The sequence below is a fragment of the Jatropha curcas genome, chromosome 8 (genome assembly GCF_041381405.1).
Source record: "Jatropha curcas cultivar XTBG-Jc1 chromosome 8, XTBG_Jcur_1.0, whole genome shotgun sequence".
NCBI classification, from domain to species: Eukaryota; Viridiplantae; Streptophyta; class Magnoliopsida; order Malpighiales; family Euphorbiaceae; genus Jatropha; species Jatropha curcas.
The window spans coordinates 3,716,516-3,852,677 of NC_143158.1; the positions used below are offsets into that span (position 1 = coordinate 3,716,516).

At 33.9% G+C, this 136,162-nt stretch overlaps 23 protein-coding genes, 3 long non-coding RNA genes, 1 other non-coding gene and 2 pseudogenes across 37 annotated transcripts; 18 read left to right on the forward strand and 11 right to left on the reverse strand.

Annotated features, from left to right (window-relative positions):
• Positions 1-1,839: 1,839 nt before the first annotated feature.
• On the forward strand, positions 1,840-3,233 carry LOC105638090 (myb-related protein 308-like; the record flags this gene model as incomplete). The annotated part of the gene is given in 7 exon segments (NM_001306036.1): positions 1,840-2,006; positions 2,178-2,307; positions 2,422-2,738; positions 2,740-2,747; positions 2,750-2,795; positions 2,798-2,804; positions 2,806-3,233. Coding segments are annotated over 7 exon segments (906 nt in total). The 3' UTR covers positions 3,071-3,233.
• A 9,062-nt stretch (positions 3,234-12,295) lies between these two features.
• Positions 12,296-19,766, forward strand: LOC105638091 (uncharacterized). 3 transcript variants are annotated; one of them, XM_012221820.4, is made up of 15 exons: positions 12,296-12,581; positions 12,990-13,074; positions 13,172-13,241; positions 13,714-13,850; positions 14,002-14,072; positions 14,154-14,235; positions 14,320-14,450; positions 14,798-14,965; positions 15,084-15,350; positions 15,487-15,534; positions 15,657-15,697; positions 15,798-15,888; positions 16,243-16,429; positions 16,548-16,679; positions 17,039-19,766. In XM_012221820.4, exons 1-15 carry the CDS (start codon positions 12,413-12,415, stop codon positions 17,634-17,636), a joined length of 2,277 nt encoding a protein of 758 aa, XP_012077210.1. In that variant the 5' UTR covers positions 12,296-12,412; the 3' UTR covers positions 17,637-19,766. The 3 variants fall into 3 exon arrangements, with proteins under 3 accessions (XP_012077210.1, XP_020536521.1, XP_089580880.1); XM_020680862.3 differs by having other exon boundaries at positions 16,560-16,679; XM_089724754.1 differs by having other exon boundaries at positions 15,684-15,697.
• Positions 19,767-20,786: 1,020 nt separating this feature from the next.
• NDHU (Chaperone DnaJ-domain superfamily protein) lies at positions 20,787-22,167 on the reverse strand. The gene is made up of 5 exons (XM_012221821.4): positions 21,829-22,167; positions 21,692-21,753; positions 21,524-21,613; positions 21,302-21,442; positions 20,787-21,044 (listed from the first exon to the last, which is right to left on the reverse strand). The coding sequence occupies exons 1-5, from the start codon at positions 22,094-22,096 to the stop codon at positions 20,949-20,951; spliced, it is 657 nt and encodes a 218-aa protein (XP_012077211.1). The 5' UTR covers positions 22,097-22,167; the 3' UTR covers positions 20,787-20,948.
• Positions 22,168-22,252: 85 nt separating this feature from the next.
• TRNAD-GUC (transfer RNA aspartic acid (anticodon GUC)) lies at positions 22,253-22,324 on the forward strand. The gene has a single exon. It is a non-coding gene; the product is annotated as a tRNA-Asp (tRNA).
• A 63-nt stretch (positions 22,325-22,387) lies between these two features.
• Positions 22,388-26,182, forward strand: PEX10 (peroxin 10). Of its 2 annotated transcripts, none has more exons than XM_012221823.4 (11): positions 22,388-22,762; positions 22,852-22,883; positions 22,996-23,085; positions 23,360-23,454; positions 23,569-23,758; positions 24,051-24,120; positions 24,218-24,296; positions 24,417-24,547; positions 25,153-25,247; positions 25,363-25,454; positions 25,560-26,182. In XM_012221823.4, exons 1-11 carry the CDS (start codon positions 22,552-22,554, stop codon positions 25,660-25,662), a joined length of 1,188 nt encoding a protein of 395 aa, XP_012077213.1. In that variant the 5' UTR covers positions 22,388-22,551; the 3' UTR covers positions 25,663-26,182. The 2 variants fall into 2 exon arrangements, with proteins under 2 accessions (XP_012077213.1, XP_012077212.1); XM_012221822.4 differs by having other exon boundaries at positions 22,391-22,762; positions 23,569-23,779.
• Positions 26,183-26,910: 728 nt separating this feature from the next.
• Positions 26,911-30,552, forward strand: LOC105638094 (small ribosomal subunit protein uS3x). Its single transcript, XM_012221825.4, has 6 exons — positions 26,911-27,067; positions 27,357-27,504; positions 27,827-27,998; positions 29,705-29,759; positions 29,875-30,006; positions 30,115-30,552. Exons 1-6 carry the CDS (start codon positions 27,038-27,040, stop codon positions 30,289-30,291), a joined length of 714 nt encoding a protein of 237 aa, XP_012077215.1. The 5' UTR covers positions 26,911-27,037; the 3' UTR covers positions 30,292-30,552.
• A 5,401-nt stretch (positions 30,553-35,953) lies between these two features.
• On the forward strand, positions 35,954-38,655 carry ACL5 (S-adenosyl-L-methionine-dependent methyltransferases superfamily protein). The gene is made up of 9 exons (XM_089724794.1): positions 35,954-36,220; positions 36,347-36,413; positions 36,601-36,695; positions 37,188-37,379; positions 37,473-37,629; positions 37,774-37,849; positions 37,934-37,992; positions 38,112-38,248; positions 38,339-38,655. Exons 1-9 carry the CDS (start codon positions 36,066-36,068, stop codon positions 38,415-38,417), a joined length of 1,017 nt encoding a protein of 338 aa, XP_089580920.1. The 5' UTR covers positions 35,954-36,065; the 3' UTR covers positions 38,418-38,655.
• Positions 38,605-39,224, reverse strand: LOC105638096 (uncharacterized). Its single transcript, XM_012221827.4, has one exon. The coding sequence runs from the start codon at positions 39,117-39,119 to the stop codon at positions 38,745-38,747; it is 375 nt and encodes a 124-aa protein (XP_012077217.1). The 5' UTR covers positions 39,120-39,224; the 3' UTR covers positions 38,605-38,744.
• A 692-nt stretch (positions 39,225-39,916) lies between these two features.
• On the reverse strand, positions 39,917-44,955 carry MSL10 (mechanosensitive channel of small conductance-like 10). 3 transcript variants are annotated; one of them, XM_020680707.3, is made up of 7 exons: positions 44,109-44,955; positions 42,342-43,838; positions 42,138-42,258; positions 41,400-41,486; positions 41,193-41,312; positions 40,892-41,094; positions 39,917-40,569 (listed from the first exon to the last, which is right to left on the reverse strand). In XM_020680707.3, exons 2-7 carry the CDS (start codon positions 43,823-43,825, stop codon positions 40,302-40,304), a joined length of 2,283 nt encoding a protein of 760 aa, XP_020536366.1. In that variant the 5' UTR covers positions 43,826-43,838; positions 44,109-44,955; the 3' UTR covers positions 39,917-40,301. The 3 variants fall into 3 exon arrangements, with proteins under 3 accessions (XP_020536366.1, XP_012077218.1, XP_037497730.1); XM_012221828.4 differs by having other exon boundaries at positions 41,193-41,486; positions 44,109-44,946; XM_037641802.2 differs by lacking the exon at positions 44,109-44,955 and having other exon boundaries at positions 41,193-41,486; positions 42,342-43,859.
• Positions 44,956-45,792: 837 nt separating this feature from the next.
• Positions 45,793-47,164, forward strand: LOC149494013 (uncharacterized). The gene is made up of 2 exons (XM_089725281.1): positions 45,793-46,725; positions 46,998-47,164. Exons 1-2 carry the CDS (start codon positions 45,852-45,854, stop codon positions 47,057-47,059), a joined length of 936 nt encoding a protein of 311 aa, XP_089581407.1. The 5' UTR covers positions 45,793-45,851; the 3' UTR covers positions 47,060-47,164.
• A 974-nt stretch (positions 47,165-48,138) lies between these two features.
• Positions 48,139-50,008, forward strand: LOC149494014 (uncharacterized). The gene is made up of 3 exons (XR_016322256.1): positions 48,139-48,294; positions 48,428-48,501; positions 49,805-50,008. It is a non-coding gene; the product is annotated as an uncharacterized LOC149494014 (long non-coding RNA).
• A 3,139-nt stretch (positions 50,009-53,147) lies between these two features.
• Positions 53,148-55,133, reverse strand: LOC105638371 (serine/threonine-protein kinase STY17). Its single transcript, XM_012222163.3, has 5 exons — positions 54,918-55,133; positions 54,514-54,807; positions 53,683-54,196; positions 53,437-53,579; positions 53,148-53,345 (listed from the first exon to the last, which is right to left on the reverse strand). The coding sequence occupies exons 1-5, from the start codon at positions 55,131-55,133 to the stop codon at positions 53,148-53,150; spliced, it is 1,365 nt and encodes a 454-aa protein (XP_012077553.2).
• A 4,797-nt stretch (positions 55,134-59,930) lies between these two features.
• On the reverse strand, positions 59,931-61,864 carry LOC149494015 (protein BIG GRAIN 1-like A). The gene has a single exon (XM_089724603.1). It carries the CDS (start codon positions 61,423-61,425, stop codon positions 60,073-60,075), a length of 1,353 nt encoding a protein of 450 aa, XP_089580729.1. The 5' UTR covers positions 61,426-61,864; the 3' UTR covers positions 59,931-60,072.
• Positions 61,865-75,566: 13,702 nt separating this feature from the next.
• LOC149494016 (uncharacterized) lies at positions 75,567-76,685 on the reverse strand. The gene has a single exon (XM_089724938.1). The coding sequence runs from the start codon at positions 76,683-76,685 to the stop codon at positions 75,567-75,569; it is 1,119 nt and encodes a 372-aa protein (XP_089581064.1).
• Positions 76,686-77,563: 878 nt separating this feature from the next.
• LOC149494017 (Nitrilase/cyanide hydratase and apolipoprotein N-acyltransferase family protein) lies at positions 77,564-81,177 on the reverse strand. The gene is made up of 10 exons (XM_089725353.1): positions 80,851-81,177; positions 80,629-80,745; positions 80,310-80,534; positions 80,113-80,206; positions 79,950-80,024; positions 79,269-79,347; positions 78,624-78,639; positions 78,143-78,223; positions 77,961-78,043; positions 77,564-77,874 (listed from the first exon to the last, which is right to left on the reverse strand). Exons 1-10 carry the CDS (start codon positions 81,118-81,120, stop codon positions 77,793-77,795), a joined length of 1,122 nt encoding a protein of 373 aa, XP_089581479.1. The 5' UTR covers positions 81,121-81,177; the 3' UTR covers positions 77,564-77,792.
• A 308-nt stretch (positions 81,178-81,485) lies between these two features.
• On the forward strand, positions 81,486-83,367 carry LOC149494018 (RWP-RK domain protein). Its single transcript, XM_089725354.1, has 6 exons — positions 81,486-81,991; positions 82,092-82,209; positions 82,313-82,500; positions 82,581-82,657; positions 82,779-82,928; positions 83,053-83,367. Exons 1-6 carry the CDS (start codon positions 81,592-81,594, stop codon positions 83,191-83,193), a joined length of 1,074 nt encoding a protein of 357 aa, XP_089581480.1. The 5' UTR covers positions 81,486-81,591; the 3' UTR covers positions 83,194-83,367.
• A 501-nt stretch (positions 83,368-83,868) lies between these two features.
• On the forward strand, positions 83,869-85,142 carry LOC149494019 (uncharacterized; annotated as a pseudogene).
• A 213-nt stretch (positions 85,143-85,355) lies between these two features.
• Positions 85,356-87,667, forward strand: LOC149494020 (uncharacterized). Its single transcript, XM_089724631.1, has one exon. The coding sequence runs from the start codon at positions 85,507-85,509 to the stop codon at positions 87,169-87,171; it is 1,665 nt and encodes a 554-aa protein (XP_089580757.1). The 5' UTR covers positions 85,356-85,506; the 3' UTR covers positions 87,172-87,667.
• A 971-nt stretch (positions 87,668-88,638) lies between these two features.
• AL4 (alfin-like 4) lies at positions 88,639-93,007 on the forward strand. Its single transcript, XM_012221831.4, has 5 exons — positions 88,639-89,017; positions 89,129-89,161; positions 90,970-91,198; positions 92,004-92,136; positions 92,487-93,007. The coding sequence occupies exons 1-5, from the start codon at positions 88,921-88,923 to the stop codon at positions 92,754-92,756; spliced, it is 762 nt and encodes a 253-aa protein (XP_012077221.1). The 5' UTR covers positions 88,639-88,920; the 3' UTR covers positions 92,757-93,007.
• Positions 93,008-93,095: 88 nt separating this feature from the next.
• LOC110009942 (uncharacterized) lies at positions 93,096-93,908 on the reverse strand. The gene is made up of 2 exons (XR_002284857.3): positions 93,465-93,908; positions 93,096-93,384 (listed from the first exon to the last, which is right to left on the reverse strand). It is a non-coding gene; the product is annotated as an uncharacterized LOC110009942 (long non-coding RNA).
• Positions 93,909-95,129: 1,221 nt separating this feature from the next.
• Positions 95,130-97,045, reverse strand: LOC105638101 (uncharacterized). Its single transcript, XM_012221833.4, has one exon. It carries the CDS (start codon positions 96,375-96,377, stop codon positions 95,334-95,336), a length of 1,044 nt encoding a protein of 347 aa, XP_012077223.1. The 5' UTR covers positions 96,378-97,045; the 3' UTR covers positions 95,130-95,333.
• Positions 97,046-101,777: 4,732 nt separating this feature from the next.
• Positions 101,778-102,513, forward strand: LOC105638102 (18.8 kDa class II heat shock protein). Its single transcript, XM_012221834.4, has one exon. The coding sequence runs from the start codon at positions 101,921-101,923 to the stop codon at positions 102,398-102,400; it is 480 nt and encodes a 159-aa protein (XP_012077224.1). The 5' UTR covers positions 101,778-101,920; the 3' UTR covers positions 102,401-102,513.
• A 1,674-nt stretch (positions 102,514-104,187) lies between these two features.
• Positions 104,188-105,395, forward strand: LOC105638103 (17.9 kDa class II heat shock protein-like). Its single transcript, NM_001308809.2, has one exon. It carries the CDS (start codon positions 104,751-104,753, stop codon positions 105,222-105,224), a length of 474 nt encoding a protein of 157 aa, NP_001295738.1. The 5' UTR covers positions 104,188-104,750; the 3' UTR covers positions 105,225-105,395.
• Positions 105,396-105,524: 129 nt separating this feature from the next.
• LOC105638104 (S-adenosyl-L-methionine-dependent methyltransferases superfamily protein) lies at positions 105,525-109,824 on the reverse strand. 2 transcript variants are annotated; one of them, XM_020680870.3, is made up of 12 exons: positions 109,482-109,824; positions 109,336-109,394; positions 109,197-109,247; positions 108,927-109,074; positions 108,599-108,684; positions 108,383-108,481; positions 107,871-107,924; positions 107,326-107,470; positions 107,076-107,137; positions 106,405-106,564; positions 106,095-106,256; positions 105,525-105,918 (listed from the first exon to the last, which is right to left on the reverse strand). In XM_020680870.3, the coding sequence occupies exons 1-12, from the start codon at positions 109,729-109,731 to the stop codon at positions 105,653-105,655; spliced, it is 1,542 nt and encodes a 513-aa protein (XP_020536529.1). In that variant the 5' UTR covers positions 109,732-109,824; the 3' UTR covers positions 105,525-105,652. The 2 variants fall into 2 exon arrangements, with proteins under 2 accessions (XP_020536529.1, XP_012077226.1); XM_012221836.4 differs by having other exon boundaries at positions 108,927-109,065; positions 109,482-109,823.
• Positions 109,825-111,428: 1,604 nt separating this feature from the next.
• On the forward strand, positions 111,429-112,530 carry WRKY50 (WRKY DNA-binding protein 50). Of its 3 annotated transcripts, none has more exons than XM_020680908.3 (3): positions 111,429-111,853; positions 111,938-112,067; positions 112,205-112,530. In XM_020680908.3, exons 1-3 carry the CDS (start codon positions 111,619-111,621, stop codon positions 112,329-112,331), a joined length of 492 nt encoding a protein of 163 aa, XP_020536567.1. In that variant the 5' UTR covers positions 111,429-111,618; the 3' UTR covers positions 112,332-112,530. The 3 variants fall into 3 exon arrangements, with proteins under 3 accessions (XP_020536567.1, XP_020536566.1, XP_012077228.1); XM_020680907.3 differs by having other exon boundaries at positions 111,442-111,853; positions 111,932-112,067; XM_012221838.4 differs by having other exon boundaries at positions 111,451-111,853; positions 111,932-112,067; positions 112,208-112,530.
• Positions 112,531-113,337: 807 nt separating this feature from the next.
• Positions 113,338-117,662, reverse strand: LOC105638106 (light-independent protochlorophyllide reductase subunit). Of its 2 annotated transcripts, XM_012221839.4 has the most exons (3): positions 117,438-117,662; positions 114,702-117,122; positions 113,338-114,600 (listed from the first exon to the last, which is right to left on the reverse strand). In XM_012221839.4, the coding sequence occupies exons 2-3, from the start codon at positions 117,014-117,016 to the stop codon at positions 113,595-113,597; spliced, it is 3,321 nt and encodes a 1,106-aa protein (XP_012077229.1). In that variant the 5' UTR covers positions 117,017-117,122; positions 117,438-117,662; the 3' UTR covers positions 113,338-113,594. The 2 variants fall into 2 exon arrangements, with proteins under 2 accessions (XP_012077229.1, XP_020536406.1); XM_020680747.3 differs by having other exon boundaries at positions 114,702-117,662.
• Positions 117,663-120,912: 3,250 nt separating this feature from the next.
• LOC105638109 ((S)-coclaurine N-methyltransferase-like) lies at positions 120,913-123,163 on the forward strand (annotated as a pseudogene). The gene is made up of 7 exons (XR_016322249.1): positions 120,913-121,393; positions 121,504-121,612; positions 121,726-121,950; positions 122,066-122,165; positions 122,248-122,357; positions 122,458-122,541; positions 122,747-123,163. The product of XR_016322249.1 is annotated as a (S)-coclaurine N-methyltransferase-like (transcript).
• A 1,940-nt stretch (positions 123,164-125,103) lies between these two features.
• On the forward strand, positions 125,104-127,568 carry LOC105638108 (S-adenosyl-L-methionine-dependent methyltransferases superfamily protein). The gene is made up of 8 exons (XM_012221840.4): positions 125,104-125,362; positions 125,475-125,583; positions 125,886-126,110; positions 126,235-126,334; positions 126,417-126,527; positions 126,657-126,740; positions 126,964-127,022; positions 127,122-127,568. Exons 1-8 carry the CDS (start codon positions 125,176-125,178, stop codon positions 127,312-127,314), a joined length of 1,068 nt encoding a protein of 355 aa, XP_012077230.1. The 5' UTR covers positions 125,104-125,175; the 3' UTR covers positions 127,315-127,568.
• A 515-nt stretch (positions 127,569-128,083) lies between these two features.
• Positions 128,084-129,222, forward strand: LOC105638377 (uncharacterized). Its single transcript, XR_002284804.3, has 4 exons — positions 128,084-128,373; positions 128,457-128,601; positions 128,704-128,806; positions 128,901-129,222. It is a non-coding gene; the product is annotated as an uncharacterized LOC105638377 (long non-coding RNA).
• The last annotated feature ends 6,940 nt before the right edge of the window (positions 129,223-136,162 follow it).

Here is a 136,162-nt window from a genome sequence, read left to right on the forward strand (position 1 = left end):
GGTTTCAATTAAAATCCTCTCAATCAGAAAAACTTTCATAAATTTAGTGAATTAAAACATGATTAACCGTCGTGTAATTCGCACTGTTATTTCGGCCTATCAAACTTTCATAAATAAAAAAATTTACAGTAATTTTTTTTTTAAAAGTAAAAATCTATTGTCTGATTAAACTTAATTAAAAAATCCTAATAATGAGACCAGCAATTGTTTTTAATTAATTAAGCTAATTCTTACAGTTTGGCTCCTTGCTCTTTTAAAGGAAACAATAGAAGATTTGAACGACAGACAGGAAAAGAAAATAAAAATATCAAATAAGATGGGGTTAAACCATCAAAAACAGGTTAGGTAGTCACATTGAAGCAAAAGTGAAAGAAAAAATTCTTAAATTCTTAATAATATTAAAAGATTATATATATATATAAAATTCTAACTTTTTACCTAAAAAACTAGGATGCATCCTGAGTGGGCAAATGGGAAACTGAGTGTCATCAATTCTAATTTATAAATATATTATTTCCAGGTTGGTGTATATAAGCAAGCACATGGACCGCATGGACCGCTCTGCCAGTAGAGCAACCAAATTAATGATTAAAATAAACTATGCAGTAGAACCTGCAAGATTCTAGAAACCAGATACAGTACTGTACAATCACCTTATTATTGTTGCTAATCAAAATTCGAGTATATATTAGTTGAAATATATAAAAAAATGACTGTATTGATTGGGATGATAAACGACTTTTATCTCTGTAAAGGTGAAAATATAAATTTGATATTCAAGAAGTATATTTTATTGAAATGACTGAACCAGACAATAAATAACTGGCATATGCAAAGTGTATATAGATTTTTAAATAAAATCAAAAATTTATATGCGCTTTTAATGCAAAAATAATCGATTATTGAACTTATTTCAAACCGGTTACTGAATATATGCTACATGCATTAGAAACTGTCTCCTCTGACTTTGAAGACAATGGACGTAGACCTTGTATCTACTGTATAAATCTAAGTTTTATTGGAAAGCACCATCGATCACGTGAAGTTCATCTATGTTGTATTTATCGACCATGTTTGGGTAGAAATTTTGGGAGAAAAGTAAATATAAAAAATACTTTATGATATTAATATTAAACGCGTGAGAGGAAATTAAAAGAAAAAATATAAATAACTTTTATACCACTCAGGTGTAAAATAAAATTATAAGTTTAATGTCGACATTTTAAAAAATAAACATAATCAATAAGTGTATAATTATAATTTCAATTATTTTTCTGAAATTTGAGTGAAAATAAAATAGTATGTGAATTCGTTTCGTATTCTTCAATTTTTCATGCCCAGACAAAATAAAGAAAAGAAAAATTACTTATCTTACTTGTCCTTTTTCATTTATTTTCCACCAATCAGAATACACTGTTTTAAGGGAACACGCACGCTCAAACTTAAAATTTCTCTCGCTTACGATCGACGATGCATATTCACATTAATAAATAATAACAAAAAAGAAAATGAAAAACACATGTGAAAATTTCTGTCCACCTGTCTATATTAATGAATTCATATACTGCTGCTGAACAGTATAGTCTTAAAAATAATGTGTACATATGTTTCCATATCATAGGACGAGCAAAAGAAAATTCAAATATAATATAATTTCTTTTTCTTTTTAGATATTTTCCTATCATACTAAAGAAATTCACGTAATAATTTTATTTTCTTGGACTAAATGACAAGAGAGAAGCCAAAAACAATAATTAAGTTTATCATTTGGCGGAGACCATCAAGTGGGCTATGTATATATAAAGGGAAGAATGATGAGTTGCTTGTGGCTGTGTATGTCGGTAAAAAAACAGAGACAGAGAGAAAGAGAGAAATGGGGAGGAGTCCATGTTGCTCCAAGGAAGGACTGAACAGAGGAGCCTGGACAGCCTTGGAAGATAAAATTCTTACGTCTTACATTAAAGCCCATGGAGAAGGCAAATGGAGAAACCTCCCCAAAAGAGCTGGTAGATCGATACTTCACTTCTACTACCAAAATTGAGAAAGTTCTTTTCTTTTTCATTTTTACCCGAAATTCTTTTAGACAATGAAGTTATAACTTTTATAATGTTATTATACAAGACACTAGCTAGCTAGGTTACCGAATTCAGTAATAAGTTAACAAATATAATATACAGGTCTGAAGAGATGTGGCAAGAGTTGCAGACTTAGATGGCTAAATTATTTGAGACCAGACATCAAGAGAGGTAACATATCCCATGACGAAGAAGAGCTCATTGTTAGGCTCCATAAGCTTCTTGGTAACAGGTACTCTCTCTCTTCTTCTCTTGTATTTTTTGTTTTTCCATCCATTTCAGAATCACTGAGTCAAAACTTTTAAATTCTTATGTTCTAAATTTAAAATAATTCATCTTATTACAGATGGTCTCTAATTGCTGGAAGGCTACCTGGGCGAACAGACAATGAAATCAAGAACTATTGGAATACTACCCTGGGAAAGAAAGCAAATGCTCAATCTAATTCACCACAATTCAAACAAACTCCTTCTACCAAGAAAATGCTAGCCTATACTGAACCCAATAGTAGCACTAAACCGTCGAAATCACAAAAGCCAACGCAAGTTATTCACACGAAGGCTAATAGGTGCACCAAAGTCTTCATTCCATTACAATCTCCACCACCTCTGTTGCCTGAAATTCACAACACCACCCCTACAGCACTAAACCAACCACCGGAAAATCAAGATTTTGATTGTCCATCGCAATTAATCCAGTACTGTGGCAGCAATGAAGAGCATATTCAAAATTATGATTTAGATTTTATGAATATTGACCGCCATGATCAGTTTGAAGGAAGTGATAATAATGAAGATGTTGGGCTTGTGATGAATAATTATGGGCATGACTCTTTAAGTCATTATCAGTCTCTTCCTAGCTTGGAGGAGGAGCCGCGGCCGCCTACAATAAACGATGAGTGGGCCACCACTAGTGTTTGTCTTGGGGACGATGATAATATCAATTTGGACTTGGATTCTCTCGGCTTTTTGCTTGATTCTGAGGAATGGCCGTGAAGATTTTATATCAATAGTAATTAATGTTAACAATAGGAGAATAAAAAATGTTTGTCAATATAGTTGCATTAATTATTAGCGTTACGCAGTACTTTCCTTGTATAAATTTGGAAATACTGCACAATAAAATAAAAATATAAAATTATCTATTGGTTGTAGCTCAGTTGTTAACACAGGCTAGACATGTGAGAAGAGCTTTCAGGTTCATATGCACTAAACACAACTATAAAGAAGACCGAAGAATTTTAACTATGACTAAACTTTGAATTAGATTAGGCGGATATCTAGACCGGATGTATGGCCTACAAATCAATTCAATGAAATTACAATTTTTTATTGAAAGAATATATTTTTAACCGTACACCTGAAAAAAAAATAATGAAATCGAAACAATTTTTAAAAAATTTTTAATTTTATTTATAAATACATTGTGTCTAGGTAAGTATTATCTGCTATCCTATCGTGTGCGTTTTCGTTCTTGTAAAAGGAATCATACTGTTAAAAGATACTTATTTTAACCCACAGGGTATGACTGAAGTAATAATTGATAAGGCCAAAATATGGAGCAACTAAAAAGCTCCGTGATGGAGTGCGTGATACCATGAAAAAATAAAATATATTTTATCTATTTTATTTTGTTTACTTATTATTCTTTTTTAGAATGTTATAAAATATTTATAAAGTTTTTAAATTTATATATTTAAATAATTATTTTTTATATAATAATTTTTATAATTGTTCATTAAATGAATATCTTTTATTAATATTTTAATGAGCTAAGAATAAAAAAATAAAATAATTTTTATTAACTAAATTTTTAAAATATATATTTTATCAAATTATATAAATGAAATGAGATGAACAAATTATTTAATTTATTTTGTAAAAAATGGTAGGGTTGTGGACGGCCCATAGTTTTGTAGTAATAGGACGCAAAAAAGGAGTGAAAATTTCAAACTTCGTGATTCCAACGATGAAAGAAAATGTCAGTGTCCAAGTCCAAATCCAAAATGGACCTAGATTGAAACTAATAAATGAAAATCAATTTGATACTATTTATTGAATTGAATTTGAAAAAGTTTCGTTAAAATGTATTGAATTCCAAGATTAATTTAATCCTTACATCAAAATAATCACGTGGCTAGTGAGCGAAATCAGAAAAAATAGTTATGAAAATAAAAAAAAATTAAAATTTAGAGGGATAAAACTGAAAATTTCATTATTTTATAAGGTGAATTGCAGAAAAAATGTTAAAATTAGGGAGAACGGTGGCTACCCCTGGTCCGCTGTTGCATGTTGCCTGCATAAATAATAAGTGTTCATTTTATTTATGAATTATTTTATTTAATGAATTATTTGTGAAGTAAGATTTTACCAAATTAAGGAATTGCTCGTGTGTTTTTTTTATCGGCAAAAAAAAGAAAAATAATATAGTATATGTTTAAGGTAGTAGACATCGCATCAGAAACACTTCCAAAGGATTCGGACGGTCCTAATTCAGGATTTTATATTTGACTTCTAGCAGTGAGTATCACTTGGGTACAACCCCATCTTTATGGCGAGTGTCAGGTCCACAATTTTTAGTTTTTTTGTTGCTTTGCACAGTTGCACTGCATTGTAAATTTGAAATATATATATATAGGACAGATTAATAAAATCGCCACGTGATAGTCTTACATTTTATATGGACCCAAAGCTACAATACAAGTCGGATACACAACACGTGATGAATGGGACCGAAAATTACATAAATTCAATAATTGTACTTTTCTCAATAAAATTTTACGAATTATATTTATTAACATATTTTAATTTATGAAATTTTCTATACTTTAATTTATAAAATTAAATTAATTAAATACTTATTCAATAATTAAAAAGTTGAAAATTATTATATTTCGGCTTTTGAGATTCTTTTCATATAAATATATCCTTCTAGATTTATATATCCATGTGTTAATTTAGTTTTAGTCCAAGTTTGATTTCAAAAAAGAAAATGTTTTAGTACAAGTTTGATAATTAGTATTGACTTCGAAGGTAATTGACAGTTGGATATGTATCATGTTGCGTTAAGAATTTAAATTACCCGAAAAAATTTGAATCTAAAATACAAGTTAATCTCAAAATTAGTATTATCCTACTACTAGTTGATATTTCTATTTTTGGCCCGAGTATTTCCGTGTAAGTTTTAAAAGAAGACCAAGGGAGCTCCCTCAAAATAAAAAAAAAATAATAATAAGAGAGGGTTTTCGTCATTTATAGCTTTTTAATCGGCATAGATTGCTTATGGAAGTTCTAATTGGCTGCTAATTTTGTCAATTATGTTTTGTAGATTTTTCGTATTCATCGGTGGTTGATTTGTATTTATATTTTTTTTTTTTTGCAATTAGATTTTAAAAATTATTTTCGTATTCACCGGTGCGGTGGTTGAACTGATGAGCCAAATAGGCACTAAAATTCATGATATTTCTCTTTATTTAAATGTTTTTTCACAAATTGAATATTTGATTTACATGAATTACCTATTAAATTTTAAGGTGTCTTGCCACTTGAGTCATTCATCGTGGATAAATAAATAATTACTTATCTTGTAATAATATGAACTTTAATTTAAACACAACAATGAAATTATTTTTAGTGATGCTATGAGTTCGAATTCAAAATAATGCTAGTTTAAAAAAAAATCAAATATTTAAAATTTTTAAAAAGTTATTACTTAAAACGAATTTTTTCACAATTTCGAGATTTTTTATTGAAATGAAAAGTCAATACTAAAAAAAAAAAGAAAAAAAAAAAAAACCAAAAGTCATGGCCAAGAGGTATCCTAAAAAGAAATCTAAACATAGATCCTTTAGCCCCTACGATTTGCTGCCACGACTTTCTTCCTTTCTAACTACTACTAAGTAAGAGATTTCATGTGCTCTACGAAGACTCTCCAATACCTTATCTACAATCATAAATTAAATTCAGTTGGTGCAACTAAAAATATTATTGTTTTTTTGATTGAGAAATGAATAATAAATTGATAGAAATTTGTAACTGTTTTTAGAATATTAATTAATTATTTGACTTATTAGTTGAGTGGTCTCATATATAAAATATAGACTAATATTTTCTCATATACCTTAATTAATAATAAACAATATGCAGTTCGAAGTGTTGTTTACTGTAATGATATTAATATATATATATATATATATATATATATATATATATATATATATATATATATATATATATATATAACAAACATCTTTTCCCTAAAAAGTGCTAAGTAGAAGTGCTATGTAGTGTCATATAGGATTAAAAAAGTTGTAATGTCATGTAGGATTAGAAAAATTAAGTTATGCCGCATAAGATTCAATGTTTTAAAAATTTATAATTATGGCATATCAATTATTTTGTTTTAATTTTTATTGATTGAAATTAATTTGTAAAATAAATGCAAAGCATAAATACTAAGGCATAATAACCAATAATATAATAAGAAATAGTAGTCATTTAATTCAATACAATATTAAATAAACAATTAGCACAAAAATTGTCATTTCAAAATCATAAATCTTTATTTGACTATATAAAAATGTTTATTTGTAATATTAATATTAATATTATACATTATATATTTTTCAAAATTGGTTTATTATCATACTTAGAATTTATAAAATTTTTAACTATATTTATTAAATTAAATTTAAACATTGAAAATTCTAAAGTTATTTATCTACAAATTAATTTAATAAAAATTGAGATATAAAAATTTAAATTAAAAATTAAAAATCAATATTTATTAAATTATCTATGCATAGCACAAATATATAAGCATAGAATGAAATAGGATTGCGTCTATTAATTTTCTATTAGTTGTAATTAATTTACATAGATGATTATCACAATCAGTACCTAATAAATGATTATTTATTATCAATATATTTATCATCATTTGAAATTATTAATAATAAAAACTAACAATAAAAATTTGATTAAACAAAGATCTAAATGTTTTAATTTCAATTCAAGTCATTTAAAATTAATTTCAATGAATATTTTGCATAATAAATCGCTCAGTAAATGTGATGAATGATAATATATATATATATATATATATATATATATATATATATATTAAATATTATTTCTAAACAACTATAGCTAGAATATGTTTTTCACTATGAGAGTTCTATAATGCATTTTATTTTATTTTATTTTAAATTTTTAAATTGCAATTTACTAAGTAGTTTAAAAGTTGAGATATTTGTGATATAGTTTAAATTAGTAGAATTTATGTGAATTTTTAAAAAATATTAGTTGAATTTAATATGATTTGAATAATATATAAAAAATTTTAAATATAGCTTTGAAACTTATCACAATTAGAGTTTTATATTAAAAATGCATATAATATTTGTCTTAAATATACTTTAACAAGAAAGAAAAAAAAGGGAAAAAAAAAACATATTCTAGACAAATAGAGCAACAAATTCAAATAAAATTACACAATATATTATTATAATAAAAAAATCATTAATAATATTTATAATTAAGAAAATTTATAATTAATAAAAAATTATATATTAAAGCCATGCATAGCATGGGTATTAATGCTAGTTAAAAAAAAAGGAGGCGTTTTTACAGTAATGAAATTTTTTTCTTTGGTACTTTACATGTCAAAATATTTACGTTTCGGTTTGCGGCGAGTGTTTTTTTCCACAACGGTAATGACATTTTTAATTACTTAGATTGCAAATTACAAACATAACCCACGACCACAACTGAAAAGGATTGACGCACTCTATTAATTAGGATTTTAAAATTTAAAATCGGATTATTATATATTTTTTCACCAATAATATGTTTTTTTATGAATTGAAAGAGTGTTGTATTAGGTTCATTGTCTTAATCCGATTAAACACCAACTATCCATGTCAAAATTAAAGAATTCATAAATGGGAGAACAATTGTTATTTATGGTCTGACCTCGAAATTTGAAAAATAAGTTAATACAATATTTAAAAATGAAAATTAGCATGTAAGATAATCTTATTACTTTTTTTTTTCAAAATCTCTTTCAAAAAAGAAGAAAGAAAAGTACAAGATTTACTCGAGTTAGTGAGAATAAATATTCATTTTCCTTATTAATTAAATTAATTTCAGTATATATAAAAAAAATAAAAAATGCAACTTCAATATTGAAATGAAATAATAATTAATTTCAACCTAAGGAAAATTAAGTTTCTTTTTTATCATTATCAAAAAAAAAAAAAAGTTTCTTTTTTATTATTCAAAGTTCTTGTTTCCTTTTCTTTTTTTCTGACAACTTCTTAAAAAGTTCAATCCCACGTGTGAGCAGTGAGTTGAAAATTGAAATCTTTTCTAAAAATTAAGTGAAGAAAATAAAAAATATATGAAAAGTATATTAAGAAAAATATCATGATGGGAAATTGGAAACTTGCATTGAGGGTGATATGTGCGAAGAAAATAGTATATATTTATTATGTTCAGAAAAGCCAAAACAGTGTCGGCGCATGAGAAATTATTAGTAAAGCCAAAAAAAGAATTGTAACGTAATATTCCAAATGTAGGAACAATTAACGGTGAAAAGGAAATGGAAGGGAAGCACTGCCCAACATATATAAAGGGGTGATAAAATTCCCTCAATTATTATAAATAATTATCACTTATCCTCCTTAATTAGATTCTTCAACATATTATTTTTATTTTGGGTACATGTATTTTTTTTTTTTTGTGTTATAATAAGAAATGTCACTTGTAGAATTTTTTTTTCAATTTTTTATTATACATATTTATTTTACTTTTTTATTTATTAATATTTTTCACTATAATACTAAATAAATAAAGGTAAATTAGAAAAGAAGAATAAAGTTTTAAAATTATAAAAACAACACCTATTTTGAAAAAAGAAAAAAGAGAAAAAAACATTTTTTTTTTTGAGGGGAATACTAATTAATTTAAAATTTAATAATTAGAGAAACATAAATAAATAATCGGCCTTGCGAAAATTCAAATTGAATGAGCAATTGTTGTACAATTCTTTGAGGCGGCTTTGATTGGATGGTGAAAAAAAAAAAGTAAACATTGATACCGATCAAAGTTTAGCACGCTACCTATCTTGCTAACGAAGTAATTTCATTTAAGAGTAGATTATTATTTCATCCAGAGATTTAACTTTAATTATGATTTAGTCTCCGCTATTTTAATTAAATAATTATTTCAACCCATAATTTTAGATTTACTTAATTTTTTGGAGTAAAAAGTGTTACATTACCATTAAACGAGGGATTAAATGTGAAAAACTAAATAGTCAAGTATTACGACAAATTTAATATCAAAAATTGCAGTTTTTGCAAGAATTTTACAATTGCACCATTGCAGATGCCATCATAGTAATTTCTCTAAATAATAAGGGAGAAGTATAAATTTTAGTAAAATCTCAAGGACTTTTTAGCAGTTCATCCTCTATTTAAATTAAAATAAAAACAATTTTTAAATAACAATAATAAAAAAAGTCAAATTTTATTTTATGCGTCAATGAAGACTAATCCCCTTTTGTTATCAGTCTAATTATCATCCTTCAACACTCAACTTATGCATTCAGAAAGTATGTTATGATATTCACTCTATAAATCAAATTTTAATCATTGAAATGAGAAATATAATCACTTAATGCTGAGCCGACCATTACAATTATAAAGCAATTATCTATTTTTAATTTGTTAAAAAGAAAAATCATTGCAACAAACACTCAAATTTTTGTTTTTAATGATTTTTTAAGATTATTTTTTGTATATCGGTCATAATGACATTTGAATTTTTGATTAGCAGATAAAGTTTTTCTTCTAGCGTAGCAATCATGTTACAGAAAAGCAGGCGGCTCGTGGTCCCTAAATGTCCATGGGAGAATTGACTTTACACATGATTAATTGTACGTAATTAATACTCATTTAAGGCGTACAATGGACCTTGACTGTGTTTTCATTTTTCATTACAGCAAAACAGAAAATCAACGAGAAACAAACTAATTCAACGAGAAACAAACTAATATTACGAAATTATTCTGGATTTAATCATGACTTCAAAATAATGTCTTAGCTAAATCCAACTTTTCTTTCTCCTCCTCTTTTTTTTTTTTTTCTTTTTTTTTTTTAACATACATATATTTACATTCAATCAAAAGTAGCATTCAGATAACGACAATGTGTTAGTTGAGATGTTAGCGATCTCAATCTCTGCAAGGGTGAGAATATAAATTTGTCTCTGAAAAACGTATTTTCTTGTGAGAGCTAAAAATATTTACGCTCTATGACTCAAGGGTTATAAAAAAAAAAAAAATAGCAGCATTCAGATAAATTTTTTTTAATTAGAACCTGTCACGTAAAAATAAAATTATTAAATTATTGAATCAATACCTTTTGGTGTGTGTACTGTATTAAATTATTAATGCACTCAACTACTAAATTTAGCAAGCAATCTGTATTCATTTAATAATGAAAGCTCTTTCATGTAAAAGCCAAGAAGCCATTCATTTGAGCAATCTACATTCATTTAGTGGCATTTCTTTTTCTAGTTTTTGTTTTGAACTTTGCTTCCTTTCTCTAACCCAGAAATAATAATAATAATAATAATGAAAGGTTTATGACGTGTTACATTAGGAATATAGTTGATATAATATATCATTTAACGTAACTTTAATTTTTTTTTAATTATAAAATTACATTACATTATAATAAAATTATATTGTATATATGGTCGTTTGAGTTAATTAATAGTTTGTGATAATATTATTTATATATATTTTCATTATCATCAATTTGAGGATACAGTCGATTACTGTTGATTTAATCAATCGTGAATCTGTCAATATAATTATTGTTATTTTTAAAGTACAAAAAGGGGACCAAAGATCAAAAAGAAAAAAGCCAAAACAGATTAATTACTTTTTTTTTTCGCAAAATTCTTTGCTCAAAGCCTACGGCAAAGGGAACTGAATGGAAGTCCCATCGCACTCAACACCTCCATCATCATAGAATAGCAACGGAAGAAGCTCAACATATGGAGAAGGAAAACAAATGGGCATCACTTGCAAGTCAATCACAGTAAATAACGCATTGAGGTTTTCAACTCTCCATTATTATTATTATTATTATTATTATTATTATTATTATTTAAAAATGTTAATTATGTATATTTTAGATTTTTACCAATTTGCTATTATTGAGTACACATTTAATTATTGATGACTGGGCCTGCAAGAAACACAAAATAGCAAACAGTTGTAATGACATTTTACTATAACATTCTTTATGGGCCATGGGCCCGTAATCTTCTGGTATTGGACCCTTCTCCATATTAGGGGCCTTATATACGCGCGGAACAAGGAAGTTTTTCTGATTGATGTTTAACTAAGTAGTTTAGTTCTAGTGTATGGCTTCCCCATTGTATTAGAGATAGTTATAACATTAATATTTCACGTTTTTTTTTTTTTTTTTTTTTTTTTTTTTTTTTTTTTGAGACTTGTCCATTTGGATAAGTATTCTTCTCATAAATACATGATTAAATTTGTAAAAATTATTCATTGAATTTCGAACCCATCTTATTACTTCGATAATAAATTATTCAGTATTTAGACTTTAATATTAGTGTCATCGTTTTTTATGTTACTTAATTTTGTGAAAGAATTGAAATATTATCATGTCATGTGAAATTCTATTTTATATATTATCATTTATTTTTATTATTATACCAATTAAGTATGGTATGTTGTGTAGTCGATCTTTGTAAATTAATATATGCCAATTAAAATAATATTTGTAATTAAAAAAACAATAATTTTAATTAAAAGTTAAAATCAAAGAAAGGAGTGGAATGGTACGAAAATACTATAATTGTTTTTCAACTTCAAATAATAATAATAATACTTTTATCAAATGTATTTCACTTATCAAATTAATAAATCACAGTATTAATATTGAAAAATAATAGTTAAATTCTGTAGTATGAGTCATAAAATATATCTATACAACGATGAATATTATTCAATTAGGAAACTAATGATTACTATTTTATTAAGAATTTTAAGGGTAAAACTATAAAGCGATGTCGTTTAGCACCTAATCCAAACGCTCAAAGCGCGTGAGCGACTCTCTAGCGGACGGATGGACTCCACCGTTTGTTGGGGAATAGATTTCATATAATTTGCGTATCCGCACCCAGAAGGCACCCAAACTTACTTCCTCAATTCGTACTAATAACAAGTCATAACTTATTTCTCTCCTCGATTCACTAACAGAGTTTGATGATTTGACTTTCTCCCTCAACTCAGTCATGGCCATTCGGTTCAGATTCAGGAGCTCGCTGAATTTCGACTCGGTTGACATCGAAGGCCGACCTTCAATTTCAGTTGGTGATCTCAAAGCAAAAATCGTCCATGACAAGCACCTGCATATTAACCAGGATTTTGATCTTGTTTTCTCTGATGCCATAACTGGTCAAGGTCTGCCTCCTCCTTATGTTTCATGATTCGTTTTCACAAATATGAAATGCTAGTTGAATCAGGACCTCTATATTTCTTAATCTTGTTTTCTTTGAAATTGCTGGCTTCGAATTGGTTTTGGTGGCGTCAATTCAAAATATAGATTGTTTCCACGAACAATCATGAATTGGAATTGGATTTGATTCGTAGAGATAGATACAAATAAAGTTGTATGGAGCATATTTGAAATATTGCTATTTGATTTGTTTTTTCTTTCCTCCGATTTTCTTGCAAATATAATTGACTTCTATTATATTTTTAACCATGCATTTGTCGAATCTTGTTTATTACGTGTTGCAAAAGTATGATATATAGTATGTGTTAATTTTAAATTGTTGGCTGTAGTTATGAATTTTGGATTATTTGCAGAATATTACGATGAAAATTTTGAACTTCCAAGTGGTTCAAGTGTGATTATCAAGAGGGTGCCTGCAGGATCAGTGCGTTCAGATATGTAAGTTTATTATAATTTGAGGATAATTTGTCACCTGCAAAATGCTAGCTTAAAAGAAGACATGTGCCTTATCTTATATGATATTGCTACTTTACAGGGCACGTATTGAATCTTTTGAGAATCTTAGGATTAAAGAAGCAAATGTGGTTAAGACTTCTGTGCCGGTGGTATGTAGCCAATGTTATCTTTCATTGTGTTAATTGAGCAAATCCTTGAGATTGTGCTTGTTGTCCACTAAGTTAAACTCTCTATGTCCATGGAAATATGTAATGATTCCATGTTAGATTTATTTCAAGCATAAAAATATGAAATTAAATTGAATTTCATTTTTTAAGTTATGCCATTCCAAACATGAGAATTCTACATTTCTAGTTCCATTGTTCCGGAGGGGCTATTAGTATTTCCTAAATAACAATGTAGAGATGGGGCTTTAAGACTAAAAAATGTCGACTTACTTCAGCACATATGCATATATAAACAATTGCCTAATCATACAGCAACTACTTCATCAGGCTGACATTGCTGGTTCTTTGACATGCATCTTATTTTATATAATTTATATTTGTTATATAGTCGAACTTTTGTAAAGTTGATAATTGTTGTTGTAACCAAATCTGAATGGCTTTCATTTTGTTACAGAACGTGGAAATTGACAACTTTGATGATTTTGGGGTTGAATTGTGTCCAATTCCTGAGACAACTGCATCTGGTTCTGATCTTGATGTGGATAAGAAATTGTACTTCACAAAGGACGATACAGATAATGGAGTTCCAAGGTATTACACATTTGATGTCTGTTTTCTTCATTTTGTGCATAATTTGATTTATGGTTATCATGTGGCACATTTGGTGGACTGGTCATCGATTGCTTTCATTATTATATTTGGCTTTTTCTTTAGTTGTTTAGTTTTTGAGTCATTGATTCAGATGTTTCGAAACACCTACGGTAGAATGTCAGAAACTTGAAGCAAGTGAACTCAGTGAAGCGAATCCAGGAAGTATATATGCTTCATTCTATATTTCTATATGTGTTAAAATGGGTCCATCTTTATATTCACTATGATGTTGTTTCTTGTTAGGACCTTTAAATATTGGTGACAATGAGGATTCATCTCAGATAAAATCCAAGCCTATTGTTGATGTATTCACAAAACCAGAGAAGTAAGAATTGGCTGTTATTCCTATCTTTCTTTGCCATTACTCAATCTAAAAATCTAATTTGTTAATGCTTTATGACATTTGAAGGGTGGTTACTGCCAATCCTCAATCCATAGACAATGTTGATTTGCCAGCTGAGCTGAAATGCTCACTTTGTGACACATTTTTCAAGGAGGCCGTGATGATTCCTTGTTGCCAGCATAGTTTCTGTGAGAAATGTAAGTTCTTTTCCTTTGTGAATGGTGATAGTAAGCTAATGCTCGCCTTGTGAGATCCTAAATATGAATCATCATTTAAATCTTTTTCTCAATTCGTTTTTTTTCCTGTTTCTTCTCCCCCTGGGTTGAATTAAGTGCATGCAGATGTATAAAATTCATGCAATTTTCAAACTACCTGCTTTTTCATAATTTAAAGTTAATTGTTTGAGCCTGTTGGCAACATATAGGCACACTGTCCACACTTTCAAATGTCCATCGCATGACTCAAGTTTCGACACCTTTACGCTTAAGATTGCTGCCTGTTTGTTTCTGACGAAGTGTTCAATTTAATATGGAATTGGATGCAGGCATCGGTTTGGTGCTTATTGAGAAGGGAAGATGCCCCAAGTGTCTATCTACCAAATATGGAGCAGAAAATCTGCTGCCAAATGTTTCTCTTAGACAAGCAATCAAACATTTCCTTGAATCTCAACTTCCAATCAAAAGTTCAGATAATGCTTTTGGATATGCTCCAGGTAGGAAATTTCAGTTTCACATGCATTTACTTAAATCTTCCAACTTCCCATAAATCCTAGTCTTTTATGAGAAACTGTGGTAAAAATGGTGCATAATTGTTTGATCATCTAAAATCAGATGGAGAATCAGGAATTCAAGTGAAAGAAACATCATGTGCTGCAAGTATTCATCAAAATGAAGGAGAATCTACTCATTCTCCATGTACTACTGGAAGGGGTTCCAATCGAATTATTGCAAAACCTGTTGTTGGTAAATCATTTTTTTCACGCAAGTTAAAACAAATAGATGCAGAAAAGCCTGGCTCTAGACAACTTGTGGATTTGGCTAGAGGACCTGAGGACTTCGTTGCCGATTTCCAGGGAGAAAACCAGCCTATGCATGAAGGTGGTATTATATTAGACTTACTACTCCTAAACTGAATTCTTTAAGTTGTTTCATGCTGCGTGAATCTGATCTTTCTTCTACTATCTTCATTGCTTATTCCCTTCTAATATTTTTTTGCTTCTCTATGTCACTTCAGCTGTGTCCTCTATCAAGAAGGAAAGGGCATCATGGGTCAACAGTACAGGTAGATTTTACTTTTTCATGTGACCACTTGTTGGCAGCAGGCCTTTTTTTTTTTTTCTCCTTTCTGAAGAAAAATCACTTTTTTTATCTCTTGTCCTTGAATAATCCGAGTTAAATTATTAGGTCCTGAGAGGAGTTTTTTGGAGACAGGAAGGTACAGAAAGGTAATAAACTTTGGCTGCATTGTTGCATTCTTATGCTGAATGCTGTGCGTAGTAATTGGTGTAACCATCTTGGAATCTAATAATCTCTTGTTGACCTCAGGGGGACCGTACCTGTTACCTATGTGGATCTCCAGATCATTTTATAAGAAACTGTCCAGCTGCATCAACTACACGTCCTATGCTTCAGACTGGTAAAATAATCTCCATTTAAAGCTGTTCAGAATTTAACATCTAGTATGCTCATGCATCATTGTGATGAATTTAGATTTATATGAATTGTAGATGTGTTGTACGCATGATGTTGAATGCGCAACTTTATAGAGCAATTCTAGGCAAAATCAGCTTAGTTAGGAGAAACCCATCATGCTTCCTCAAAAAGATGTTGTCGCTAGTGAAATAGTTGCAAATGCTCAACAATTACTTTTACTCTTCCAAAATCAATATTTTGCTATAGATGAAGTTGGAATATATAAAATTTCTTAGGTTTGATTTATAAAATTAGTGAGTAGCTCATGCTTATTATGTAATTTTTTTGTGGATATCAGGAAATCCTGTATTTCCAGGAGCTATGCCTGGTTATTTATCACCTTACTGGAACGGGACTCCCTTCTCTCAAACCAGGCCCTTTATAAACCCATATGGCAATCCCTTCAGTGCGACCATGGTACAACCCTCAACTTTTCCTGCTCCGACTTTCATGGCTCCTATGTTTGGCAGCATGGCTCCCTATAGGTATGCCAAAGTTTCTAGTTATTTGATGATATTTCTTCTGATTGATATACATCCGTGAGTGTGCCAACTTCTACCCTATTGTTGTACATATAATGATTGACTCTAAGGCATCTTTCAGTGGTTTTACAAGGATGACAGGTGTGGCATCCCCAGTAGGGCCCAGTGCAGAATGGCGTCTAGGCCATTCAGATTGTGAGGAGCTTCAAGGTTATGAGAAGAGACAGAAGCTTTCAAACAAGGATTTGGGAAGGTAATAAATCAGGATTTGTGAAGCAACAAGCAAAATCAACAGATGATAGTTATTCTTACATTCTGCTTATGATCTGTTAATATTATGCCCCTCTAAATGCACTATACATTCCACTTCTGTTCATTTTTCTGGATTTCAGTGGGCTGTTAGGTCAGAAGCTGAGATAGCTCGATGATTATTGATATTGTTCATGATATTAAAGTCCTAGAAATTTCATTAAATATTTTACATTAGGATATGAGGCTTATGGAAATAAATCTCTCTTGTTCCTTTTTCATATTTGAGCGTGTTTAGATATTTTCCTGTTGAAACCTGTATTAAGTTTCCTCATTTCTAATGGATGCCTTTTGGCTTACCAGGGGACAATTTTCTGATGATGATGATGAAGATAACCGTTTTAACAAGAGGCATTCTTGTAACGAAGCAAAAAGGTCTCATGGCACCAAATCTCGCCATGATAGGGACGAAAGCATAGGACACTCTAAGGACAGGTTTGCTGAAAGGCCACGTTGGAAATGTCAGCACTCTAATCATTTTGAAGATGAACTAGAAAGATCGAGTTCAGAAGTAGAAGATATGCCAAGTATCTCCAGCAGGCACAGTGAAGAGCTGCAAAAGCGCCACCACTGGCACTCGAAGAAACATGACGGTTGTGATTCTAGTCATAGTCGCCGTCGAAGTAATAAATCAAGTGATGTTAAAAGGAAGAGAGTAGAGTCTGATGCCAAAAGAGATGAAAAGAAACATCATAGCCATTCGGAATCTGGTTTAGAACCAAGCTTATCAGGTGATCGCAAAACACAATTGAAGGAGAGAGATTCCAGTCACGGCTCAAGACATTCTAGGCACAATTCGAGGTCCAATGAGCCGAGTCATGAAAGGTGGCAGATGATAAGTGGATCAGATGAGGATAGTGAAGAAGACTATCATTACTATAAACAAAATAGACTTTACTAAAAGTGTCAACAGGACTGAAATTTGAGGTAAAAGTGTACAAGAAGTTGCGTATCTCAGCTTAGAGGATCCATCTGGTACCATTTCATTTCCTGTTTGGTAATTTGTATGAGTTAATTACTAGCATGATTTACCATCTCTTTTAATTGCGTAAGGTGATGGGGGGTTAGAATATTTATTTGGCTTGACATAGGCCTGTTCTGATCTAATCTGAATTCTTCTGTTGGTTTTGTTGACACAGATACTAGTTGAGTGGTCAGCTTTTGGACGTAGCTTCATGGGATAATTATTTTTGTGTAATATCTGCTTACTAACCCTGTTCATTTTTTTTAGCTTCAACCCGGGAGGCTTGCAAACAAATGTTTTGACTGGAGGAGCAATTGTTAATTTAATTTAGGGTTTGGATTTTTCAGACACTGTTGTGTTGGAGCTGGTGAAGGTATGTTTTTCCATTCTTTTACAACCTAACTATAATAGTAATGACCACAAGCCCTTGTGGAATTACTTTCGTATTTTTTGTTCTCTGTTGGAACCCTTCGTTCTATTTGGAGCGAGCAAACATTCACCCCCTTTAAGGTGAATGTACCCCTCCAAACTCTTCCATTTCCCTGAAAACAGTGAAAAGAGAGACACATATGGGTTTAAAAAAATGCTTTGGCTTTCACAAAGTTTTTGTTCTTTTAAATAGCGTTTCCTTTTCTTTTCTTTTTCCCTTAAATAAACACCTTTACACTGCATTTTACCAAGTCCTTATAGCTTGGATAAATCCAACAGTTGCTAAACATTTTTCACTAAATACTTTTATAATTGCTAAATTCGGTTTCTCTCTTGAAAAATATCTGCACGTATTTTTATAATAGCAAGTTCCCAAATCGGAAGAGGTGAAACTCAAAAAAAAAAAAAAAGTTATATTTTTTTTAACTTTACTCTTTCTCCTCCTATCCTTACAAGTGTATCATCATTATTTGTTTCAGGTAATAGGAATTTTTTTTTTTTTTTTTTTAAATGTGAGAGAAAGGTATGGTATTTGGAGATTTAAAATACGAAGATTATGAAAATATCTTTTTCGTTTCATACCCCTCCTTTTATTGTAACTGCTCTTTAAGCAGATTTCCATTGAATAGAACGTATCCACGGTTTAGAGAGAGAGAGAGAGGGGGGTGGGGAGGAAGAAATCTAATTATTTGGGATTTAAAGTATGAGTTAATTTTTTTAGTATTTGATGATATTAGGGTTTGGAGCTTTGAGCTTGAATTTAGTTTATTTTAGTTTTAGTTAAATAATAAGTTAATATGCACTTAATAATTTACTATTTTAAGAAATTTTAAATTTTATAATGGGCTTTGGTGGTATAGAGTACCCGCATCTTTAAACACATCTAACCCAAACCCGTGGTGGGTAATTTATTTGATATCATATTATCCTAAACTCATTTAATCAATATCCAAATCTACTTTAAATGGACTTCCATGAAAGTCGCCCACTTCCATGATTCTATCCCAGGTCAGAAGTTTGATTTGCCCCCTTTTTATTTTTTTTGGGTTTTTTTGGCTACATAACCCAGTTACTTGCTTAAAAAAAAAGATCAAAAAGCCTGCGTATTGGGTTGATTAGCTCTTGTGGAACTGCGAGAGGTGCATTTTGTACCTTTTTCTAATTTTATTTTCATTGATATTTTTTAATTGTTGAATTAAACTATTACTAGATATATTCTTATTTCTAGATTTTTTTTTTTAATTATTAGTTTGATCATCTAGTGGTTAATTACCTATTTTATAATATTGGAGATCCAATTTAAATTTTGACTTTTTTATTTTCTTAAATATATAAGTATTTTTGGTGTACTAGAAAACACATTAGGTTTAACCTAATGGTTTAAAGGGGGGTGGGGTTTCTTACTACCTTATTTAACGTACTTTGAGGGTCAATCACAAATGATGATTTTTTTTTCCCTTGATTTATGAAGCTAAAAAGGAGAGGAAAGAAAGTAGTGAGATGTTATCGATTTCTTTTTTATAGTTATTTTCTACTTGTATGTTTGGATATAATATAATGAATTTATAATAAATAAATTTATTTTCTTTGTTTTGAAAAGGTAAAATTTTAGAGAGAATAAAATGTTATTATTGGAAATGGAATTATGTCTTTCATTTATTTTTAAACAATGAATTCTGACCTTGGCGTACGTCTTTCATTATCCCCACATGGTGAAAGTTGCCTAGGGGAGGTCTGGTCTGTCTATATTTTTATGCCCTTGCCCTTTTAATAATTGATATTAATACTTTGTCACATGAAAAATAGTGAATTATACTTGCGGGATTTTTTCTTGGGTATATTTATGATTTTCTTCATTCCCAACAAGACTTTAGTATGAAACCTCAGGGAGGAAGAATGGTGATAGGAGTGGGCTTGGCTGTCTGAGCCAGTGGGTTTTAAATTTAAGGACTATTGACATTTCAACCTAGAATCTGGCTGAGATACTTTGAGCTCATGCTCTTGCTTATTTTTGAATCAATTAAAAACATATTTCATATAACATATACTACAAAGTATTTTTAAATACTTATAAATTAATTAGAGTTTAATATGATAAATATAGTACAATAAATTGTGTATATTGTATAAATAATTTCTTATCTTAAGACATATTCGGGACTGCCCATCTGAAGCTGTATGGATTTTTTCCCTTTGCCCGAGGATTTGACGTTTTGATCTGGAGCGTTGGTTGAACACTTTAATTTCAAATATCAGACCCATAGCCTGAGTCAAGATAGATGTTATTACTGTTTTGGAAATGCTAGTTTCCACTCAAACAAGAGAACATCACTGTTGTTTTTTTTTTTTTTTTTTTTTTTAATGAAAGACACTAGTTTTTTCAATTTTTTATTTTTACTATTTTAATTTATTAGTGTGTAGCATGAATAATAATTAGTAGTATTTTTAAACATGACGAAATGAGTTTAATAGAACGTCCTGAGTTTATTTAAAAATTGTAAAATAAATAAAAAAATTTGGCAAATTGGCTACTGTTGCTAAAAACAGCTAACAGACAAAATAACGCTTGGACCTAACAGTATAATGGAACGATAATTGAGGGATCAAATAATTAAAATTTGAAAACTAAAAGTCTGTAATAGTGTGTTTGAACAAATCTTATGGACTAAATAGTAATTACCTGTTTTTATAATAATAATAATAATAATAATTGATAGTGTTCATGATATCCGTTGAAGCATAAAAGCTTCAAAAGGAAATGATTATGAAGGAAAAGAAAGAATTTATCTATTGCAATATATGAACATTAATTAAAAGACCTTATCGATTGAGGAGTATGGATAATGCCAAGGACAGGACTATCCATCCCAACACGAAGTATCCAACAAATCTTGTAGGTCCCACGTCTTCTGGTTCCTGTCGAAAGAGTCCACTTGATCTCAAAACACTTTATCAATTTACAATCATAACTATTTGTAGTCATCATAGAAACAAGTCTACGTTTGTAAGAGGAAGGGAATTTATAGTTATTGTTTTCCAATTTAAACTCTTAATTTGACTTGATAACGAAACAATTGTTGAGAATTCTGATACACTACTATGGCGAGACAGTGCACAAATAACATGACTGATAGGAGAATGAATAAATATTTAGATAAAAGAGCAATGGAAACCTGTGGTGGAGGAGGCTCCGTTGGAGTTCTTGATTTGTCAGTTTCGAAAGGCCACGCATATCTATCTGGATTCTCACTCCTGCCTAAGCTCCAATCATACATTCTCCTTTCTTCTGGTGATGATAATATTGAGTACGTTTCCTACATAAATTACAGTTACTAATTGATAAAATCTCTTTTTGAAAAGGAAGAAAAATAATGAGAATGGAGCTGAGGTAGTACTTTTAGTTGTTCCATCTTCTCCCTGACTTCTTCTTCATCTAGTCCTTGATTCAGCAATTCTTCAACCTTGTTCTTGTATGCAACTGTAACCTGTTCAATAAAGAAGCATTTTTAATAATTAAGTAAACATGTTGAACTATAAAAACAATGTAATTTATTGTTTGAGACCTGCTCGTATGAACATCCTCTTTGAACCCCAAGTCTTCCGTAGTAATCTACGTCTGTAATCGCTGCATTCTAAACCAAAACCTCATCAAATGCAAATTCATGAGTAAACTACTAATTAATTGGTCAGAAACAATTACGTATTCCTCGAAGAGCCCTTTCCACATTAAGAGCAGAAATCAGAGACGGAGGTCCTTCTGGAGCTTCAATGGAAGTCTCTGTCTCTGATTCTTCTACCACCGTCGCTGCTGTTTCTGTTGATCCATCGCTGGAACTTCTAATAACAAATTTTCGTGGTCTTGCTGCAAAAGTGACAGAATTTGTGAATATGGTGGCGTTCTTTGTGGTTGGAATGGGAAAACTTTGCCGGGTAATGTACACTGTTGCTGTGGTGGAGGACGCAGCCATGGTTTGACGGCCCTTATTGTGTTAATACTATGGATGAGCGTTTGACGCTTTATTTGGGTGCCCGGGTTACATTGAGAAAGATAAGCTATTATGTGGAACCACATATTATTATTTGTTAAGTTTGAGTAAAATAAAGTGCAACAACATACTACCAAGGTCGTTGTAGTATAGTGGTAAGTATTCCCGCCTGTCACGCGGGTGACCCGGGTTCGATCCCCGGCAACGGCGAATCTTTTTTAATCTTATCTATTTGGGCCCTTCTTCCCAAAACGACGTCGCTAAATAAATTTTCTTATTTTCTCGTAGACGTCGGTTTACTGACTCGAAAGGATCAGGTTTTAGTGCCGTCGTCTAGTCTGCGAGACTCTGACTATGCACGCTCATCGGAGACTCAATTACCTTTGTCGTTAACTAATTAATGTGTTTTAGAAGGGAAAGACAAGCTGCTGAAGGATATGGCAATGGGAAGGAATGCACAATTGAGTTCCGAAATTGACCCAGGACCGAGTGGAGAATCGGGCACAACTACCTCCTCCTCCAGCAGTAATGAACCGCGGCGGTTCCCTCCGGCGGCTCAGCCGGAGATCATGAGAGCTGCCGAAAAGGACGACCAATATGCCTCTTTCGTTTACGATGCCTGCCGCGACGCTTTACGCCATTTATTCGGTCCTTCTTCTTTATCATTTACCTCCTCCAGTTCGACTAGTTTTTTTCTCATTTATTGGAAATTTATTCCTCTTCTTTCGCGTGTATAGGTACAAGAGTTGCTGTCGCTTATCAGAGTGAGGTTTGTTGTTAATATCCAGATTTTGATAATCTACAGTTGAAGAGACCCTTTTTCATGAGTCGGATGATGATATTAGCTTAGAATTTGGTACTGTTGTTATTCATTTTCGCAGACGAAACTGCTGGGACAAATGCTTTATTATGTATTAACAACAGGTTCTGGGCAGCAAACGCTTGGGGAAGAATACTGTGACATTAATCAGGTTTTTATACTTCTATTCGTTTTAGCTTATTATTGTTTGCAAGTCAAAAATGGAAATCATCATAAAAGATAAGCCTGTTTTTGTAGAAGTTTATATTTCTGAATTTTCTGTTTGACACTGATTATAGCATGACAAAAGAAAGCTCCTTCACCAGGATACCATCCGTGACCTATAAATATTAGCATCTTGTTCCGCAAAATTTAAGAGTAATTAATGGAAGGTTAGTGCTTTTCTATTAACATTTGTTTGCTTATATTAATGATTGTTCTACTAGGTTGCAGGGTCACATGGACTACCTCCAACACCTGCAAGGCGTGCTCTTTTCATTTTATATCATACTGCTGTTCCTTACATTGCAGAAAGAATTAGGTTAAATACTGCGTCCTGTTCTACTTTGTTTGAACTTTGGATATTTACTTCTAAAGCTTTTATTATATGTTGTTTATAGTTGTGAGGCTTTATCAGAGTTTTTCTTTTCTGCAGCTCAAGAGTTGCTTCACGTGGCATAACTCTTGCCGATTCATTGGCTGATGACCCCTACAGCAACTTTGCATCAGATAGCTCTCAGATTCATTCTTCTGTAATGATTGACCTTCCATCTTCCTCCACATCAGGGGCGTCGGTTTCTTTCCTATCAAGGCTGAAGCAGAAGTTCAATGGACTCTGGTTGCATGTAGTTCACCTGTGGCCCTCGGTATTTTTATGCAAGTCTCAGATATTATGTTCTTTTGTTTTTTCACCTGCAGTAATATATATGTAATTTTGCAATGAACTCTTTTATTTTTCTCTTTTCTCCGTTGTAATTTGTTTTCTTAATCTTTGCTTGAACAAACCCTCGATCAATATCTTTGTTTTGCTCTTGGTGCTTTTGCATTACAATTATGTGGCTTGAACACCGATTGTTCAATGAACCCCTTGTATAACTCATAAGCTTAATTAAGATTTCTTATCTTTGTTGCATTCAGATGCTCCCTATAGCCCGTGAAGTGTTGCAATTGATTCTTCGCACCAACCTCATGTTTTTCTATTTCGAAGGTGATTCCATGTGTCAGTGATTGTATATTGCATTGAAGATTTTAAATGAATAATTGAATAAAACAAAAGTCCCTCATGATGATCTTTCGTTCTGCAGGGCTATATTACCATATATCAAAACGTGCAGCTGGCATTCGTTATATTTTCATTGGAAAGCCATCAAATCAAAGGCCAAGGTTTTTTTTTTCCTCATTCTAAACATAAGATGGACTTGTTTCGTTTGTGGTCATTTGCAGCTGATTATGATTTTCTTTGAGATATCCTCGTTAGCATCTGCGAATTGGCTGTTGTTGCAGATACCAAATACTGGGAGTATTTCTTCTAATTCAGCTATGTATCATTGCTGCTGAAGGCCTGCGGCGTAGCAATATAACTTCTATTGCAAGTTCAGTTCAGCAAACTTCCTTGGAGCCCCATCAAACTGCAGGTTGGCAAACATATTTGACAAGAGACCTGATAGTATAGTTTATAATGACTCTGGCTGCTAGCTCAATGTTTTGCCCTTTTGTATCTTGTGCTAAATATTAAGGCATTTGTTATAGTTCCATTAGAGAAGATTTTCAGAGGAAGAATTGGGGAAGGCCATTAGATGTCTTCCCTGATATGCATAAAATTAAACCTATTATTTCGATAGCTGAAATTGCTCATATATTGGTTACCCTTTCTGCCATTGTCATGGTATATGGTTAAGCAGGAGAGACATGATAACTGAAGGGTACAACCACAAAAGACGCTAAAGGGACATTGTTCTTGTTTCTGTTACAACTTAGTTTTTGTAGTTAAGTGCCAATAATAGGTGAAATAACCTAAGATGTCATGGAGCTTTCATCAAAGATACATCTCTAATATTGAGAAAGTCCCCGCTAGGAGTACTTCCCCCTTAAGGGCCTGAGGCAGCACAAGCAAGATTAGGCCCATTCTAGTGGGCTAGTGACACCTGTGCTCTAGCCAAAAAAGATGCATCTTTAATTTCTTGATATGTAATCTTTTGCTAATCTAAATTAATAGAAGTCCTCTTTTCTTGTTTTATAGGACGAGGATTGCCCGTCTTAAATGAAGAAGGTAGTTTGATTCCTATGGAAGCTGGCAGAGGAGGTTGGGTCTCAGATTCTGCATCAACTTCTGAGGTAAATTTTCAATTTTCAACTGGTGCTGGATATTATTCTCCTGTTATGTCTGTCTGTTTTGTTAACTTAAAAAGTTTCTCAGTGCTAATTTTGCTACCATTTTGTGTTTGATCAGTCTAACATGATAAGTGGGGCGAGCAAATGCACACTCTGCTTGAGTAATCGGCAGTACCCAACTGCTACAGCTTGTGGTCATGTTTTCTGCTGGTTCTCTCCTAATCTCTCTCAATTTTTTTTTTTCAAAACTCTGCTTCTTGTTTGTAGGAGGTAACTGGTTTTTCCCATCTAATTCAGTATGGTCTCATTTTATAGGAATTGCATAATGGAATGGTGTAATGAAAAGCCTGAGTGCCCTCTCTGCCGTACTCCTATAACTCATTCAAGCTTAGTTTGTTTATATCATTCAGACTTTTAGCTTTGATAAAGATGGAGTTTGCCTCTGCAAACCGACATAGAGAACATAATTGAAAGTTTCTTCTGATTGATGATGCAAAAGATTTAGTGAAGTCTGAGAATAAAGGGTAAGAAGGCCAATTCTCTCTGATGGTGACTCTAGGAATAGTTACTATTTTGAGGGTGAGTTTTCATTTCCCTGCTGAATTAAGATGTACTTCTCTAGACTCTGGTGGAAGAATGGCTGCAGAAAACTACAGGTTGTTGTAATGCAATGAGATAATAAATTCAGTGTATTTTAAATCCACATACTCAGTATTTGCTTACGAGCAGAGGCAAACCATGCAAGTATTTGATAGCTCAGAACAGGTTGAACCAGCTTGATCAAAACCACACAAAGCAATGGTTTTAACTACTACTACTGTTATATCCTGTTGTGTATAAAGTAAAAACCATGTTACTTGCTGTTGAATGATGCTGAATTAGATATTGCAAATGACAAATCAATGGCAGGACAAGAAATTAAGGCTTGCATTGGCTAATTTTGCCCTTTTTCTTACTCTTTTGCCATTATATTTAGAATTGCCAAAAAAATGAATATTTACGACTTCATTTGTTTGTGTTTTGGTTACGACTTCATTTGTTTTTATAATTGTAAGTAGTTTGGGAAACATGAAAATTTAAGGCCTCGCAGGATAAATTTCAAGCGATTCATATTCTTTGTTTGCTTAATATTAAAAATTAGTTAAAATATCACCAATAAAGTATTGGTCGGTAGTAAGTAATTTTAATTATGTTTGCTTGATATTAAAGATATTATTAATAAAGTATTAGTTATAATGGTAAGCGATTTTAATTTTTTAATTTTATAATTTGAAGGGATTAAATTTTTTAGTTATAGCAAAAAATTAAAATTTTTAAAAGTCAATCTAATTAATAGTAAATAGCTTACTTATTGAATGGAATGAAAAGTTAAAAATATTATAGTAATTTTTGAAAATTAGAGGGATAAAAATATTAATTAAGATATAATTTAGATTTTTTTTTTTGAAAAGAGATATAATTTAGATATCAAGTATATTTTTTCCAAAAACAAAATACAAAGCGAGAATATTTGTATCCCAAAATAATAATAAAAAAAAATCTACTAATATTTACTTGTCAAAAAATCGAAAGAAGCCCCACAAAGTAAAAGCGAGTAAATAATTTACTTAATGCATCGATGATCCTGACCGTCCAAAATGAAAACAACATTATCAACCATCAGATCGGATCACTTATCTAGCCCTATTATATAGAAGCTCGCAACCATCTCCACAACTTCACAAACGTTAGGGTTTTTGCGTGCTAACAAGCTCGAAGCGCCGAACCAGTTCACTGCTTAATTTGTCCAAAGCATGGCTGCCCAAATCAGTAAGAAGCGTAAGGTAACTCGACTGTTTTCCATTTTTCCCTCTCAATCTTGTTTGATTATCGAGAAATGATAGGGAAAGGAAGGAAAATCTGTTCGAAACGGAAATAGAACTAAGCTTACCTTGAAACTTGATAAAGCTTTGTGTCAATTGTTATTTAATTTACTTTATGTTAGAAATAGAAAATCTCATTCGTTATTTAATTTACTTTTAGTAGGACAAGAAAAAGTTCTGTTGTTTGATTGATTGGAAATCAATCGATGAATTGAGATGCGTTTCCGTTTTTGTTTTTTTTTTGTTTCAGTTTGTTGCAGATGGGGTTTTCTACGCAGAGCTAAATGAGGTGCTGACTAGAGAGCTGGCCGAGGATGGCTACTCTGGTGTTGAAGTTAGAGTTACTCCTATGCGTACTGAGATTATCATTAGGGCTACTCGTACCCAGAATGTTCTTGGTAAGTTCTCCAAGCTGTGAGATGATTTTTCTCCTTTGTTTACCAGTTTAGGTATCCTTATCTGTAATTTGAAAACAATATAACTGAACAATATTTTTTGTTATCCCTTTTTTGAATTGTTTTTTTATAGCCATCATGTAATATTTTGAGTTATCATGTGTTTGAGATTTAACATAACTTATCAAGAATCAACACCAGATAGCATATTCAACAATTCTTTTTTTTTCTCATCTCTCTTTCTAATTTTACGCTTGTACTCATGGTCGATGTCTAGGAATAATCAATTGGGTATGTTAGTTTTTTTGACTTCCTTGTTTATCAGGTGAGAAAGGAAGAAGGATCAGGGAGCTTACATCTGTTGTTCAGAAACGATTCAAGTTCCCAGAGAACAGTGTGGAACTGTATGCTGAGAAAGTCAACAATAGGGGTCTTTGTGCTATTGCACAGGCTGAATCTCTTAGATACAAGCTCCTTGGAGGCCTTGCTGTTCGGAGGTATGTTGTAAATAGCAGTACATGTGATTTTGTTGTCTGTATGAGGTTTATGTTACTGTGGTAGTTTTTCCTTTTAATGAGATTATTTTACTGATGTTATAATTTCAAGATAGGTAAATTCAATTTAATGGTATTTTATTTGCTTTTGTTGCCACCTTAATCCACCTTAGTTTACCTTGTAAATCGTTACATGCCTGATGATTGAGTCTGCTTTTTGTGTTGGTAAATTCATTTCCTTGCTCTATTGTTTCAAGTTATTTTGTGGGCTTTCTTTACAAAGTTCTATTAAGTGTCATCTTTACAGCGAGTAGGTTTATTACAAATACCATCTCGTGTCTGAGGATGGCAACATCTGGTCATGCCATCTATTTTTCAGAATCCAAGGAAAAATGTCTGTATTCCTTGCACTCAACTTTGGATGGTACATATCTAATTTTATAGAAACAGCAAAACCTGCGCTGCCCTGGAGTTTAATCCCTTCAATGGCCCCTGCTTCAACTCTACCCAACTTTAAAATTAAATATATTTTTTTATCATGATTTTGACTTTATAATTGTAATATAATAAGGTTATGTTAAAAATGGACTATTTAATGCAAATTTAGTTATTCTTCAAAGTTGTAATGATAAAACATTCAAAATTTCATGTGTGTATATACATATCTAATGATACTATGTAGAAACATGATAAAATGGGCAATAACCAATAGGCTTCTAGTCCCTATAATTTTTTTTCCCTACCTTGCCCCCTCCATGGTTTCTAATGGATGGGTACTGGAATTGCATAACGCGCCATTGCTATTTTTACACGTTTGTCTAGCGATCTTAATATATTTGTACTGTGCTTATTGCGAGTTACAATAACTAAGTCATAATCTCGAACTAGTTGGGTTGGTTATATAAATCCCTTGAAAAGATTAAACAATTGAAAAAAATTTTAAAACTGGAAAAATTTTGAAATACTTTTTTGTGAAAAAATTTTGGACAAGTATCCAACAATTTAATTTCTGTTTGATTATTATATATCATAAATATTCTTTGTCAGAATTGGTATGGTACCTCAGCTAACGGTTTTAGTTTCTTTCTTTGTTCGGGTTTGTACCTTGATATTCCATTGTAGAAATATCTCTGTCTATTAGCAAAGCCAATTGTCATTAGAAATATCTTTTTGAAGACTGTATCCCAAAAGAGAGGGATTCACTTGTAAAGATGACTTTACCTACTATCTTTTGGGGTGCACATTATGCATTAGCTTATGATCTTAGTTTGAATAGATCTTTTTTGTTGGATAAGAAGGTCATACTCCTATTTGCATATAGCTGTTGTGGGCCTGCCCACTAAGCATTGTTTTCCTTCCTCTTCGCTTACCTGGCGGGATTTGATATCAATGCTTATAGAAAAGCCTTTTGGAGTTTGTCAGGCTTTTAGTGCCCCTATTTTATGCACTTGGAGTTTGGGAATGTTCTCCCAGATCTGACATCTTCCCACCCCACCCTCACATCATTTAATATTCTTTGGGTGTTTGTATGTGCACTTGCACTTTTTTGTTCTTGATCCTACAGTTGTTATTCACAGTATATTAGTCCTTTTTTTTTTTTGGTGCATTTTGCTCTTTTGTAAATTAAAAATGAAATTCTGTATATAAGCATGCTTTGACCTTTGAGCATTGTGATTTTAAGAAGTGGAATATTTACCTTCTTCACACAGGGCTTGCTATGGTGTCTTGAGATTTATTATGGAGAGTGGGGCAAAAGGATGTGAGGTATGCCTTACACCAGTTCACCTTTTATTGATTTTTCTTGTGTGTTTTTTTATTTCTTTTTCTGCAAGCGCATTTTCTGCTGTCGGAAGTTTAATTTTCTTGAATACGCCTGTAGGTTATTGTTAGTGGAAAGCTCAGAGCTCAGCGTGCCAAGTCTATGAAATTCAAGGATGGATATATGATCTCCTCTGGTCAACCTGTCAATGAATATATTGACTCTGCTGTCAGGCATGTTCTTTTAAGACAGGTTAGTTGCTTCCCATTTCTGCATTTGCTCCTGTCTGCAGTCTTTGATTTGCTAATTTTTCTGAAGACTCATATTTTGTTTTTTATTGTCTTGTTCCTCTGGTATTAGGGTGTGCTTGGTATTAAGGTCAAGATCATGCTTGACTGGGATCCTAAGGGCAAGGTAGGACCAATGACACCATTGCCCGATCTTGTCACCATTCATCCTCCCAAGGAAGAAGAAGAGTATGTCCCTCCAGTATTGACAACCAATATTGAGATTCCAGTTCCAGTTCCAGTTGCATAAGTCCTGAATATCGATAAATAAGTCTTCTAGTACCGAGTCAAGGCTCTTTGTTTTTATTATATACACATCTTAAGAGGAGAAAACACTAGATGGTTGTATGAATCAAGATGTAGTTTTTGCTTGCTTCCATTGACATCTCAAGTTTGTTTGTTGCTAGTGTTGAATGTTGTGTCTTTATGAATTAGCTAGCCTTGTTTTTTAGATAATTAGAATGCTAAATGCCTCTTCTTTGCTGTCTAATCTGATTTTACGACTTGAATCTCTTGAGGTTTTTTGTCCAGTTACAACTTTATGACCATGCTCTTTCAAAATTCCTAGTGTTACCGATGTATATTTCTAGGGAAGTTTCAAGTGTCTTTGATTTTCTGAACGATGCATGCCTGAATGATTCATTGAGTGGACAATATTCTCAACTATTGTTAGAAAGTAAGGTTGCTAATTTCCAGTATTTGGAATTTTACATGGTATAGATATAGGTATAGTAGGATTGTGTTTGTTTGGCTGACTATCATTCTTGAAGCTGCCGACAGTTTCTCGCTATTAAGCAAATTACTTGCGACGTTATCATTTCATTTCAATGGGAAACGGGTAGTTCTAATTTATAGTAAGCCCGATAGCGTGTTAGACCAAATAGACAACCATAGCAGTTCTGTTCTGAAAATGCAAACAGTTCAAATAACATAAATCAAATCCACTTCTAATTCGGTGGATGCTCTTTTAAAAACACTTTTAAGTTGTACTATCCTTTTTGAATCATCAGAGTTTAGATTATGTAGATACGAAAATTTAAAAATACGATAATTCAATAGAATTACTTCTCACTCAAAAATAAAAATTTCGCATACTGTCCCTTTATTAAAAAAAAAAAAAAAAAAAAAAAGAAAAGAAAAGAAAGGGAAAGAAAAAACTTCCACGGTTCTACCCATTAGTATATTTATATTTTTAATTATTTTGTTTATTATTGTGGATTTCAATTCACGTCTATGTTAGCCGAAAAGAAGGGCTAGAGGAGCATGCGTGCTAGTGGTCAGTGGCAACTGGTTACAATAAGATATTGTGAATATTTGATGGTTAGTGACTGTGTACTGTGCTGTGTAGTAGCAAAACGCAAATCAAAAATGTCAATTTAGGCATCCACCTATTCTTGTTGTGTTGTCGGTAGAACCATACCATCAATAATTTCTTCACAATAATCGATAAGATCGCTTTTGGGATTGACCTATATTAAACCTTTTCTCTTTGGTGGAGCACTATATAATTTTTTTAGAAACGATAAGATTTCTTTTGGGTTTTGACTAAATGAAAATCTGTATTGCAATTTTAAGGTATGAGTCATGATACAATTTGCAATTAATCATACAATGGAAAGCCAATTTTAGATTTGTCCCTTCCACTTTCACTTTCACTTTCACTTGCTTATATTACCATTAGGATTGCAAATCAAGCCACTTGGTTTCCTAGGAAAGCTTGAACCTTTTTTTTTTTTTTTTTTTGGGTTGATTTTTTTTATTTTAATTTGGATTGTTCAATGTCATATTCAAGTAATATCTGCACGTGTGGCATATCACTTGAGAGCTCCATGCTTTTTAGGACATTTTGAGTGCCCAAAAAATGAAATTTTTGGAGCACCAAGAAACCCACAGCCTCTAAAGCTTGAATTGAAATGGACTTGTGCTTTGTCCCCAACTTTCATTGTTAAATTTATTTATTTATTTATTTTTTGTGTGATTTGTTCTATGGGATATGAGTGGCTTTAGTGGGAGGCAACTATTATTTTGCTTTGTTCTTATGGAATCCATGATGGTTAATCATCTTAAAAATTTACCCTTTTTTTTTTTTTTTTTGTCAAAAGCTTAAACAATTTTCCATTCTTAAAATCATAGTTAATAAATAGTTTAAGTTCGCTATTTGATAATAAATATTGGACATTGAAGGGTGTCTAAATGGGAGGGAGCAAATCCCAGTGATAGAGGAGTAAGTTAGGATAAATTTATTTCTCCAAAAAAAAAAAAAATAATAATAATACTAATTTTCAGCCTAATGGTAAAGTTCGATGCAACAAAACCGGGTTTTACGATGTGTGCTTCCCTTCTGTCTTACAAGCATATAGCAATGGAGCTTAGCATTTTCTTTTTTAAATAGAAAATACAAACTTATATTTCGTAAATACAAATTCTGCACGTATTTGTGAAAATGTATATTTTATTAAATAAGAGAGAAATAAAATCTCTAATATGTAAAAAATAGTAGAATATATACAAGAAAGACCGATGAAAAATCCAATTAGCTGAAATTGGAAAAGATCATTAGATGCAGTGGTTGAGAGAGAATTTGAAGTAACAATCATAATTTTTCTCGAATAATAATTATTAAAACGGCAGAAATCATCATTAGATGTTGGAAACTTGTTAAACATAGGCATTAATGTGGAAACTGAAAATGAAAATAAGGACAAGAAGCATGGAAAAAGGATTCTTGACCCTCTTTGAGATGTCGTTCTCTTAAGATTATTAAACCCATTGACTTATAATGGGGATATATATATATATATATATATATATATATTAAAAGGAGGATTGAGCTTTTTGAAAATTATTTAAAAAAAAAAAAAATGACACAAAGGTGTTGAAAATGATGGTAAGCCGCCCTTACAATGAAAAATGACCATAACACCTTATGGATTGTGATTTAATATTGTCTGTACTCTTGTCTCCCATTACATGAAAAGGCTCATCACTTTCTTTTTTTTTTTTTTTTTTTTTTTTACCACTTTAATTCCATAATGACTTCTCTATCACCCCAACAATTTAAAATTTCGAGATTATAAAACACAAAAAATATAGAGACAACTGAGGTTTAAGATTAAAAGATGCTAGTTGTTGTATACGATTAACCGTTAAGCATCAGTCGTTGGTAATTAGTTGTTTACAAGGTAGTTTAAAGTAAATATATTCAATTTTCTCAAACAAGATATTCAATAAAAATAATTATTTAATTAGTTACTAAATATAAAATAATTTTAAGAAGTTCAATTAATTACTTTTTAAACGCAAAACATTTATGAGGAACAGTATTTCATGAAATATTTTTTCAATTTTCAAACGCTATAATAGATGCTGTGTTCACGGATAATATATTATTTCAAAAGTTGTTATCCAAGAGGATTTAATTTATTAAAGATTTCCAATGTCATGGTCGTTGAAAGTGCCAATTGGAGATCTTTGGACTACCCTTTGACATTTTAGGTCAAGTGACTTTCTATGACTGAACCGTAGGTCACGAGGCATTCCCAGTTTAACATGCATCAAAGTCAATATTTACGCCTAAAGTGACTTAAAAATGTTGAGACTAAGTCTTATGTTGTTTTGATTGACGAAATCTGAAATTCTTTTTATTATCAATTTATGTTAATGATAAAAAATTAGCAAATTACATTATTTGATGACGTAATTAAAAGTTGTAAAACTGTCTTACATGTGATTAGTTATTGCACTATTGCTTCTTTTAAATATAATTCATTAATTATAATATCAATCATTACATATACTCATACATATCGGAAAAATAAATTTACTATCGAAAGTGAATAGAGTTTATTCATATTTCAATAAATATATTCTTTTCAATGACAATATTAAAAATAAAAGAGATATTATTATATTCTTCCGCTTGAAAATGATCTTAACAAAAAATTTAAATATTCATACTAGCAACTAGTACTTTAATTGATTTGGACTTCAAACTAATAACTCCTCTTAATCTTCTAATCTGAATTGTTTTTACAAGAACTTGCAACATATATATAACTTACACGTATAAGTTTCTGCTATTATACATCAATAACATTAAAGGAAAATGCCGCACTATCAGCCTATCAGGTTCTATTGATTAAAGATCTATATCTGCAAATTAATATCAAAGGTCTCCAGTCAAATAAAATCAAATATTATACTTTTATTTATATTAAACTCTTATAAAAAAGGGATAAAATCCTCACAGAAAAGGGACAAAAAATTCAAATATGGAGACAAAACCATAATAACAAAAACCAAAACAGATCTATTATAAGATAAACAAAATTGAGTTTATTAAAAATGATTAACAGATTAAAAGAGAGAAAGAGTAGAAGTTGATTCGAAGGAAAGATTAGAAGGTTGAGGTTATAATAACCAACAACAGCAGCCTCAAATTAAAATCAAAATTAGCTAAAAAGGAAAGAGAGTTTTTCTGCTAATTAATTATTACTTATTTGAAAATCTATTAGAAATGGCATTAAGCTAATTAAATAGATTTTGGAATATAAACTGTCCAATAAATTTGTTTTTGGGAATCATTATTAGACATAAAAGAAAATGGCAATTAGAAGTCGAGAAAGCATGAAAAGGACAATATATGCACGCAAAGACATGGGGATACGATGGAGTGGCCTCTCCACTCCCACCCTCCTAGTGTTAGTGGACTCTCTCCACGCCCAGCACTACACACTTTTTTCCTGGGACCCACTTTATCCCACCACCATCTTCATCCCCCTCTTCTTCTTCCTTTCCTTTGTATGGTATGCTAGTGCAATATATAGTTGCTTAATAAGGCATTTCGCCATTTTACATTCCACTGGACCATTGGATATGGTTCATCCCACTCAACCAAAAAAATCCAGTTCTTTTTATTGTGATTTAAACATTTTTAGCCATAAAAGGGATCTTTTGTTTCCTAGAAAATCATGATTTGATGAGAGAAAAAAAATAATCTAAATACATGAATTCACTCTCATACTTTACATAAAAAAATCTCATGACATCTTTAATTTTTATACGAGAAACAAACTACATAATAAAGTATTTGGCTATTTTGCATTCCACTGGACTATTGGATATTATACAATCCACTCACACCCGCACAAAATCCTTTTTTTTTTTTAAACATTTTTATCCATAAAAGAGATATTTTGTCTCTAGGAAAATCTTCACTTGATGAAAAAAAAAAAAAATCTTGCCATTATTTTCTTGACTATATTCAAAGCATTTGAATATATATCTTTCTATTAACTTATTACACTTTCATGCATTCTTAGCTTTAGACAAACTTTACTTATAAATTTTTTTTTAAAAAAAATTTAAAGTTGCTAATATTGAGAGAGTTTTGAGAGATTTTTAAAAAAAGATCACTATATTATCAATAAGATATTGTTTGGAGTTATAAGTAACTTCAATTTTCATACGGATGAAAATACAAATTCGATCGTTAAAAGGTGCACAGTTTTAAGAGATTAAGTCTCCTGATTTAAAAAAGAAAAAACAAATTACATATCCTAACCTTAATTTAAAAAAATAATAGTGAGTTGTAAGTTTTAACCCCATGTATGGTATGGAGGTGCACTTAAAATTGTGTCGGGTTCTAATTAACAAAAGAAGAATAAAAAACTCTCCAAATAGACACGTCTGTCTCTGTCCCTACAGAAACCTTCACTATCCAACAGTAGATGGCCAAGTGTCATTCCACATTGTCCACGTGCCACTAATCACCTGAGTATAACAGTACAGATGGGTCCCACCATATCCCACGCGGACTGCCCTTTTTCCTACTATTTTTTTACGAGTTGCTCATCGCCAACTCAACTTACTTATTTTCTTTGATTCATCGCTTTTTGGAGCTCACTATCTATAAATATGGGATATCTTGTTCAGACATTTCCACCCCATTTTCCAATTTCGTATCCTTTCTTTCTTTCCTTCTTGATTGAGTAGTTGGACGACTTGGATTTAGCTATAACATCTATGGGTGAGGCTGTTGAAATCATCTTCACAAATGGTTTCTCTAAACTCTGCAATGATACTACTACTAATAATAATAATATTATTAGTCTTGATGATTCTTCTTGGTACGAAGAAACCATTGATGATGACCTCAAATGGTCTTTTGCCTTGAACAGGTACTCTTATTTTTCTTTATCTTTTATTAATTATTTTACTGATAACTCATTTTTTTCGTTAACTTTTTTTTTTATAAAACTAATCTTATTTCAATTCGTTATTTTACAATATTTTGATATAAATAGTGTGCTACATAAAGGAACTAGTGAGTTTCAAGACATTGCTCTCTTGGACACAAAACGCTTTGGCAAGGTCTGGAAATATATTCCTTATTTTATTTTATTTTTGTATTATATATATATATATATATATATATATATATATATATATATATATATATATATATATATATATTATCAAAACAATCAAATAAATATATCTAATAATTCTTTTTTTTTTTTTGAAAAAAAAATTTGGGTGGGATATTGGGAATTTATAGGTATTGGTGATTGATGGGAAGATGCAGAGTGCTGAAGCGGACGAGTTTATTTATCATGAATGCTTAATTCATCCTGCTTTTCTATGCCACCCCAAGTGAGTTTTTTTTTTTTTTTTTTAATAATTATTATTACTTGCAATCACCTCCAACACATTGCTTGGTGTTGCTTTATATTATAACTTATAATCACTTTCAATATTTTAATATTTCCATTATTTTGCCAAATTAAATATTGAAAATATTTAATTACAACTGGAATTTATGGCTGCTGTAATCACATTTTTCATGACTAATTAAAATAAATTCAAATGGGATTGTCATAAATCCTTACCATAATTAAACCTCTTTCATATCTGCTAGTAAATTTTACTTTTGCAAAAATTAATAAAATACAATTAGCGTATAAAATAAACCATAATTTTTAATTAGTTTTTTTATTAATAAATATATATTAAATTATCCATATGCTACAATAATAAAATCAAATAACACATATTAAAGATTCTTGAAATTAATAAATTTATTTAATTAAATATGAGTATCTAAAAATTTGAAAAGCTAATGTTAAAGAATTATATATTAAACAGGCCTAAAAAAGTTTTCATAATGGGAGGTGGGGAAGGATCAGCTGCAAGAGAAGCACTTAAGCACAAGTCAATAGAAAAGGTGGTGATGTGTGATATTGATCAAGAAGTGGTTGATTTCTGCCGTAGACATCTCACTGTAAATCAACAGGCATTTTGTCACAAAAAGCTTAATCTAGTAATTAATGACGCCAAGTAAGTTTCATTTCTTTTAATTTATTAGCTAGTCTTTTTTTGTTGTTTGATCTCTATTATGTATTTTAACATATTAATTACTTGCGTTTAAAGGGCTGAGTTAGAGAAGAGAAATGACAAATTTGATATAATAATTGGAGACTTGGCTGATCCAGTTGAAGGAGGGCCCTGCTATCAGCTCTACACTAAATCTTTCTATCAGAGAATACTAAAGCCTAAGCTCAGTGATAATGGCATTTTTGTCACTCAGGTAACATTTTATGCTATTTATTTATTTTCATGGTTCACACATATGTTTTCACGCTAGAATTGAGGTTGAGGTTAATGGTTCGATACTCATGGATGAAGCAAATACTCACGGAGTACTTTACCCCGTACTTTTATTATCATGCAGGCTGGGCCAGCAGGCATTTTCACCCACAAGGAGGTATTCTCCTCTATATACAACACAATTAAACAGGTCTTCAAATGTAAGTGTCAAATAATTAAAATAATGAGTATACTCTTAATTTATTAATTAACTACACTAATTAATCTCTTTTTTATGTGGGCAGATGTGGTTGCATACAGTGCTCACGTGCCATCTTTTGCTGATACATGGGGATGGGTAATGGTAGGCAAATGCAACTTAATTTTCCATATACAGTTAATTTTATCAGAACTTATAATAACTGTATTTATTTAATAATGTGTGCTAATTAATTAATATGGCAAAATATAAAATATATGTAGGCCTCAGACCAACCTTTCTGTATAGATGCTGAGGAGATAGACAGGAGGATTGAAGAAAGAATTCAGGGTGAATTGCTTTATTTAAATGGAGCTGCATTTCTTTCCTCCACCACCTTGAACAAGACTGTCTCTCAATCGTAAGTTCTCTCTTTTTGCTTTATTATATTATCAAATTATTATATATCACTTGGTAATTAAGAATTTTGATTTGTTTGTTTAATATTCAGGCTGTTAAATGAGACCCATGTCTACACTGAGGATGATGCAAGATTTATTCCAGGGCATGGACTGGCTTACAGAAATTGAGTCATCAAGGAGCTATTGGGGGGAATTGCTGTATAGAGAGAAATATATCTATATATTTAGTATTTCAAATGTATCCAAAGAAACCAATCAATTGTTAAAACCTGCTTTTGTTCTTAACTATACTGAATATGTTAGTTTCATTGGGCTGTTCATAGGACTTGATCTGTACTCAAAAACACATGAAAGCTTCGTTTAAATCTTTAATCATTTTATGAGGCATTCCTCCATTCATATATTACATTTTTTTTCTAAAAGCCAAGCAGCGTATTAACTGCTAATTGACATGATTCTTAAAGAAAATTTCAGTATTCTATAGAGATACATAGTTCAGCTTCTCTTAACAGGATCAAATTTGGCAACTCCAATAACTGCACCAAGAAGGACACCAAGAACAGCTCCAGCAGCTACTATGCTAAGCAAGAAGTTTTTGAGAGATGGAGTAAGACCAGGTCCTGCTGCTTCTGCTATATCTGGTATCACCGCAGAAGCTGTTAATGCAGCTGCTGTTAGTCCTTTCACTGCCTTCGTTTTTAAAGAAGCTTGCACTTCAACTCGCCAGTCTCCAGACGTCTTCTTTGTGGAGAAAACAGCCTCTGATCGCCTTACTGGCAGCGGCTGAAAGAAGAAGTGGGAGTTCAATTGTTCTTTTAGCCTTCTCTGGGTTGCTGGTGTTAGTGGCATAGTCATTGAAACTAAGATCATTTTGGGTATGCTTGTTTGTACTATGTTCTTCCTTACTAAGAGGATTTTGGATAAAGAAATGGAATAAATAGGGATAAAAAAGATTTTGGATTGTGTGTCAGTTTTATGGGAATCCTACGTGGCTAATCTGAATTGGATTCGTAAGATAAGGTAATCCATCTTACTTAGCTTGATTGGCATGGAAATGGATTTTTAGTGAAGCTTAATTAAGCAGTTATCAGGTGGGAGACATGCATTATTGTTCAAATAGATTAGATTAGGTTAGATGATTTTCAGATAAGAAAACAGTCCAGTATCCATTAGGACCACTTTAAAGCCATCTGAAGTAAAATGCTGTACAGAAATCCAACTAGGCCAAGGCAATTTTTAGGAAACAAGCCCAAGCAGGTTGGGATATAACATGTAACAGTTCCTGCTGGCATGACCCAAAGCAAAAATACATAAAAAACGCAAGGTAAGCATACCCAGCTATGGACTTCTTAGCTTTACACAGAAACACCAAAGCTTAACCTAAACAAAAGACCATATAACAACAGTTTCATGCAAAAGAATTAACAGTTAACAACATAGGAAACACAAAATTTTAGTAAAAGATTCATAGGTTTAAACATCCTAAGAGAAATATACTATTTAATGCAGCATCGATATATCTATTCTCCATATTTAAGCTTGCCTTTGAAGAGATGCTTAGAACAAGTTCTCTAGCATTCAGTACACCACCATCTGTCATCTGTATTGATACTGAAGCATTTCCATCAGTGCAGAAGTTTAGGGCCAAGTATAGTAAATCTAAAGGATAAAGAAAAATTATTATACATTACTATTAGAATAAGGTGAATCTAATTTTGACCATAGACATAAAGTTGGACTGCAACACAAACTGCCATTTCTGTTTATATAATGGGCTCAAAATTTACATCCTGTGGCCACATCTTCGATAGTGCAATATAATGACTTGTACTTCAGGCATTAGTTACTTGTAGCCAAGAACTAGCATTCCCTTCCAGGTGATGACATGGCCATTAATTATATCAGTTACAATTGCTGCTGGTAACCCAAAATCTAAGATGTTAAAAGGGCACTCTTAAGAATACAGAAAATGATAATGCTGAATCTCTTTTTTCTTAATCCCATGCCTAAGCATAAAGGGGGAAGAATGGGAACATACTTGCAGAGCAACAATCACCGGCCGGTCACAATGGTTGATTCTGACCCAATATGGCTCAGGTGAACTTGTTGAGGCAGAAGATAGTATCTAATATTTAGCTCTTCAAAAATCTTCTTTATCTCAAGAACTAGTTCAGTTCGTCGCTTGTTCTTCTCTCCAAATTCTTGGAAATTCATTGTGTGACTACAATAGAGTGCCATTTTTAACTTATTCACATTCTCAATTTCTTTTACCACAACACTATGGTTGGGATGCCAGTGTTGGGGATTCTTCTCCAAGAACCTGACAAAAGGAGAGCAAGCCATTGAAAAAGCATAAAAAAGAAGACAAAGATACATCTCTTTCTCAAAAAATGTTTATCATTAACAACATTTCACTCAATATTTCTCCTCTTTGCGTTTTACTTTAACTGCTAACTCACAAGTTCAATTCACACTGTGCATGTTTGTTATTTGATTTACCCAGAAGTATTTTTGAATAAAAGATAAAAATGGTGATTAGGTAAGCACTAAATACACATTACAACATCCACGACCGTGCCCTTCCTTAATTGCTTATTGCATGATGCAAAGTGACAGAAAGAATAAAGCTACAGTCATCTTACTTCTTAATTTTATCTTTCAGCAAGCCAATCTTCTCCGTTGGGGTTGAAAAATCTATTGAGAACTCCACAGAATCACCCATGTCAGGGCTTCGGTAATAGTTGCTGATCGGCTTTGTAGCCAAAACAGAATTTGGATAGTATATCTTTTCATTATCAAGCTTCAAGAAAACTGTAGTTAAGATGTTCATTTCCTCGACCAACAACTGCAGAGTTTCAATTTAGATAGAGTTCATGAAGATTTCTTAGCCTCAAAAAATAGTAAAAGCAGGAAGAAGAAAAGTCTTGCTCTTCAGAGTATTACCGGCACACCATCAACAACACAACGATCACCGACATCAAATGGATGCATCACAAAAACAAAAATAATAGCTTCAAACATGGTCTTGCATGTATTCCCGAATATAAAAGCTGCCACAACAAGCTGCGATGAGAGGACGACAATTACTTTTGTTGTTGCAATTCCCATCAAAAGAAGCCAAATAATAACAGTCACAACAACAAGGATAACTGTCACAAGTTTGTTCAGCTGTTTGACTGCTGTTTTTGTATCACTTAAAGCATGCGCAAGTGCTTTCCGGCCCTTGTAAACCTTCACCTGTTAAAATGGAAGAATCAATCATATGCAAGAAAGAACCTTCACTTTTATCAAATAGTTAGTTTTGTGCTAAAATGAAGCTCCATCATCATATCAAATTTTCAAAAAACTTAACCGTATATCGACCACAGCACATCATGATTAAGAAATGGTATTGAAGAAGAATTGCTAGATCCATAAAATAAGTCAAAATATATTTTCCTCTACAAAAAGGCAATACCAGTTATTTTCCCATTGAACTAGGGCCTGGGAAGGGGAATCTAGAGATGGTCCTTATCAGCTTGTTTTTTTCGCATGAAATTCACAGACCTTCAAGATGCAGCCTCTTGCTTGCAGGCCTAAGCCTGTAACCATTGCTCTAGACAATGGCACTGCATCTTTCCTTTCAAGATTTACAGAAAGCATGGGATTCAAGAGGAATAGGTCAAAGAGATAGTGAGGTTTTACAATTGATTACAAAATTTTCAAGCAAGTCATTTTAAGTTCACATGATCTATTTTCTTCCCCTGCATCTTAGTAATGAATCACAGCAACCTATTATGCTCCCCTAAGTAATATAACTGTTTGCCAAGTGCACACTAACAATCAGAAATTAATGCTAAGGCACATGAATTTATGGTTGCAATAGGGGGGGGGGGGGACGGACTTTACCACCCAGTCTGTCAGAGCTTTTCTCTCAATTTGTCTAGTTTCAGATACTTCAAACAGCGGAAAAACAAGATCCACTTCCTCCTTAATCATGAACCTTAACAGGTCCTCCTCATCGATGTACCTATTTATATAAAAGAAAAAAAACAAATAAAGAGCAAAACAACATAGGAACATCAAATCATCTGGAAATAGAGATTTTCTCACTTCCAACCAGGTTTGGCTACATTTCTGAAAATGTGATAGGCAGCAGCAGTTGCCTCCATCTCATTAGTAATCTCTGAATCAGTTTGTTCACCTGCTCCACCAATGCTTTCATCCAATGTATTAGATATTGTAGATAGCCCTGAATTGGTGATTGCATCAACCAAAACCTTCATAGTCCAAGCTGAAACCTTTTCTTGCTTTATCTTATGAAGCATTCCCATATCAATCACCTTTTTCTCCTTTGTTTCTTTGCCCTTTTTGGTACTCCTGAAGCTCAGTTGACCTGTGCTAGCTGATCTCCCAACCCTTTCAGCCTCCTCTATGAGCGGAGGCCCTGAAAGAGTTTGCAGAACATACTGATGAAAAACTGATTCTTGAATTCTGTCAAAGAACTTGGTAACATGGAAATTAGATGCTAAGATCTTTAGCAATAAAGTTTTCAGCAGCCACAAAAATGAACCAATAAGAAGTGAAATGAGGGTCCAGGTTACATAATTCAGAATCTTGGTAGCAGTCTTAGATCGCTCAACTCCACGGTTGAATAAAAATGCCCAAGCGAGAAGAACCAAACCTATCCACATAAACACTTGAACACTCTTCTTCAACCCATAAACAAAATAAAGTACCTTCTTCCTCAGCAAAAAATTCCTCTCAATCAAGAAAACAATAAAATGCATAAACCAATTAGTGATTGACATGCCAGAGAATGTTACCATTACAAGCACAGACCATTTCCAAAAATCTAAGCCCCAAATCATGGTCTTCTCGAGTTTCTCAACAGTCAAGCCTGCTACCAGGCACCCCACAATGCACACAAACGCTACCCACTGAATCACAAGCTTTACTCTTATCCTCTTATGCTTCTCTTGACTCAATTCAACCTTCTTGACAACCTCATCCAACTCATCCTCATCATCTGCAGGTCCTCCAGGAGATGCCATCAAAGGAGTTTTTGGAGTTATGGAGTTTGTCCTAATAGTAGAAGCAGACTTATTATTTGGCGAACCCCTACTAAGTGAGTTCCTATAGGGGGAATTCCTAGAAAATTGTTCTTGCAAAGTTAAACTATCTTCTTCAAACATAGCATCATCAATAGGATATGGCTGTTCTCCAAATCTTGACTTGGGTTTTGAGTACACGGACCTGGTTAGGGACCTTCTTCTAGTAAAGTTCTCATTGCTTGCAGGGACTTTGGGGGGCTTATTGGGGCTAGGGCTAAAACGTGAAATTTCTGGTGAAGGGTAGCTAATTGGCATTGATTTTATAAACCCAAAAGCATTTGATTCTTGCACGGGTGAGTTTGGCCTGCTCTGCCTAGAACCAAGAATTTCTTGGTCTTTTGGTGAGGTTAAGCCTTTTGGGGTTGCATTGGCATTTGGTTTTTCTTCATTTGAGATTGTTATTAGCACTTCTCCTCCGTTGGTGGACTTCTTCTCCAACATGCTAATGTTACCACCTTTTCGACCTTTTTCTGGATTATCCATCGAAACCCTTCACCTGCACAAATCGTTAGCCTTGCTTCCAAGAGTTCCACAAAAAAAAAAAAAAAAAAAAAAAAAAAAAAAAAAAAAAAAAGAAGCTATGAACCAAAAATCCAGATTCCCACTTAAATAAATAAAGAAAAAGAGGAAAAAATAGGAACTCAATGTGCATAAAAACTTATTAAAAATAATATTAATAAAAGTAATGACTTCTAAATCAGGTATATCGAACTTACAAATAGAAGAAGAAAGAAAATCAAAACTTTCGCAAAAAAAAAATACTAACTTTAGATGAGAATCGAATCGAGCACTTGATTGTTCACAACAATGGCGAAGTTTGGCGCAGAAAAAGCAGAGTTGTTGCAGCTAGTAAAAACAGCAAAACATGAGACCTGAAGATCTAAACATTCAAAGAGTACCAAAGAGAAAAACAAATATAGGGAAAGATCATGAAAAGCAAAGTGGAAGTAGTGATCACTGCCTCTTAAAGATAGGACCAACAGGTCAAATATGTTTCAAAAGAAGGAAGGAAATAAACTAAAAAACAACGGAACAAGCCAAAAACGACTGGAGTATAAAAGAAAGAAACAAAAGCAGGGGTTGGTACAGGTAACAACAAAGTCCAGAAAGAATAGATGATACAGACACTTCTATGAGATAATGACAAATAAAGAACATGTCCCGACACAACAAAAAAGGGCCAATTAGGGTCAGTCTTCGGGCGATGATCTTCTTCCTCTTCGTCTTATAGAGGGGAGCAGAGACAGAAAGGTTTTCTGGGTAACGAAAGGCCTAAAAAAAGTGAATAACTTTGGAAGCTGAGGTTGGGAAGAGGCGAAATGGATACAGAAATCAGAGAAAAAGAGCTAAGATGGACAACAAAGTCCACACTCCATATTGATTGCTACGAAAATTGAGAGATCAGTCGATTTTTTTGCACGTTCTTCAATGAACACTGCACACAAAGACCATTATTTTACTACTACAGTATGCTTTTACGTGTATCTAATCTACGTATTAAGATCGGGATCGGAATAGGAATTGGAATCGCCTAAGCAAGCTCTACTTGAGTAGCCGTTAGACGTCTTGGATCAGACAGTATGACCTTTCTAATTGACACGTGTCGATTTGTGGAATTCCTTAATTCGGCACGAGTCTATCAGATCAACAAGCGAAGTTTCGTTTCGTACTCTCTGTTATTTTATTTTATGTCGTAGTTTTCTGAGTTTTGATTTCCAGCTGATATATATATTTTTTTAAATCACAAAATCAATTTTCTATTACCTAGTCATTTTGTCACCAAATCACAAAACGACAGCCACAAAATGCTAAAAACGAAGAACGTGGGTGTTAGCATACATAATATTTAATACCATGTAATCCCATGTTAGCATAATCTTAGGCTTGACTCTAGGCTTGATACTTGGCTCGATTGTAGCCTTGATTCTAGCCTTAATTCTAGGCTTAATTCTAGCATTGATTTTAGTTTTCTCTTTCTAGTTTTTTCATGTATAAATATGTGATTTCATTGTACAAAAACGTAAATTCCTTCTTAAATAACATGGTATCAGAGCCAAAGAAGGGCTGATTTCTGCATTCTCTGCACTTTCTGCTCCTGCAATTTCTGCTTCTGCATTTTCTGCATTCTGCCTCTGCATTTTCTACATTCTCTGCACCTTCTGCTCCTGCACTTTCTGCATTCTCTGCACTTTCTGCTCCTGCAATTTCTGCTTCTGCATTTTCTGCATTCTGCCTCTGCATTTCCTGCACTTTCTGCTTCTGCATTTCCTGCACTCTCTGCTTCTGCATTTTCTGCACTTTCTGCATTTCTCAGTCAAATCTGAAACTCACGTCACCTATCAAGCTCCTTCTCTAATATATATATATATATATATATATATATATATATATATATATATATATATATATATTTTTGTTTGGCCTCCACTCCCAAATGGAGACATCTGAGATTGCAAAACCCATTGTAACCATTTTGAATGGCTCAAACTATAATTTGTGGGTCCAAGGAATGAAAAGTTTTTTGATTGGTCATAAGCTTTGGCGTATTGTTACTGGAGATATCATAAAGCCAACCAAACAGCAAGATAAAATTGAAGCCAAATTTGCTGATCGCCTTGAAGATTGGGATAGTAAAAATCATCAGATTATTACTTGGTTTCGTAATAGTTCTGTTCCATCTATTCACATTCAATTTGCTAGTTATGACACTGCAAAAGAAATATGGGATTTCCTAGCCAATCACTATCAAACTACTGGACTTGCTCATTATTTTCAATTGTGGACTACTCTTCATAATCTCAAACAAGAATATGGCCAATCTGTGAATGATTTTCTTGCTCAAGTTCAACCGATTTGGAATCAAATATCTCAAGCAAAAATCAGTGAAGATCATCTTCATCTTATTCAAGTTCTCATGGCTCTTCGACCTGAATATGAAGCTGTTAGAGCCTCTCTACTACACCGACATCCTCTTCCTACATTGGATATGGCTATACAAGAAATCATTTTTGAGGAAACTCGCCTTAATCTTGACAAAACTCAGAATTCTGAAATAGCTCTTGCTACTACTCGTCCATCCTTTCAAAAATCTGGCAGCCACATCTGTAAGAATTGCAATAACATGGGTCATGTCTTTGCTAATTGTCCTACTGTTGAATGCAGATATTGTCATGCTCTTGGTCATATTCTCGAAAATTGCCCAACTCGTCCTCCACGACAAAAGAGTGGGGTCTCTAAATCCAAGAATTTTTCGAACCCTGGTTATAAATCAGTCACTGCTGCTGCCACTGAATGTTCTCCTACTCTCACCATAGGTGATATTGAGGCACTACTCAAACAGGTTATATCTTCCAATTCTCCTGTTGCCATGTCTGTGACCCCGGGTAAATCTTGTTGGCTTTTTGATTCTGCATGTTGTAATCATATGACGACTGATATTAACCTTTTGTCTTCTACCACACCTGTCTCTTTCTTGCCACCAATTCATACTGCTAATGGTAGTCAAATGAATATTACTCACACTGGTCATGCATCTGCCTCCAATCTTAGTCTTCCTGAAACCTACTATATTCCTAACTTGGCCCTTAATCTTATCTCTGTTGGTCAGTTATGTGAAGCAGGTCTAAATGTCAATTTTTCTCCTTTTGGTTGTCAGGTTCAGGATCCACAAACGAGACAGATTCTAGGGAAGGGTCGCAGGGTGGGTCGGTTATTTGAGCTTGAATCTCTTCATCTTCCCCAAAAAGTTCTTTCCGCTGCTACAACCACCAACTCTTCTATTCACCAATGGCATCTTCGTCTTGGTCATGCTTCTGCTAGCAAAATTCAGCCTTTAATTTCTCGTGGATTGTTAGGATCTACAAAGTTTGAATCATTTAACTGTTTACATTGTCAACTTGCAAAACAACCTGCCCTATCTTTTAATGATAGTGCGTCTATTTCACACTGTTCTTTTGACTTAATTCATTCTGACATTTGGGGGCCTGCCCCCATTTCTTCAGTAAATGATTTTTGTTATTTTGTGTTGTTTGTTGATGATTATTCTCGTTTTACATGGATATTTTTTATGAAACATCGATCTGAATTACCACAAATTTACATTTCATTTGCTAATATGATTAAAACTCAATTTTCTTCTGTTATTAAAATTCTTCGAACAGATAATGCTATGGAATATCGGGATTCTAACTTACTTCAATTCCTTAGTCAACAAGGCACTGTCGTTCAACGCTCATGTCCTTATACTTCCCAACAAAATGGACGCGCTGTAACGCCCTATTTTTCCTGTGTTGAAATAGTAGTTTATCGGTCTGTGAATAGTACTATCGGTCCGGGAGTCGGTATTATTTTAGTCCGGAAAAATTATTATATATGATTAATATTTTATATCACATTCTTGGAGCATGCATGCATGGTTTTTACGGGTAGAAAGTAAGTAATGAATATTTTTGGAGAATTTTAGAGAATTAGTGAGTAGTGACTTAAGGTGTGAGATTAATTAAGGAAATTAGAGGCAATAGTTGTATGGATTAAATTTGAAATGGTGGTATATTAATTAAGAAAATTAGAGGAATTATTTTTATAGAGTAAAAATAAGAATTTTGTTGTGTTATAAAATATTTTGAAGGAATTTAAGTTGGAGAATATTTGTAGCCATTAGATTAAATTTACATTCAATCCTAGCCATCCAATTTTGGTGAAAAGACCAAACTACCCTTTTCTTCAAGTCCATTTCTTCCTTTGCTTTTCCATCCAACGTTTACTTCTTCTTCTTCCCATTTTCCCTTTAGCCTTCCTTTTCTTCTCTTTATGTTCTTCACTTCCTACTTCAATAATTCACCAAATTCACTACATTTACCTTGAATTAAGTAAGAAAATCTAGAGATTAAAGCTTAAGAAGTGGTTTTTGGTGATTAATTTCAAGGAATTTGGAGAAGTTCTACATAGGTGAAGTAAGTGAGTTCATGATGAAACTTCATTATTTTTGGGTTTAGAGTTTTCTTTTAGTATATACATACTTAATCATGCTCCAATTTCTTCTTTTCTTTGTTTTCTTTGTTTTGATCTTGAGCTTATTACATGTAGAGGGTGGAGAGCCTTCTAACAAAGATAAAGGCAAGACCAAAGTTTAAGGAGCTTTGATTTAAGTTGTTTTAAAGGTTTGTGTTCATAAACACACTAACCTTACTTCAATTTTTGGATTTGTGAAGTTTGTGCTACTTTGTGAAAATTTGGGATTTGGTATGAAATGATTTGATTGCTGGAATTTGGTTGTATAAATGTGTTCTTGAGTGTTTTCTAAGCCTATTTATATGTTGAATTTATGAAGAAATTATTTTTCTCTTCTTCTTCCAAAAGTGGCAGAATTTTACCAAGGGAAAATGTTAATGGGTGTGTTTAAGGACTATTTTTCTATTCGTTTTATTTTCCCTCTGTATTTGAGTCCTTCATGAAAGTTGTAGGTATACTTCTTAGCTTTCCAACCCATCCTCTTGTGTCCAATTTTGATATATATAGCTCAACTTATGACTAAAACACCTAAACTGACTCTGTTGTAACGTACCACATGCAGCAATAGATTGAGTGACTATTTTGACCACCATAATGGCAAGATTAGGTGTTGAGCTCTTCATGAGATTTGTTGCCCTGTGTCTTGAGATTTACCTGGTGTTGGATTGGTTTAATTTGAGTGTCTGGTTATGGAGAAATTCAATAAACATTGGACTTGGTTCTGCTGAATCCGGTCTAGACTATTAGTCTGTGTTCCTAGCTTATTTTGCCTATCTTACAGGTTGATCTGGGTTATGGTTCCTTCATAAAAATTATATAATTGTGTCTTATCTTTCTTATAAATCTAATTTCATTCAATTTGGAGATATATAACTCAAGTTATGTATCAAAAACTCGGCAAAGGTCAAGATTGCTTTTATGCTGGAAATTTCCTATGTTAAGTAATTTTGTTTAAGTATGAGAAGTTTCATGAATGAATTCAGTTGAAATTCAGTTTTTATTGTAATTTTATGAATACTACAGAAAATAAATTTTATGAGTAATGGAAAGTCAGAATAAAAATAAGAATAAAAAAAAATGATTTTGGGCTCTAATATACTTGGTGTGAATTGGATGCGTGATTTGATTTTATTATGTATGATGAGCATGCTCGGCATTTGATGCCATTATGATAAGAAGCTATGATCATATGCTAGGCACGTGGGTGTCTTATGTTAGGGCGGACGCGCTCTATATGTTATGAAAGGTTGGCGACCTAAGGCCATTATGAATATGTTATGAAAACCTATCTGCTTCTTTTTCTCCTAAGTGTATGTGAGCCCTTGTAAAAATAATTATAAATCTCTTGCTGAAAATTTCTATTTTAGTGTGTTGCCATCGCAACATTGGTTTGTTGTGTTTTATGAGCACCACTGAGTTTTATACTCAGCGCGTTGATTTTATCACGCGTAGGTTGAAGTCTGTATTTGCTGTTTGAAGACCAGAAGAGTAGCATCAGAGCTGAAGCGATATTTTGGTAGTTGATTAGTGTTTTATGTAACTAAGTATTATGACATGTATAAGTAGTCCATTTTTTGGAGATTTTATTATGTAATTTAAATTAATTGGGTGTAGTTATTGGAAGATAAACTTGGAACTTATTTATTATGTAGAACATTCAAAGCAATAAGTTTAACTAAATGTATCTAAATGATGCATATGAAAATGTTGTAGTTATGAAATTAGAAAAGTGTTATTGTGTTGTTCTTGGAGTTTGAATTTAGGAATGTTTTGTATTCACCTGTTTGGCGACTTCTATTTTTAAGGGAAACTCTTGCAGTTTTTCTGTAGGGTTCTCCCAAATCATTTTCAAAAAAAAATATATATATATAGATTACTACTTGCTAAACTTGTGAATACTAAATCACTTCTAATTCATGATTTATATGTTAAGTTAAGACGGTGCCTCCGACACCGAATGTGACTTCCACCGTCGGGTCTCTCGGGACTGGGCGGCGGGTGTTACACGCACTGAACGCAAACACCGTCAGATTCTTGATTCTGTCCGTGCTCTTCTTCTTTCTGCCTCATGTCTAGAAAAATTTTGGGGAGAAGCGGCTCTTACTGCCGTCTACAGTATAAATAGAGTTCCTTCATCAGCTCTCCAAAATTTATCACCCTTTGAAAAATTGTTTGGTAAACCTCCTGACTATTTCGTCCTCAAACCTTTTGGATGTGCCTGTTTTGTCCTTTTACCACCCCATGAACGTACCAAATTGGAACCACGTGCACGGTTGTGTTGTTTTCTTGGGTATGGGATAGAACACAAAGGGTATCGTTGTTGGGATCCTATTTCAAATAAATTGCGTATCTCTCGTCATGTTACCTTCTGGGAAAATACCATGTTTTCAACCCTTTCTAAATTTCATAAATCTGTTAATACTGATTCTATGTTTTTCACTGATCCCTCAATTGAATTGTTTCCAAGTTCTGATATAAGTGACTCTAATACACTCAACATTCGACCCTCCCCACCTCTTCCTATCGAATCTGCTTCAACTGTTGATCCTGAACCTGCACCTACGCCTGCCCTTGACACCAATCTTCGTCGTTCTACCCGGGTAAGAGAAATTCCACATCACCTTAAAGATTTTCATTGTTATTCTACTATTGCCACTCTTCATGAGCCTCACTCTTATCGTGAGGCAAGTACTAACCCTCATTGGCAGCAAGCTATGACTGAGGAACTCCAAGCTTTAGAAAACACTCATACTTGGGACTTAGTTGATCTTCCTCCTGATAAGACACCTATTGGCTGCAAATGGATTTATAAAATTAAGACTCATTCTGATGGGTCTATTGAGCGTTATAAAGCTCGTTTAGTAGCCAAAGGATATACTCAAGAATATGGTATAGACTACGAAGAAACCTTTGCTCCAGTGGCTCGATTAACATCTGTTCGTACTCTATTAGCTATAGCTGCGGTTCGTCACTGGAAACTCTTCTAGATGGATGTCAAAAATGCTTTCCTTCATGGTGATTTATCCGAAGAAGTTTATATGCATCCTCCCCCTGGTTATGATTCTCATTCTAAAGTCTGTAAGCTCCGATGAGCCTTGTATGGTTTAAAACAAGCTCCTAGGGCCTGGTTCGCCAAATTTAGTTCCACTCTTGCTCAACTTGGTTTTGCCTCTAGTCCTTATGATTCTGCATTGTTCATTCGTCGGACTGACCATGGTATTGTTCTTCTCCTGCTTTATGTTGATGATATGATAATAACAGGTGATGATGCCTCTGGTATCTCAAAATTACAACGATATCTCAGCCGCCATTTCGAAATGAAGGACCTTGGCTCTCTCAGCTATTTTCTAGGTCTAGAGGTTTCTCATAACTCTGACGGCTACTATCTTTCTCAAGCAAAATATGCATCTGATGTACTTTCTCAAGCTGGCATTATTGACAGTAAGACTATATCAACTCCTTTGGAACTCAATTGCAAGCTTACTCCTCTCGATGGCACTCCTCTCGATGATCCTACGTTATATCGGCAACTTGTTGGTAGTCTTGTTTATCTCACTGTGACTCGACCTGATCTCTCATATGCTGTTCATTTGGTTAGTCAATTCATGTCTGCCCCTCGTTCATCACATTTTTCTGCAGTACTTCGAATTCTTCGATATATTAAAGGCACTCTCTTTCATGGTTTACATTTCTCTGCACACTCCTCTTTGGTATTGTCTAGGTATTCTGATGCTGACTGGGCTGATGATCCCACAGATCGTCGTTCTACTACTGGTTATTGTTTTTTTCTGGGCGATTCTCTTATCTCTTGGCGTAGCAAAAAGCAAACGGTTGTTGCTCGTTCTAGCACTGAATCTGAGTATCGTGCCATTATTGATGCTACATCTGAACTACTTTGGTTACGATGGTTGTTATCTGATATGAATGTCACACAGTCTTCTGCTACTGTGTTACATTGTGATAATAGAAGTGCTATACAGATTGCTCACAATGACGTTTTTCATGAACGCACAAAACACATTGAGATAGATTGTCATTTTGTTCGTCATCATGTTACTCAAGGCACTATACTTCTGATCCCTATCTCCTCTGTTGATCAAAAGGCCGATATCTTCACTAAAACTCATCTTCCCGCTCGTTTTCAAGCTTTACTAAGCAAACTCAAGCTGGCATCCACTATACCATCTTGAGTTTGAGGGAGGGTGTTAGCATACATAATATTTAATACCATGTAATCCCATGTTAGCATAATCTTAGGCTTGACTCTAGGCTTGATATTTGGCTTGACTCTTGGCTTGATTGTAGCCTTGACTCTTGGCTTGATTGTAGCCTTGATTCTAGCCTTGATTCTAGCCTTAATTCTAGCATTGATTTTAGTTTTCTCTTTCTAGTTTTTTTATGTATAAATATGTGATTTCATTGTACAATTAGATATAACAAAAACATAAATTCCTTCTTAAAGAACAGTGGGAGTGCTAGTTAATCATCGCTTTAAGAGGGATTTAATTTTCTGATCTATTTTTATTATTATAAAATGCAAATGAATTTTCTTTTATTATGGGTCAATCACGTGCCTAATTATTTAGCATCTAATCTTCTCCAGACTCCAGTGAGTTGTTGAGATATATAATAGAAAGTTTTATCTCCTTAAAACATTTTATTTTATTATTTAATGGATGATAAAGTTTAATATATGAAAATACAGCAATTTAATTCCATGTGCTAACGTTAATTAATTAAGCAGATATAATAAAGGTATCCATTAGACATTACATGATGTTGATGAAAATTGAAATCATATCACATAATTATAGCTTTCCGTAATTATTCTCCGTTGAATCTTTTTGAGAGTAGATGTGATTGTAGCAAAAGAAGGTCTAACAGACGGATCTTGATCCCATGAAAGGCAAATCAGACTAATCACTTCACCAATTTCTCCATTGTCCTCTGGAAGTGCTGGCCTCAGGTTTCCTTCTGCAACTTCCATGGCAATCTAGTTTCATAACAACCAAACCAAAAAATTTATATATATTAATTCAATACTTATTTATTTATCACTCAATCTTCTTATGTAATATACATACCTTGCTGGGACTAAAATCAGTTTCAATATATGGATGATTGCCTGCCATAAGCTCATTTAATATGATGCCAAAACTATATACGTCGCATTTTTCATTATAAGGCTCGAACCGAATCACCTCAGGTGCCATGTAAACATACGTTCCTGAGAAATTTAACAAAAATAATTAATTTGGCTTAAAAATTGAAGTACAATTCTATTATTAATTAATTGTATTTAAAATGATGGAAAAAAAATTGAATAATACCAATATCGCCAGTAAGCGCCATTTGTTCATCGCTCAAGAACCTAGCGTGACCAAAATCTGCCACCCTTACGTGGTTAGCATCGTCCAAAAATATATTGCTAACCTTAAGGTCTCGATGAATGAGCTTAGGTTTTTGTTCATGGAGGTATTGCATTGCTTGAGCAATCTCTAATGCTCTACCAATCCTTTCTTCTAATGGAGGAAGAGGAATCAATCTCTCTCTTTGCCTAATACTGCTATGTCCATGAAGCCACTCTTTTAATGTCATCCCTAAGAATTCTGTCACCACCCATGCATGCTCAGGTGGATCAAGACATGCACCCATTAGTTGCAGAACAAAACGATGCCGTTGCCTGGATAAAGTTTCCAATTCTTGAGCAAAAAATGATACCCCACTTTCATTTGTGTGAAAGAAATTTGGAAATATGCATTTCACTGCAACGTCTAACCCTCGCCATGTCGCTCTGTAAATATCTGCTGTGCTTCCTTGGCCTATTTTCTGCTGTAGCTCAATCTGACCCACAATATTTTTAATTTAAAATTATATAAATTTAATGAACTTTATTAAGGTTTTAAAATTCTCTTTTGAAAAATAAAAAATTTTAAAAGTATGACAACAAAAGTTGAACTAATACTGTTCAATCAATTAGTAGTTCAATGATCGAGTGTCTGTCTCATAATATAAGAAATCAAGGTTCTTTTATTTTTGCAAGAATATAAGAAATCAAGGTTTAAACCCTAATAATTCTAAAGACACAAAAAATATATATAATCAATTTATACCCGTAAATGAATAAATATACAACCGAAATTATATATGTAATATTATACCTCATCGTGATGAATGTACCATCCATTAGTTTTGGCTTGGCAAATGAGGGCTGCAAGATCAGGCTGTTGGTGAATTGGAGAAGACAAAGGAGGAGGACTAGCGTTGGTGCTGAGAATGTCTATTGGTTGGTCATTGTCGTCATCTTTGTTCTTGCGAATTATAAGGTCTAAGAATCCATTATCTTGAGCTACTTGAAGACAGTATTTTAAGTAGTCATGTGTTCTCTCCATTCTCTTCCTGTACATAATCCGTAGTTCTTTCTGCTTTAGCACTTCTCTTCCAAGGTCTGCTACCTTCAAAGCCCAGAAATAATAATCAGGCCCATGTTCTGGTGGGCCTCTAAGGCTCACGTTATATAACTATGTAAGATTAGGAGTAAAATAATTTATGGTCCAAAGTCTACCTGTTGCTCTAATTTAGAAGGATGGTGTTGATTTTGACTTGTTGAAATTACAGACCCCATAGGCAGGCAGTCATTAAGACTCCGGCAGATTCTTCCTTTTGACTGTGCGGTGGACGCTGGCGGCTTTTCCTGATTCGGCAGGGGACTCGCTGCCGGAGACTGCCTGGGGCTAAAAAGATTGGACTTCTTTGGCTGGCTGTTGCATGCAACAATCATGGTGTCTTAAATTTACCTTGGCTAGCTAGAGCAGGAAAAGAGGGGAAGCTTAAGGAAGGATCTAATCGTTGCTTATAAAGGGCTTAAGTAGAGGCCAAAAAATTTTGGGCGGCATTTTTAATGCAAACATGAGAATCAGTAATAGCCAATTGATGTTATTTGTCAAAACAATAATACAAATATGTCGGTCCAAATATTTTTTTGAATGGAATTATTTCTCTATATAAATACATATGCAAGCTAAATATTGGACGGTATATCCTAAAAACCTAAAGCCAAAGCCAAATATAACAATTTGAACTATGATAATATGGTTCGGTATTTTTTATGAAAGGTCTCCTAACTATAATATATAAAAAAAAGCTGAATTCTATTTATGATTTTTGAGTTAAAGGTAAGTTTGATTAATTTAATTATAAATCAATCTAAATATCCTCTAATTATATAACTCAAAAATAAATAAATCTTAAAAACCTAATAAGAAAGTCAAGCTGTTTTCTCTTTTTTGTTATAAAAATCAAGCGTTGGTTATAAAAGTCAAGCCTTCTTCAGTAATAGATAGAAGATGGAAGTCTGAACCCTGAAACTTAGAAATTGGAACTCGATGAATTAATGCAGCTGGTGGGGTGTGTAAGTATAGCTGTTAATGAAATAGTTAAATAATTGATTCATCTACTTCTGATATACGCAACAACAATATCTAAAAGTGATTTACATGTTCTACATATTATTACTTTAAAAAAAAAAAAAAAAAATGAAAAAGTGGTGAAACTCCAAAACGATCTAAATGGGAACTTGCCTCGGGATCGCAGACATTGAAGACCTTTGTCTTGTATCTGATAGAAAGCAAAAGTGTAAGGAAGCGGACCATTTCTCTGTAGCTTTGGCTTTGCTAAAATTTAAAGAGGAAAAATAAACAAGTTATAATGCTAATATTTTTCTTCTCTGCTTTGAGTTTGAATGTCGTTTTCTCTTATGAAAATCAGGGCCTTTTGTTTTTTTATCTTTTTCCAGTTTTGTAGGTTTATGTTAAAGTTTTCTAAGGCTGGACGTCTTGTAATTATACTCTCTGGACCATAAACAGATCCAATGCAAAAACCCAAAAAATAATAATTATCTCACGGTAATTTCTGATCATCTGTTAGTAATTTCTTTTCATTTTTGTATAGATGAATACGATGGAAGTAGATATGATTTAAAAATATTATTGGATGGGGCAGTAAATTAGTTTAAAAAGAATGGTCCAGAGCATGCCCATTTGCAGGATTCTTTTGATTTTTGTATGGATGATATGATGATAAAAGGAGGAAGAAAACTGTTGTCTAGTTATAGGAAAGGACAAGGAAAGTATTAAACAAGATGCAACAACCACCAGTGTAGCTAGCAATAGCATCACCACCACCTCATGATACGTCAAAAAGGATCCATAACTGAATTCTAACGAACAAAAATGGTATCATTCAATTATTCAATAATAATAAAATGAATACCAATCATAAATAGAACCTCAGTCGGTGACCATAAAAGACTTGCCTGCAATAATGTTCACTGCGCGCTGTTCACTAATTTCACTAAGCAGGAAAACAAACCTCACACGCTCTCTCTCTCTCTCTCTCTCTCTCTCTCTCTCTCTCTCTCTCTCTCTCTCTCTCTCTATCTATATATATATATATATATATATATATATAGTTATATAGTTATATAGTTCTCGTAGAATTAATAATTTTATGAATTGAGACTTCAAATGCATGAAATTCTAAATAAAAATTTTTTTAATTTTTTTTTTTTAGTATTGGAGAAAGTGAGATTTGAACTTGAATCTATTGTCATGTTATATATGCACTTATTATTAAGATTAAGTTATACCTTGGTGTTTGAAATTTCTAATTTAATGTATAGAAGAATTTATGGTCAAAATAATACTAGTTTGGAACTAATAATAGAAGTAGTTTTTCTAAATTTATCATAAATACCCAATAAGGATAAAGTGCGTCTCGAAATTTTTGAGTCTCGGTGTCTCAATTTAAGATACCAAGTTAAAATCCCACTGGAAAATTCCATGTTTAAGTTTTGACATTAAATCCTTCAATTTTATTGTACACATAAAAATTATATCCTACATAATGAAACTAAAAAGGAAATTTTAAAACAATTATCCCCCTTAATTACTTATTGAATGTTAATTAAGGAGACAGTCAAACGTGCTGGTTACTAAATTATCGAATTTACTCTATTTTATAACATAAGAATCACAATTTTTTTTACTTCAAAAATTTTTAACATTAAAAAAAAAAAAAAAAAAGACAAGTAATAATAGGAAGCAATGCAACTCCATTCCAAGGAAAAAGGATTACAGAATAATGATCAATTCAAAAATATGAACGTTAAGGATTTTTTCTTAAGCAATTAATGAATAAGAATTCCAACTTATATTTATATTTTATCTAAATAAATTAATCATTAAACTAATATAATAAATTATTTATATTTATCATCAAATTATTTCTATAATACGAGTGTTGAGAATATTATGATTATGATTGATAGATGGGTTGTCAATGGAAAAAAAACAAAAAAAAAAAAAAGCAAGAAAGGATCAAGTCGTAGGCAGATAGGTTTGTCTTTTTAAACTCTCTTCGTCACTTGATGCCCACCAACACTATTCTTCCCATCATTGCACCCAACTTCTCCACCCACCGTACGGAGGAAAGGAACGATCCTCATCCTCATAAACCCTAATTTAACTACATTGTTAATTACTATAATCTTAACTTATCTATTACATAATAATCCCTTTAATAATAAAATACTAATCCATTACTAAATTACATTAATTGTGTCCTTTACATACATTTTTTAATAAGAGTAAGTTACAATTCCACCAAACTTTATACAATTAAATATTTAGTAGTATGAAATTGTTCTCTTAGTTCCTAATAATCATATGGGTCGTGTAAAATTTTGACCAATTTAATGGTACTGCATGCCTGTCACGTATTAATTACAATGTTTAATAGGATATTATTAGGTCTACTATATGTCAATCGACCCCATTTTAGATTTTTTTTTTTTTTTTTTTTTTTTTTGTGCTTCCATTTGCTCTTTGTGTGCTTTAATTTCAAGTTCAAGTATGTTCAAGCCGCTTCATAATCATTACTTCTAATATTGTTTATTATTTTTCTTATATTCAAAAGTGTAAAAATAAATAAAACAACATTATATATCATATTCCAAATTATAAAAAATATTAAAAGAAAAAAAGTATACCTAAAATCACACGAGAAATAATTATTTTAAAAGATTTATTACTTTTCAAAATTAATATGAATTTAATTATAAATAGAGCAACTAAAAATAAAGAATTGATATACCCGACGTTGATTAGTTTGGAATTAAAATTTATTTTTCTTTTATTGTAGCGATGATTTTTAAATTTTAATTACCAATTTTTTTTAATATATTTATCAAAAGATTCCATATTTCGAATTAGGAAATGTATATCACATAAGGAATTCGTTGGCTGGCATATTTATCTATATATATATATATATATATATATATATATATATATATACACATAATTATATGATTCCTTTTGATCGTGGAATGTTTCAACTCAAACTAGCTAGTAAAGAAAGTTAAATATTGCTATTAAAAGAAAAAAAAAAAAAGAAACAAATGAACTAGAGAATTTAAATTAATAAATAAATTCCAATCTTTGTTTAAACTTAATTAATTGGTGCATATAAAATTAAAATCAGACATTGAAATAATTTGATTGCATGTGGAACAATTCGGCATATTGATTTGGTTCACATTTTGTGTATGCGTGTGGTGTGGGTAGATAATGAAAAATGGAAATCAATTAAAAATGATAAAATATAAATTTAAGAGTACTAATTTTGGATTAATATAGCTAGGCTGGTTCATGATTAAGCTGGTTCATGATTAAGCAACCAACCACTGTCAATTCTCATAATTATCAACTTTATAGCTCTCCATTGCCCATTATATTAATATATTAATATTAATATAAAAAAATAATATTCCTTTCATCTATTCTCTAAAATTAAATAATTTATCATTTTACCTTAATCATTATCGAAATATTTTTTTTTTCTCCGCATAATAATTTTTCATGCAAGCTCGCATCTAGCATTTCTCATTTTCATGTTTTATTGGTTGTTGTTGTTGGGCTGTTATGATGTAAACGCAATGTTCAAGTAATTGGAGGGCATAGTACAAGAATTTAGAAAATCAAATTACAGAGAAAGAAAGAAAGAAAGAAAGAAAGAGATAAGAGAAAGCAAAAGCTCCGGCTTTCTCTATTCCCATGGGCGAAGATCTGCCTTTCCCTTTACCATCACACCCTCTCATTTTGCTTGTGATTACGATCTCTCGAATCTTTCGTTTTCCTTCTTCTTTATTTCCTCTTTCTTTCTTTCTTTCTTTCTTTTCTTTTCTTTTCTTTCTTTTCCTCACTTCTACCAAAATCTGTACTGTCAGTATCTCTCTGTTTAGATCATCATCATCAAGAATTAACGCATCCCCACTTCTTTCTTTTCACTATGTGATCCTCTTGTATTATGCATTTGTACGTATCTGAATGTACACTCTTTTATACACATTAAATCTCCAACAATCATGGATTGAGAACAATAAATCATAAACAGGAAGCTTAAATCTTTTTTTTTTTTTAATTATATTTCTTTTTTGATATATTAAGAATATTTAGAATAATAGGAATTAGCTCTCAAATCTCTGTTTTCCCATGCACTAAACTATTTTAACTATATCTATAACAAACATTAAACTCTCTTAAATACTCTTTTTCATATTTTTTGCAATAAACTGAAAGTGGATCTTGAGGAAGACCCATAAGAAAAAACAAAAAAGATTGATAACAAATTTTGCTCTATATCATATAATTAAAATTGAACTACACTATTAAGCCATTAGCTATGGCACGATTAGTATCAACATGAGTAGTTTCATAAACAGGAAGCTCCTGACAATACCTATCCTTTCCAATTACTGAAAGATGATCAAGTTCGAATAAATCAGAACTTGAACAGCTTGCATCATCATCGTCATTGTCATCATCCTCGAAATGAACCTCTCTAGTCATTAAATTCTCTTTCTTCTTCTGATTTTGATGATAATCTTTCAAGAACTCTCTTGCTACTTCCTCAACTCTCCTACTCTTCTCCCTTACTTGATATTTGACCTCATCGTCGTTTTTTCTTGACTGTGATTTCCCAATTTTCCACGCTGTTGGCAGAGAAACGGACATTAGACTTGATGGTTCTTCTTCTTGGTATAAGCATTTATGTCCACATGGTCTGGAGTCTTCATCAACAATTACACTAACAGGGTAAAATCGAACACTTCTTTTTATCCCGTTCCGTAATTTTTCTCTCGTAGACGGTGAATTCTTGCTTAAACAAGATCTTGAAAAAGATGAAGCAGAAGAGCAAGTTGATGATGCTTGCCCTGATTTCAATTTTCTCTCTTCATCACAATGTCCAATTGACGAAGCAGAAGTTTTTGATTTCTTTGAATTTCCTGTTGTAAACAGAGAATTAATGAAGTTTGCAAGCTTACCACCTGGTGAAATTGGCTGTTTCACCTTTTTTAAATTGTTGTAAATCTTCAAGGCTCTCGATTTGGACTTGATTATGCTTTCCTCAAGCCTTGGAGTTTGCTCTGTAGAAGAATTATAGTGATAATCACCAAACATATGCAATTCACTCTCTTCATAAAACAGAGCTCTCTCTGTTCTTTCCGATTTCGCAGAGATGCTTGTTCTTACAGGCTTAGGCCTTGCTGGAGCGAATGAACAGCCTTTTGATCTTGCACCGTAGATGGATTCTGTATCGGACGAAGAGAATCCACCGAAGCTAGAATCTGAAGAGCTAGAAGTAGAACTGAAAAACAGAGCATCCTGGTCAAAATCATGGTCAAGCTGTGATTTTCTCTCAAATTCTTTAAAATTTTGTCTCGTAGTGGTGACTTTTTGGTTAGCCTTGTGATCGATCCATTTTTCGATCAAACAAGCTCGTCGAAAAGCTGCAAGTTCTTCATCTTCCTCAATGGCTCTGCAACTTTTTACACCAACACTTTTGTTTTGCTTCTTGGGCATTGTTTCTCTAAAAAATTTCGTATCTTCATGCTTTGTGTCACCTTCACAAATAGAACGGTAGATTTCATCAAGAAGACTTGAAGAGAAAGATGGGTTCTTTCCTTCTTGCTTGTACCTGTCTTCTTTTAGTGCTTTCTCCCACTTATGCATGGTTTCTTTGTAGATAATTTGTAAAAATACAAGAAAATGAAGAAGATATAGAGAGAAAAACAGAGATAAAAAAGAAACAAGAAGAGAGTACGTTGACGTGTTCCCTCTTTTTTTGTTGTCTGTTTAGAGAGTATCAAAGGCTGCAAATAAGAGAAGTGATATCAAATCATGTGAAAAGAAAATGGGCATTATTGAAAACAAGGAGGACTGGAGGAGAAGAAAGAAACATGAACAGAGAGAAAGAGAAAGAGGAAGAGGACGAGAGAGAGAGAGAGAGAGAGAGAGAGCAATCGATGCGTTTTGAGGAAAAGAGGAGTAATATCTAATGAGAACCAAAATGGCACGCCTTGACTAGCACAAGAAAGAAAGAAAAATAAAAATTTAATGTAAAAGAGAAAATCATAAAATGGCACGCCTTGAAGATGAAGAGAATGGGAAGGGAACAGAAGAGAGAGGCTTTATAAAGGAGGATCTACAATGCGCGTGCATGTCTATCATCCTTTGGAGCCATTGCCAGCTTGGCATTTGCTGACATGGCACCAAATTTTTAGCCCCTCCCCTTTAATGAAATTAAACCCGAAAAATAAAAATAAAAAGAAGGAAAAAGAAATGTCACTTGTATTCCTTCCTTGAACGTCCACTTTACGAAATTGGAATTTGAAGCCGTTGATTGTGTAGTAGTAGAACTAGAGGAAGAAGAGCAAGAAGGGGAGATGCGTAATTATCGTACGTGGACACTCATACACAAACAGAGAAAATACTAGTGGGTCCACATGTCGGTGTAAGATAGGCAATTGTAAATTGTAATGGCCATCAGTGATGAATCGGTGAATTGGTAAAGACTTTAAACGACGAGTATTTTAGGATATAAAAAAATAACGTTTAACGTAATGTTAAAAGTTTTTTTAAAAAATCATTGTGGAAAGATCGTTTAGACAAATCTTCCTCGAAAAATACTATTCATAGCTGATTTTAATAAATTCGTCCAATAACAATCACCGATTTATGTTTTGAAATTTCGATCTTACAATTAAAATTAAAATCCTCGTAATAGTGACCACTTTTGATTCTGAAATCCTGCATGTTTAATTATTAGTTATACAATTTTGATAAAGAATTTAATATTTTTCATTTAAAAATATATTTTCTTTGATATACGCCAAAATAAAATAGTAATGAACATTTGCTGCTTACTTTTTTAATATATCTTCGATTTCTATAGTTGCTAAACAATATATAATTTAATGTATACCTTCCATATTATTAAGGATTGAAACAAATTATTTTAATTAGGGAAAAGTGATGGAAACAAAAATATAGAACGCTGAAATAAATTAAATAATAAGATGGGAAGCTTCGACGTTATTAGTTGATTTGATAAAATCCTGATTTTGAGTTGGCATAGTCATAATAAATTATTGAAAGGAACAATTGCATGAACATGCATGAGACAACATTCAATGGAAGTGAAACCCTTTTTTTTTTTTTATTTATTTATTTTTGTATTTAGTGTTTGGTTAATTAGAGTTTTATTTTTCTTATATTAGTTGTCATCGAATAATTTTTGTATATTATTTTAATATGAAGTATGGGAAATTAGTTGTTGTATTTTTTGGTATTAGGTATAGATAAACTTGGATTATTATACATATACATGTAATTAAAAACATTGCACATGAATTTCTTGAAAAAAAAAATATATATATATATATTATCAAATTCCATGGGCCACTTAGTGGAGACTACACACTTGAATTATTTATTTATTTATAATTATTGTTTAATCGTAATTAACTATTGATGAGGGTCTAACTGGGGTTATTTTTTATATAATTATAATTGATCAGTAAAATTGTAGAATTATGGGCATTTTGTTGGATCCATGTCCCATGCCATCTCTATATATATAGTACTTAGTAGAACATGAAAGCATAATTATTAATTCACATGGAAATTTATAGATTCTTATTTTATATTTTTATAAATACTTTATTATTAGTATTACTTTGTTATTGTACTTGTGCCACTTGATATGGGAATGGGACCCAATTTTAGATTTTTAATTTTTAATTTTTATCTTTTGAATTTGAAAGTGGGTACAAAATAAGCTCTATTACCCAAATATAGAAATGATAGTTGAAAAGTAGAATAAAGAAATCCCAGCCTTTAATCGTGGGTAAATTGGTAATTAATTAGCATTGAGGAAGGAAGGAGAAGGACGAGGAGGAGCCTGTAAAATCGGTGCTTTTCAATGATGTAAAAATTTAAGCTGGGAGCCTTGTTTGCGCGCTGAAATTGATAACGGTCTTTCTTCTTTAATTCAGATTTAATTAACTTTTGAAACGCAAATTCAACTTTGGTCAAAACAGAATCAAGGGCACGTTGCATGTTTTTTATCCAACATAATCTCTGAGGATACGATGATCTACAAAACAACTCATAATTTCGATGCATCTCATTCTGTCTAATTATGTTATTACGTACGTGATAGATTTCTTGTGGAAATTGAAAAAGGGAAACGTAATTAAGGAATTTAATGCTTTTTTTTATGGTCTACTCCTTGAATGCAAAAGAAAGAAAATCATACTGTGAAGCTTAATACTGAGTTTGTGTAATTTTTACAATATGATTGATTGGCAAGTAAGATTTAAATCATACGAAGCATATAATACGTTTTAATATCAATAGATTTTTCGTACGAAGGAATTAATAAGTTGAATTATTTATACTTAATTTTTCGTACGTAGCATCTTAAAAAACAAGAAATCGGATAACCACATCATCATTAGTTAAGTAATTAAAAACTGATTAAAAGGATCACTGTCAAGTTATGATTATTAATTAATAAATCCCACAATGGCTGTGCCTCCATAATCCTTACCAACGTCACATGCTATTTCTATTTGCGGTTTGTTGATGTAGTTCCGTTTTAAGACAGAGTAACAGCTTTTTCGAAGCCTTAACATTACATATTTATTATAAGTTTGAAGATAAAAATAAGAAAGGTGAGTGATGAGGAAAGGTCATAGATTTGGTCTCTAAAAATGGTTTCAATCGTATCTTATACATAATACAGTTGTGGGTTTAGGTTTAAAAGAAGGGTACATGCAAGCTTGGCTTCCACCAACATTAACCAGACAATGGCTTTCTTATGTACTTTCTGCTTCTGATATTAATACAGCTTAATTGTTTTGCAGGGAAGATACTGTACGTGGTCGTCTTTCGACCACATATCTTCTTAGATATATACCATACAATATACGGTTTGCCTTTAAAGCATGACGACGTCCCACAGTTCCTCCTGCTTCTCCGTTGTCATCATTTCAATCAAATTCCATTAATTTCTGATTAACTATTGCCTTCATTAGCTTATTAGATATAGTAATTGAAGCGATTAACTAATGGATATAAGCAGTTTAATTTTTTTTTTTTTTAATCACCAAATAAAATATTATTTACTAATTAATTATGTTCAATAAATATTTGATATTCAAGTTCAACCTGACTCAATAGGCTTTTCATATACCAAACCTAAAGATATACTGAATGAAAAAAACCTGATGAAACGCATTATACATAGAGTACCATGTGACCACTTTAATTGAGTGCATTTCATTAATTATTAAGGTTTGCATTCCCATCCTCTGCTAGATTACATTACATATGATGAGTGGTAATATTATTGCAAACTGTGTTCATGCGAGCTTTTTTTTTTTTTTTCTTTTTACATGTGTTTTGGAGTCTATTCATTTGACTTCAAGGAATTTAATAATTGATTGACTTTCGACTTACAGATTGTAGATAATTCATGCTGAGCATGTGAGAAGAGCTTTCGGGTTCAATCCTCACTAAACACATCTCTGCAGGGAAGGACGAAGAACTTTAACTATGATTAAGCCCCGAGCCGGTTATACCAAAATCTATACGATAGGAATTTTTAATATTTTCATGTACTTAAAATATATGTAAGTAAACTATGAATTAGAAATCACTCGGATAAATTAAACTCTAATTTACAATTAATTGTAAATTTTTATTGGTTAACTTGAAGTTCATTTAAATTTAGGTATCTCAAATATATATTAACATTAAATAAATGGTATTATCTAATTATTGTGTTATTATCCTATTACATAACAACAGGGTCCAGTTATTAATTTTTACATTAAATAAATTTGAAATGTGAAAAAAATTTACAAGGAATAATTATTATACAATAATATACTAATAAAGACCACATTTTTCAAATTATACTGTCTAATTTTTGTACTATCAACCTATTATATTGGTTTTTCCAGATGTTAGAAAAACATTTTTGTATATCACATCATGCGTTTATATGACTTTTGTATTATTATTATTATTATTATTATTATTATTATTATTATTATTAACACAAAGGGAAAGAATTTTTAATGGAGGGACTTTTATTATTAGTGTAATTCAATTATAATATAAGGGTTAGATAGTATATTTAGAAATAAGTTATTTACTAATATATTCGAGCAAAATTCAGGGACTATATAGTAATTATCTCTCATTTATATTTGAACGTACGCCTCTGACACGTGCGTTTTTTGGGTGGGATCCTCATGTCTTTAGCTTTGTTCACACGCATACGTCATGCTCATTAATTCGGTTTCCCCTTTAGGGACATGTGGCCAGCAGGTAAAAAAGGAGGGTAAATTATTATTTAAGTTATAAAATTTTAGTAAAACTTTATAATTATAATTTTTGTTTTAATTTTAGTTAAATAATTTATTTTATTTTGCTACAGTATTTTTGGTAATTATTCCATCAAAATTAGTAATTTATAATTTTCAGATTATATATAACCTGTTATGATCCATCAAAGTTATTAGATTAATGAATTGTGTTTAATTGATTATTTTTTAAATTCATATATTGAGTTATTAGATTATGAATTACGAAATAAATTTATAGCTCCCACGACTCCACCAACAAGTAAATAGTAGTAATAATACTTTATATAATAATTATATATCAATACTCTAAAAAAATAATAGTAAAAATTAAATTACATAAATTAAATTTGGTAGGAGAAAATGGAAAAACGCATCACACTAATGTGTTTTGTCCTTATCAAATAGCTCATTTATGCACCTTCTAATATTTTTAAATAGACATATATTGTTAAAATTTTTTTATTATTTATAATTTATTTAATCGACGGTTCATATTCGACTCGTACTCGATCTAATCAGCTCCTAATTCATAATTCCACATATTTAATGAATTATATTGGATCAAAAAATTAATTAATCCATTAACATTTTAAATTAATAAATTCAATTCAATTCACCTGAAATCATTTTTAGGCTTTAATTTATGAATTATATATAGTGATGTTTAGAATGAAATAAAAAATCAAATATTTTATTTTATGAGAATATTAAAAAAATGATGTATTTTTTAAAATAAAACTGACATTTTAACGTACTTTAAAAGAAAAAAGATTATTCAATTAAATTTTGAACATATAAATAATGTTTCAAAAAATTGTAAGAAAGAAAAGGAAAAAAAGAAAATTTCCCAGACGCCTTCCCTCTAGTCTAATCACAAGGAGACATGATCGAAACTGGAACCTACATCTTGCCTCCTCAGCAAACTGGCACGTGACATGGCATGGGCACACCGCACACACCTGATAACACCTCGTCAGCTTCAAGGGCCCGCCACCAAATACAAATATAATATTATAATACATACTGCAAGTAGTTTAGATGTGTTCACGTGCACAAGATTGCATCTCTTTCACGGTGGTCCAAGAAGAATCACCGTAGGATGATACTAGTATATGTGGGTGGGAGGAGATGATCCAAGGGTCAGAATTAAAGGGATGAGGTGTGAGAGAAAAAGTATTGAAAGGGATAGTTGTTGTGTTGTGGGGATCCCAAGAAAGAGTTTAGGGTAGGTGGTGAAGAAAAAGAAAGGAACAGTTGGCTTTATCCATCGAACAAAGTAAAGAGCAGTAATAAGGGTACAGAGCATCTTCTCTTGGTATTTAGGACTCTTTCTTTTTCTTTCGCCTCTTATGGTGTGTGTGTCTGTGACTCTGTAACATGGTGCGCCCACGTGCAGTCTGTGACTACGTCGTTGCTTTCTTTCTTGGGCTCTCAATCGTCACGTGCACAGCATGCTCTCTATGACTATCCCTTATCTGTTTTCACATTCATTATTCCTTTCATAGAGGTTTCTTATCTTTATTTATGTTTGTGATATTGTTAGCACTTTACAATGCTTTCAATAAAATTTAGCTAGAGCTATAAATGAGGTGAGGAGAGTTTTCTTGAGTTGAAGACCAGTTAGATAAAGATATGCCTAAGTTTGAGTCAAGCTAAATTCGAGATTGCAAAATTAAATTTCAGCTCGACTTGTTTATAATTTATAGTAAAATAAAAGTATTTTTTTACATTTAAATCAATTTACAGTAGACTCGAATAAATTTATTCGAACAAACTTTTTTTTTTTTTTTTTACCCAAAGATTGGGCTTACAAACAATTTGGCTTATTTTTGGTTATAAATTTGTATGTCTAGTTTGGTTAGTAACACAAGCAGTTGAAATTCAAATCTAGATGTTTTTTTTAGAAATTTCTTATTTACTAAATAAATCGTAAGGTTTATGCAGGCAATTCCAATTCACTGTTTGATATTTCCATTAGCTGCTTGTTATCACATATAAGGCAGAACCCAATGTTGAACTCATAAAATGGATAAGATGGGAGAAATTGCTAGTCAATTGTCTCAACAAGTGCCTGTAGGTTTCAATTTCAAACAAGAGTTTGGACTGAAAAATATGTATGTCTTCAGATGAGTAGACAATTAAACCCTCAAATGTGAGTGTGAGGGAAATAACCCATGTGAACAAAGAAGGGAATTGCCATAGCTAGGAATGTGGCATAATTGCCAAGGCCATCTTCTTCTTATCTCATGTGTGGTGGTGTAATAGTAGTAGCTGATCATTTTTTTTTTTTTTTTTTTGAAAGAGAAGAATTATCATTAATTATCTCAAGGAAAAGTAATCCATCAAACATTCGGGCACTGAATCCCAAATATGAACACAATTAAAACGATAGGACGCTCTAGCTAAGCAATGAGCACCTATATTATCGTGTCTTCTAATCCAACGAACCTTGACTAATGGAATGGAGGCTAATAACAAAATGCAATCAGAAATAACAATACCCAACTCACTCATATCTCTAGTCTTTGACGAAAGAGCAGTAAAAATACTTTGAGAATCTATTAGAATAGTACCCGCACCATGAATATGCCGAGCTATAAATTGTAAAGTGAAGCGCAGAGCCAAACCTTCCGCCATAAGTGGAGATGGCTGACCTGCATAGAAGCTAGAAACAGCGCGCAAAAAATAACCTTCATTGTCTTCAAAAACAACCCCTATACCCGCCGATCGTATATTAGAAAAGATAGCAGCATCCACATGGCAAGTCCTGTAACGTCCCATTTTTCTATTGAATCGGGTCGTTGCTTAGAGTCGAGTCGGGCTGATCCAAAACCCGGTTCGATCCATTAGATTCTAATGGGATGTAATTGAAATAAGGAAAAGAAGTGGACCTACTTGAAGGAAACAAAAAGATTAAAGTATAAGGATTAGGACTTGATTTCACTAAAGTGTAAAGTTGAGGTATTGAGTTGTATCATTTTGACACTTGAGGTACCATTTGGTAATTTTCATATATAAATCAATGACATTCTAGAGACTACCCGTGGATTCCATTTCATTTTCATTTCTTCATCCTTATCTTCATCTTCTTCCTCTACTTTCCTCTTATACTTTCTTTTCTCCATCACGTTTAATGGTGAGGAAGATTTTAATGGGAGCTAAGCATTAATTCAACTTCTATTCTATCCAAGTAAGTAAACCTTCTTGAATTTCATACTTGACTCATTTGGTGATCCTGTGAGATAATTTATAAGAACTTTATTGTATAGGAGAGGTGAGCCAAAGGTAGAAGGAAGCTAAAAGAAGAGCTTAAGCTTATTGGCGTAAAGGTGTGCTATCTCTTTTAGTTTAATCAATATCTTTGCATGAGAAATTGTGTGGTGTGTTGTTAATGAGATAATATTGCTTCACGTTGAGTGGGAGGACTGGTAATGGTGAGAAAACAGGGGATGGAATGAGTTTATGCTGAACCAGAGTTTGCTGGAAATTTTACCAGCAACTTTATCTTGATTTTGACCTCATTTAATGATGGAACTAGGAATTGTCATAGAAGAGTTATTTGTTCCTCTATGTGTTATCTTTACGTGGGCTTTTGAATCATTCAATTTGGAGTTGTATATTGAGAGTTATAGCCAAAAGAACACAGACTGCACAATCTGGAAACACGTCGCGCGCTCGCGCGGTCTGGAAAGCAAGTCGCGCTCGCGATTCCCTATTGCGCGCTCGCGACTTGAGTCAGGTAGCTCTCTGACTCTCAAATGGCACAACTCGCGCTCGCGACTTTCAGATGCGCGGTCTCGACTTTGGCCAGAAGCTCTCTGACTCTCAGTGTGCGCATCTCGCGCTCGCGAATCACACAAGCGCGCTTGCGACTTCATCTCGCGCTCGCGACTTGTGCTGCGCGGTCGCGACTTCAGCCAGAAACACACTGACTCTCAAGATGCTCAAGTCGCGCTCGCGACTTTCACATACGCGGTCGCGACTTGAGCCAGAAAGCCCTCTGACTCTCAAATGCATTTCTCGCGCTCGCGAGGTTTGAAGACGCGCTCGCGACTTCTCTCTGGGAAGCATCTCGCGCTCGCGACTTTGAATGTCGCGCTCGCGACTGATGCTGTGACACTCTTTTGCCTTTCATTTGCTATGTAATTACATTCCTTTGCTCAACATGCATGCATCCAATCATTTTACAACAAAAATACAACATAAGAACATGGATTAAAACAACATGTAAGCATTCATATGATGTGAAATCAAATCAACATGATGAACTATGAAGTTATGCAACCATTTATGTATTATGATGTTATATTATTGACATGTACATAATAAGCTCCATTGAGGTTAGGGAGAAACCATGTAGATAAGGCTATGTCGCGACATAGAATAGCAGATCTGCGCCCCATACAGTTTGGAACTCCGGCTACAGGCCGTTGAGTGAATATGATTAAACCGTGCGGTGCAAATCCGGTTAGGGGCACCAAAGCGGACAGTATCTCACTAGATCATACAGTGGCATAGGCGAATCCGGTTCGGGGCCTATAGCCTACAGTATTCATACAGTTTATCTTATCACTTAGGTTTCACTATAACCTTATGGAGCTATACAGTTATATCGACTAAAATTGCATAATCATACAGTATACTAAACAACAAGAAAGATTATTAAGGGAAAATGAAAGTATCATGATATGTGTGCTTACATTCCATATGTAAGTAAATGTTTAGTTCTACATATGTATGTGCTTATATGTTTCTTCATTCATTGTGATATTCACTGAGTTTAATCAAAGTTGCAGAGTTCATACAACATAAAGAACATCAGGTAAGATTATGATAGTATCATGTTATATATGCTTACAAATTTATTTATTTAATCCTTAATGAGCCATACAGTTATGCAATGTTGTAATCATACCTTATATGCTGTGACTAAAGTGCATCAGTCATACAATAGAATGAACAGCAAGTAAGAAAATGGAAATATAATGTTATGTATTCATACATATCTATTGATTTCATGCAGACAACACAATGAACAGCAGGTAAGACCATGATAATATCATAATGTGTAATATACGGTTCATGTAAAGGAGTTATGAGAGAAGTAGATTAATTATGTCTATGAGTTAGAAGTTCATTCGTTGCTACAAAGAGACATTCATGTTAAAATTTACTGATTCTATGAGTATCAATGCTTTATGAAATTGGTATTTGAAGTTAGTTGCCATCGTACTTTGTTTAGTATGTGAATTATGAGCACCACTGAGTTTTATACTCAGCGCGTCGATTTTCATCACGCGCAGGTTGAAGATCGTGGTTGCTACTTGAAGACTTGAGGAGTCCTATCAAAGCAGAAGTGCTTAATTTGGTCATAATAGATTGAGAGATGTAGAATTAAGATTTATGGCATGTATTAAGAGTTATGGCATGTATAATTCTTTTATTGTTAGAGCTTATGTGATTGTAAAAATAAGTGAAACATGTAATTATTTTGGTGTAAGTAGTTGGTGATAAGAATAATATTTATGAAATGATTGAAGATGGAATAGTTTACTATAGTTGATATGATTAGGTCATGAAAACTTGATATAGATTCTGAATGAAATTAATTGCTAGATATTAAATGCTTTTGAGGATTTATATAATTATGTAAAGATATATAGATAAAGGGGTATTGTGTTATGATGATTCTTGGAGATGTTGGAAGTTTAGAGTGTAATTGGGAGTGTTTATATTCATATTTTGCATACAGTATGCTATCCGCATGACAAGATACAAGTGCAACCAGATTGTAGCGTCTCGGCTCGGTTCATTCGGGTTAACGGGTGGACCAAGAAGGGGTGTTACAAGTCCACTCTCCCAGATCGGTAATAGCAGGTGTTACTTGCGAAATTTGTACCTGAGGCATATGCGGCTTTACCAAGGCATTCTTGAAGTCTTGAAAAAGAATAGAAGCTGTAGCACTAACATTGAAAGGAGTCCAAGCCATTTGTTGCCAAAAAAATTTGTTCCTAGCATCCCACACACTCCATGCAACATAAGAGATAAAAGCTAACTTGTCGGTATTATTTTGCTTCAAAACCTGCAGATAAAGAGTTTTAAAAGAAAAGTTAGTAGAAGCTTCCTCCACCCTACACACCTTCCAAACCTCCAACACCTTTGTGCACAATAATAATGCATGATCAACATCCTCCTCCAAATCACAATAAGGGCATATAGTGTCCACATTCACACCCCTTCTGCTCAATCTCCGTCGAGTAGGCAATAAGTTACGCATAGTTCTCCAAATGAAATCTCTAACTTTTGGTGCAACATTCAACTTCCAGATACTCCCCCACCCCTCACCTTCTATACGTTCATCACCCCTTCCCAACACCCTCAAGGCAAGATAGTAACATGATTTAACACTAAAATTACCCCTCTTATCATAATGCCAAATCAGCTCATCCTCCACATCTCTTACACTAAGGGGAATATCAAGAATAGTATGGATATCTCTCAAAGAAAAAAGATTAATAATCTTTGTCACATCCCATTTTCTCTCCCCCTCCACCAAAAGATCTGTCACCAGGAGATTATTATCAATAAAGAGACTACCATCCTCCACATAAAAGACTCCATCAATGGGTAACCAAGGGTCCTTCACAACAGAAATACTCCTACCATTGCCAACCCTCCACCTAACTCCCTGTTTCAAGATCATGTTAGAAGACATTATACCCCTCCAGACAAAGCTAGGGTGATGACCCGTTTGTGCATCAAGCAACCTCCCGTCACGGAAATATTTAGATTTGAAAACTCTATAAAGGAGAGTATTAGGCGAAGTCAGAAGACGCCACCCTTGTTTCGCTAACATAGCCATATTGAAACAATGAAGATCCCTAAAACCCATTCCCCCATCTTTTTTACTTCCACACATTCGATTCCAAGCTAACCAATGGAGCTTCTTCTCACTACCCTTCGAACCCCACCAAAAACTATTCATCATTTTTTCCAACTCAGTACAGAGACTCAGAGGCAGTTCAAAGACACTCATACAATAAGCCGGCAGTGCTTGAATCACCGATTTAAGAAGAATCTCTCGCCCTGCTTTGGAAAGAAAACGATTAGACCAGCTATTTATTTGCTTCCACATTCTTTCTTTTAGGAAACCCAAAACTTGTCTTTTATTCCTGCCTATCAGAGAAGGTAAACCCAGGTAAGACCCACCCTCAAAGGGGTTAAACACGCCCAGAATATGGCTGATAACAGCTTTCACAGTCATGCTAGTATTGGAACTGAACATAATGCCCGACTTCTGAAAATTAATCGATTGACCAGAAGCGCTCTTATATGTAGCTAAGATCCCTTTAACATTAGTGGCTTCAACAGTGGATGCTTTGAAGAAGAAAAGTGAGTCATCTGCAAAAAATAAATGGGAGATTTTGGGGCACCCTCGACCAGCTTTACCCCCATGAATCTTACCACACCTTTCCGCTTCTGAGAAGAGAAGTGACAAACCTTCTGCACATACCAAAAATAAGTAGGGTGATATAGGATCCCCTTGCCGTAAACCTCTGCCGGGAACAATAGATCCGACAGTATTCCCATTAACAATAATTGAATATTTAACAGAAGTCATACACATCTTCATCCAATTTACCCACACAGCACAGAACCCCATTTTCTCAAGCATGGCCCAAACATACTCCCAACAAACTCTGTCATAGGCTTTACTGATATCAATTTTCATCGCACAATTTCCACATCTACCTTTACTTGGCTTCTTAAGATTATGCATCATTTCAAAGGCGATTAAAATATTATCAGTGATAAGCCTCCCAGGTATAAAAGCAGACTGATAGCAAGAGATAAGATTTGGTAACACACATTTAAAACGGTTCGCTAAGATTTTAGACACAATCTTGTAGAGCACGTTACACAATGAAATAGGTCTAAAATCAGTGACAAATTCTAGTCTATCTTTCTTGGGGATCAAAACAAGTAAGGTATCGTTTAGAGAGTTCGGGAAAATACCTTGTTGTAGCCAATGGTTACAGGCAATTACCAAATCCCCACCAAGTAAAGGCCAAAATTTCTGATAGAAGGCAGGGTTCAAACCATCCGGGCCGGGCGCTTTATCAGGACCCATTTGAAAAACTGCTTCCTGTGCTTCTTCGAGCGAGATGGGAGATGTCAACATGCAATTATCTTCATCTCTTATTGTACTATGTACCAACCTCAAAATGGGCTGAAAATTTGAGGCATTATGAGTAAAGAGATGAGTGAAATAGTCAACAAACAGCTGCTGCTTCTCACTTTCCTGGTCAACCCACTGCCCCGCAGCGTTTTGTATTTTATCAATAGAATTCCTGCGTGTTCTTGCTTTGATTTTAGCATGGAAATATTTGCTATTTCTATCACCATGCTGCAACCAAAATTGTTTACTGACCTGTCTTCTTCTAGCATCCTCTTGCGCCAAAATATTGCCCCACTCTCTATTTAAAGCTGAGTTATCGGCGAAAGGATCAACTTCTCTAGCAAAATCGATAGCACGCTTCAAGCTGTTCTTTCTCTTCCAAAATCGCGAATTCCTATCCGCACCCCAACTTTGCAGTGCTTCTATACAAGCTTTTTTACGGAGCATTAAATCAGACCCCATGGAGGAGGACCAACTGTCTCGAACTACTCCAACTAGATCTTCATCATGAAGCCATGCATTATCAAAACGGAACTTCCTCTCCTTCCTACGAGGTACCTCATTCTCTACCGTCGAAACTAACAATGGATCATGGTCCGATGTTGGTGAAACCAACGTAGTCGTATAAGCTTCCTGGAATAAACAGGACCAGCGATTATTGGCCATAGCACGGTCAAGTTTCTCACGGGTGGTAATTCGGCCAAATCTTTTTAAGAACCAAGTAAATTTATATCCTTTTGTAGGAATATCACATAAGTCACTCTCCACTGTTGCATCCTTGAAACCATTCAGCAAGTATCTAGGATAAGGGTTGCCACCAATCTTCTCCGAATCAGCCAAAAGATTATTAAAATCCCCAACACATAACCAAGGACCATTATGTCTACGGGACAAATGTTTAATCAAGTCCCAGGAGTCCTGCCTTCTACATCTTTCCGGAAACCCATAAAAACCAGTTAGGCGCCATGAAACACTAGAACAAAGAACCAAAGCATCAATAAAATTATTTGAGTAACAAGAAATTGAAACATCAACTTCATTCTTCCAAAGCAAACCAAGACCACCACTTCTCCCAATACAATCCACAGAAAAGCAAGAATCAAAACGCAATAAAGAACAAAGTTGAACAAGTTTCATTTTATCAACTAAAGTTTCACAAAGGAACAAAATAACAGGGCGGTAAATTGCAACAAAGTCACATAGAGCTTGTACTGTCTGAGGGTTGCCAAGACCTCGACAGTTCCACGAAAGGATCTTCATTGCTTCCGGCCATCCTGCCACACAGGATCGACCGATGTATGTTTCTCCGACTGATTGAAGGTCGAAGTGTTACCAGATGCAGAATCATTTTTATGAGAAACGGCAGTGGTGCTAGGAATAGTAGGAATAACTCGTGGTCTTTTTTTCGTCTCATCACTGATACATAAAGCCACATCTTCAATGCTGCCCACTTCAAAAAAATCCTCTTCCATTTTGTCAGAGTTATGTCCCTCGTCAAGATTTGAAGATGTACCATAAAAGGAAGTATGAAAGTTTCTCGCCACAGTGTTATCTCCTTCCAAAAGGGGTGTCGAATTTCTATTTGTCCAATTCGCTGAAATGTCAGCAACACCAAATGATCGGATCCAGGAACTCTGTCGTCTCGCTCCACGCCGCACCGGAGCACGGATACTATCATCCCAGGCCAAGATCAGATCCGCTCTTGGATTAGATAACCGAAGATCACAGAATGACTCTGTATGACCAAGACGGCCACAAAGAAAGCAAATCGTGAAAACCTTCTCATATTGGAACCGAACATAAGAAACCTCTCCAGACAACGCAATTAATTTCTTTTTACGCTTGAGAGGTTTCCTGATATCCAATGTCACTTTGATTCGAAGGAATTCAAAAATGGCCTCCATAGATGTCTTAAAATCATATTCCAAATAAGATCCGAGGAAATCACCCAATGCTCTAGCTGTTCCTTCATCCACAATTCCATTCGGAACATCTCTAATTTGGACCCAGATATCAGCAAACAATAAAGGGATCTCTAAAGGGTTTTCTCCACTGTGGATCTGGTGCCAAACAAGAAGATGTTTATTAAAGAACCAAGGACCACCGGTGACAGCCCTGTCCATATCTACCATATTGTAGAAACGGAAGAGAAAACGTTTAGCTCCAACTTCCTGGATATCCATTCCGCCTAAAGGATGCCAGAGATATGCTAATGTGTGTTTCATAGCCTCAAAATTGATTCTGCTATAAGTGAGAAATATACCAACCAAACAGAAACTATATGGGTCAACTTGAGTAGTATGATTTAGATTGGGAAGGGAAAGCCCAGTCTCCTCTTCCTCGTCTATAGAGAGGTGGGCAAAATGATCTTCCATAACTGAAATGAAAAGGTTCAGGCAAGAGGAAAGAGGGTTATTGTTGCGTTAGTATCATGGAAAACGGGAAGAAGTGGAAAAAGGGAGGTGTTTATGGATTCATGGCGACAAAAACAAGGCGTGCACATGGTGTAGTTGAGTGGAAAACAAAAGTTGCATTGTTTAAAGCATCCAACACATGCACAACAAAGACCAAGGCGGGCACAAGGTTTAATTGAGTGGAAGACAAAAATTAAAGTGTTTCAAGGTATCCAATGCGCACATGGCAGAGGAAATTTCAACAGTAGTAGCTGATCATTAGATAGCTGCAAATGCATGTCACTATAAAAGACCCATTTGTTTTTATTACTTAACGAAGGAGAGAAGCAGGGACAAACATGATGAAATAAGTAACTTGCTTATAAAACTTATTGACGAGGATAAAAAATAAAAGGCTAAAATAACTATTTGACTCACTGGTCCCACCGGTGTGGAGCGTCCACAAGTCAAAAACCAGCCAGCTCCAGAATGTCGAGCGGTCGAGCAAGTCGCTACGTATAGCTGCCATTTGAAAATCGTAAAAGAAACACAAACATCCTTACAGGCATCCTAAACCTAAGTCATGTCAATATATGCCAGTTAGCTACTTTTAAATGATTATCTGGAGCCCTGAATATTACTCTCCCTCGTATCTGCTTGAACCAATTCCATATCCTCTGCAGATTCATCCCCTACAGAAACTTCAATGTATAGCAATCCAAACAAGCCACTACAACTGGCTCCTGATGTTTAACAGAGGAAACTATATTTACTAGGATTTTATTCTTATTTCTACTGTTAGAAAACTACAAACTGGAAAGTAAATGCATTTATCACGCAATGCCAATGTCCCTGAAAAATTTTTGGAAAACCAATAACCATCAATTTCCACTAATTTGCCAATGGCACCAAGCACCTACATGGTAATATTCCCTCTCTTTGAATAAGTCTTTTGGCAACCATTTTGGATTCAGACATTCAGTGATAACTTCTCTGAATTTAGTTTTTACATTAAATAGTTGAGGAACAGTAACTTCCATCAAAATAATCACTTTCTCAGTGAACTTCAATTTGTTGCAGCAGCCTTTATCATGACTGAGAGTTTAGTCTCTGGATGTCTACTAACTGGTAAAGATCACCTCGTCTTTGCTTTGTCAAGGGGAGGCTTGTCCTGGTTTTTTTTTGGCACAAAATTAGAACAAAAAATGAAGTTAAGGAATGAAAGTACTAAAATTATCACCAAAGAAAAGTGCTCACCTTCTCAGCTCAATTATTGAATAATCAATCTCTGCTATGATTATATCCTGCTTGTGCTCAGTGGTAGCCAGAATTTCTCCAAACTGTCATTCAAATATTGTTGACAATCATATGAGCTGAAACAACTCTATCTAGGCAATTTTTTTTTATATAAAGAAAATGGTAAATCAAGTATTACTCACTGGTCCTACTAGAGTAGAGTGACCCCAAGCCACATAACCAGCTCCAACATCTCGAGCAGGAGAACAAGTTGCTACATATAACTGCCGTTCAAAAATAGAAGAAGAAGAAGCAGAATGTTGTGAGAATCTGATATATATATATATATATATATATATATATATATATATATACTCCTCCAATGCAGCCCGTTACTCATACAAATAACAGATCAACCCAATACTCCCTCCTCCGCAAGGGAAAAAGGGAAAAAAATGTGAAGCAAATGTAATAATGCAACATGACTAAAATGTGGTTGCAGTCCCCGGTAGGGTATAGTAGGTATTGGTTGTAACAGAATAAGATAAGGGGCATCTAACATTTTAACAGTGGAGAAAGCGGGTGGCTTATATATATGTATATATATATAGATAATTATTTCCCAGAGATAGTAACTACTTTACCAGAAACCCAGCAAAAGGAAGGTCACTAGTCACTATTTACCTGATTATCTACAGCCCTGCACATTAAATAACAAGGTAGAAGTCAGCAACAAGATTTAATGATCATATACTGATTGCTGTATAGAAATAGTGATACAGAGTTCCTCTAGATTTTGGTCGTTAATCAAAGGAGGGAATAAATGGAGGAAGAGTTCAAACTTCATGTTGGAAAAGAACATGTTAAATAGCACTTAAAGTATACATCTGCTGTAAGTATATTAAAAAAAATTCCTGATGACTCTAAACTACCTATAAAAATGGGCACATCATTAATATAAAAGCAGTACATCTTGCATTTCCCCTTGAGATAAAGGGGTGTACGATTAAAAGAACTGATAATGCAAATGCCATTGGCAAATAAAATGTTGTCTCAAGAAAGTTTCCAGAGAAAAAAACTAGATATATCTCATCAAAGTCCATCAGAGGGAGCAATGCTAAAAGCACAGAGAAATTCCCATCTGTCATTCAAGCAGCTCTAATCATTCAGCTTTTTTTTTTTTTTTTTTTAAATGTCGCAGTATGTTATACTCTCTCGAGACTTCTATGGCAAATATTAAGACAGCGAAATATAACACATTGACTAACAGCATGGAAATTTATCAAAGGAATTATTTGTTACTGAGAAGAACAGAAATTTAATAGGCACCTTGCTCTCTGCAATAACTCCCAATGCAAAGGTCCAGTTGTCATGTTAAATGCCCCAGGGTAGCAAATCAAGTGAGCACCTGATATTAACATGTACTACATAATTACCATCAATATTCAGTTCATTTATTAATATGATAATCAACATAATTACCATCATTACCAACCTGCAATTAAATCACTGGAAGGTGCAATAATTTCCAAATTGCAAGAAGTAGAAATCATATCAGAGAATGGGGAGAAAAAGAAAAGACATTGGTTATGGTGCCAATATAAAGCATTGTGTGCTGACTACTGTACAGCATCTTACATTTATTTATAAAGTGTGAAGTCTTTATTTTTCCTAAATAAAACAATCTACAAGCTTTTATATTCTGTAGAATCTTTCTATTCGTGATTTGAGATTGAAGAACACCCCACACTCTTATTAAAATCTAGATATAAAAGAACTATTCCAACGATATAGCACAAGAGTGTTGTAGCTGATTGGTGTACGCTTGAGTAGAGTTTCAAGTTTACTAGTAGATAAATCTCATGTTTCTGATTGAAATATAGAGTATTTGCAGATATAATCACCAAAATTATGCCAATTGACGAGAAAAAATTAGCATTGGCTAACAAAATCTACAAGTATTACCAAAAACATCAATTATGCTACAGTCAATGGAAGGAAGAAAAGAACCTCTTGCTGCATATATCATTGCCAGTTCCTGAAACCGAATGTCATAACAGATGCCTATACCAATACGGCCAACTTCTGTACAAACAGATTTATGATTAATTTCTCAGTAGGAAAATCACTAATTCTACGAAATTATAATATTCTAATCTCAGGCAGAATGAACCTGTATCCACAATGGTTGGAGACTCCCCTGCTGTTAAAGTTTTTGATTCCATAAAGGTAATCTTCCCAGGAATGTCAATATCAAAAAGGTGTATCTGTAGTTACACACAAATGCCAAATATATCAGTAATATCATACTACTTTAGAGAATCCAAACAGATACTAAAGTATTCTTTATACACATAAGAATGTATATACCTTACGGTGCTTGGCTATTAACTTTCCCTCAGTATCAAATACACAACATGTATTATACAACCGATCCCCAGAACGTTCTGGTATAGAACCACCAACAATGGTGATGTTAAAAAGACTAGCAACTTCAGAAAGCATAGCTGTTGAAGGAGATGCATCACTACCGGCATCTATCTCCTCAGCATAAACTGGGAAACTATCATTAGAATATGGACTATTCCATATTTCCTGACATTCAACCAAAGCAATTTTTATATAGCATAGCAAAATTTCCTCATCTCACACGATACTAATGAGCATATTAAATAAAAAGAGAGCTCACCGGCAAGACAACAAGCTTGGCACCTTTTCCCGCTGCCTCCTCAATTGCTTTGCGAGCATGTGCAATATTTCTCTCCTTATCAGCTGTGACCAGTAACTGACAAAGCCCTATCTTAAACTGAATCCAGGAAAAGAGAGAGAGAAAAAAAAAAATTAGCAAATAAAAAGCAAACATGATTGACTCTGAAGTAAATAACAATACAAAGAGAAGTAGAAATCGAACCTTGGTGACCGGAGGAGCAGGCGAGGGAAGAGCGGGAGGAGCCCTGGCTTGCTCAGGTTTGAAAGAGGAAGCCATTATTGGACGAATTGCGGTGTGGAATTTGAATCTACGGTTAAAATTGATGTAATTGTTGTTGTTGATGCTGTGATAGAGAGCAGGAGTGATCGATTTCGAGTGATCAATGGAGGAACGAACGTGAGAAGGAGAGAAAGGAGAATGGTGGAGATTGAGATTCTTAAAGCTAAACAGCGTTGATATTGCTGACTTCATTTCACTTCCTTTTCCGTTCGATTTGAATTAGTGCGTTCGGTATTTTCATTTCCTGGTACATTTCTGCGTCACGGCAACAAACCCCAGATTGATTGGGAGAAACGGCAAAACTACAATGATGTCGTTTCACTTCTCCAAATGAAACGTTTTGGGCCTGGGCCACACTACTATGATCCGACATCGAAATTGAAGCAGATATACGCTCCATGTCATGGACCTTGTACCAGTGGATTATAACTCACAGACTTTCAAAAACCAAACCGCTTAATTCCAAACGGTCATTAACTGCCTCTCGCGCCCCCTTGTTCATATAGAAAGCTTTCTCATCCATTCTCTCAAATCTCCACCTCTATCACAATTATTACTTCTTCTCAAGCACCAGACTGGTTTGGTTCTGGTGCTTGAGAACTCCTTTTCTTCCATTCTCAAGATATCTCAAATCAGTGTCGCTGAATTCTGTTGCTGTTAGACATGGCGGATCCTCGGTCTGTAGTTCCTTATCATGACCCACACGACGGTCCCATTGACTACGATTATCTCAGTTTTATCCTCGATTCAAATCCGAATCTCGTAAACTTGTCCCCTGTAAACGAACCCAATTCAATCGATCTATCAAGTGATAATAATGTCACTGCTCCTGATCACCATTTTGAAGATCCAACGATTTGGAATATTAGCAATGAGTCAAACAACATGGGAGTGCAACCGCAAATAGAGGGTCCGTCTCAGAGTCAAAACGTAACAGAAGCAGAGAATTCGCAGCGACCAAGTTGTTTAGATGGTGGAATGTCGCTTCCAGTTTGGCCACCACCAATCACACCGTTTAGTTGCACTTATTGTCAAGTTCTTAGAGAAATAGTCCACACTGATGGTGCCTTCTCTATCTATCCGACATTTTTCGCTTTATTTGGAATAAAGAATGAATCATGTGCTCGTTAGTTATTTATATGTACTTTGGTGGCATTTTGCAGGCATTTGCACTACAAAACTTGAAATTCATGGAAGACTGGGTGTGATTTGCCATGCCATCTTTCAGAGTAGGAATTCTGTGCAGGCGGTTTCTTCAGTACCTCAGTATCATATGCTAGAGTGCGTCTTAATTATTAGTCATAGCGTGATGATTAAATGTCTCAGAGAGTCTCCTACATATGTACATATCTATAGTCACTCTTCTTTAATTCACTTTTTTCAGTTTTTGCAAGAAAAGCATAGACAAGGTGAAGCAATTCCTGCAACAGTATTGTGATGATAAAAAACAGGCTGGATATGTTATTTTGCAAGATCCACTCTCAGTCTTCTATGAAGCCTTGTGTGTAGGAATTGAGTGGGACGAAACTTTGAACAATGATGACTTTTTCGACCCATCTCCATCATTTTCTGGTAACTGTTGTCCTTATTATGATGACTTTATATTTATTTTATTTGACAGTAGCATAATCATATCTTCTTAGTTCTTACAGAAGCTCGTCAAGTGGATCAAACGGAGGGAGGGGGAAATGAAACGGAGAGGGTCACTAAAAGCAGTCTTGCACAACAGGTGGAGTATTTTGGTTATGTATCTTCATTCACGTTAAGTCTTTCGAATTTTATACCCATTACGTGTTGTCTTTTCCGATTCTTACATTTGGTTATCCTTATTGGATATGGGAGTAGTGCAGAGGGAAAGGACAGGGAAGTTGACATTGAAAGACTTTGAAGCATATTTCCATCTCCCTATTGAAGAGGCTGCAAGAAGAATAAACTTGTGTCCTACTGTGGTGAAGAAGATATGCAGGAGAGATGGTATGAACCGCTGGCCACATAGAAAGGTTTGCCTTTCTTTTCATTTCTTTCATTTTTGATTCTCTGCCATTGTTTTTCATGCTATATGTTAGTTTTCTTTATCGCTCTCGCTCTCTCTCTCTGTCTCTCTCTCTCTCTTTCTCTCTCTAGATCAAAAGCTTGCAGAAGCATATATCAAATCTTATGCCGAATTTAAATTCAAGCAATGCGGAGGAAAGGACGCGTGCTCAAGCAGAGATCCAAAGGCTCCAAGAAGAAATATCCAGCCTTTGTGCTGGAGGTACAAATTAATTTTCTTTTTTTATGTAATCATGAGTAGGCGGACCTGTTTACATACCAAAATTTGGTCGTTAGCTGTTTTCTCTGTACAAATTTTAAATTTCTGACTAGGCCCGTTGTTATTATTAACGGTAGGTGCAAACACTGTATGAGTTAAAGGAATTAGAAAATTAGTTAAACTTAACACTTTGTATATAATCTAGCTTACTGTGATCAATAAAATAAAACTCTCATTTTTCCTCAAAGCTAAAATCATTACAGTTAACTATTATTCATAGGTTAATAATGAATTAATGGTAAAAAAAGCAAAATAATATTTATTGACTAAATTTTTAATATACGTATTTTGTATATTTTGTCAAACCATGCAAACAAAATTGGATAGATAGAGTAACATTTTTTTTTTATGGACAATTGCTTATTTCTGCACATTTGCAATAAACAGTAATGAGTCATCTTTCCGTGTCTTTACCGCAGTAGGTGTCATTATTAGTGTAATAGAAGATAAAAAATCATGGAAGAAAAGGCATAGGAAATTCCGAACTATGACTGTACCTAGAAACATAAATTTGACAACCTAAAATGTTTGTAGCCATCAAAATTCTGTCATACTTAATTAAAATTATAAATCTGGTCTAATACACCATGGAAAAGCACCTGTGCCATCAAAATTCTGTCATACTTAAAATGTGTGCTAGCATGGTTTGCGATAGAAGAGTGAAGCAAGAGGCGCCACAAGAATGGGATGAGAACATGCCATTGCCGGAAGACATCATTGAAGGATTTGCTGAGGACGATGACGATGAGTTATTCATGCCGGCTAAAGCCAACTCAGAACTTAGTTCACAACTTGGAAAGAAGTCCATTATTGCAAAGAAGGTTCACTGTTAAAGCAGCTAACAATGACAGGCATATTGCAGTTTTAGAGGACTTCACCTTAGAACAATGCATAGAGCTGCTAGGTAGGTATACTATCAGTCGATTTTGCAAAATACCAATAACCAGTATTTTAAAAAACATAAAAAATGAAAATGTAATTTTCAAAATACCAATAACTAGTAGGAGACTCGTGAATGTGGACTGTAGGACATTCAGCAAGAAAGGAGCGATATATACTGGAAGATGAAAATGGATAACTACCTACCGGATCGACAATCTAGTGTTATTAGTTCGATTCTATTCTTCCCTATGCAAGGTGAATACTGCATAGATGCTACTACAGCCCGGTGTATGGCCTGGTTTTCAGCAGCAGTGTCTTCAGGAGTCCCGCTAATCTTTGTCAATATTCAAACGGAACAGACCATAACATCGGTACCACTAAAACATGAACTGAAGGAGAAGGCTCAGTGCACAGGGAAAGAGCCTATTTGGGGAGGGCAAAACAACCATAATGCAAGTGTCCACATAATGCAGGGAATAAGATTATGGTTTCTACCAGGAATTGCGCAAGTTGTAATAGAAATGACATTAGAACCCGGAGAGGAGCGGATCGGAAATAGACATTAAACGAACCGATGAGGTATCTAGTTTCACATTACTGATTTCTTTTGATAACTTTAAGTATTGTTAAAATAATAGAATCTAAAATATTAATGATCAACAGGGTTTTATCTGCGTCTATTGGGTGACAAAAAGGTTCAGCAGCGGATCGTGCTGGGGTTCGGAGTCTGTATGAGGAAGCAAATAAAAGCGGTCATTTGCTTGTAATCTCTAGATTACAAGGCAAAAGCCTAATGCCTTCAAGCGTCTGCTGTGTTGGGCTATTACACTGTTGTCATCAAAATGAAATTAAGGACGCGCTTACTTCAGCCATTGAGCAAATGGATCCAATTCAAGTTTATTTCATAGCCTGACCTAGCCAAACTCTTCCTGCCAAGAACAAAACAATTGGTGTTGCAGCCCTGCAGCCTCCGAGGGGATATTTGAAAAAATCGTACCAAATGAGTTATTTGGCAAAATAAAATAAACTTGCCTTAAAATAAACTTATATGTGATTTGCCACTTAAACTGCATCTTACGAATTAGTATTAAAATTTAATTGAATATTAGAAATATAATTTTTTTATCTTGTCTTGTCTTTCTTTCGTACATTTAAATGAATGATCCAATATACTACCTTCCTTTGGTGTTGAACAAGCAATCCAAAATGAATGGTCAAATCGTTTGACTTCCTCTAACGACATATTCGTGTTGTCGTCGAACGACAACAATCGGTAGTTGAACAAGGCGCCGGTTTAAGTAATATTGGATTTGTCGTTTAATGGAAACCGAGTTAACATAGGCAGATTCTGATCAAATTTCTGTTTATTTTCTCCAACTACGGCGATGGCAACTAGAGCCGTAACACGCCATCCTCAAACCTCTCACCTCAACTCACTAGTCACTGCAATTACCTCTTGCCTCCAAGCTCTAAACCCTCAAAGTCTTAACCCTTCACATATCAGTACCGCCCCTTTGAACCAATTCTCACCTTACCTAGACTCACAGTTAGTCATTGAAGTCATCAGCAAACAAGCTAATCCTTACCATGCTCTCCTCTTCTTCAATTGGGCATCAAACCCTAACCCTAACCCAAATTCCTATACCCATAGTCAGCATTGTTATGTAGCCATCACCGACCTTCTCCTTTCGCACTCGCTCTTTTCCGTTGCTTCCTCTCTTCTTCAGAAATACAATAGACTTTCCGATTTAACGGTTAGTAAGTTTATTACTGCTTATGGAAATCATGGACATGTTAAAGGTGCAATCTTTTGGCTTCACAAAGTAAAAACGATTGAAAATGGAAACTGTTTGTTTTCTTATAATGCGATTTTGAATGTATTGGTTAAAGCAAATCGGATTAGTTTAGCGCAGTCGTTTTTTGACGAGATTGTAAATAATGTTGTAGTGCATCCTGATGCTTCGACTTATGCAATAATGATGAAAGGCTATTGCAAAATTGGTTTGGTTGAGAATGCAAGAAAGGTGTTCGATGAAATGCAATGTAAACCAAATTTGGTTTGTTATAATATTATGATTAGTGGGTATTGTAAAATGGGGGATATGGACAAAGCAATTACTATATTTTATCGATTGATGCGTAGTAAGGATTGTTTTCCTGATACTGTTACCTACACTACTATGATAGATGGGTATTGTAAGAAAGGTGAATTTGATGAGGCAATGAAGAAAATGGATGAGATGAAGCTTCGGTGTTGCAGGCCTAACCTGTTGACTTACAATGCCATAATTTATGGTTTGTGTTTGAGAGGACATGTTGATGAGGCCAAGAAGTTGATGACAGAAATGAGATTAAATGGAGTTAAAGAAAATCTCGCAACTCATATGAGTATATTAAAGGGACTTTGCTATGTGGGAAAATCAGATGAAGCTGTTAAGTATTTTAGGGAGACTATTGGGGAGGGAATGCAAGCTGATTCAAAAGCATATGGAATTGTTATTAATGAGTATTGCAAAATCAGAGAACCAAATAATGCAATTGTCCTTTTGAAGGAAATGCACGGTAAAGGCATTAAACCAAGTGTTTCGAGTTTCAATGTGGTGCTTAGGACTCTTATGGAGCACAAGGAGTCTGATATGGCAATTTTTCTTCTTAAGCAGATAAGGGAAATGGGTGGTAAACCAAATTTCATATCATACAACACAGTGATTTGTGGCCTTTGTAGGGTTAGAGGTAGAATGAAAGATGTTCAAGAACTTATCAATGACATGGTAAATAATGGTCTTGCCATCGATACAACAATGTATAGTTCCATAGTTATGGGATATTGTGAGGATGGAAACGAGGAAATGGCGACAAAAGTTTTTCGTAAAACAATTGATCAGAATTATGTCATTAGTTTAGAGAGCTTTTTAGTTTTCATCAAGCTGTTATGTGAAAAGGGTAAAGCTATTGAGGCTGAGAGAATATTCAAGGAGATGTGTGAGAAATGCTCTGTAGTTAATGTGGGAAGTTACCTGAGGATCCTAGATGAGCAATTACACATTTAAAAGGTGGAGAGGAAGTTAACAAAGCACTGGACTTCTAATATGCCACAATGGATATCCAATTTGATATTGCCATCAGCTGAATAGAGAAGTAATTGGTAAAAGATTATATTTTGCGATTCTTGAAGAGAAAATTTGGCACCTTATGCCTTCTTTCATGTCCTATGACTGTGCAATTGAAACATTAGGTATTATTCAGAGGCTGCCAGCAGGCAGCGGGTTCTAGTACTTGGATGTAGCCTTGCTTTCAAGCTAGAAGAAGGAAAGAGAGTTGAAATTGGAATTGGCACTGAAAAGTTCGACAAGACAAGGCGAGCAATTTGGATTGGCGATGCAGATAAGTGCAGCGGACGGGTTTGTAAACACTTGACAGGATTTGGTTTTTGCAAAAGCAGTTTTTGGGCAGTGATGTTCTAGTTACAAACATGACATTAATTTTGTCGAATATACCTAAACTTTAATCTAAAATTAGTTAAAGTTACAAGAACATTTTGTTTCATTCTACTCTTTCATATACATTAGGAAATAACTTTGATTTTTTTAATAAATTTGACTTCAAAACAATATTCAAATTAGTAATAGTAACTTTATCTTCAAAAAAAAAAAAAAATAGTAACTTTATCTTCAAAAATATATATATATATATATATATATAGTATCATTAAAATCCATCGGCTTTGTTATTCTTTATTAGAAGTAAAAGAGAACATTTGGGAGATCAAAACTAATTTAAGAAGTCGTGTGTAGGAGATTAATACAATATTACAAAATTCAATTATTTATGTTGTTGAGACATATTCTATGGACTTATTCTACTCCAGTGACTGCTCCAAAGTTTTAAAAAGCCAGTTTCGAAGCCTACTAGCCTGTTCGACAAGGGATAACTTATTCCTTTAAATTGAATCAAACTATTTTATAAATCGAATCAAAATTAAATTATATACAGATTTAGTTTGATTAATTCATTTGATTTTTGAATAAATACAATTTATTTTTTTATAATCAAAATAAAAATTAAAAATTTAAATCACCTAAAATTATAAATCAAATCAAATTAATTAACATAAATAATCAAATTGAAACATCAAACTAAAATAATTCGGTTAAAATTTTCAATTTAGCGGATGTGCTTTGAATTGAATTGAAGTTTGAAGATATCGCTCGACCAGTGGGGCCCACTACCGAGCCTAGACGGTTAGACCGTTGCCATCTCAGCCGAGTAAGAATCTGGTGGGCCACAACATCAAGTGCTTATATGAGGATGATAAAAATTTCGGATCCACAACTAAAACTAATTGGTCCACAACGGGTAGGACCAAACCATCTATGGACCCATTTGATCTACGTGGCCTTAAACTGATGGTTTTGTGATTTGAGTAAAAGATAGGCCTCGTGGCATTTTAGGGTTTGCAACTTGTTGTGAGCAATATCCTAATGGGCAGTAGGCTGGTAGCGAGACCAGATGGGCCGAATGACATATCCGGTTTCCCGGACTCTTCGCACTTTTATAAAATCCGGTTAATCGATCCATTTCATTCCCGATTCAAATCCGCACTACCTCCTTTCTCTTCCTATTTCTGTGAGAGGTCAAATATTTTTCCAATCTTTCCCTCCTTTTACTCTCTCTCCATTTGCTCTCTGGTTCTCGATCTCTACTGCTCTTTTTCTCTGCAACTATAAGCTTTCTCTCTACTGCAAAGAATATTTTTGGCTCTGAGCTTTCATTGGCTGGTGAAGTAGTGCTTCCTAGCCATGGACGGTGGTGCTTCGTATAATCCACGTACGGTCGAGGAGGTCTTTAGGGATTTCAAAGGGCGTAGAGCTGGCATGATTAAAGCTCTCACTACTGGTATGCTTAATTTTTTTCAAAAGAATACTCAAGTTTCATTTTCAGTTTGGAGGAGTTTGGTTATGTTTTTTTGAATTTTTGAACGTTATTTTTTCTTTTGCTTTGTTACAGATGTTGAAGAGTTCTACCAGCAGTGCGATCCTGGTTAGGATTTTAGCTTCTATTCTTTTTTTGTCATTTTTTCTACTGTGGTGTGAAGTTATGTTGTATTATGGGTTTGCTTGGTTGGTTGTTGAGAAAATGCAGGAAAAGAAAATAAAATAGTACGGGATATGTCAAATTCCGACATTCGTGGTTTTTTTACTTTAAAAATTATCATTTTTCATTTTTTTTAAAAAAATAAATTTCTCATTACTGAAGTGGAACCCTAGTGTTTCATTTCTGAGGATTAACGTGATCCTAATATTTGCTTTTAGGTTACTGTTGCTGCTGTTTCTACATTTTAAACTTCATTAATTAACTATAAGTAAGGCGAAGTATGTTTATATGCAAATTTAGCTTTAGTAATGCATAGTTCATTTGTTATTTCCTATGTCTTTTGAATTTCGAAAATTAGTAATTACGCAAGTGATTTCTGTGCTTGAGGCATTTTTTCTAGTACAGCTTTGTTTCTTGTGATTTTCTGCTTGCTTGTTTATTTAAACAAGGGTTTGATGTGTTACATGTTTATATTGCTGCCACCAGTGCTCCTTCGTACTGTAAAGCTGGAAAGGAAAATACATAATTTCATGTTTAATGAATTTTATATCATACTGTGCAGGGGTTTCTTGGGAAAATATAAAGCATCCATCAGTTGAGGTTGTTACTAAATGTTGACCAAACTTGAAAATGTGCTAATATATAATGGTTACTTGTCCTTTATTTGTGATTTTCTATTAACAACTTCTGAATGGGATCAGGTTTGTTGTATTTTTATCAAAGCATGTGTGACACAGGGCATTTGAATAATTTAAGGACTTGTTAAAATTTTAGACTTTGTTATCTGCTCTAATTATTTGTCAAAGATGCTTTTGGCTATTGCTAGAAATTTAATTTCATTGTCTTTACTCTGAATTTTTGTGGCCAGTGCTTCTGTTTCAAAGAATTTTTTGTTTGTTCGACTTGAATTGTTTTCACATTAGTCAAGCCCTACATGCAATTATTTTTCTTCCTGCCTTTTAAAGTTGGGAAAAGTTCAGTTACTGTATATTCCACATCAGTAAACCTCAACTCTGTTGGATGCAAATTGAACTGCCTTGCATGCAATCCAAAGAAGAGTACTTGGTTTGGAAAATTTATCAGCTGGCTTGAAAGAGATACTAAGAAAAAATGTTGAGCTGCTAACACAGCGTAAAATCAACTCTGACGAATGAAATTGTGCAAATAACAAATCAAAATTGCTAGTAGTTTGTGGTAAATGATTGGCATAAACCCAAGCCTGGAAATGTTGCTATGGTTTTATTTTTTTTTCCTCTTCCATATATATATATATATTATAACTTTTTACATGTCAGAATGGTTATTACATGAAGTCTCTGGTTGGTCTTCCTTGTTGTACCTAAATTATCTGTCAAGACATATGTTAACATGAATTAGACATATGGCATCCTTACTATATGGGAGAGACACATAGGAGGATTTTTGTTAGGAAAATGGGCAATAAATTGGCTGAATCTGCTCTAAATTATCATTTCAGCTGAATAATAATTGTTTTGAAGGGTAAGGTGCACAGACTTTGGTTAGAAAGTAAACTGGGATATTTACTTTGTATATCATCAGTATCACCAAATTAATTTTTGATTACTTATAAATGTTACTTTAGGCAGCTACTTTCTTTATTCTGCCTTTTTGCTTCCCTACTGCATTGCTTTCTACACTTGTTAATTCTTTACTTATAAATGTTGGCTTTAGACTTGTCTGAAAACCAGTATGGAATGCTGGTTCATGATATTTATGTAAATTTTTTATTGCAGAGAAGGAAAATCTTTGTCTGTATGGATTTCCCAGTGAGCAGTGGGAGGTCAATTTGCCTGCTGAAGAGGTTCCTCCAGAGCTTCCAGAGCCTGCTTTGGGTATTAACTTTGCCAGAGATGGAATGCAAGAAAAGGACTGGTTGTCTCTGGTTGCTGTTCACAGTGATGCATGGTTACTTGCTGTTGCCTTTTATTTTGGGGCTAGGTTTGGATTTGACAAAGCTGATAGGTATTTTCTTTTTCCCCTGCGTAACTTGTAGTATGATGTTGTGAGAAATCTGCGGGTCGGTTGTGTCATAGTGTCATATCTTTGCCCACTTAACCATCAAGACAAAAAAACAAATCTAATTTCACTATTTTGATTAATGACATGTTACTATTATATGTTGTTGACCTATTAAATCTCTTCAATATCTGATGACACTATTTTGATAAGTTGTCGTTAACAACTTGTTGCTATGAACTCTCTGTCTCTCTTTTATAGTATTTGAATAAATGTTAAACAAAAAATGGAGCAGAAAACTGTACCGGTTATAGAAATGGTTTATAAGAATGGAACTTTCAAGTGGCCTACCTTGAGCAGCAACCAAAATTGAGACCCAGAACTGAATTGAGAGTTCGCAAGGTGTTTTCTTTAGTCGCACTCACTGATGAGAATTTTATGAAATAATTATACTGGTTTAAGGCTTTTGTTAACTTTTGCGTTTCACCAATTTCAATATTTTTTTGCTATGCCAAAAAAAAAAAAAAAAAATGGTGGGATTCATTTGGGGGTGGGGGTGGGGTGTGAGAAGGCATGGATTGCATTCTTTATTTGTGTTTTGTTCCAGTTAATGCCTTTCTGTACTTGCTTTGTGGAGGTTGGAAGACAATGAAAGGGTTCTATACGTCTTCTTTGAAGTTCTCTAACTATTGTGCATTCTGTTTTTTGTTTTTGATGCTTCATGGCTTCTTTTTGTGAATATTTCCTCTGATTTAAGGTTTCCTCTTTTCTTTTTTTATTTAGTAATATAATATTGGTATTTGCAATGCAGGAAGCGTCTCTTCAACATGATAAATGATCTTCCAACGATATTTGAGGTTGTTACAGGAACAGCGAAGAAACAAGTAAAAGAGAAATCCTCAGTTTCAAATCATAGCAGCACTAAAACTAAATCAAACTCTAAGGTATTTGGAATTGCAACCTCTTTATTATTAGCTCAAATGGCACAAATTGGGTATGATGGTTGAGTGATGGGTTTTGTCTTGGGATGGCTTTGTTGAACAAGCTAGTTCAATGCCATTGTTTTATCCTGAATATATTTAGGCCCTTTTATCTGTTTCAATTGAAAACCACCTTAAAGATCTGAGGGTTTAATTTCATCTGTTAGCTCTTGAAAATTAAATATGACTGGAGTTGTTCTGTCATTATTAGCATTCTTAAGATGCTAATGCCAGAGCTGAACGTAACTTCTATTAGTATTATTCTTTGGGAATATAATTTGAACATTCAAACTTTTCTTGATTGGTGTGCGCAGCGAGGATCTGAATCCCAGGGAAAGTATTCAAAGGTAATGCAATCTAAGGATGAAGATGATGATGGCTTAGAGGATGAGGAAGATGAGGAGCATGGGGAGACATTATGTGGTGCTTGTGGAGAAAATTATGCATCTGATGAGTTCTGGATTTGCTGTGACATATGTGAGAAGTGGTTCCATGGGAAGTGTGTTAAGATCACTCCGGCAAGAGCTGAGCATATTAAGCAGTACAAATGCCCATCTTGCAGCAACAAGAGAGCACGGCCTTGATGGTTGGGGAGGAGCTAGATGTGTGTGTATTATGGCATGATGGAAATGCTAACTGTGTAGTAGGTCAGGTCAGGTTTGTTGTTAGTCATGGTTCCTTGATCTAGAAAAATCTATTTGAATGGTATGTGTGGGTCGCAAATGTGCTGTCCATTTGGTGATAAAATTAGGATATTTATGAACTCAGATCGGGGAAGGCATGTTTTATGTTTGTCAACTTGTGTTCATATGCAATCTGTCCAGCTCTTCATGAAGCACCTGCTTTTCATTTTATCTTTAGTCATGTGCCATATATCAAAGGTTTCTAAAGCTAAAACAGAGGACAGGAAGGAAAATGCAGAGTTGTAAAACAAGCTTCAGACTTGCAATTGCTTGAATATATATATTGAACACAAATTGTCAACCAATTTGAAAAAAAAAAATCTTGGGAATTGGGTTTTTATGGAAGTTTTGCGGTGCAGGAGGCCATAGATTTATTTTGGACTAGGAGTGGTTCCCTCACCTGAGATGATGGCCTGGTAGTAAAGAATCATTGTTTGATCACAGTTTTGATTCTCATTTTGCACTTTGTAATGCATAATGTTTAAATATTGATTCCACTGCTTTGGCCGAGCTTTGTAGTGGGGTCATCCTGTAAAAAAAAAAAAAAAAAGCTCGTGTCTCTTAATTGTGTTCAGGTGGTTGGAGCCTCTTATAGACAGATGTGAATACCTAAATCAGCAGCGTCAGCTGGGCGGTGATATGCCAATTACATCATCTCTGTCAAGGTTGATTGGAAAACACAGTGTACCTGATGCTGATTAACACAACCATACAAAAAGAGAGTAGTGATGGTTGGAAGAAAGTGAAGCTACAGACATGAAGAGTGGTCAGGATCATCCGCAGTGCCCAACCCGAAGCGCCGACTCCTTGATTAGCGAATTACTGATGTAGGAAGAGGATATTCATTGAGATATCTCATCTACATATGAGACATACCAGGACGCAAGGTGCAACTCTGCAATGGTCATCGTTCATGGGTTGTTCTGCTGTGCCTCTTACCAAATATGGAACTCCCTTTTGTCTGTTGCCATTACACAAAATGGTAATTCTATTTCTAATTTTGAAAAAAAAAAATTGACAAAAGGAGCTTCATATACGTCGGACGCACTTGGATTTGCAACCCTAGATAGTGGTCCTCAAATTCTCTTTCAATTACTCTTTCATTCCATTCATTAATCTCATCATCATTATTCACTGGAAAAGGTTAATATTGCCACGTTTAACTACATGATTTGGTACTGTTGCCTTGTCCAGGATTCATCAGGATAAATATTAAGACAGAGAGAGATAGAGAGGCATTGTATTTGTCGCGAGTTGCCCACTGATTCATCTGTTGTATTGATGGTCCATAGAAATTCATAATAATGGCAAAAGCAGGATGGTCCATAGTTATGTAATGTGGCAAATGGGTTTTCCTCCTTTGATCAGCCCATTGTTTCCTGTCGTCTGCTCTCTCTCCCTCCCTCCATTAAGAAACAAAATTTGATTCTTTATTTCTATTCTCTACTGCCCTGGTTCCGATACCCTTTCTCTCTCTCACACACGTCTGCTTTTGATCCTGTCTACGCTGAACCTTGTTTTCTTCAAAACATAGTTTGGGAATCTTAATCTCTTACTTAACTAACGATTAACACTAACATTATCCAGTTCACCATATGCATCCTTTTTATATTATATATTCACGTGACAAACTTTTTATAATTTCAGATTTATGGTTCTTGATTCGTTTTTAAAATTACTAAAATTGAAAGTTCAAATTGGACTTAATTAATTGTTTTTGGCTTTTGTCAAATATAAATCCAACTGCTATATCAAATGGACATTATGCGACAAAAGATTAAAGAAAAAAAGGTCGTGCACTAGGTTTCGAGTTTCAAATTGAAGCTAACGAGTAATCATCAACTACCACTACCGGTTTTTTCCCTTGTCTCTTCGAGCGCATCAAAGTCATAGACTCAATCTGATTAGTTAAATTTAAGAAAATTTTCCATTCAGTAGGAAAGGACCTAGAGAAAGGTCATTTGACCTTTACATATCCAGAGAGAGAAGCCCCACCTAATAATAATACTAACGCAATACATACAGATATAAAAAAATAAGGTCCCATCATCATCAGGTGAGCATTTGCAATTCTCACCTAACAGAAAATCATGATAATATCTACTTCTATCGCTTTTTTCACATGACTTTGGATCTCAAATGCATAAAAAGATAAGGAACCCAAAAATAAAAAGAAGGAAAAATGCCATTTCAATCAGGTGAAATATTCTTCATGGTGAAGCACATGTATGCAATGCATAAACATAGGTAAAGTTAGAATTGTTAGAAGGGAAATGAAGTAAAAGGTCTTGCTATTAGCACTATACACGTTACATAGATTTTTCAATGATTTCCATTTTCCATTTTTCCCCATAATTAACAGCAAAAAGATTCAAAAACCCAAAAACAAAATTTACATTGATAAGTCTTCTTAGTTCTTAGCCTAGGCCTATGAGACAAGTAAAGAAAAAAAAAAAAACATTTCTTTGCCATTCTCTGCTAAAAGCTTTCTCTGCTCTTAGTAGACAACCGTTTCAAGAATTCATAAGTAGTGATCATAGTCGTTGCAGACATAGACATTGACACCCATCTTGGTCCTAATCCTCTATAACAAGCTGCAAATCCACCTTCCTTGACGAGATTCTTAACTGTTTGCATAACCGTTAATGGTTGTCTTCTTCCATTTTGTTCTCCATCCAAAACCTGCATTCTTGTCTTAATCGTGTCAAGTGGCATTGTAATCATAACCGACATTCCACTAGCCATAGCTGCACATAACCCTTGCACTGCCAACATTGCCTTTGAATCAGGCCTATAAGCACACCTACCACCACCAGCATTAACAAAGTTCTCATCTTTCTTATATGCAGAACAACCAAGACCACCCCAAACAAGCCTATGCGCTACGGAATAAGACGCCCACCAAACCGCATTAGACGGTGCATAAGTCAATATTGATATCCCAAATCCTCTATAAAGTCCTCTTGGACCATCTGTGCGCAAAATCTTTCGAAACGCATCAATACCATTCTTATATCTACAAGGACCTAACCCACTACTGCTATTGCTGCAACCCTGAACCATAAGTCTTTGGCTAACAACATCAATTGGGGTCCAAACTAGTTGTGCAGCCATAGCAGAACTTAAACCAGCAGCAGCATTTGCAATAGCAGTAGCTGTAGTATCAGAAAATCCTACTCTAACAGTTGCAGTACCAACACTACTTTTAGTGACCTCGAGTGCCGTCATGTAAAGAGCTCTTGCAGGTATTGTTCCCATCAAAGAAGTACCGAAACCCCTATAAAAACCTCTAACACCTTCGTGACGCATAATTGAAAATGACAATTTTAGAGATGAAATTTGGGTTGCAGAAACTTGTTGCCTAGTCTTTAAAACAACAACAGGGTAGAGTGCAGCTGATACACCAGAAAATAAAGCAGCTCCAAGAAAGAAAAACTTGGATTTGTCCAACATGTGCCAATCTATCTCTGCTGGTAAATGAATTTCTGATGCCGAATCATTCTCGGCCGTACCAAGACTCATTTTTGCCACTTTTATCTATCTATAATTCCAACTAGTTTACTTTATTTCCTATCAGTCACGAAATATAACAATTCCAATTTGCTTCTTAGCTCTAATAGTAATTATCTTGAAAAAATATCACTTAACTAACTAAACTCAAACCCAAGAAAATCTCAATCTCAAGTCTCAACTACTAGTCTACTACTATTAACTCTCTACACAACTAAATACAAAATAAAAAGAGGAAAAAAAATCAAGTCTCGAGGAACTGAAAAATGAATATTAGGAATCAAAGAGATTTGTGCATGGCAGGCTTTTGGTGAATAAGAGATGGATTAGCGAGAGGCTTTAGTTGGGTATTTTTCTTTTTTCCTTCTGCTCAACCAAATTAAAGAACGAACATGGATCACCATAAAAGGGTCAAACATTACTTGCTATTGAAAACCCAATTCAATAGTAATAATATATTGAACCCTTACCGGAGAAATTCAAGACCATATCACCACATCTTCACCGCTTCCATCTCTGAAACTAAAAGAAATTAAAACCCAAATGGATATATGGTGAAAGAAAGCAGATCAAAGAACTCTAATAAAAAGAAAGAGAAGGAAGAGAAACAAGTGGGGAGAAAAAGTGGATATTGCAGACAGCGAAATGAGCTATAATTTGTTAATGGAGAAAGGGAGTGAAAAGGAAGAAAGCCATGGACTTTAGCGAGGGTTTGGCGGATCGAGGAAAGCGGACACGTGTCCGTTATCATACCGAGAAAAGCTTTTAAGACAACAGCCGGTTGGCGGTTTAAAAATCATTTAGCAGCTTATATGTATTATATTATATTTATATTTATATAATATATGTGCCCTCTGATTTGGATTGATGAAACTCTGTGGGTGATCCGATCGAACATGGTAACATTTTGAGTTATCAGAAAATCAAGAAAAACGGTGAAAAAAAAAAAAACAAAAAACAAAAAACGCTTGTGCCAGTGGCGCCGGTAGTTGGTTCGGTTTGGGCCAGCCGGCGGCTCCGTTGTTTTGTTTCGGCTATATTAGAATGGCGTACCAGTTGTACTGGTAATAACTATTATTATTAAGTAGTAACATCAATTTCATTATCCATTTGCTCTATTTTTGAACCTCTTCTTTGTTTAATTCTCTTTCTTGAAGTTGTTGGTCCGGTGCTGTTAGTTAACGCTGTTTAGTTATTTACTTTCATTATCTTGTTTGATTTACTTTTTTTTATATTTTAAATATTATCTTACATTCTTTTAGAAAAATAAATGTTTTAATTTAATATACATAATTAAGATTCTTTTGATAATGAATTTCAAGATTTTAAAATTAGATTCTTGTTATGATTATATAAATAGTAACATTGTGATAATAATTCAATGATTAAATGTCTGATTTTTTATAATTTAATAACCAATTATTTTAATTTTTAAATTGTGAATTGAGAGAAAATAACAATTAAAAAATATGTTTTGCCGATAATTTACTCATCTTTTTTCATTATCTTAATTAATTAATTTAATGAAATTATTTTCTTAATTTAACTTCCACCTTATCAATACTTATTAATGTAAACAAAATGAAAGTCTGATTTTGAAAAGTTTGCAGTATAGAACCAATACAATCCATTTTAACAGTAATGAAAAATACATAAATCCGTATTGAAAAGAAGTTTCGTAACTTTGGCCACATTGATAAATAAGATAAGAATAAGATGTGTTTGGATGTTTGCATTAATTATTGCCAAACAGAGAGTAACTAATTCCTTTGTAAATGATAGTATTATCCATACTCTCTAACCAAACAACTTTTCATGCACCACTTTTGCCTCAACATACAATGGATCACATTAAATACAATAAAATGCTTTCCTTCTCAATATATTGAATCATCTATCGTCCCATCATCTCAGATATATCGTCCTATCTTAGATTTTGTTTGATTTAATTATTCATAAGATTCTATAGAAATAACGGTTAACCGGTAAATATTTATATAGCATTTAAAAATAAAAAAAAATAAAAAAAAGCTATAATCGTTAGCCAATGAATTTTGATACGATTTAAAAAAAAAATTATAATTTTTTTTATTCATTGGCCTAAAAAACATTTTGAGCTACACAAATAGGAGGGCAACATTTTTCTTTACTCATCAAAGGTGAGGACTTTTGTAATTTTGAGATCTCAAATCTGAAATTTGATAGTAGCAGATTTTCAACCCTACTTTTCTTAAATATTTAAAAATTTTATCTTCTGAAAATAAAAAAATCTAATGTGTTGGGCCAAGGCCCATTTAAAATTTTAAACCGTTTCCAAATCCTTTTCACTTAGATATTTGTACAAAGTAGATTGAAATATTCTCATTGCAGTCTAATACTTTAATGTTGCCGTTTTAGGCCGGCCCATTAGCTTTATGTAGTATTTTAAAACAACTACAGACTTACAGCCCAAATTAGTTCACCGGACATGGCCCATTGAAACCATTTATATTTCCTATTTATTTTTTTTTTCACTCATAAGCAGTTTTTCAGAAAAAACTTATCTCCAATCATCTACCCACCGTACTAAATCAACCAAAAATATTTTTTTATATAAATTATTAAAAAAATGATAAAATAATAATAATATTTTTTAAATTTTGTTAGTGTATGGCAAGTCTCATCTAAATTTATTTGTGTTTGTATTTGATGTATAGATTCACTAACCAGAGTCGGGATCGAATACTAAGGGGCAATAAAAAATTTTAAAAATTAAGAAGGGAAAAATTAAAATAATACGCTATTTTAAGTTATAAATTCAGAAATTCAAATGTCAAATCTTTTAAAATTTTTTGGCTAAGGGGTCGAGAATTTGATGTGTATAAATATATAGCATAAAGCAGACAGAAAGAGGTTAGAAAATTTGTATATAGAAATAATAATATAAAAGCAAGAGCAAGTGACATCTAATTATATGGTAAGCTACGTGCCCTCAATGTTAATCTATCTCTTATCCACGGCATATTATGTCGCATTTTTAATCTAATTAATTTCGTTATTTGTATAATACCTCAAGCTTCCCTTATCATCATCCTCCACAAAATACAAACTTCAGCATTTTCCCTGATGGGAACTCATTTTTTCAAAAAGAAAAAAGAATGATTGTGGTGATATCAGAGTTCTTTCTACGAGCTAAAGAATTTATATTTCAATTTTAAAGAAAATTCAATAAAATTTAATGCAATAAAACATGAAAAATAATAATAAACAAACTGATTTACCAATTGAAGTCGTCAAATATTTAAACCTTTAATATTTTGAAAATGAGAGAATTGTGTTGAAAGATCCCATCATTTTCATGTTCTTTACTTTAAAGAATTGTGATTTGTTTTGTTTCAAAAATTTATAAATTAAATCACATTCTACGTATATATTAAAATAATAATAATAATAATAATAAAATGCAACAATTATAACCCTAGCTATAAGTAATATCCTTCTCAAACACATCGATCAAGAAACATTGAAGCGAAGAAACCAAGGTCCAAGAATTGTCTAAAGCTTAAAAACATTGAACAGTTATGGGGAAGAAACAAAGTGAAGAAGCATCTTCAAAAATATCTAAGAAAGAAAAGAAACAAGAAATGATCAGTAGCTGGATAAAGGTTTTGCGACCTAAAGTATATATCACAGACAGTTCAAGCTTCAAGAAACTTGTTCAACAACTAACAGGAAATGGCACATCACAAACAGTAGACAAAATTACAGTTACAAGAAGCGACAGCAGCAACAGTATTCACGAAGATCCTGCAGAGACAGACATAAGTAGTAGCTTTGATTATTCATTTGATGAGTTTGGATTTGGAAACCAACAACTAGTCTCCTTCCCTGAAGAGATAAATCAATCTTATGATGATCAGTTCAAATACTTGGATCTTACTGCTACTTCCGTTGATGATTATTTATGGATGAATCAACTGGATATGGATATCGATCGACGCCCTAATTTATACGGATGTTTTTCTCAGATTTACCAGGATGAGGTCAGCATATATGACTATGAGTTATCTGGGTTGTTGTGATTTAAAGAAATTTTCTAAAAATCTTTGGGGTTGCCTATGCTATGCTAGGATGTGTGTGTGTGTGTATATATATATATATATATATGTATATGCAGTTCTTGTTCATATTATTTTCTAGCTGAATTTTTTTTTCTTTTTTCTTTTTTGTGTATAATGTATATGGAGATATATTATATTTTCATTGAATTTGTTTGCAGTTTATGTGCTTTATTGTATTTTAGCTAGTTAACTGATAGAATAATTACTTGAAAATTTTAATTCTAGAGCCATTAAATTTCTTGATATGCTTTGTTCATTTTTCACAGGCATTATTTTTGAAATAAAATTAAAACACTCAAACAAAGAATTGCTTGGAAAAGGTAATTAAGTTTCATATTTTCGTCCTTAGATGTCAATTCTTATGGCTTCAAAAACCTTCTGAGTTTTTCCCTCTTTAATTCAAGAAATATATATGAATGCAAAACCTAAAATGCTGATGATAATTAATTGATTTATGATTTTGGATCTCCATAACTGTATATGTTGCTATACATTGTGTTTTATGCTATTTTCGAATTAATTGCACAAGGTAAAAGCCAGTAAAATTTATTTCTACTCATGGCCAAATTGCTGATATCTTCACCAAGCCGCTTGGTCCATGACTCGAGCTGCCTCTTCTACCAGCTCCGACAACAGCTTCAGTGGGGCTACCTATTAAAGATGATATTATCACTGCATATCTGCATTGTACTGTACTCTTAAAAGATCAACATGGAAAATATCTTACAGCCAATAATTTGTGAATCCTATAATAAGAAATTTTCAATATGGTTATGGATTTTCTTTTCATGTAAAAATTTTCTATTAATTTGTTAAACAACATAATCTTTAAAAAAAATTGTGACGTAGGTTGTTTTTTATATTTTTCTAATATATAAGGAATGATGATTAATTAATTGTTATTGAAAAGTGAAAATATGTGAAATATTTTTTTTTTGTTGAAGAAATATATAAAAAATTTTACTACATTGTATTATATCATTATTACTGCATTATAATCACAGATTTTTTTTTTAAAACTAAACTCAATTAATTTTTTTAAAATTTTCGAATGTCAGTCAACCCAAAAGGTTAATAAAATAGCAAACAGAAAATTTTAAATTTAGAACGATCCACACAATTCTACAAAATTAAATAAATAATAAAATAAATAGAAGAGAGCCATCCAGGTTATGGCAAGTAGGGCCCAATGGCCGGAGCCCACTTGAACGAGAAGCCCAACATTATTTATACCGTACCAAATAAATATATAAGTATATAAAGTAAATAATAAAAACTTTCAACTTCTCCAGAATTCTAGACAAAGCGATCCTATTACAAACTTGAAAACCCAATTCTCGGCTACTCTAGAGATTTCTCACACCCCGTTCTCGCTGTATAAATTCATCTGACATTTCTGCACTCTTACCCAGTAGCCTTGCACAACAAACTGACAAACAAACAAACCCTCTAGCCATGGATTTGAGAAACTTTGGCTTCAACTCTCCCCTGTTTTCCATGCTGGAAGACATGCTCGATTTCCCTGAAGAGCACGAAAAATCCCGAAACAACCCATCACGTGCCTATGTCCGCGACGCCAAGGCCATGGCAGCGACACCGGCAGATGTGATGGAGTACCCTAATTCTTACGTGTTTGTTGTTGACATGCCTGGAATCCAGAGCAGCGAGATCAAGGTCCAGGTGGAGAACGACAACGTTTTGGTGGTGAGCGGAGAGCGAAAGAGAGATAAAGAAAAGGATGATAAGGATGGCGTTAAGTATTTGAGGATGGAGAGGAGGGTTGGTAAGTTTATGAGGAAATTTGCATTGCCTGATAATGCTAATATGGAAGCTATAACGGCTGTTTGTCGAGATGGAGTGCTCACTGTGACTGTGGAGAAGCTGCCGCCGCCGGAACCCAAGAAGCCTAAGACTATTGAAGTTAAAGTGGCGTAGTTAGAGAAGGGAGTCTCTTTCTGAGTTGTGATTATCTATCAGTGTGTTTGATGTTTTTTAGTGGTATGGAACGTAATGTTTTTATGAATAAATTTGAACGATTTGAGCTATAATTACATGATACTTATATATATATATTTTTTTAATCTCTCTTTTCTTCGTAAAATAGTTATTTTATGCATTCAAATATTAAAAATAAAAATAAAAATATTGAGATTCGATCTTTAATATATGAATATATTAATTTAATATATATAACTAGTATTTGCGCGGCTTCACATGCGGCTATATGTATATATAATTTATAAATTTAAAAATTTTAGATAAACATTTATTTTAAAATAAAAATGAAAAACAAAACAATCAATATAATTTATCTAAAAAATGTAAAAATTGAGCGATTAGATTCGTTGCCTGAGATTTATATATGCATATAGAATGAAGTGGAAATATAATAATTAATATTATTTTAATTTTTTAAAAGTGTCATTTGAATAGAATAGCTCATCTCAATAAATGAAAATAATAAGAATAGTTATTATAATTATAGATCTAGGTATTTTATTTTAATATTAAAAACTTCCAACCATAGGTTTGTAATAACAATGAGATTCTTTTCCTAATTGTATTTCTATTTTATTTTTTTAATGAATTTGAAATTTTTCAAAAATAAACAGATTTATAATTTTATATATCTTATGGTCATTAGGTAAAAATTTCAACCTCAAATTCCTATTTTTTTGAATAGGTATTAGGATAGTTTTAAAAAATAATAGAAAGTTAAAAAGAAAAATCTCATTCAAATTCAAGTGAGATAGTCCCTATTATTCTATATTAATTAATTTTATATTTTTTTTATACATTAAGAGCTCAATATATCAAAATAATATTATGGACTATAAAATATGACAATTTTTTCCTTTTAAATTACATTTACTAAAATAGTAATATCTTTATAACTGTCCAGAACTCGAATTTGACGCCTTTTGATTCCCCGCGTACAACAGGAGCTGTAGTTAGACTTCTGACTCCCTCGATCAAAAATCTCCCGCTGCATAACCACGTGGCAGGCGAAAAGGACAAGATCACCAATTAATTGCTATTACACAATGTCTCGTAGCTCCCAGAAATAAAAAGCCAAACCCGTCCAATTCCTTCACTCACATCTTTAGAAATTCAAGCGATTAAGAAGCAGCAATGGAGTTGGCGCTAAGAAACATAGGAATTGATCCTTCCTTTGTGGATCTTCTCCATACAATCTTAGATGTTACAGATGAAACTGAAAAATCCAACCATCAACCCTCGCGCGCCTACTTACGCGACGCTAAGGCTATGGCGGCAACTCCAGCAGATGCTAAAGAACTGCCGAATGCGTTCCTGTTTGTGCTAGACATGCCGGGGCTGAAGCCAGACCAGATAAAGGTGCAGGTTGAGGATGGGAATATGCTGGTTGTGACTGGAGAGAGAAAGAGGGAGAAAGAGAGAGATCAAGGAATTAAGTATATAAGGATGGAGAGAAGGCTTGGTAAGTATTTGAGAAGTTTCCGTTGCCGGATAATGCAGATATTGACAAGATATCGGCTGCGTATAAGGACGGAGTGTTGACTGTCACCGTGGAGAAGGAGCCGCCGTCTGAGCCAAAGAAATCAAAGACCGTGGCGGTCAAAGTTGTTCGAGGAAGATGAACGCAGTTATGAGGACTTTGTTCTGGTTCAATATTGCAGTAGACTTGCGTTGGTTAATAATAAAAAAAGGTATATATATATATATATATATATATATATATATATATATATCTGTATTTTCCTGTGTTATTTTGGTACCAAATTTGGCTAACTGGTATTAGCGATCTACTCGTGCTCTTTTTTAAAAAACTTTTTTACTTCGTCTTTTTGGATTTGAGGTGGGTTCAATTTTACCGCTCTTTTGGACTGTAAATGCAAATGCAAGTTGGGCTCTAAAAAGCATACTTAAAAGCCCAGTCCATTACTAGTAGTAAAAGCCCATATTTGAAAATGATAGTGTCTTCCTAAGTTGGACGACAGGTGCCGTTTAACAGCGACCAGAAGGAAAAACAAATGTTTGAAAACTGTTAATTCAAGTTAAGAAAACAGTTATTATGGGCTATTATTAGCATCTCATGACTTGCTCTGAATCTTCTATAAACTTCCAGACTCGCACCTAGTACACCAATCGAACCTCCTGGAAACTCCCAATTTTTGCCGCTTTCCTCCAGAAACTTCCTTAACTCCCGTTATAAAGACCCCCCACACATCAACATTCTCCATCAGCGAAAATATCTAGTTGCACTTCATATCTCTAAAGATCTCTCGCGAAAACACTAGGAAAAATGGATGTCAGGTTCGTAGGTCTCGATTCACCACTTCTCCACACTCTCCAGCAAATGATGGACATTGGCGACGATGCTGACCACAAATCCTTCAACGCGCCAACACGCACTTATGTGAGGGACGCGAAGGCTATGGCTTCTACTCCGGCCGATGTCAAAGAGTATCCGAATTCTTATGTGTTCATTATCGACATGCCTGGATTGAAGTCTGGAGATATCAAAGTGCAGGTGGAAGATGATAATGTGCTGTTGATTAGTGGAGAGAGAAAGCGTGAGGAGGAGAAGGAAGGAGCTAAGTATGTGAGGATGGAAAGGAGAGTTGGAAAATTGATGAGGAAGTTTGCTCTGCCTGAGAATGCCAATACTGATGCCATTTCTGCTGTGTGTCAAGATGGGGTTTTGACTGTCACTGTCCAGAAATTGCCACCGCCTGAGCCTAAAAAGCCAAAGACTATTGAGGTTAAAATTGCTTGAGCTCAGAGGATCGTTTTGTCACGTTTGACTGCGTGCTGGAAATAATTTGGGCTATGTTGAAATCGTAATCTGCTTGTGTTTTTCTTTTTGGGTGTTTTCGTCTGACATTAGTTTCTGATGAGGCTGATGTTTACTAGAAATATTATAAAGTCTATTAAGTATTTTCCTCTATTCTTCCTCTTCTTCTTCTTTTTTTTTTTTTTTTTTTTTTTTTTTTTTTTGACAGGCTTTTCCTTTCATCTTCTGAATAAAATTGAGAAACCAAAGAAATAATAATAATTTAAAATAGCCTTTTCCAAATTTGGGGAAAACGACGGTATCATCTCATTACTAAATGCTAATAAATGATATAAGACCATTGAGTTTCTAACAACAGAAGCTCTGTCTAACAGTTCTAAGCGTATAAAATATCAGAATAAAATATTATTTTATGTTCTACAGATTCTCCTCCTCGGCAAAATGTGTGGGGGGTACAATATTTTTGACACACTGCTGTAGAGCACAGGCAATAAACGTTTATTTCTGCGCACATGGCTCAGTCTTTTAAAATGGCGTCTCTTAGTTGAAAGAGTTCCAGCAACCTCTCTGGATCCAGATAATTCTTCTGAATCGTTAACATTGCCGTTCTTGACAAATAGAGCAATGAAGAAGCCTTCTTTGTCCTCAACAGGATCCGTTCGAAGCAAATGAGCAGCTGCAACATTAAGTAACAAGTAATATTTAAAATTACCCAGACACTTTGATTCAACACATGTATCGATAACCCCGATGTAGGGTAATCACAAAAAAATTCAGTTCCAATGTACATATAAACTAAAAATTCATATATTTTCTCTCCACTAATAGTCGATACATTAGAGCAGTACTTACAGCCCTCAAAAACTGGGATACCACGACGGTGCCACTGAGGAAAGGGAGTGACAAGCACAAAGCCATGGGATGCTGCAAGGGGTGAAACTGACATGACTACGTCTTCATTCTCAGTTTGGTAAATAGAGCATGTGCTGTAAACAACTCTCTCAACAGCCGGGACTGTAATAAATTAGCTTGTTAGAGCTTTATAAAGTTTATATAAACAGAGATGAACACTTACAGCACTACCATATCGCTAAAAACCATATAGCAATTACATTTTAGTGAACATAAAATTTAGCACTTAACTAAAAAAAGGATAACCTACAAGATAATGCATGAGCCAGAGCCTTCTTTTGAAAAGCTGCAAGCTTGTTCAGTCTTTCTGCCTCGGGGACATCAGCAGCATGAGATGGGAGTAAATGGTCTAACCTCTGTGCAGCGGTCCCGGATCCAGAACAAGAAGGATCTAGAAGAATAGCACGGATCTGCAAGACTGCATTCCTGTTAGAAAATGTGCATAAAAGGTCCAGTTGAGGAGATGGATAGTCTGAACAAATTCAGCTCTAACATTTTCCTCTCCCCTGACTCCTGCCTATTTATCAGAAACAGCAATTGTTATAAAGAAAAATCAACTTCCAATACAAACTACAGAATCTAGAAACGTGATACATCATTTATATCACACACTGAAGAAGTAGGGTGTTGCCGTTTAAGAAACAGTGATCAGTATATTCCACTCATTATCATATACTGATTTATCAGATTAATCAGCTTGCTACAAATAAAAACACAGAAGTGTTCACTTTTAATGCTTTCTACAGAATGCGCATATGAGACCACAAGCATGATTAATTGCTATTTCAGTGATTGAACAAGGAGAGTGCAAAGGAATTGTTTAGGCGAATGAAAAAATAGAAATGCTGAGAGGTAAAGCAGAAGTAAACTGTCACATTCTACAAATGCCAACACTTCAACAGTGTTTCAGATTTTTTTTACCTTGGAAAAAGAAGGATCTGCTGGATTTAAGTTCAAGAAATCACCATGCAGAACTTCAATGTCTAGAAGCCAGGTTAAGGCGAAGCAGCGTAAGCATAACATATAAAATTGAAGATGAGTAGATGAGAAGGCATAGCATATTATTGAAAAAATAAATAATGCAATTGTCAAAAGATAATATGCTATAAGTACCAAAAATGAAGATGACAACTGATGACATTTAAAATGTTGAAAACAACAAACAGGATACTAGTAGCACCAGAGAGTCCGACAGTTTGTTCTAGACGCTTAATCCTATCCTTGTTCAACTCACATGCTATAATTCTTCCCTTCCCTTTCATAAGAGACGCAAGATGGACAGTTTTGTTTCCTGGAGCAGAACATGCATCAAGAACCTTCACAAAAAAATAAAGTAACAGATGATATTAGGTCTGAGGAAATAACGCAAGAACAAATATGTCAGGATCAACTTTTATGTTTTGAATAAGTTCGAAATCTTGACATTCAGTCCCAAGGTTATCATTGTCCATAAGAAAATGTTCATAAGTAAATCATCTGGAGGTCCTATGTTGAGTACCAACTTCATTTGTTTTGGAGTTGAAAAGCCACAGGCTTCCGAATCATGGTGAAATAATAATAGAAACAAGCCCCAGATCGAAAAGGGTAAAGTGTCTACAGCCAATTCTTAATATTTCATGATCCAAGATATCTTAAATGCAGATAACAAAAGCAGAGAAAGGATGAGAAAATTAATTATCATAATCGAGTATTCAAATGTTTAATAACCAGACTCACCTCCCAGCCTGGTTTGGGATCAAGAGCTGCTGCCACCATTGAACTTGCCTTCCCCTACAAAAGTAGATAATTCAAATATAAGCAAACAAACAAACCCAAATATAAAAATTTTATCAATGGAGTCAGAAAAACTTTATTGACTATTATAATTTTATCAACTATAAAATCTTTTACCTTAAGCTTAGCAAAGGAAAGGTGGTCTAGATTATGTTTGCAACTCTAATGCAACACCTGTACAAGCCTCCAATTTGCATTTTTTTTTCCTTCTTCAATTTTTTAAATTTTATCAGATAGGGCTCAAGTTCTCATATGATTAAAAAACCTTTGATCTTTAACTATCAATCTAAAAGGGACCTCTTCACCAGAGTCCTACTAGCTAATAAAATATTTCAACAATTTGATAAGTTCATGCTTAATGTCTACATCAAATAGGAATTGGACTTGACTACTATTTCAGAATGCAAATGTAAACATGGAAAGCAACATCTGCATAGACTCAAATAAATTCTTACTTGCACAAAGACACTTCCATTCAAGATCAGAGGATGATTGTGTAAGTCAGCATGTGGAGGGAGTATCAACAGGTCAGGTACCATGTCATCCTTCTGAACCTATGTAACTCAAAGAAACACAATGCACTCTGGCTCATGAGATTTTTTGACGTTTTATTTACAGTTGAGATCTTTGAAAATCATCAACTAAGATATTATAAAGGTTGCAAAAAGTACCGTGAATTGTTTTCCAAATTCAAGCAGAGCAGAATTGACATCTGATTTCAGAGTATTTACACGAACATAACAGGGTTTAGAAATATCTGCACCAGAAATTGACACCAAATGTGGGAAATTTAGTAAAAACTAAAGCAATAATTTTATAGTTATCACAACATGGCCGAAAAAAGTTATTAATCTAAAGTATTCTCAAACTTGGATATAAAAATAGGGTAAAGTAGACAAACAGCCAAATCCATAATTATGTCCGGTAGTTTTAGTAAAAACATAACTTCATTAAAATAATAAATCAAAGGGAATGTTAGAAATCATTAATAATACACACCAGGAGGTTGGTAAAGAGCAATCAAATCATCAAGGTTCTTTACTTTCTTCCTCACTAAAAGCTTTGCCAGAGCAGACTGGAGAGCATTTCTCCTGTGAATGAGAAACTTCTCAGCATCACCACCAACCAGCGAGATTTCCTGCAAATTCTATTCCATCAAACAACCACCATTCGAGTTCAAGAACCAGCAAATAGCAGGCAAAATTTAAGGTTCTCTCAAAATCAGGCATTACAAACAAATATCATAACACATCATGAACATGAAATTACCTGCCCAAATAAAATGTCATATGCTATTATGTACACTAATTCCACTTGCTTCTGCAACAAGAGCAATGAATATAATTCAATCTAACATTTCAAGTAGCTTTTGATACTACATAATGAACATTATCTTGTAAGTTGTTACCTTCCACTTGCTATTGAGTATCGCAGCAGACTCCAAGACGTCCTTAATGATAGGTAAATCTGATTAAAAGCAATAAAAAAAAAACAGAAAATTAGCAAAAAGATAAACTCAAAAGTTCATGTGGCAAATAATTGGTGCTAACATACGCTTTAGCGTTTGACAGACGAGAGCAAAAGTCGCTCTTTTGTTCCTAACGGATGGGTTATAGACGAGGGATTTGATGGAAGCAACGGCTCGGCGTTGCGCATCGCCTTGCAGCACTCTCTGCAAGACCTTAGCTGCCTCTCTCCTTGCGAAGTAAGCAGACCTCTCGGCGTTGCTGGGCCGGCGGTTTTCTGAATCCTCGGCGGCTCTCGATGGCTTCGGCTTGGAGGAAACAGCCTTCTTTCGCACCATTTGGCTAGCAACTATTGACACAGTGAAGTCGATGAGACTGAAATTTTTCCCCTTTTAAGCTCTAACGACATCATTTTTGTTAAACCATGCGCAGTACAAGGGCAGCTTAGTTGATCAAACTGTCGTCTGTTAAATGTTAATAGAGGGAAGCCTTTGACGATATGTCGTCCAGGAAATTATTTTATCTTAAAAATCAACCTAATAAGTTATTTGAATTATTATTACTAATTTACTATAATAAAAATAAATTATCAAGTACGAGATAAAAGGCTTAACCTAGAAAAATATCCGAACTTTGTGTCATTATAAAATTATTCTAAAATGACTTTTATTCTTTCGTCGCCCGAACTTTTAAAATTTAAATACTTTAAATTCAAAATTTATCTAGAATCGATGTGACCATAATAGAAAAAGTAGATACATCTTTTGAGTTAACTTAACTCAAATTCGTAGAACCCTCCACGAGTCATGACAATGCCATTGGCATTACACGGTCAACTACCATAATTTCAAGCAAAGAGTCCAACTTTGAGCTTAGGAGCCTTCTCATCTCATCTGCATCTTTTTTCTGCATGCAAGCTTTCTTACCATAATATTAAAAGTGACCAATGTAAACTTGGAAGGAGAAGCAAGTGAGGAAAGGAGACAAACGAATATTGACTTTGGCATGATGCCTAAACCTGGGATCATACATCGTACATATATATATATATATATATATATATATATATTAAAGGTACGACTTCAAGTAAATGAATAAATAGGTTTCTGAAGAAGTTACCGATGAATTTCGATGTTGCTAAGTCAAGACATTATCATTAATGTGATATACATCCTTCTTGCAAGTCGCAATGGAGGAGGGTGTTATTAAGTCTCAAGTCCTAAGTCTTAACCTTAGCACAAGTAGTAGTATATATGTACGATGTACGTCATACGTGTGGTATTTGCAATTGGACTTCATTCATTGTCAAAGATCCTGTTTTGGCTATGTCTACTCTCTTTGTCTCTGTGACCAATTTAAAAATCTGTATAGTCGTCTCCATTGGATTAGTTAAAAGAAAATGCTGTGACTACTTAATTTATTTTTCTTAATTCTAGAAACTTGATTAGACAGGCTTGTTACCTACTCATGACTTGGCTTACAAGCATACTATTTTTATTAAAAATAAAAGATTTTTAATCGGCTTTTCCAATGAGCCTTACTTACCGAATATGAAAAACATATATAATAAAAAAATAAAAATGTTATCGACATATAGATAGAGAGAGAGAGATTCTACTTGCTATATTTTATTTTACTCAATTGAATTTGTTAAACAATTTAATTAGACTCAAATCCAAACTAATTTTATACATTAAATTTTCTTAATCTTGTTAATAGGATATGATAAGACATACTATTCAATTTTGCTTTTCTTTTTTGAAAAGTCTATTCAGATTTCGGTTAGATTAATTAATAATTATAGTAAAAAAATATTTTGTATAAATTTATATAGTACTTTATTCTAAAAAGATCACTATATAGGATTTCCTGCTTTTGACCAGTGGTCCTGTCTGTCTTGCCCGTCGGGAAAGGGTTAGTCTAACCACGAGATCAAAAGCTAAATTCACACACACAAAAATTTAAAAAAATAAAAAATAAAAAAATTAAATACAAGTCTACGTTGAAGTCATCCATGGCTTGGCCCACCTCCATTTCAAGTTTACGAAGCTCTCTGTTACAGGTCGCTTAGCATCAACATTGAAATTTCCTGCAATCTTACAGGAACGATCATAAAGAAGCCGCCTGAGTCTCTATCTATCTCTCTCTATCTCTCTATATATATATGAATATATTATATCACATTATTATTTTAATAAAGTAATTTCCTGATACTAAAATTTGTTATGTCTGAGTCTAGCTCTAATTTTGCTCCACTTGATACTCCTGAGAGCGACTATGGGGACCTCACTAATTTTGAGCTCTCAGAATTTTTGACGTTTGATGAATGGGTTAAGGAAGATGATCAATCTATGTTGTCTCTGCTTCCTGCTTCTAATGATGGTAATCTGGTTTTTAAAGCGCTGGTTATCGGCGAGTCTGGCGATGCTACTAGCTCTCATCAACACCTTCCTGCTACCGGTAACAAAATGAATTTTCTTATTATAATAATATACAATACTTGGTGGATTTCTTAATTATATGTATATATATTTAAAGGAGAAGGAAGAAAGGAGAAGAGGGAAGCTAAAGAAAGAGTGGCATTCAAAACAAAATCAGAAGTTGAGATTCTTGATGATGGTTACAAGTGGAGAAAATATGGCAAGAAGATCGTCAAGAGTAGCCCAAACCCAAGGTACATAAGAATTGTTGATTTTATACATATTCCATATAATTTTCTCGGGAAAAATTATGCATACAAGACCATATATAAGAAAGAAGATGGAAGTGTTAGTAATATATTAATTATTATTGTATAATATATGTGATTAGCAGGAATTACTATCGGTGCTCGATCGAAGGCTGTCCAGTGAAGAAGAGAGTAGAAAGAGATAGAGATGATCAAAAATATGTAATTACAACCTATGAGGGTGTCCATAATCACCCCACCGCCGGTTAATTAAGCTTTAAGCTTTAAGCTCTTGCTTAATTGGGTTCATTTCTACCCATAGACATAGCAGCCTCACTTCCCACTTGTTAAACCTACGGTATGGTTAACTTTTTTTTCAGTTATCATCGGTGGAAATTATGAGGATTTCGAACCCATAATTTAATACTATATATATCTATATATGTATTAACTCTTTGTATCATTTAAATTTGCTCCAATTGCTGATATAGCATATATAATTACTCTTTACCTAGTTTGATCACAATCCAACTAGTGAGCTCATTAATTATCATAAGCTCAACCACATGCAAATGCAACTATATATATATATAAAAAACTTTCCCTTATCATTTGTTTTTGATTTTGCTACATGAAAAAAAAAAATTATAACAAGAAAAAGGTTTATTAGACATTAAACCCCCAATTAATATTTTATAATATAAGAGCTCCATTGCCTGATTTCTAATTTTGCTACTTATTTTTTAGCAGACAATATATAGGAATCTGATTTCATGTTACTGTAGGAATCAGATAAAGTTGGAGTAATTCATTATCGCCGTTGCTGTTTCTTTTTGAGCTTTATTCTATTAAGTGTCTACGTGGGTAAGTAAGGAACCATGAAAATGGACTTAGCATGAAATTTTTAAATATAGTATGGGATATACATGAAAACGTTGATTTTATTTTTAAAAATTAAATTTTACAACTCAGCTAAACTAATTCTATCATTGAGAAATGAATTTTACGCTTCAAGGTTAAACCCATTTTATAAAATTCCAACGATAACTAAAAAAAAATGTTACTATTTCAGATAGTTTTTAATTGCCCTAACAAAGCCGATTAGATGATGACAAGGGAGAGAGAGAGAGAGGCAAAGAATATAATATAGAATAGAAGCAAGTATTTTATCAATTTCAATCAACGGACGAATTAAAAATATAATGGACTTATAATAAAATTGAAAAAAAAAATTATTAAAATTGGAGAAACACGCATGTATATAAACTTCTAGACATTTGGCCTTAAAAAAATTCATTAATTTATTGCCTCTGCACAGCATGTAAACAAAAATACAATTACTAGCTTTGATCTGACATTTTACTTGATCCTCAGGACCAACCTGATTACATAATTCATCTAATCTGTGGCACTAGCAAGCTATACACAGCCTTTCAATACAGAACAAAATCTACATGTATGCTTTGTTCACTCAAGAAATAGAAACGTGTACCCTGTAAACCTCAATATGATCAGTGAAAAATTAGCATGCTTTCATTTAGAAAAGATGACATTGGGATTTCGTATATGTGGTACAAATCCCGTCAACTCCTTCCACTTACTTTCTGGAGAACTAGCTTGAGAGCTTATGCTCCACAAGCAATCATTGTTCTGCATCTTTCTCAATAGATGCGGTGACGACACTACCATGGCCTTTGATTTTGAAAATGGATGCTTTGAGGACTTGGACATGCCACTTGCAAGCAGCCAACGGATTCCATACTGTTGCTGCGTTTTAGTACCCCAATGTTGTTTCTTCCCAGGTTCAGCATTCAACCCTGAAAGATGAACTTCGGTAATTTTAAACCCAATGGAAGTTTCCTCCTCTTCCAATATATTGTCATTTGTATCTTCTTCTTCATTGCTTCTTCTTTCTAGCACCGTACCATTTGCTATTGGCTTAAGACAGAAAAAGGATCTCTCCACCTGAACTATAGCAAGCATTGAGGCACCAACTGGCTCATAGTTTCGAAAAGGATCTCTGAGCAACACCATTTGAGCCACAGTCAGGTTGTTCCCCAATAAACCTTGCTTTCTCCCAGCTGCTTTATTCCAATAATTCTCTCTTGTCAATTTACCATTGACCAAGTCCATACACCTCGCATGATGGGCTGCAAGTATCTTTAGTGTGCGTTCACTAACTTGATCTTCATTGCCAATGACTCCACCATCAAGCCTTAACCATTCCTCCAATGTTATAGAAAGATCAAATAAACCATCAACATCTCTGCCATCAAGTTCTTGCAATTCTGCAACCCCTTCCATACTTAGGAACCAACTAAGACTGGCACTCTTACCTTCAAAAGACTGGGGAAAAACGCTTGATGGTGCCTCCTCCTCAGCCATGCCAGACTGGATTTTCAACCCTTCAATTGACATAGTTTCAATTTTATCCACTGCCAAAGGAGCGAGATTTTCAAGAGTGACATAGTCTGAACCCATCTCAACATGCAAGATTGCTTCTTTACCAAGCAAGGATTCAGGACACGAGGGAGCACGCCTGTGACCGCAATGAGAAAAGGTGAGTCGTAAAATGAAAATTTAAGAACAGAATAAAATGAAAATTTAACACGATTCAATACAATTAAATTTCTCACAGACCTCACAGGCACAGCAACTCCAGGTGTAGTATCCTGTGCTATTTGATGCAATGTCTTCCCAGTGATATCCTCCAAGGGCATTAATTTATTTGCCTGCTGGGATAGCCTCTCAATTCCTATTGATGCCAAATGCTGTAATATCTCAATAATATCAGATCCCATTTCTACAGGTAGTACAACTGGACGGGACACTTGCATGATCAAGCTCCCAACATTTTTAGAAGTTTTGAAAAGAGAAGGATTCATAGACCGCAGGTAGCCCCCATCCTTCGTCTGGACAAAAGGTCCAAAGCCATCTCCAAGTGGAGGTAATTCAACTGGCTCCTCAGGAAGAAGCTCAACAGGACTCCCAAATCCATCAGAGCAATAACGTGGAGAACTCTGAAAGGCTTCCTCATTTAAGCCCCATTGGTTCATTAAAGCTTCAGTCTCCAAATCTTCAAGCAATTTGGCCTTCCTTCTACTTAGTAATTGATTTTCCCTCTGGTGCTCCTCTTCAGCAGCCTGAATAGCCACACATAAATCAAAATCTGCAGATAGATCCCCACAATCAGATGCTAGCGAAGCAATGCAGCCAAATTCTTCATGCTTTCCATGTCCATCATATTCAACAATAAAGTTGCCTGAAGCTATGGCCTCTTCTTCAAACTCTCTTAACAGACGCTCTCTAGGAGACTCCGGATCGCAATCTGAAGATGAACCAAAGGGACTGTGCTCAATACCCAGCATATTTAAGAAATCACTTGCCACAGATTCAGTGACTTCATCCAAGCTGAGATATTTATTCACTGCATTATGGGCCTTATAACTGACTTTAGTATCCATGTAATTCTCCTGCTGTAAAATCTCACTTTTAGCAAGTGGGGATTCTAGTTCTGTAGATTCTGAAGTAAAAAATCTATTAAAAGCTAACTCCAGATCTTCCATGCTAGATCCTTTTTTACAAATACTACTAATTTCATGTTTGCAGTCATCCACCAAAACTCCATCCAAACAGTTACTTGAGACACTATCCTTTGAATGAAACTTTGTCTTCCCATCAAGCTCTATATCATCATCTTTAATAATTTCATTCACATCAACAGTTTCAATTTCGAGAGCATCGACAAACTGAACATTGCTCTCTTCTGATTTCAAGTCTTCCTTTTCAGACATTTCTATTCCCTTTTCAATGACAGTAAACTCAGTGCAATAGTACTCATTTCCACCAATATCTTTGTCAGACTCCAACTCCAAATCAGGCTTTAGTTTAAGTGGCTGCAGATGTTCAGAGAAAGCATGAAACTCTTCTGAATTGTGCAAATTTGCCTCATCAAGTTTCTGATATAGAAAGCTTATTGACTTTGAGAGTTCCAACCCTAGGTTTGGTGATATTTCATCACAAATTTTTACATTGACAGATTGAGAAGAGAGATGAGACTGGTTTAAATGGCTAGGAACACTTCCCACCCGTTGAAGCATCTCATTACTGTTGGTTTGTCTGACACCTGTTATTTGCTCTACTGTACATGACCGACCGTGCACCATGTTCACAAGCTCCAAGACATTCATATTCCTTGCAGTTTCGATTAAACTGTCCCTGAGTATATGGAAACCTAAACTAACATTTAGAGTAGCACCCATAGCCTTGCCTGCAAGTTTAAAGCTTGTGGTCCACTTACCAGTGCTTTTCTCTCCCTCTAGTTCCTCCAAAGTAAGTGGCAACAGCCTTGTGAGATCTACCCATTGTTTCCCCATATCAACACCCAGAGCCCCAATTACAGATACATAAATCGAGAAAAGTTTCACTTCGTACTTTGCTGAATGGTGGGTTCCACTTCTGCTACCATATACACAACATGTATGCATCAAAGTCTCATCAAATTCAACAATTCCTTTCAGAACCCTTGATGGACGGGTCTGCAAAAGTTCATCTTTCCTCTTCCAATTCACAGACAACTTCATGTCATCAAAACTTGAAGGCAACCCTTCAATTGAATGCACATGCAGAAAGAAACAGACATTGAACTTTTGATGACGAATATGGGCTAAAGCCTTTAAAGGCTTCTTCCAGTTCCAAACTGATGATGATGATTTCTTGTCTTTGATAGAAACATTTGCATCATAAGTCCTTGGGTTCAGACTAGATTTTGATTCTGATAATCTAGGTCTCTCAGCTGATTTAGATCGAGCACTGGATGAAGAGATTAAAGCCTTTCGTGGGGCTTTCTGGAGGTAAAGGGCTTGGCTTATTGCCTCTATGTCACGCAACAGCTGACCATTATTTGAATTTCCATCACCATCACTATTTGTAGACCCAATTTTTGACAGCATCATTTTGGCATCCAAACAGAAAAAGCAAACTCACATAAATAACCCAATTCACCATAGGACCTCTGGCCAATTCAGTTTCTATCTTCAGGAACTCTCTTGGATCACAATTCTAATTAGACACCAAGCAGACGAGTAAAGAGAAAATCAATGTTTATTTCATAAAATTCACTGTTTGATCCATCAGAAATATATCACTAGTTAACTACCAAATCAAATAAGCAAAACCCAACATTGCTTGATTACCTGAAAATCATAAAAAGCTCAAAAAAGAACAAGCAACCTAGTATAGTACCAATTCAACCCCAAACTAGAAAATATAAGTCATATAAAACATGTTCTTCCCACACCAATTTCTCCAAAACCAAACAGGATAGTATCCCCAGATAAAAAAACTAATCATGCAATCGAACTAAAGTTCACTTACAGAGGTAAAAAAAAGTTCACTTCTCCCGACAAAATCAAGCAAAGAAAATTCCAATGGACACTTTGATCGATTTCATTTCACTGGTAGCAGCAGCATATTCTCCCAAACCGTCCAATCTTCTTGCATATGCTTTCCCGGAGAATTTCACGAGACCATCGTGAGAAAATTAAAGTTGTCTTGTCCTGAAAGGGAAAAAATATAGTCTGTGCCGTGTGCTACGTGAACTTCGTTGACCGCAGAGCTTCGACACTATTTTACGTCTCCCATGATTCCATGTAATCAACTCTACATAGGTTTTATCCATCTACCGTTGGATGTTTGACAAATAGCGATCCATATCCAACGGTCATTGTCTAATCCTCTGATTGAGAAAGGACCTGTCGTTTATGTATGTCGCGTAAAATACGGGCTCCGTTAATGATTGCATCAAAGTCGTTTAATTCCTATTGATGCCGTTTTCAGGAAAACCAATATGAGAATAAGACAGGTCGTCGAGAACCATCACCTCGAATTTTCTATTGCAAATAAATTGGATATCGTACTGATTCTAATTTAACTCAATTTATACGGTCATATTCACAGCTACTCAAATTCTGTCCGTATTTTGTTACTTCTGCGCTTCGCAGGCAGATATTACTGCATTGTTTGAATAATAATAATAATTATTAAATTATATTATTATTCGTCTTTATTTATATACAATAATTGATTATTCAATATTTTAAAATAAATATAATCATCTATATTTAAAAAAAATCTATAATGTTCCAAAAACATACAATTGTAAAACTTATGTGCAAGACTATTAATAAAATTGTAAAGGTCTTTAATATCATAAATGATATTTAAGGCCAGTTTAATGGTTTAAGCTTTCTTTTAGAGTCCATCTAAGCATGGTGACCGGTTCGGTTTTAACCGAATCGAATCATACTGTAGATAAATCAAAATTGGTGGTTCAAAATTTTGAATTAAAACCGGCGGTTCAAAAGCCGGTTAAGATTCACGTGAATGTTAAAAAATGAACATGAATCGGTCTTGAACCGGCGGTTAACCAGCAATTCTGGTTCGGTTCGAACCGGATGCGCAAATAAAATTATTTGAGAAAAATTTATTTGCTTTATGTAAAATCTTTAAAAAATAATAAAAAAGAAAAAGAAAAATTTGCAAAGAGATTTGATAACCATCAATTGGTTCAAGTCTTCAAAACACTTGTTGCAAAATAGTCCAAGCAAAGCAAAAGAGATTCAAAATCAATTAAAAGCTAGGTTCAATATTAGATTTTACACTAACCTATATAAACCTTACGTACCTTCTTCATATATAATCCTTCTCAAAGCATAAATTATGCTTTTGCAGAAACCACACCCAGCCTCATTCATTGTGTTGCCTAAGCATGCCGCAAATCCAATAATTGTCTCATTCCAATAACCGTCATCAAGCTGTAAGACGTTTCCGTATATCCTATGAAGAAGGATCCAGCTTACCATAATATATAATGATGAAAGAGGTTGGAGATTATATACAATAACATATAATTTAAATAAATCTATCCAGATTTAAAAGTTCAGATTTTTTAGTTGGATTATTTTAGATGATTGGATTAGATTAGGTTTCAAAACGTTATCAATTATCAACAATTATCAGTATTATACTAAATATTAAATTAAATACATTAATTAAGTTGATCAATCAAAATACAAAAAAATAAGAAAAAATTTTAAATTTTTTTTAAAAAAAAAGAAAAATACAATGCTGAATAAATAGAACGCATTAAACTTTCCTTTTGTTTCAATTTTTGTGTATATATATATATAATTAGTTATGCACACGCGCAATCCACGGATTGTGTAATTTTATATTTTAAAATTAATTTGAATAGTAATATTTAAAAGTATTGTTGTGATTTATATTTGTCTTGTTTTCATTTAAATAATTAGCTTATGTATTTTAATTAAATAATGAAATGTGGAATTATATGCTCCTTTTGTAATTAAGTGATAAAATTATTTATTTTTTCTTTGAAATTTTCACATATGCAATCAAAATATTTATTAATTCTTTTATAATTAAATAAGGTATAAAAAGATTTAACTATATTGTAATAAAATTTAGTGAATTAAAGTTATATTTTAATTCTATTAGTCCACCACATTGTTATAACTTCATTATCTAATTAATATTAATTAATTTCATTAGTTTTGTAATTAACTATTAGTTGTCAACGCTGGTTTAATTACTTAACTTAATGCTTTTAAATGTAAAAAAAATTAATTATAATGAAAAAAATCAAGCCACATTAGCATCCATATTTTAGAAATTATATATTTATATAGATAGATATTGATAAATGATATATAAATTAAAATAATAATAAATATATTCTAATACTTGTTTTAAAAAAAATACTTTAACCCGATTAGAAATTATAATATTAAAACAATAAATATTTTAACTTAATTATAAATTCTAATATTTTTATAAAATAAAAAAGAAAAATAATTTCAACTCAATTAGTTATCCTATTATTTAAAAAAATCAATTACGAATCATAAAATTAAAAAATGGATAAAAAGTTTAACCCAATTAGGAAAAATAAAAATATTTTAAGCAATTTATTATTATAATAATAAATGAGTAATATTTAATTTGAATATGGAATCCTAATATTTTAAAAAAATAGAGAGGTAAAAATTTTTAACTCAATTAAGAAACTTAATATTTTTATAAAATAAAAAAGATAATCCTTAAAAGTTTATTATCAAGACAATTTTAACTGCATTAAAATCATAATATTTTAAAAAATCATCGAGGATAATTAGAGATATTTGAACTATAACTATAACTATATATATTCTTAAAAAAGTTCATCCCAATTTATTGGAAAAAGATTTTCTAAAAGTTAAAAAAAGAAAAACAATATATAACATTGTAATCTACCTAACAAGTTAGAGCATCTCCGATCCAAATGTGAATTACTCTTATTTAATTATCACATCAGAAAAATAGAAAAATTTCTTGAAAAATGCTTTTCAATGCTAATGTCTATTTAGGATATCAAGCTAAGGTGTCAAAAAAACGAATGGATAATGTTTACTACACTTTTTATTTCTAAAAAGTTTTTTAAACTATGTTAATATTTATTGTTCTTTAGTAATTGTGAGCTCGGAAAAGAAAGAAAAAAAGAGAATAAAAAAAATCTAAAAATTAATGCATTAAAGAAATTTTTTTAAAATTTATTATCTATAAATAAACATTCAACCACGCGCAGCATTGGAGATACTCTTAGCGTGTCCAGTAACCAATTTCTCTATCCAGAGAATTTTCGATTTCTACATTGCAGTAAAAGCCGTATTATCCAAAGGATGTAGCGTTGTGACTGTGGCCGTCGTAAAGTTAAAGATATTTAAAGTTGGCCTGCAAGTTAGGTGAAACTTTTGATTATATAAACAGTAGAGGTTCCATTTGTTGTACAGAAATAGAAAAAGAGCATCACACTCATATCTGCAGTTTTCAGAGTTTTTATTTCATAGTTTCTCTTTCAAGTGGTGGATTGAGAAATAGGTTAACTCCTCAAATAATTACACACACATAAAAAAAAAAAAAAAAAAAAAAAACCTTTCCTTACCTTACTCTCGACCACATCCGAAAAGTCTCCACCCAAACAAACCTTTACAAGACGGTTACCGACAGGTCCTTTAATTATCGTCTACCAAAGACAGTAACCTCATCTAAACTTCAAGCAGAGAGAAAGTCGTCTTTCTTGCTGAAAATGGAGGGATTGATGCGGGTACCTTATGATGCTACAGTGAAGGTTATGTTGGCTTCACTGGAACGAAATTTGCTGCCCGGCGCCGTTACAAGGAGCCTCACTCGATTACTCTTGGCAAGCCGTCTTCGGTCCGGTTACAAGCCTTCCTCTCAGCTCCAACTCTCTGACCTCCTCCAGTTCATGCATTGTAATGCTTTGCTTTTCGCTTTTGAGTAAATTATATACTATTGGCCACTTCTCTCTTTTTGTTTTTCTTCTGATGGATGATTTGTGGTGCTCTTACTGTCGTGTTTATAGCTATGAAGGAGATGCCTATAGCAATCAAGACCGACAAGCCTAAAACTCAGCATTATGAACTACCCACTTCTTTCTTCAAGTTGGTCCTGGGCAAAAATCTCAAATAGAGGTATTTGTCATGGATTGCACTGTTTATAGGGTTCTTACAAAACTGGATATAGAAAGCATTTAGCTTTGCTATTTTATATGAGCTGGTTTTGATTTATATGTGAACTAGTGCAGCTGTTGTTATTTCTCTGATAAATCAAACACCTTAGAAGATGCTGAGAAAGCAATGTTGGAGCTATACTGTTAAAGGTCACAGCTAAAAGATGGACGCACTGTTCTTGATGTTGGATGTGGATGGGGATCACTTTCTTTGTACATCGCCCGAAAGTACAGCAACTGCAAGGTTACTGAGATTTGCAATTCAACAACACAGAAAGCATACATAGAGGACCAGTGCCGGTAGTTGATGCAATAGCAATTTGACAGACACTTCAAAGAATTAGATTTTACTCCGGATATGTAGTATTAATTGGATTATCAGAACTCAAAAACCGTTTAATTACCTTTTGTGTAGGGATCTTCAGCTGCAGAATGCAGAAATCATTGTTGCAGATATTAGTACATTCGAAATGGAGGCATCCTACGACCGAATATGCTCAATCGGAATGTTTGAGGTAAGTTGTTTTTCATACCTTATCATGAATGCTACTATTGAAAAGTGGATACAATTTGATAATTAGTTTTGTCCGTTAACAGCATGTGAAGATCTATAAAGATCTCCTCACAAGATTTCCAGGTGGATGAAACAAGATGGTCTTGTTTTTGTTCATCATTTCTGCCATAAGGCATTTGCTCACCACTCTGAGGTGTAATAATTGTTAATTAAGCATATATTTGTTTATTAGCTTTGCATATTTTTAGGATTGTTAATTAACTAATTTGCATTCCATTCTTACTTCTGTTCAGGATTTAAATGACGATGACTGGATTACTAGGTATTTCTTCACTGGAGGAACGATGCCTGCTGCAAATCTGTTGCTTTATTTCGAGGTTATCTTTGTTCATTTCATTGTAAAATCTTTTGAAGCGTAAAGTGAATATTTCTTTGCCAGAAGGAATCATAAAATGAAGATGCATAACCATTTCAGAACAAATTGAACTTGTGCCGCTTCAGAACCAAGAGAAGTTGTGCATTATGATTATATGATCTCACTTCTCTTAAAGAAGCTTCTTCTTGCTAACAAATTTTGTGCAGGATGATGTTTCTGTTTTCAACCATTGGCTTGTGAATGGGAAACACTATGCATAGACAAGGTGAGAATGAATAACACTGCAATTTACGAGACAAAGACCGTGTGACATTTAAGACATACTTGAAATTTTCAGTGAAGAGTGGCATATTTTTAGAATAGAGCAGAACATGGCATCGATTAAGCCAATAATAGAGTCAATCTAGGGCAAAGATCAAGCTCTCAAGTGGACTGTCTACTGGAGAACATTCTTTATTGTTGTTGCAGAACTTTTTGGATACAACAATGGTGAGTAATGGATGGTTGCACTTTTCCTGTTTAAGAAAAATGAATAACTCCCTTTGTATTGAAGAAGGCTTTTGTAACGTAGCAGTACGATTGTTTCAATTACCCAACAAGTAAACATCTTTTAGTTGTGTCTAGGGCTTGAAATTGGATTTATATCTCTCTTCTACAAAGTCTAGCAGAAGTTTCCATTTTGGATTTTTGAACTCTGTCAGGAAGAAGAAATATTTTAAGTCAACTAGGAACCCTAATATTTTTAAAAAATAAAACAAAAATATTGTTGAAAATTTATTATTATGATAACTTTAACTTAATTATAAATATTTGAACTCAATTAATAATCATAAAATTAAAAAAAAAGGATTATTACAATTAGGAATATTTTAACTATGTTAGGAATCTTAATCTAAAAAAATGATAGCATTACTGTCAAAACATTATTTGTACTTAATTAGGAATTCTAATATTTTTATAAATAAAAAAAGAGAAATAATTTTAACTCAATAAAAAATTTAATATTTCTGCAAAGAAATAAAAATATCCATAGAAATTTATTATTATACAAAATTTTAATATTTGGACTCAATTAGGATTCTAACATTAAAAAATCCAACTAGAAAACCTGATATTAAAAAAGGACAAATACATTAACTCAAATAGAAATTCTAATATTTTTTGTAAATAAAAAAAGCAGAAATAATTCAATTCAATTAAGAATATTTGAATTCATAAGGAATAAAAATATTAAAATAATTATTTAATAGAATATATGCTAATAATAGAATATGATAATATGCTAATAAAAATAATATGCTAATAATAGAATATGATAATTTATTATTATAATGATAATGATTATATTAAATGAATCCTACTTATTTTTTGCTTTAAAAGAGAGCGATAGAAGGAAGTGCGCACATGCATACAACTAATTTGTTTGGATAGCAATTTAGAGAGTAAAGAAAATATTGGGGGAAAATAAAAAGGAAATATATATATATATATATATATATATATATATATATATATATATATATATATATATATATATATATATATATATATATGTAAAATCTTATTGATTTTTGGATATTTGAGAGAAAATGATTTTATAAAAAAATAAAATTATGAGTTTAATATATATTTTAAAAGAAAAATCACAACAAATAAGAGTAAAATTATAATTTTAATTATTTTTCTCTAATTTTTCTCCCAAATTGGTGAGCAAATGAACTTATGGTACTAAAATTTATTTATTTTTTCTTCATATTTTTCTTCCTCTAATAATTCTTTTCATTCCCAAATAAGTGAAAAAAAAAGAAAATTTATTTATTTCCTTCTCAATTTTCTTTATTTTTATATTCTCTCAAAGATAGTATAAATTGAGGCTACTAGATTCTTTTAATTTTTTATCTTTAAAATTTAAATTTGAATAAAGTGAATGGCAGCATAAAAGTAAATATATGAGTTAACGTGGGAATATTTTGGAATGGGATTATACGCAACGAGACTTTATAATTGAGACGGGATTATTTAATTTAATTTTTTTAATTTCGTTTGAAACGGGATTACATACAATGGGACTGAAAATCCATTTTTCTATATGTCACGACATTTTGAGATTACCGAAAATGATGTAATCCCGTTCCAACATCGACAACGGTTTTTTTTTTTACGGTGTCGATTAACGACAGATCCTTTAATTATCTCAGTACTGTCGTTTATTAAAGACAGGAAAGTGACGTGAGTTACGGTTTTAAATTTTGATATACAATTCAATTTTTAATTTAGATTTTAATTAATGCTTTTATATTTTTATTTTGAAAAATTATTATAATACCTTTAATTTTTATTTAAACTTATTATCAAACCTTAAATTCAACAAATTTTGCACTTATCATAATAAAAATGAATATAGTCCAAAAAATGTATTTAATTAATTATAAAATGCTGATTTTTCAGGAAAAAATATAGTCCGATGGTGCGAATGTTAAGGACTTTAATATTTTTAAAAAGAGGAAGATAAAAATATTAATTAAAAAATAAATTTCCTAAAATAAAAGGTGAATGAGCTGGAGAGACAGGATATCAGTGACTTTTAAACTCATCTAATCTTCGAAAAGATAGCGCGTCGTCTTTCTTGCTGAAAATGGAGGGATTGATGCACGTACCTTATGATGCTACAGTGAAGGTTATGTTAGCTTCACTGGAACGAAATTTGCTGCCGGACGCCGTTACAAGGAGGCTCACTCGATTACTCTTGGCAAGTCGTCTTCGGTCCGGTTACAAGCCTTCTTCTCAGCTACAACTCTCTGACCTCCTCCAGTTCGTGCATTGTAATGCTTTCCTTTTCGTTTTTAAATAAATTATATATTATTGGCCACTTCTTTTTTTCTTTTTGTTTCTTCTGATGGATGATTTGTGGTGCTCTTACTGTTGTGTTTATAGCTCTAAAAGAGATGCCGATAGCAATTAAGACTGACAAGCCTAAAACTCAGCATTATGAACTACCCACTTCTTTCTTCAAGTTCGTTTTGGGCAAAAATCTCAAATACAGGTATTGTTAATCAGTTGGTTAAGTAGTCAAAGTAGCGTTTTGAGCTTTGTCATAGTCATTGGATAGTCAAAACTGATTGATAGAATAAAATCAATTGGTGCAATAATATTACAAGAATCAATAATTAGTCAAAGTACCTAATTACCCATTTGTTGCATGAGAAGGCAAATCAGGGTTTTTCAATCTACGCTTTTATTGTTATGGATTGTACTGTTATGGGGTTCTCACAAAACTGGATATAGGAGGCACTTAACTTTGCTATTTTTATGAGCTGATTTGGTTTTATATGTTAACTAGTGCAGTTGTTGTTATTTTTCTGACAAATCAAACACCTTAGAAGATGCTGAGAAAACAATGCTGGAGCTATACTGTGAAAGGTCGCAGCTAAAAGATGGACACACTGTTCTTGATGTTGGATGTGGATGGGGATCACTTTCTTTGTACATCGCCCGACAGTACAGCAACTGCAAGGTTACTGGGATTTGCAATTCAACAACACAGAAAGCATACATAGAGGAACAGTGCCGGTAGTATGCTGCTTGATGCAATAGCAATTTAGCAGACACTTAAAAAAATTAGATTTTACTCTGGATATGTAGTATTAATTTGATTAGCAGAACTCAAAAACCATTTAATTACCCTTTTCTGTAGGGATCTTCAGTTGCAGAATGTAGAAATCATTGTTGCAGATATTAGTACATTCGAAATGGAGGCGTCCTATGACCGAATATATTCAATTGAAATGTTTGAGGTAAGTTGTTTTTCATGCCTTATCATGGATGATGATATTAAAAAGTCTATATAATTTGATAACTTAGTTGTCCCTTTAACAGCATATGAAGAACTATAAGGATCTCCTTCACAAGATTTCCAAGTGGATGAAAGAAGATGGTCTTCTTTTTGTTCATCATTTCTGCCACAAGGCATTTGCTTACCATTTTGAGGTATAATTGGTCATAACTGTTAATTACACACATATTTTGTTGATCATCTGCATATTTTTTGAACTTTAGTTTATGCAAAGGATTAGTGCTTATGCATTAATTTGCATTCCATTCTCTGTTTCTGTTCAGGATTTAAATGACGATGACTGGATTACTAAGTATTTCTTCACTGGAGGAACAATGCCTGCTGCAAATCTGTTGCTTTATTTCCAGGTTTGCTTTATACATCTCATTCTCATATCTTTCGAAGTGTAAAATGCATATTTCTGTTCCAATGGACAAGATCACAAAAACAGAAGGAATCATAAAATGGAGATGCATAACCCTTTCAGAACAAATTGAAAACCGCTTCAGAGCTATTAGAACTTTTGCATTATGATTGTATGAGCTCAGTTCTCTTACAGAAGACGTCTTCTTGCTGAAAACTTTTGTGCAGGATGATGTTTCTGTTGTCAACCATTGGCTTGTGAATGGGAAACATTATGCGCAGACAAGGTGAGAATGAAAATAACCCTGCAATTTAAACTTTCTAGATTCATTAGTCTCCTATACTGGCGTCAAGATTCACATTCAAGACGTACTTGAAATTTTCAGTGAAGAGTGGCTCAAAAGAATGGACCAGAACATGGTATCAATAAAGCCAATAATGGAGTCAACCTATGGCAAAGATCAAGCTCTCAAGTGGACTGTATACTGGAGAACGTTCTTCATTGCTGTTGCAGAACTTTTTGGATATAACAATGGAGAAGAATGGATGGTTGCACTTTTCCTGTTCAAGAAAAAGTGAAAAACTCCCTGTTCGTGTTGAAGATGTTATGTTGGGAACCTAAGGCTTGTGTGATAATCTTAGCAGTACGACTCTTTAATTTGATCTAAGAAAATAAGTATAAGTTGTCAATATAATACATTGTTGTACAACAAAAATAGCAGTAATGGAGTTGCCTAGAGCAGGGTTGGCAAGACGTGGGAGTATTAGGAGTAATAGCAACAATACATTGTCTGAATATTTAAATTTTTTAATTTAATGTTTTTTCAAGCTGACATGGCTTGCCCGAAAGCTTGGTGAGACCGTAGGGTCCCATTTATGATCAATATTAAATCCTGAGCCTGATTTGGCTATTGCTTGTATTTTATTTAAAAAAGTAATTTTGTCAATTTTAATATGTTAACAAAAAAAAAATTAGTATTAGGAGAGAGAATTCAAATCTAGTATCATAGCACGTTGTGTAAGTATTTATCACTAGGTTATGTTTTAAATGTACTGTTTTAATATTAAAAAGGCAACAAAATATTAATGAAAATAGAGAAAAAAAATAAGAAATTACATTTGACTCAAATAGAAAACGAGTCAGTCAATTTTGATATGTATCTAAAATATCAATTTTTGCTCCAAACTTTTTTAAGGAATTTCTGAAGTTGAGAAAAATTGATATTAATTATTCAGATTCTTTTTCGTGCAATTCTTTCAATCTAATGAAAGTTTCCATGCAACATAGCTACCTTCTGTTGGCTTGCCATGAAACGGAGTCATGTAGACTACATCGTATCCATAAATTCTCACTCATCTCTTACCTCCTTAAACTAAAGCCTCCCTGCCTTACTCCAACTATAAATTCTGAACTCGCACACGAAAATGGATGAATTCAAAGGTCAGCCTCGCCTCCCAGAAATTTGCCGCCCCTAAAGGCTACGATCGATATCAGGCTGAAACCGGACCTTTCCGCCTGCACATTCGCATGGCAAAGTCTCTATGGACCTTGACATCGTCGTTGCCACCAAATTCATTGTCCTAAACTCCGCTGACCTCTCTGTCAAGTCCGGCTCCAACTACTTCACCTCCTCTAAGGTATTTTCCGATCTAAACGTTTTCTTTTTTGGGTTAATATTGGGAAATTCTGTCAGTCGAAATTAACTGCCATTTCAAAACAGGTGTTTAAGCCCGTGAAAGTTGATTTGGTGGTAGCAGATGAGATACTGGTGTTGGAGTTCGCTGAGACACTTCACATCGGTGTGTGAGTTCTTGCGATTGAGTTCGCCGGAGTTTTGAATGACAAACTCAAGCGACTTACAGAAGGTTTGGTTATCTTATTAGATTCTCGAATCCTACAAGTTTAATTTTAAAAATCGATTTGTGTTTCATTAAAGTTTTGATTTTTTTTTCATTGCTTCTGTTCAGTACCTATGATCATAACGGTTAGAAGAAGAGCATAGCAGTCACTCAGTTTGAGCCAGCTGATGCTAGGAGATGCTTTCCATGTTGGGACGAGCCTGCTTGCAAGGTCTCTCTTATTGCTTCTGAATCAGTCATGTGCATTTTCTGCTTCTTTTTATTTATTTTCTGTAACTCTGACCAAATGAGTGTTGGTGGTGCAGGCTAAATTCAGGATCACTCTAGATGTGCCATCTGAATTGGTAGTTCTTTCCCATGTGCCAGTTCTTGAGGAGAAAGTGGAAGGAACTCTGAAGACAGTTTCCTACCAGGAAACACCTCTCATGTCTATATATTTGGTGGCAATTGTCGTTGGTTTGTTTGGTTATGTTGAAGATCACACATCCGATGGTACAATTGTACTTTATTCAGTTATTTGTTGGTGATGGAACGACGCTTGCTCTTCATGTTGTGTAATCTTGCCAAAACTATATAGGGATCAATGTTCGAAGTTTGCATTGCATGTTGCTGTGTGTTGTGCGGTGCCCTGGGATCCACATTTGAAATAATATATATATATATATATATATATATATATATTTTCTTCTGTAGATGATCTGTTTGCAAAAGAAAAAAAAGAGAGTGTTTAGAGAGTAAATCAAAATTTTAGAACTTTGTTCTAAAATTAGGGAAGAGAAAATAGTGAGGATAATTTGGAGTGTTTTTGGTAAACACTTTTGAGCGCCACTATTTTTTGTATTACTCTCTTTGTAAGCCTACTATTTTTAATAGTAGAAGAAATATTCGATTTTTGTCCCGTGGACGTAGCCCTAAACAGTTAAAGGGTGAACCACGTAAATATCTGTGTGTCATATTTCCATTTTTCCACTGTGTTATTATTCTCGTAATTTTATTGTCGGGCCCTTACAAGTGGTATCCGAGCCGAAGGTTCTAACAGATCCAACCAAGTACCGGATCCGTGGATATATTTTAAAAATAAATATACCACGACGACGAGAAAATTACGCCGAGTCCATTGGTGCAGTCCGTTTGGAAAGACATTACAGAATCGACTTAGTGATGAATAGTAAAATAGTAGTTGATGGTGAACAGTACTATTGGCGTCACTGTTTCAGTAAGCCCAACACTATTCACGCATAGTACTATTTACGTGTACAGTTACTATTTACGTGTACAGTTAATATTCACGCATGCGGGTACTGTTTACATATACTGTTACTATTCAAGTATACGGTCACTATTCACGTATACAACTATTTACGTATACGATTTCTGTTGGTGATAATATTTTGCACAAGTCAAAAATGGACGACAGAACAACAGGCACAATGGTTAGACTCAACTCATCAAACTATGCAGTATGGAAGATATTAATAGAAGATCTTCTATGCTGCAAAGATCTTTTTGAAAAGATTGAGTTGAAAGGGGTCAGACCAACTTCAATAAATGAGAGCGATTGGAAGTCGATTAACAGAAAAGCAGTCGCAACCATCAGGCAGTCTGTTGAAATGAGCGTCATAAATCATATCGCTCATGAGAAAGATGCCTATTCAATTTGGAAGAAGTTGGAGGACATGTACGAGCGAAAGAATGCCCAGAACAAAGCCTTTTTAATTAAAAAGCTTGTAAATCTAAAGTACAGAGATGGCGAAAGTGCTTCAGATCACTTGGGCAAATTTCAAAAAATATTGAACCAACTGACGACGTCAAAAATAGTGTTTGACGACCAGGTGCAGACACTATTTTTATTGAGTTCCTTGCCGGACAGTTGGGAGACGCTGACTATTACGCTCAGTAATGTGTCAGAGGGGAATCTAACCTTAACCACAGTTAAGGAAAGTTGTAACACCCCTTCCCGGTCCACCCGTTAACCCGAATGAACCGAGTCGAGATGCTACAACACTGGTTGACTGTATGATTAGACATGCTGATATCATAATACTGAATATTTATATACATTATACAAGTGTTCAAAATGAGATGGGCCCAACTGTGTGCCCTGTACATGCCATGAAAGAATAATAAAAGATACATATCAAAATAGGGAGCTACCCTGAAGACCGTGTCTTCTACAGATGAACTGCTGCAGTTGTACGCTGTCGCTCTATAGACCAGTCTCAAAACCTGCGAGTTAAACAGGTAACTCGCTGAGCTAATACAGCTCAGTGGATATCTCAATATAGAAAGACATAATTAAGCACACATATATGCAGAAAGAATTATGTAAGTACATATAATCACACATAACATACGGCTTTCATTTCACCTTGATGATCTTTCTTACTGTTTATTTTACTGTCTGATTCATGCAATAGCAAGTTAAAATATCTGTATGGCTCCATAAGGTTATAGTGAAACCGAAGTGATAAGATAAACTGTATGAAACTGGATGAAACTGTATGCTATAGGCCCCGAACCGGATTCGCCTATGCCAATATTGTCCGTTTTGGTGCCCCTAACCGGATTTGCACCGCACGGTTTAATCATATCCACTCAACGGCCTGTAGCCGGAGTTCCAAACTGTATGGGGCGCAGATCTGCTATTCTATGTCGCGACATAGCCTTATCTACATGGTTTCTACCTAACCTCAATGGAGCTTAAGATTAGCATGTCAACAATGTAACACAATAGCACATAAATGGTTTCACAACGTCATAGTTCATCATATTGATTTGATTTCACACCATATAAATGCTTACATGTTGTTTTAATCCATGTTCTTATATTATATTTTTGTTTTACAATGATTGGATGCATGCATGTTGAGCAAAGGAATGTAATTGTATAGAAAATGAAGTCCAAAATGCATGAAAACACAAGTCGCGAGCGCGCAGGGAAAAGTCGCGAGCGCGAGATGCTTCACAGGGAGAAGTCGCGAGCGCGTCTTCAAACCTCGCGAGCGCGAGAAGTGCAATCGAGAGTCAGAGAGGTTTCTGGCTCAAGTCGCGACCGCGCAGCACAAGTCGCGAGCGCGAGATGAAGTCGCGAGCGCGCTTGTGGAGTTCGCGAGCGCGAAAGGCGCAAACTGAGAGTCAGAGAGCTTCTGGCCGAAGTCGCGACCGCGCATGTGAAAGTCGCGAGCGCGAGATGTGCCATTTGAGAGTCAGAGAGTTTTTGGCCAAAGTCGCGACCGCGCATGTGAAAGTCGCGAGCACGACTTGCTTTCCAGACCGCGCGGGCGCGCGACGTGTTTCCAGATTGTGCAGTCTGTGTTCTTTTGGCCATAACTCTCAATATACAACTTCAAATTGAGTGATTCAAAAGCTCACGTAAAGATAACACATAGAGGAACAAATAAATCTTCTATGACAATTCCTAGTTCCATCATTTACTGGGGTCAAAATCAAAATGAAGTTGCTGATAAAATTTCCAGCAAACTCTGGTTCATGAACTCATTCCATCCCCTGTTTTCACATCATTTTCAATCCTCTCACTCCACAATAAGCAACATATGATCTCATGGGCAACACTTCACACAATTTTTCATGCAAAGAACATGGGAAATAACAAGAGATATCAAACCTGTCTTGCCACAAAGCTGGGGCTCTGTTTTAGCTTCTCTTTTCTGCTACCTTTGAACTTTCTTCTCCTATACACAAGAATTCTCATAACTCATCTCCAATATAACTCAATTAAAGAGTGAATAACATATAACTTCAAGGAATTCTACTTACTTGGAGTGGACTTACTGCGTAACTTGCATGAAAAGTGCAAGGAAATGGAAGGGAAACGTAAGAAGAAAATGAAAAACGTGAAAATAGGAAAGTGAAAATGATAGGAACGGGTAGATTCTAGAAGAAGTGATTTGGCTGTGTAAACTCTCTAATTGGTACCTCAAGTATACAAAGGCTACAACTTACTACCCAAGCTATATGTTTGGAGGCAAACAAGTCCTAAACTTTCCATGCAAATAAGTCCACTTATCATCCATTCTACCCCAACCAGGTTTGGTTCAACCCGACTCAACTCAAGAGGATGTTATAAAAGTATTCTGAATGAAGATACCAGACGTAAGGAGACTGGTACGAGTAGCAACTTAGATGCACTCGTTACAGTTACAGAAAGGAGGGGGAGAAGCAAAACCAAATACCCCTAAAATCCAAACAAACGTGATAATTCACGGAGAAGATCCAAGTCAAGAAAAGGTGCACTTGTTATCATTGTGGCAAGCCCGGTCACATCCAAAGGCACTGCAGAAAGTGGAATAGGGAACAAGCCAAAGAAAATGATGAGGAAAAAGACGATACGGAGGTAGCTTCAGTAGCTATTGATGTTGACACACTTGGTGATGGTAGTGCACTGATTTCTCATGCTGGTCTCAGTGAGTGTTCCACTAGTCAACAATCTCTTTGGATTATTGACTCTACATGTTCTTATCATATTTCTTCAAAGAAGGAATATTTCTCATCACTTACCCTCAGAGATTACGGCCATGTCAAGACTTTGAATGGCACATATGTGAAAAATTGCGGCATTGGAACAGTATGCATCAAAACCAATGCTGGTTATGATCTCTGGTTGGAAGATGTGAGATACACTCCTACGGCAAACTTCAATCTGATCTCAGTTCATTGTCTTGATGAATTGGGCTATGCAAATCTGTTTGTCAACAGAATGTGGAAGCTTTCCAAAGGTAACTTGGTGTTCGGTAGAGGAAGAAAGTTCAACACCCTCTACTACACCCAGGCCAAAGTTTGCACAGGAGTGGTGAATGCAGTTGAAGATTCATCTGCTGAGTTGTGGCACCAACGACTTGGTCATTTGAGTGAGAAAGGAATGGAGACTCTTACTAAGAAGAAAATGCTATCTCTGAAAGGTTTGCCTCTAAAAATATGCACTGATTGTTTGTCTGGTAAACAACATAGAGTTTCCTTTCAAAGATCCCCTTCTCCATCTAGAAAACCTGGTATTCTAGAATTGGTACACACTGATGTTTGCTCAATAGGTGACAAATCCTTGAGTGGTTGCTTATATTGCGTTAGCTTTATTGATGACCATTCTAGAAAAGTGTGGGCTTTACCAATAAAGTCAAAAGACCAGGTGCTGGATATGTTTAAAGTCTTTCATGTCAGTGTTGAAAGACAAACGGGAAGAAAGTTGAAATGTGTTAGAGCTGATAATGGTGGTGAGTACAAAGAACCATTTGAGAAGTATTGCTCAGAACATGGCATCAGACTTCAGAAGACAGTTCCCAAAACTCCACAGCAGAATGGAGTTGCAGAGAGAATGAACACAACCATTGTTGAAAGGGTTCGATGTATGCTCTCTCATGCTAAACTTCCTAAAACTTTTTGGGCCGAAGCAATGAATACTGCAGTTTACTTGATCAACCTTTCACCTTCAACCTCCCTCAATAAAGATGTACCAGAAAAGGTGTGGTCAGGGAAAAATATTTCTTACGATCATCGTAGAATATTTAGCTGCAGGGCTTTTGTTCATATTCCAAAAGATGAAAGATCCAAGCTTGATTCGAAGTCAAAACAGTGTATCTTCTTGGTTTATGGAAATGATGATTTTGGGTACAGATTATGGGATCCAGTCGAAAAGAAGCTCATTAGAAGCAGAGATGTCATATTCCTGGAAGACCAAACCATTGAAGACTTTGAGAAAAATGAAAAGCCAAAGTCTATCAATGAGTTTCCTGTTAGTCTTGATGCAGAACCTCGTGTAGAACCACAAAACGATGAAGAAGACGATGGTGAACCAGTTCACAATGACGCTGAACCAGGTCCTACAGAAGAACTGCCTCAATTGAGAAGATCTGCGAGAGGCAGGATACGTTCCCAGAGATATTCTCCTAATGAGTATGACTTGTTGACTCAAGGGGGAAAACTAGAAAACTACCAGGAGGCAATGGAAGATTGTAAAAAGAATGAGTGGTGGAAAGCCATGCAAGATGAAATGGAGTCCTTGCATGAGAATCAGACTTATGAGTTGGTGAAACTGCCTCAAGGTAAGAAGGCACTGAAGAACAAATGGGTGTTCAGATTGAAGACTGAACAGAACAACTCACAGCCGAGGTACAAGGCAAGACTGGTTGTGAAGGGATTCGGTCAGAAGAAAGGAGTTGACTTTGAAGAAATTTTCTCACCCGTAGTCAAGATGTCTTCTATCAGAGTTGTGCTCGGTTTAGCAACTAGCTTGAATTTGGAGATAGAGCAACTTGATGTAAAGACCGCTTTCCTCCATGGTGACTTAGAGGAGGAAATTTATATGGAGCAGCCAGAAGGGTTCAGAGTCAAAGGCAAAGAACACTTAGTGTGTAAATTGCAGAAGAGCTTGTATGGCCTCAAACAAGCTCCCAGACAGTGGTACAAAAAGTTTGACTCTTTCATGGTAAATCACGGGTATGAAAAAAATACTTCTGATCATTGTGTATTTGTGAAGAAGTTCGTAGAAGGCGACTTTATTATTCTCTTATTATATGTGGATGATATGCTTATTGTGGGCCAAGATGCTAAGAAAATTAAGAGCTTGAAAAAGGAGCTTGAAAAATCCTTTGCCATGAAGGATTTGGGATCGGTAAAACAGATTCTCGGAATGAAGATCTCTAGAGACAGGAAAAAGAGAAAGTTGTGGCTGTCTCAAGAGAAGTACATCGAGAAAATTCTCAGTAGATTCAATATGAGTAATGCGAAACCAGTTTGTACTCCACTTGCAGGTCATTTCAAATTAAGTCTCAGTCAATGTCCTTCAAGTGAGAAAGAAAAAGAAAAACTGAAGAAGATTCCTTATGCATCCGCCGTTGGCAGCTTGATGTATGCCATGGTATGCACAAGACCGGATATTGCTCATGCTATTGGTGTTGTTAGCCGATTTCTTTCAAATCTAGGTAAAGAACGCTAAAATGCAGTGAAGTGGATTCTCAGGTATCTTAAGGGCACTTCCAAAATCTGCTTATGTTTTGGTGATAATAGACCTGTGTTAGATGGTTACACAGATGCAGATATGGGTGGTGATGTTGATTCGCGCAAATCAACTTCTGGATATCTGATGACCTTTGCAAGAGCAGCAGTTTCTTGGCAATCGAAATTACAAAAATGTGTTGCACTCTCATCCACTGAGGCGGAATATATCGCCATTACAGAAGCTAGCAAAGAACTCTTGTGGATGAAGAAATTCCTACAAGAATTGGGTGTAGAACAAGAGAAGTACATTCTGCTATGTGATAGTCAAAGCGCGATACATCTCAGCAAGAATTCGACCTTTCATTCAAGGTCAAAGCACATTGATGTGAGGTATCATTGGATACGTGATGCGCTGGAGATGAAGTTATTTCAGATTAAAAAGATTCACACTGATAATAATGGCGCTGATATGATGACTAAAGCTTTACCTACGGAGAAACTTGTCACTTGCAGAAAGATAGCCGGTATGGCTAACGTCCCCACTTGAGTGTGCAGGGGGAGATTTGTTGTGCGGTGCCCACTCAATGGGATCCACATTTGAAATAAAATATATATA

Bases quoted from the DNA above. Each gene is read 5' to 3' on its own strand.
- MSL10 (XM_012221828.4), bottom strand. From the start codon at position 43,825: ATGGATAATCCAGAAAAAGGTCGAAAAGGTGGTAACATTAGCATGTTG. The intron at 41,095-41,192 runs GTAATACTCTGA...GAAACTCTGCAG, and splicing joins GTGTTGTTGATGGTGTGCCG to TTGTTGGTCGAGGAAATGAA. The intron at 40,570-40,891 runs GTAAGATGACTG...TCCTTTTGTCAG, and splicing joins CTGAAAGATAAAATTAAGAA to GTTCTTGGAGAAGAATCCCC.
- LOC105638102 (XM_012221834.4), top strand. From the start codon at position 101,921: ATGGATTTGAGAAACTTTGGCTTCAACTCTCCCCTGTTTTCCATGCTG.
- LOC105638108 (XM_012221840.4), top strand. From the start codon at position 125,176: ATGGAGGGATTGATGCACGTACCTTATGATGCTACAGTGAAGGTTATG. The intron at 125,363-125,474 runs GTAATGCTTTCC...TTGTGTTTATAG, and splicing joins CCTCCTCCAGTTCGTGCATT to CTCTAAAAGAGATGCCGATA. The intron at 126,741-126,963 runs GTTTGCTTTATA...ACTTTTGTGCAG, and splicing joins ATCTGTTGCTTTATTTCCAG to GATGATGTTTCTGTTGTCAA.
- LOC105638106 (XM_012221839.4), bottom strand. From the start codon at position 117,016: ATGATGCTGTCAAAAATTGGGTCTACAAATAGTGATGGTGATGGAAAT. The intron at 114,601-114,701 runs GTCTGTGAGAAA...TTGCGGTCACAG, and splicing joins GGAGTTGCTGTGCCTGTGAG to GCGTGCTCCCTCGTGTCCTG.
- LOC149494017 (XM_089725353.1), bottom strand. From the start codon at position 81,120: ATGAAGTCAGCAATATCAACGCTGTTTAGCTTTAAGAATCTCAATCTC. The intron at 80,746-80,850 runs GTTCGATTTCTA...TCCTGGATTCAG, and splicing joins CTGCTCCTCCGGTCACCAAG to TTTAAGATAGGGCTTTGTCA. The intron at 80,207-80,309 runs GTATATACATTC...GTGTAACTACAG, and splicing joins TAATAGCCAAGCACCGTAAG to ATACACCTTTTTGATATTGA.
- LOC105638094 (XM_012221825.4), top strand. From the start codon at position 27,038: ATGGCTGCCCAAATCAGTAAGAAGCGTAAG. The intron at 27,068-27,356 runs GTAACTCGACTG...TTTTTGTTTCAG, and splicing joins AAATCAGTAAGAAGCGTAAG to TTTGTTGCAGATGGGGTTTT. The intron at 30,007-30,114 runs GTTAGTTGCTTC...CTCTGGTATTAG, and splicing joins GGCATGTTCTTTTAAGACAG to GGTGTGCTTGGTATTAAGGT.
- LOC149494018 (XM_089725354.1), top strand. From the start codon at position 81,592: ATGGCGGATCCTCGGTCTGTAGTTCCTTATCATGACCCACACGACGGT. The intron at 82,210-82,312 runs GTGCGTCTTAAT...CACTTTTTTCAG, and splicing joins CCTCAGTATCATATGCTAGA to TTTTTGCAAGAAAAGCATAG. The intron at 82,929-83,052 runs GTTTGCCTTTCT...TTCTCTCTCTAG, and splicing joins ACCGCTGGCCACATAGAAAG to ATCAAAAGCTTGCAGAAGCA.
- WRKY50 (XM_020680907.3), top strand. From the start codon at position 111,619: ATGTCTGAGTCTAGCTCTAATTTTGCTCCACTTGATACTCCTGAGAGC. The intron at 111,854-111,931 runs GTAACAAAATGA...ATATATTTAAAG, and splicing joins TCAACACCTTCCTGCTACCG to GAGAAGGAAGAAAGGAGAAG. The intron at 112,068-112,204 runs GTACATAAGAAT...ATATGTGATTAG, and splicing joins AAGAGTAGCCCAAACCCAAG to CAGGAATTACTATCGGTGCT.
- LOC149494020 (XM_089724631.1), top strand. From the start codon at position 85,507: ATGGCAACTAGAGCCGTAACACGCCATCCTCAAACCTCTCACCTCAAC.
- LOC105638091 (XM_012221820.4), top strand. From the start codon at position 12,413: ATGGCCATTCGGTTCAGATTCAGGAGCTCGCTGAATTTCGACTCGGTT. The intron at 13,075-13,171 runs GTAAGTTTATTA...GCTACTTTACAG, and splicing joins GGATCAGTGCGTTCAGATAT to GGCACGTATTGAATCTTTTG. The intron at 14,073-14,153 runs GTATATATGCTT...GTTTCTTGTTAG, and splicing joins CAGTGAAGCGAATCCAGGAA to GACCTTTAAATATTGGTGAC.
- LOC105638101 (XM_012221833.4), bottom strand. From the start codon at position 96,377: ATGAGTCTTGGTACGGCCGAGAATGATTCGGCATCAGAAATTCATTTA.
- LOC149494016 (XM_089724938.1), bottom strand. From the start codon at position 76,685: ATGGAAGATCATTTTGCCCACCTCTCTATAGACGAGGAAGAGGAGACT.
- LOC149494013 (XM_089725281.1), top strand. From the start codon at position 45,852: ATGAAAAGTTTTTTGATTGGTCATAAGCTTTGGCGTATTGTTACTGGA. The intron at 46,726-46,997 runs GTAAATCTTGTT...TTTGGTTGTCAG, and splicing joins TGCCATGTCTGTGACCCCGG to GTTCAGGATCCACAAACGAG.
- PEX10 (XM_012221822.4), top strand. From the start codon at position 22,552: ATGGCAATGGGAAGGAATGCACAATTGAGTTCCGAAATTGACCCAGGA. The intron at 23,455-23,568 runs GTTAAATACTGC...TCTTTTCTGCAG, and splicing joins TACATTGCAGAAAGAATTAG to CTCAAGAGTTGCTTCACGTG. The intron at 24,548-25,152 runs GTTGGCAAACAT...CTTGTTTTATAG, and splicing joins GGAGCCCCATCAAACTGCAG to GACGAGGATTGCCCGTCTTA.
- ACL5 (XM_089724794.1), top strand. From the start codon at position 36,066: ATGGGTGAGGCTGTTGAAATCATCTTCACAAATGGTTTCTCTAAACTC. The intron at 36,221-36,346 runs GTACTCTTATTT...TGATATAAATAG, and splicing joins TGGTCTTTTGCCTTGAACAG to TGTGCTACATAAAGGAACTA. The intron at 37,993-38,111 runs GTAGGCAAATGC...AAATATATGTAG, and splicing joins ATACATGGGGATGGGTAATG to GCCTCAGACCAACCTTTCTG.
- LOC105638371 (XM_012222163.3), bottom strand. From the start codon at position 55,133: ATGATTGTTGCATGCAACAGCCAGCCAAAGAAGTCCAATCTTTTTAGC. The intron at 54,197-54,513 runs GTATAATATTAC...ATTGTGGGTCAG, and splicing joins GGTACATTCATCACGATGAG to ATTGAGCTACAGCAGAAAAT. The intron at 53,580-53,682 runs GTATTATTCAAT...TAAATTTCTCAG, and splicing joins GGCGCTTACTGGCGATATTG to GAACGTATGTTTACATGGCA.
- LOC149494015 (XM_089724603.1), bottom strand. From the start codon at position 61,425: ATGCATAAGTGGGAGAAAGCACTAAAAGAAGACAGGTACAAGCAAGAA.
- AL4 (XM_012221831.4), top strand. From the start codon at position 88,921: ATGGACGGTGGTGCTTCGTATAATCCACGTACGGTCGAGGAGGTCTTT. The intron at 89,018-89,128 runs GTATGCTTAATT...GCTTTGTTACAG, and splicing joins GATTAAAGCTCTCACTACTG to ATGTTGAAGAGTTCTACCAG. The intron at 91,199-92,003 runs GTATTTTCTTTT...TTTGCAATGCAG, and splicing joins GGATTTGACAAAGCTGATAG to GAAGCGTCTCTTCAACATGA.
- LOC105638096 (XM_012221827.4), bottom strand. From the start codon at position 39,119: ATGATCTTAGTTTCAATGACTATGCCACTAACACCAGCAACCCAGAGA.
- LOC105638103 (NM_001308809.2), top strand. From the start codon at position 104,751: ATGGATGTCAGGTTCGTAGGTCTCGATTCACCACTTCTCCACACTCTC.
- LOC105638104 (XM_020680870.3), bottom strand. From the start codon at position 109,731: ATGGTGCGAAAGAAGGCTGTTTCCTCCAAGCCGAAGCCATCGAGAGCC. The intron at 109,075-109,196 runs GTAATTTCATGT...TTGATGGAATAG, and splicing joins ATGACATTTTATTTGGGCAG to AATTTGCAGGAAATCTCGCT. The intron at 106,565-107,075 runs GTAAAAAAAATC...GCAGTCTTGCAG, and splicing joins CAGATCCTTCTTTTTCCAAG to ATCCGTGCTATTCTTCTAGA.
- NDHU (XM_012221821.4), bottom strand. From the start codon at position 22,096: ATGGCTGCGTCCTCCACCACAGCAACAGTGTACATTACCCGGCAAAGT. The intron at 21,614-21,691 runs GTCTCAAACAAT...TTTATTGAACAG, and splicing joins GAGGATGTTCATACGAGCAG to GTTACAGTTGCATACAAGAA. The intron at 21,443-21,523 runs GTACTACCTCAG...TAATTTATGTAG, and splicing joins AGAAGATGGAACAACTAAAA to GAAACGTACTCAATATTATC.